Genomic DNA, 144179 nt, shown 5'->3' on the forward strand with positions numbered 1-144179 from the left:
GAAAAGGGCTATAGAGTTGCTAACTGAAATCTACGTGTCCATCTCCTGGGACCTAACTAGACCGCCAGATTCCTGTCCAAGTTCTTCTCAGGCTTTCTCTTTCAATGACTGAGCGCCATAAATCATCCAGTGCTTTTAGCTGTTCTGTAAGCCCTTTGACTGAAGAGTGGGTATGGATATTTGCAATAAATAAATCTGTTAGAACAGATATGATAGCTATTTAAGCAAGCCTTTAACTTGTTAAGGAAAATCTTTCAATCAAACATGCTTTCAATTCATATTAATAATAGATTATAAGTATAACATCTTTATCACTTGAGGCTCAAGTATCCTCTGTGGCTAGCAATGCCTTTTACCAGCTCTCTCTGGTTCACCCACTATAGCTGTTCCCTGGACAGGGATAGCCTGACCACTGTGATGTTGACCTTGAGGCTGGATTCCTGCAATGCACTCTGCATGGGGTTGCCCTTGGACCTCACCTGAAAGCCCCAGCTGGTGCAGAATGCAGCAGACAGACTGCTGATGGGGGCACATGGCCAACACTACCTGACATCTTTGTCTAACAACCTGCACTGGCTGCCCATCTGCCACTGAACCACATTCAAGGTCTGTTGTAATGTACTGAAGCCCCACATGAAGCCCTCAGGAGTTAAGCTGTATTTTAAGCAGGGTTTATTCCAGTTGCAGTCTTGCATCATCATAAAGCCATCTTCTTACATCCAGGAACCAGCATACACAGGTTGGGTTGCATTCAGGGGAGAAGCCAGTGTTGAGAAGTCAAACATACCTCTTTTGACTAGCTGGCTATATACCAATTAGGCAACTCCCCACATCTCATGGTGCTGACTCGTCAAATGATGTTGAGTCAGCATTTTCTCTTAGCACAAAATGCCTACAACACTCCAACACTCCAACAAGGTACTCGTATTAATTTACAAAGCACTGAACGACTTAGGCCCAGTGTATCTTAGGGACCACCTAAACTCTTGTTCTGTCTATTTACTCAAGATTTCCAAAGGGCCAGTCTGCCAGCACAGAAGTAGCAAATAAGTTAAGGCACCTTAATGACTTGATTTGGTGTAAGCCAGGGCTAGCTAACATGGCGCCCTCCAGATGCTGGAATAAGTTCCCATCATCCCTGACGATTGGTTGTTGTTATTGTTGTTGTTAATATTTATTTCCCACCTTTTCCCCAAGCTGGGACTCAATGTGGCTTGAAGATAAAATAGAAAAAGTTAAAACAAAGGAAAGATGGTCATTAAAAAGTAATTAAAGATAGTCATTAAAGATAGTAGTCACTAAAAAGTAATTCAACTCTCTTGACTGGGGCCAGTAAGAGTTGTTTTCCAGCAACCTCTGGAGGACACAATATTGGCTATCTTGGGCATAGGCTTTTAGGGGCTGGATTCCACTTTGTCAGATGCAAATAGACTCTGTTCGACAAAAGCTTCTACTGTAATTCATTTGTCAGTGCCATGAAACCCATAGCTGTATTCACCCAAAATGTGCAAAAACCATGGAGGGCAGTTGAACAGGACAGGTTAGGGCTGTTGATTTGGGTCAGCTAACAACCTTGAATCCTGTTATCAGACTTAGGCCAGTAGATTGCAAAGTACAACAGAGTTGAGCAAATTCACCGAGTGTTAGATCCAAAGCCTTTTCATGCATCAGCATTTCGAGCATTCGACAGTGGGACAATGCTGCACAGCTGGGAAAAGAAAAATGATTTCTTTAGAAGTACCATTCACATTTTTATCAGCGCATTGCTATGATTTCTCTGTCCGCCTATTTTTCCTAATCTGGTCTTGACAGTCAATTTCATTGGTATGTCTTCAGATGACAATAAATGACTTTGCCACAGAGGAGAAGGAATGAATGCGCTTCTTTACAATGGGATAGTGGCTGTTAAGATGCAAATGCAAGCACTTGACTGCGTGCACTTCTAAATCAAATACCCCATAAACTGAAAACCAAGGTCTCATATGCATTTTACCTTTGGGTATGAATGTGTACATTCTAAAACCCCACCATACACTACACTGGTGTAAAAATGACCTGATACCCATCATTATTTTCACTTGCAATGCCATTTCCCATAAATAAATATGGCAACAGTGCAAGAATACATGCCACAGGAAGTCAAGTACAAGTTTATTAAATTTGTGAGGTCCATGCCTTTACACAAAATACCATAAAACATTGTTAAAAGATAAACAATCAAATTATAAAAATAAGCTAAAATTCATGCCATGCTGTCCCAGCAAGGAAACTACCCAATACATGCCAATTCAAATGTTATAGAATAATTGTCATATATCCTAATGCACACTGACTTGGAGGGTTGGCTGCTGATGAAATTACATGGCCACTACTCCTGTGCTTCCAGACTGATCTGCAGAAGTCAGCAGATGATGCTTTTAACAGGATAGAGGTAAACGTTAGCCTTTTTCATACATTCCGAGAATATCATGGGGACACAGTGTGATTGGGGCAGAGAGGTGTGCACAATTGCCCCATCCCTGCCAGTGCCAATCCTGACCTTCCTGAGTGGGTAAGGTCTGAATGGGGATTTTTCCATGTGCAGTGATGGGGGAGAATTTTGTTTAAAGTGTGAACTAATGTGAACCTGCATAATCAAACTTCCTTAGGCAATACATGAACCAAAACACAGCTGTCCTTCGAAAGTCACATTTCTCCAAGTTTTTCAATGCAGTTCTCCAACCAAATAATTTCTAACAACAACAACAATGCATATATCTCCACATTTACCCCCTACAAAAAAATGCATTATATTAGGGGAAATTACGTGCAGAAATATGTATATTAGGAGAAATGTGCATGGAGTTTCATGTAGACTTAAAAATATATTTGCAAACTGGAGCTGAAATGGGGCAAATGGAACCTGAGAATGGAAAAATTAAAAATGGAATGATAACATAACTGACAGATTCATTCATCCTTCTTTAGGATACCACCTGTGATCAGGACTGCTGCTTTTTCAGGGGAAGAGTCTAAGTCTGCTCAGCCAAATGCACTTAGAATCCCACTTCAGAGCTCCCCACTCAGTGCAGGAAGGTCTGGGGTGCAGTTGGTAGAGACAGGGGACTTTATGTGGCTTTTCATTCCCACTACACATTATACCCGTAAGGATTCTCTGAATGCATGAGTAGGGTTAATTGCTACTGGGACATAGCAACAGGGAATGGCAAACCTACTGGCAAAGGAAAAACCATGTGGCTAGAACATTGTGTGTGCCTCTGTGGATGAGGTGGGGAGAGGGAAATGAAGTCTTATTGTTGAGGAGAACCAGGATTAGGGCCACAATGAATGAGCAGTGTCAATGCTTTCTCTTGTGTCATTGTCCTAATGATCATCACCCCACCGCCCCAGTGGTTCTGATTGGCATCGAACGTAGACTGCCATAATGTGTAGTTTATCCTGGGGGTACACCCTACTTATGGCGAGAAAGGCGATCCAGGTTTAAGAATAGCCAAATTGCAGACAGTCCTACATCAATGATAAATGCAGCAGCCTAACGGCCAGGGACCTTTGGAGTAATAGATGCTAGGAGGAAACTGGGAGAAGAAAACCCTTGAACAAATGCATCCCAAGAGAATGAACAAAGGAATTTACAGAAAAGGTGGTGATCTTACACCGGTCCCTACTTATCACATCCCTATGCATCACATCCTTATATCTTTGAGTATAGCATTGGGAAAAGAAAAGAAAATATTGTGACAGAATCTTCTTTTTCGTCTGTGCTCCACTAGTAGTGCTTATACCAGCCTTCACAGAATTCAGTGATCTTGAAACATAACGATTTAAAATCCACAGAAATGAATATAGAACCGTGCATCTGTGTGGAAATAATGCAAGACTATCATCTTTTATAGTTTGATGAACAACCAACAGGATGAGAGACTGCTTCTACTCCAACAATTCAAAAGGAACAAACCAGAATCGCTAAGTGAGGTGAATTTTGGCAAACATTTGGCAATGATCCGATTACACATGCATGCAAAAGTCATCATTTCTACCTCCTCCAATTCCTCTGTATATTATCCTGTTATAGGATTCGGGGGGTGGTTTGGATGTTGCCTGTTGGTTCTAACAAAACTGTAGTTTTATATCTACAGGATGGGAGCTTGTGAGTTTGTTCTAGAAGAAACTGCTGAACTGGTCAAACCGTTTTCTTTAAGCTAATGGCCTGGTTAGATCTGTAGAAATCCCCAACTGCATGACTGAAGATGTGGATGAAGAACAGATGTGTTGCCGTCAAGATAAGTGCATCAGCCTTCACCCTCCCACCTGGCTGGAGACCAAGTCATCTTGTAAGAAGGAGGAGAAAATAGCTGGGGCTAGTATGCGAGTCTGGGGTTGAAGATGGAAAGCGATAGAGGTTGAGTTTGCTCTCTGTGCTGAGACCAAAACTTTGGCTTTGGGGAGCCTCCCTGACAACCATATGTGGAAACAAGATCTGTTGGAATGTTAACTCTGTGAGCCCTTCCATCTTAATCTCAGACTGTGTATATGCGTAAATAAAATCACAAACCCAAAGGACACCAGAGTCTCCAATGACCTTCATTCTAAGGAAACGGGATCTTGGATAATCTTGGACTTACTTGCCGCTTGGAGATTGGGGTGCATGCAAAGGGTATCAAAGACCAGGGTAAAGAGGTGTGTTTTACTTCCTCTGAATCTTTTTTTAAAATGCTATTTCTATATGCTGCTTTTGCAATTGTTAATTTGTTAGCTTCCCCCCTCTCCCCAGATTGTATTTTATCATTGTGTTAGCTGTCCTGTTTTGGGGTTGGAGGAAATCTCTTCTGACAAATGGGGCATATTTCCCTTTCTAAGCCAACTAATTAATAATAATAATAATAATAAAATGTTACACTGTCCTGAGAATCTTGGAAGAAGAGCAGGACAAAAGCCTCAAAAATGCCTGCTTATTAAGATGCAGATTTTAGTTACTAAAATGAAAAACATTTTTTTCTGCTGAAATGCCAATGCACAGAGGATTGATAGCTACCATTTTACTTCATTAATGCAAATGTATGCATGTTTTCCCAGAAGTAAACCTCACTGTGTTCAACTGGGTTTACTTTCAGTGGAAGTGTGCATAGTCAGCCGCCCACATTCCAGCAATGTTGCCATTCCTTTCAGAAAATGACACTGCCATCCATTACCATCCAGTCAAATTTCACCCTTTGGCCAAAAAAGGGAGCATTAGTAATATTGACAATTAAATTATGCTCAGTAAGATGATTGTTTCAGTCTGTCTGTTGGTAGCTTCAATAAGGCAATTCTGCACTGCCGTCAGTTCAGATATGAAATGCTCTTTGCAAGGAAACATTGCGAAGACATTACTGAGTGGAAGCGGGGGTGGACTGGTTTCACGGCCCAGGGGACTGAAATGTCAGGGTTAGGTCCATAAATATACACACAAAATAAATCAACTAACTTGCTGAGTGTCTGGACTACAATGCGCCCTAGCAGGTCTCCTCCTGTTTCGACCAGCTCCTTCTTTTCCATTATCTTCAATAATATTGAGGGAAAAGATGATCATCCCAGCAGCCTTAAGTGACATCAAAATGATGATAATAATAAAAGGAGAAAATAAATTCTATAAATAAAATAAATTTTAATTGGGGGAGAGTATTTTGTTTTATTAAGATACGTTTTATTCTCTCATGCCAATCCAAATATCCATCACTATCCAGTGATGGATATTTGTCCAGTTAGAAGACTAGGGAGCAAGCTCAGGCAGAAAAGGCCCAGCAGAGAAGAACTAAGCACATCCTCATGGAGGCGGTTTCATGAAGCCCCTTTAATAAGAAAACCAGTAGAAAAATGAATTCTTTTAAGTGGTTCTGCCTTCTGTTTGTTGGATTTGGAATTGGTCTATCACGCAGGCATCCTTAAGTCTTCATGGAACCTCCACAAGGATTTGCTACCAGGTATTCATTGTAGAGAACTGTACAGCAGCTAAGAACGTTTGAAGCACTTTGTGCTCCTTACAAGTCCTATTTTCCCTATGGAGAACTGAGGGAAGGTGGGAAGCATACCTAAGGTCACAGTATCCATAGCCATTTGCAAACTGAAGATTTCTTTTTTTAAAAAAATATATTTATTTGTTTTTACAGAAAAAGAAAAAACATCACAAAAATACATACCAACAAAAACTAACACAAATACACATAAAACAGAAAAAAGCAAAATAAAAACTCCAATTTTTAAATTCATGTTTACAAAACTTTCTTTCTTGACTTCCTCGCGCCTCCCTTTTTTGTGTTCCTCTTTGTCCAATCAGATACAGCAAATCCTTGCCCTCTTTAGAAACTCATTTCTAGTTATTAAAATCAATTCTATTATGTCTCCAATCTTTCCTCCTTATGTTTAAACACCTTTAACATATTAATTACTTTTGACATAATATGACTTTAGTCTTTTACCCTTTTTCTATTTACATTTTTGCATACTTTTTAACACTGTATCCCTAATGCCATATTATTTTTATATCCAACATCATTTTAGCATTCATAAACTTTGCAATATTTTTGCAGATAATCCTTAAACTTCTTCCAATCCTCTTCCACCGCTTCTTCTCCCAGGTCTCGGATTCTGCCAGTCATTTCTGCCATTTCCATGTAGTCTATTACTTGCATCTGCCATTCTTCCAAGGTGGGCAAATCTTGTGTCTTGCAAACTGAAGATTTCTGTGTGTGTAATTTTAGGTTTTGTTTTGCTTTGCTTTGCTTTCTTCTAGTGTGTTTATATGAATGTTATAATATTGTTAGAAATTTAGTATTGCAACAGTTCCAAACTATATTGCATTCTTTTTAGTGGGAGGGACTGTAGAAAATGCTTTGCATGCAGGTCTTCAGTTTATTTCATGGCATCTGCAAGTGTGCTTCTGAACCCACATGCATATCCAGCACTCATGTGTATTCAACACACAACTCTGAGAGGATTGGATCCTTTTGCTAGAGTCAGTATGTGTGTCTGTTATTGAAACATGTTTATTCTTATCCTTATGCCCCATAAAAAGTTGTGCACACTGGGAAATAAAGAAATGTTGGTTTATTACATGGCACAAACCATATTACAAATATGTAGGCACCAAATCATTCAGTAGAAGCTTCTTCTTCTTTGGCGATCACTTGTAGCCAAGTAAGATTGTCTTCCATAAACCAGTTTTAACAGTGAGTCTGTAAGTGACTGTGGAGGCCAATTCTGAATCCACTAGTCCTTCCACAGTGGGGACATAGGTTTCCGTGCCGGAGTTGATCATGGTGAGGGTTTGCCAAGCGTGCCTTCCTCTTAGCACGTTTCTCCTTTTTGTTCTGAGTTTGAGCATCTTCAAAGGCCATGACACCTTGGTAAAGGCTATTCTCCAATTGGAGCGCTCGCAGGCCACCTTGGTCATCAAGAGTAAAAGAGTCATGAATTACCAAAGTTTGAAGAGTGAGCGTGATTCCCACTAAAAGATGAGAAGAAAAGGTGATCTAGCACATCCACTGCCATGCCTGCAGAAATAAAGAAGTAGAGCTGTGTGTGCCAGCATATTGCTGACCACGTACTCTGAAATTCTGAATGATCCCACTTAATATTCACGTGAATGTTAAACAGCATGGGGATAAAATTGAACCCTGTGGAACCCCAGACAGACTCGATGGGGCCAAGAATCACCCTCTGGAAACAACCATTCAGGTAGGACTTGAACCACTGCAGGGTAATGTCACCTACCCGCAACTGGGTCAGCTGCTCCAGAAGCATATGGTGGTCAATGGTATTGAAAGCCACTGAGAGATCAGGGGACATACTCCCCCATCTCTCTCTTGACAGAGGTCATCACACAGGGCAATTACAGTAGTTCCCATGCCAAAACTGGGCCTAAACCTCAACTGGAATGACCCTTGACAAGGTATGTTTAAGCGGAAGTTTGGAGAAGCGATTGATATAACTGTGGCAGCAGATTCTAAGAAAGCAAATAGAAGGGCTGGTCCAACTTTTTAAAAGTCTATAAAAGATTTCAGGATAAAAATAACAAATAAGGGGTGATTTATATAAACATAGCTACAGTGTATTACATAAGGAATTTGTTGCCCTGGTTTCACAAAGACAGGAGTTATCCATTTCTAGTAGAATTTTTGTAATTAAAATGATACTTTTATGCACAATATCTTTTTGGGGGGTGTTTGTGTTACAAACAAGTCACTAACAGCCCACTAAAATCAATGGGTGGTATTAAACTAAGCTTTACTCAGGGTAGACTCAGGGTAGACTCACTGAAATTAATAAACAAGTCTTAATTATGTCCATTCATTCCCATAGGTCTACTCTGCGTAGACCTCCGTGTTTTGCTGGGAGAGGCCCCTGTCTGAAGTTCTGGAGAGCCAGTGCCAGTCAGAATAGACAACAGTTTGAATTCAGAACATTGCAAATTTATTTAGGAATGTTTTAGAAACAAGAATATTAAGCAGGTACCTATATCTGAATTTTATGGTCTTCTGCAGAGACAGACAATATAGCTGTCCCTTATTATTGTGTCCCATGCTGCAAAAAACTGATAGCATTTAAAATTTCACATGCTGTTTCCTCCTTACAAAGCTTGCCTAACTGCAAATATTTTTGTGGAAAGAGCAAATGTTATAGAGTTCTTCCTTCCTTTAAATTATGAAATCACTAAGCAGCACAAACCTCATAAAAAGAGCTAACCAGCGTGAACAAATAATACGGAAGAACGTTGGGGGAGCGGAAGGAGGAAATGTATTTCTAAGAATCGCTTTGAAATGGGGACAAAGAGATTGAGGTGAGCATTGTTGACCAAATGCCTTCCTTGGGGTCTTTCCACCCCCTTTTTTGCAAGGAGGATATTTTCCAGGAAGAAGAACTTTGTGAAAAAGAAGCAATTTACCCAGCGCTGTCCATTCACAGCACCAGAACAGGTCTTTTATATGGACAAGCTGAAGATAAATGAGATGCTGCTTAATTGGAACAAAATTTATGTAGTCATTATTTGTCTGAGGCAAGCAGTTCATTTTACAGTTGCAACTGTGGTGTCTCATTCCACTGAGTTCATGGTGTGTTGTTGTTGAGGATGTATCTTTGAGATAAAGAGAGGCCCCCATTGTATTCCAGTGCTAAGCTGCTTTCATAATTAAGAAGTTTTCCTATAATATTTAAAAATTCCCCCCCAATATCCTCTAGCTTTTTGTCGTGTGTGTGTGTGTATCTGGTCCAGCGATGGCCCATCTAGTCCACTATCCTGTTCTCAACAGTGGTCAACCAGATGCCAATGGGAAACTTGCAAGCTGGACCTGAGAACAAGAGCTGCCTCTGCTCCTGCAGATTCCAGCAACTGGTATTCAGGAGCATTGCTACCTCTGACCATGGAGGCAGAGAATAGCCATCACTGGACACATGCCCTGATCTACTTTCTATGATACTCACGTCTATTTATCACAGATGGTAAATGACACATGTAGAAAGGAATTATTAGTAGAATAGAACCAATAGAACCACGTCCTTCTGGATGTCTTCTAAAGCCTTGGCTTGGACATTTTCTGGAAGCAGTCTAATATGTTTTTATTCAGATAGGCATTTGTGGCGATGGACAAGCAGATGTTTGCAGCTCTTTCATTATAGATTAGGGATAGGGAACCTGCGACCCTCCTTATGTTGTTGGTTTCCAGCTGGCATGGCTACTGGTCACTCAGGGATCATATGAGTTGCAATCCAACAGCACCTGGAGAACCACAAATCCCCCATCCCTGCCTGAGACATAATAGGTAGAAAGTCTGTCTTTGGTAAAAGACAAAAGTCTTCAAACTCTACTGTTTTCCCCTTGCACCTATAAGTCACCACCCAGGGCTCAATTCATATTTTTGCACACTCTTCATTTTTCTGAGTGTAGAAAAGTTCTAGGGGCAGCATTACTCAGGTCTTGCTTCCCTTTGGATGAGATATCACTGGAGACTTTTGGAATTCTTCTGCAAATATACATATGTACAAGAAGAGCATGTGTAGAAGCAAACAGCATAAGCATCCCAGCAGGCAGAAGACTCGCTGCCCCACTTCAGATCCTCAGAAAGAGGAACCTGCACCCCAAGATGCTTCCAAAACTCTTCCAAAGGTCAGGACCTTTCCAAAAGACTCTTGGAAATGGTTGTTTTCCCCTGACAGAGCTACAGTTCCCACCTTTAACAAACCACAGTTCCAGGATTCTGTGGTGGAAGTCCTGTGCTTTAAATATCCGTTGTATGTACTTTAAATGTATGGTGTGGATTTGCCTGTCTCTCCACCACTGCCTCTAAGGGACGCAGGTGGCGCTGTGGGTTAAAGCCTCAGCGCCTAGGACTTGCCGATCGAAAGGTCGGCGGTTCGAATCCCTGCGGCGGGGTGCGCTCCCGCTGCTCGGTCCCAGCGCCTGCCAACCTAGCAGTTCGAAAGCACCTCCGGGTGCAAGTAGATAAATAGGGACCGCTTACCAGCGGGAAGGTAAACGGCGTTTCCGTGTGCAGCTCTGGCTCGCCAGAGCAGCGATGTCACGCTGGCCACGTGACCCGGAAGTGTCTCCGGACAGCGCTGGCCCCTGGCCTCTTGAGTGAGATGGGCGCACAACCCCAGAGTCTGTCAAGACTGGCCCGTACGGGCAGGGGTACCTTTACCTTTACCACCACTGCCTCAAATTACGTTTGTCTAACACACACCGTAAGACCTGGGCAGGGTGGGGGAGGTTCCCTTGCCCTAACTGGTGGCTTTCACATTCCAGGGATTATCATGAAACCACCACTCTATCAAGTAGTTCAAGTAAACATCCACCACACATCCTGGACCAGTTACCTCCTTACAGAAGGCATGGTTTGGTCGTTGACCATAAAGGAATGTTAACCAGGAACGAGCCCATTAGCATTATTTTGTCAGAACCCTACAGGTGTTCATTGCAACTGGATAACAAGCAACCACACTACTACTGTGCCATGCAAGTTGCTCTCTGGCTGCACCATACACAGCAATGTCTATAAAGAGGAGTCACACAAATTATGTAGCTTCTTCCCGTCCAGCACCACCAGCTTCTAGGACAGCATGAGAAGTAACTGCCATTTGTTTACCCAGTCTGCTTGGTTCCTTTATGAGGTCCTTAGCAGTACAGCTTAGGACTGGACCAACGCAGAACTTGTTCTCAGTCCCACACTACAAGTAATAGAGACATAAGTTGGGTCTTGGTTTGTTCGCTTACAATTATTATTCATGGTCCCATGTGGAGCTCTGATGTAGAACCTGGTGCTGAGGCTACTCCTGGAATACTGAATGAATAACAGTTAGCCAGGAGACTGCTGTCTTGCCTCAAGCAGCTAGGTAGAAAGACCAGAGTGAGACACTGGAGACAGTGCAGGTAAGATCCACCACCATCATCATGGGTGTTCAGGTGTTTTTGGACTACAATTCTCATCATCATCCCTTTCCACTGTCCATGTTAGCTGGGGCTGATGGGAGCTGTCTTCCAATTACATCTGAAGGGCATGTGGTTGGGGAAGACTTCCATACACTGCTAATAAGGAAATTTCCATGAAGGTCATTTCCTGAAGTTGTTACTGAATGGAATAAAAAAGGCTTTTAGTGAAAGCCCTCAAGTGTCTGAATATTAAATGTTATTAAAATTAGGGGATGCCACTTCATTTGGACTTCTGACAGTTAATGGAGTTTTCCTCTGACAGGTACATTACTAGTAAAGTTATTATAAGGCAGTGAAGTCTGTCGTTACAATTGCTCATGAAATGCCAGAATAAAAGACTTCCAGAATCTGATTAATTTTGATTAAAGCATCAGACCAAAATTCAGACAATGTGACAATTTATTTGTTGTTGTTTTTTTTAAAAAAAATAAAAGCACATACAGTTGCTAAAAAGCAGTCAGGGAATGTGAAAATGTGACAGTACACCCTCCACATGACCAGTTTAAAATATTTACTATTTTAGGATTCAACAAACTATGCTGGATCTGACAAATTTCACTCCTGTAAATGAATTTTATACAGCTTAACTGAGAAACTAGCCTCATTGAGTTCAGTGGAACTTACTTCCAGGTGTGCAGAGAATTGTGAATTTAGTCTTTAAGGGGCTACCGGACTCATTGTTGTTCTGATTACACAATGAAGCCATCCTTGAATTTATACTCCATCTGCAGCTTCATCAATTGTTTACCCCAAAGTTAAATATTCATCCAGTTGCTAAATCTATTACAGCAAGAGTGGGAGGATGGGTCCCTTCCAAATGCTGTCCAACTGGCTGTACTTATCCATGTTTACTTAGATGTAATTGCTACAGAGTTCATTACTTCTAAATAAATGTGTTTATGACTGCAGCCTAAGAGAGCAATCCTGAGCACAGTAAACTGGTGTAAATTATACTGGTTTAATTTAAACCAGGATAATGAACTTCCACCAACATAACCGGCCTGAGCCAGGACTTGGTTGACTGCACCAGACAACTCTAAATCCTGAGCTGCTCATCCCGGCAGATCTGAGCTCAGGTAGAATTTGTTCCCCAATTCAAACACCCCCTTTCCTTTTCGATATATGTATAATTCACGCTTTAATTGAAATACAAGAACTTTTTGAATGACAAATGTAACAGGAGCCACACTCACAACCCATATTTAGTGGAAGTTCAACTCAAATCAATGGCTTCAATTTTCCTTGCACTGTTTTGTGAGGTATACATGTCATAGCTCCCTGTTTAATCATGCTGCTTTTAAAAAAATACAATCAACTAGAAATACCTTAATCTACACCCCTAGTCTCTTTCGTTGTTCTATAATTATGGGATGCATCTTAATTTATACCCAGGAGAACATTTTTACTAGCATTAAGGGGGGAGAGACCTATTTGCATGATTGCACATACAATAATAATAAGAAGAAGAGTTTGGATTTGATATCCCGCCTTTCACTCCCTTTTAAGGAGTCTCAAAGCGGCTAACAAGCTCCTTTCCCTTCCTCCCCCACAACAAACACTCTGTGAGGTGAGTGGGGCTGAGAGACTTCAGAGAAGTGTGACTGGCCCAAGGTCACCCAGCAGCTGCATGTGGAGGAGCGGAGACTTGAACCCAGTTCCCCAGATTACAAGACTACAGCTCTTAACCACCACACCACACTGGCTCTCACTTTATCCTATTCTCACCTTTCCAAGTTTCTAAGCTAGTGATATCAACCCCCCAAAAATGTAAAAGTTCTACTGTAGAAGAGTCCAAACAACAATGGGACTTATGGCATAAGTTTTCGTGAGCTACAGACCACCTCATCAGATGCATGAAGAAAAATCCAGACTTACAGGTGTGTATGTGTATCACTTGTGTGTGTGAAGTGTTTGGACAATGTATTAGCTTAAGCTAAGACTGCCACAACACCTGTTATCTGAATGTTTTGTAACCTGAGTTACGTATCATATTGACATGCACATTAAAACCTTTGGCAGAAAGAGAGTTGGGAGTTTGAACCCTGCATCTATCAGTGATGGCCAGGACATTAATACAGCTACCCTTCTGGAAATTGTTACAAACAAGCAGCTTGCAAAAAAAGCTCAAGTGACTTGAGTTTGTGATCGAAAGATTAGTACAAGGCTCCTTGAGTCTGACAGGCAGCGAAGGTTGTATTTTAAATTCTAATCACCTTTAATGCTGTGTGTCAGGGTTTCAGAGACAGAGAGCGAGGGGGAAGGGTCCCAGGGTGATGAGGAGGAGGACGACAACGACCCGAGGTTGTCTCAGAGTCCGTCAAGCGATTCGGAGGATTCCCAAAAGGGAGCCCCCCTGGCCAGGCCGAGGGGCGATAGAGGGGGAAGCAGTCAGAAGCAGGAGAGCGGAGGGGGAACCCCCAGTGGGAGTTGGAGATCGGGACCGGCTCCTCTGTCGGAACGGAGTGAAAGGGGTGGAGTTACCAGTGTGTCAGAAAGAGCAGAACAGGAAACAAAGGGGGGAAAGAGTTCGGAGCAAGACGTCCTGCCGGAAGGGGTGGAGAGTAGCACCGAGAGCAGCGTAACTGTCGAAAGGAAGGTCAGAGGCAACGTACGCGTGCCAAGTTCAAATGTGGAGGCGCGCGGAAGTGAGGAGAGTCCTGGGGAGGAGCCTGGTCCCAAAGCGCGAAGGAGGGGGGAGCAGGCGTCAGAGGACTCAGCCTCTGGGGAGTCCCGGAGGGAGGGAACACAGGGGGGCAGGAAGACCCTGCGGAAAAGGAAGGAGAGGAAAAGGTGGAGCAGTACAAGCCTCTTAAACTGGTGCAGAGGCGGGACGGATTCAGAGGGGACTTCTACGATCTAAGAGTAACAGATCCGGAGCCACGGAGCTTGGATGTAATGCCAACAATGTTCTTCAATAAAACCTTTTGTATATAACTTGGACTGGACTTTGGTCTCTTGTGAGCTGGGACCACGGGTGGCTCTGACAGTAAGTCCCCTCCCAAAGAACGCAAAATTTTTTTTGCAAAGCTCACAAACGGTGACAGCCATGAGTGCGGAGGATCAGCTGACAGCGCTGCAAACTACAGTTTCCGAACTCACCGCTGCAGTCCTTGCGTCTCAGAAGAAGCATGACGAAATGGAGAAGCGCTGCCAGGACCTGCAAACAAGGTGGGAGCGTGCAAGCAGGGAAGGGTTCCCAGGGTCCAGATCAGAGGGAATTGGACTTGGAAGGCGGGGGGGGGGGCAGTCTAGTCACCCACTTCGATGGGAACCTGAAGCACTACCCCAGTTTCAGAGCAGACGTCTTGTATGCACTGCACTTGCTTCGTCATGACTTTAAAGATGAGGAAGAGAAAGTGGGATTTATTATTTCTCATTTGCATGGGGAGGCCAGAGCGTGGTTGCGCAATTTGTGGCGTGAAGATGGCCCTGCCCGCCGCGATTCTGATGAATTCATTAAAGCGATGGATGCGTGCTTCCAGTCAACCGTGGATTTGGATCTTGCGTGCAAGGAAATATTTGGACTGTGGCAAGGCAAAGCCACTGTGCGTCAGTACCATTCCAGATTTTTTGCGTTACTGACTGCGTTACGCTGGGAAAAAGACTGCACACCTGTGAGGGATTTGTTCTGGGAGGGTCTCAGCGGTCCCATAAAGGATGAGCTTGCCAGGGGAGACAGACCTCAAACCCTGGAGGAGGTGGTGCAGAGGGCTCTTGCGATAGGGATACGACACGAGGGACGTCCTTGGCACAATGAGGAAGAACGTCAGGTGCGTGCACCAGCAAGGACGTCTCCTTTCATCCCCAGGGATTTCGGCCAGGCACATCCCTCGCCGCTGGTGAGGCAGGGGGAGGAGCCGATGGAAATTGGTGGTGCTAAGGCTCAAGCAACAGCCAGAGCCCCAGCTTCCGGTGCAGTAAAGGCGAAGCCTCCTACAGGGACCAGGAAGTGTTACATCTGTGACAGTGCACTGCACATGGCGAAAGAGTGCCCCCAGAGGCTCCAGAAGCACACTGCAGCTTTAGCAACAGTAGCAGCAGAAGTGATCCAAGAAGAGGAACCTCAGGGAAACGACAATGCCTGGCTGGAAGCAGAATTGCTGGGGCTCAGCCAGGCGAATCTATAGAACAGTCCCCAGCGTCTTTGCAACCCACAGACCCTTTGCCACCCAAGCCAGCGGTGCAGCTCACCGCAACACTTCAGTTGCCGAATGGGACCACCCTAGAAGTGCCCATCACGATCGATTCTGGGAGCAACGCCGATTTCGTGGGGATGCAGTTCGTCAAGCAGCATCGCATAGCGCTTCTGCCCGCCACAACGCCTCTGAACGTAGTCACGGTGGATGGCAGGAAATTGCTAGGAGGGCAGGTTGTGCAACAGACACCTCCCATGGTGATGCGTATTGGAGATCACCGAGAAGTCATTAGCTTCAATGTCACCCACCTGTCTGACACGCCTATAGTATTAGGCATGAGTTGGCTGGAGAGACACAGTCCTGCTGTAGCGTGGTACCAACGCCAGATCACCTTTTGCTCATCGTACTGTGCTCAAAATTGCATCCAGTCCTGCCAGGAGGAGGGGGCTGAGCAGCAGCTGCGACTTGGCATGGTGCAGGCAGTACCTAGCAAGTACGAAGGGTTCCTGGAGGTTTTCTGCGAGAAGGAAGCTGACCAGTTGCCGCTCCACAGACCTTATGATTGTGCCATCGACCTGTTGCCGGGGGCGCAGCTGCCGACTGCGAAACTGTATTCCATGTCTGAGGACGAGATGCAAGAACTCAGAGAGTTCATAGAGCACAATTTGAAGCGTGGATTCATCCGGGAATCTAAAGCAGTGGGGGGCAGTCCTGTGTTCTTTGTGAAGAAGAAGGACACGCCCCAAAAAAGACTCATTGTGGACTATCGGACCATAAACAGTATGACCAAACCCAAGGCCTTCCCCATGCCCAAGATTGATGATCTCCTAGCGACCGTGCGGAAGGGGAAGATCTTCACCAAATTGGATCTGCGTGGAGCGTATAACCTCATACGCATCCGGGAGGGCGATGAGTGGAAGACGGCCATGTTCACGCCTCTGGGCACGTATGAATACAGAGTTATGCCGTTTGGCCTCCAAAATGGATCTCACGTCTTCCAAGCCTTTATGCATCACGTGCTAGCGGGACTCCTCTACAAGAAATGTGTGTGTTTTCTCGACGACATCCTGATCTTTTCGGAAACGGAAGAGGCCCATGAGAGGGACGTAAAGGAAGTCCTGCAGAGACTACGGGAAAACAGGCTCTACGCCAAGTTAGAGAAGTGCCAGTTTGATGCGACGGAGGTGGATTTCCTAGGCTACAAGCTGTCCGACAAGGGGCTGGCCATGGACAGCGTCAAGGTCCGCGCGGTGTTGGACTGGAAGAGCCCACGCAATCGGAAGGAAGTCCAGAGATTCGTCGGTTTCGCCAATTTCTACCGCAAATTCATCAGAGGTTTTGCAAAGGAGACGGCAGCCATCACGGACACTCTGAGTTCCAAGAAGAAGAAGTTCGTTTGGACGGAACAGGCGGAGCGCTCTTTTCGGAAGCTTAAAAGCCTTTTCGCCTCCGAGGAGCAGCTGCTGCATGTGAATCCAGGCAGGCCCATGCGAGTAGAAACCGACGCGTCAGACAGAGCGGTTGGAGCCGTACTCCTACAAGAAGATTCGCAAGGGAACTGGAGACCCGGTGCCTTTTACTCCCGAAAGCTCAGCAAGGCGGAGCAAAACTACACCATATGGGACAGGGAGCTGTTAGCCATTCACGCAGCTTTCAAAGCGTGGCGACACTTCCTCATAGGAGCCAAGCACACAGTACAGGTCCGCACGGACCACAAGAACCTAGAGTATTGGCGCACGGCGAAGCTCCAGAGCCAGAGACACATGCGCTGGGCGGAATTCTTCGCGGATTTCGACTTCCGAATAGAGTACATCCCGGGAGATTCCAACGTTATAGCCGATGCGCTCTCCAGGAAACCGCAATATCTCGATGAAGCGGCGCCAGTAGCGGCCAAGCACATTTTCGCGCCGCAGGCGTGGGCGTGCGCTGCCATCACAGTAGACCTGGACGCGGTGCGACGCGCGTTGCAAGTAGATCAGTTCGCGCAATCCAAGATGGAGGAGTTGCGCAGAGGTTTGCAGAGAGACGAAGAGTTCCAACTACGTGACGGGCTGTTAACTCGCAAAGGTGCCCTCTACGTACCAAGCGACGAGCTTCGCGCAAAGGTTCTGCAGCAGTTGCACGACGCCCCCAGTGCGGGCCATTTCGGCAAGGAGAAGACAATAGAATTGGTGGCAAGAGACTTTTGGTGGCCACGGATGCGTGGAGAGGTAGCGGATTACGTCGCCAGGTGTGACACTTGTCAAAGGTCCAAGCCAGTACACCAGAAGCCAGCGGGGCTGCTGGAACCGCTGGAAACACCACAGCAACCGTGGGAGAGGGTAGCCTTGGACTTCGTTACTGACCTGCCCAGCTCCAGAGGGAAGACGGCGGTACTGGTGGTAGTGGACCTGTTCACCAAGATGGCGCACTTCATTCCTGCGCAAAGGTGGCGACGGCGGAACAGACTGCCAAACTCTTCATCGATCATGTGTTCAGGGTGCATGGGCTGCCGCAGTCCATCCTGTCCGACAGGGGGCGCCAGTTTGTTTCCAATTTTTGGCAGAAGCTTCTAGGTATCCTGCACATCAAGATCAACCTAACGTCGGCGAGACATCCACAGACCAACGGCCAAGCTGAGAGGGTCAACGCGATCATGCAGCAGTACCTGAGATGTTACGCCAATCAGCGACCCGCAGCTTGGGTGGACTACCTGCCGATGGCAGAGTTTGCCTATAACAACACGAAGCACGCGTCCACGGGGGTGACGCCGTTCTTCGCGAACAACGGTCGTCATCCCAGAACCTTTCCGGGGTTCGTGGCACCGGGAGAGGGGGTGCCGCAAGAGGCCGACCAGTTTGCAGCGGAGCTGCAGGAGGTGCACGAAGAGCTGCGGAGACATTTGGAGCTAGCCAAGCAAGCATATAAGGTGCAGGCAGACAAAAACAGGAGAGTGGGGGAGGACATCCAGGTGGGGGACTGGGTGTGGTTAGCGGCCCAAGCGATGCCAGCCAAGTCGTTGGCCAAGAAGAAACTAGGGCACAGGCAGTTAGGGCCGTACCAGGTGGAGGCTAGAATCAACCCTGTAGCCTTTCGACTGGCCCTCCCCGAAGGTTCCAGAGTGCACCCGGTCTTCCATAGGTCGGTGCTCACTCCCTACAAGGCACCGCACAGGTTTCAGGAGTCTGAAACAGTACCGGACCCACACATTAAGTCACCGGAGAGGGAGAGAGCGCCTAGGGCCGAACCTCTCAACGAGGTCACAGAAATCCTGGACTCGAGATGGGGGGAAGAGGGGGTAGAATACTTTCTAGCCAGAGAGGGTACTCCAGCCAGTGCCAACAGTTGGGTGCCGGACTACGCTTTAGACGAACCTCTTCTAAAAGACGAGTTCCATGCCCTTTTCCCGCATAGACCCATGCCAGCCGAGTACTTTGATGACTGGCTCTTTACGCCCACACTTTCAGACAGTACTTTCCGGGGTTTTTCTTCCGCCGAGGAGAGAACGCCAGAATCAAGCCCGCCCAGGGGATCGTGCTCAGGGGTGGACACAGAACCCTCTTATTGGTGGGACGAGCAACCAGAGGAAGACTGGCGCAGGAAATGGCTGACGGGACCTTGGCCGGCAGCACCAGACGAAGTGCCAATGGAAGAGGGAGAAGAGAACACTTTGGGTGAAGAACCCGAATTCGAACACTCATACACCGAACTGCAAGCAGAGGACATGGAAGTACAAAAACTGTATCCTGCATCTACCTCCGAAGAGCTGCAGCTCCCACAACCTGCACCCGATGGGCGGGAGGGGGGAAGGGGGGGCTTTGAGGGGGGGATGGATGTCAGGGTTTCAGAGACAGAGAGCGAGGGGGAAGGGTCCCAGGGTGATGAGGAGGAGGACGACAACGACCCGAGGTTGTCTCAGAGTCCGTCAAGCGATTCGGAGGATTCCCAAAAGGGAGCCCCCCTGGCCAGGCCGAGGGGCGATAGAGGGGGAAGCAGTCAGAAGCAGGAGAGCGGAGGGGGAACCCCCAGTGGGAGTTGGAGATCGGGACCGGCTCCTCTGTCGGAACGGAGTGAAAGGGGTGGAGTTACCAGTGTGTCAGAAAGAGCAGAACAGGAAACAAAGGGGGGAAAGAGTTCGGAGCAAGACGTCCTGCCGGAAGGGGTGGAGAGTAGCACCGAGAGCAGCGTAACTGTCGAAAGGAAGGTCAGAGGCAACGTACGCGCGCCAAGTTCAAATGTGGAGGTGCGCGGAAGTGAGGAGAGTCCTGGGGAGGAGCCTGGTCCCAAAGCGCGAAGGAGGGGGGAGCAGGCGTCAGAGGACTCAGCCTCTGGGGAGTCCCGGAGGGAGGGAACACAGGGGGGCAGGAAGACCCTGCGGAAAAGGAAGGAGAGGAAAAGGTGGAGCAGTACAAGCCTCTTAAACTGGTGCAGAGGCGGGACGGATTCAGAGGGGACTTCTACGATCTAAGAGTAACAGATCCGGAGCCACGGAGCTTGGATGTAATGCCAACAATGTTCTTCAATAAAACCTTTTGTATATAACTTGGACTGGACTTTGGTCTCTTGTGAGCTGGGACCACGGGTGGCTCTGACACTGTGTCTCTATTCAAGTTGCACAGAGAAGAAAATGAATAACTATAGTTAAAATGAAGCTATCATAACACCAGCTTTCTGGAACAAGAGTTTCAGAACTTGTTCAAGAACTTTGCTCAGCGGTGGGGTACTCCCCCCCCCAAGGACTGAAAAAGAGTCCCACCAACTGTAATGTTTCAGAGGCTTCATGCTGATAGTTGGACGAGTCCATAGACATTGGAGGATGGGGCTGAAGACACCCTACACTTTTTCTCTCTCTTAAGAGAATCATCACCCCACATTATTTCAATCCAAAGAGGAAAGAAGCTGATGGCAATGGTGATCTTAACTTCGAATCAGACCATTTCACACTCTTTCTAACAAACAGGGAGTAAGAGTCCTCCTAAATCCTTCCCCCATATATCCATCCATCCATCCATCCATCCATCCATCCATCCATCCACGTGGGGGACTGGACTGAATAGCCATTGTTCTTACTTGTTTAAACTAGAGGATGAAGATGTCCATGTGCTTCCCTATTGCCATCGCTGCTATGCAAGGGTTGCCTGTTCTTATGTTCTGTCTATAAGGATAACTTTCTATCTACAGTGGTACCTTGGGTTACAGATGCTTCATGTTACAGATGCTTCAGGTTACAGTCTCCGCTAACCCAGAAATAGTACCTCGGGTTAAGAACTTTGCTTCAGGATGAGAACAGAAATCGCGTGGTGGCAGCGGGAGGCTCCATTAGCTAAAGTGGTGCTTCAGGTTAAGAACAGTTTCAGGTTAAGAACGGACCTCCGGAACGAATTAAGTTCTTAACCCAAGGTATCACTATACTGGATTACACAGGCTCTCAGTGGAAGACTCATGGCCATGTGAGTCACCCTGTGCCAACAACTTTGGGGCCTTTGGGTTTTTATTTCGAAAGATTCTTGTGTGTCACATTGAATAATGTCACCTCTTTCTCTTTGTAAGCAATGCCATTAAAATGTTGGAACAGGCATCTTTATTGATTGCAAGGGAAAGAAGCCTAGATAAATTCATCTTTCATCTTCAGCACTGCAGCCTTGACAGAGGAACCAAACCAAACCAAACAAATAATTGGTCACTTAAATAATGAACTTCATTTTTGTGTTTTAAATTGAATTGTAACAAGTACATTTTTTAACCCCCCTCCCCCCAAAAAATAAACACACACTTACTTCATTGGTTTGGTTAATGCCAGGATGAAAGAACCAACCCAGGAGTTTCAGGTAAGCCACCCTGAATTATCTGAAGGAATATTAGCATATATGTGCCGTATGTCATGAATATCCAAATGATCCATTAGGATTTATGTAGAAAGAATGACAAAAAAATTATTATTATTATACAATAAAACCTTAAATCTTTATTAATCAATCTTTCTATTTCTGTCTACCTCCACCTCCCAAGTTGGTTCAACCATGTGAACAGGAGAGGAATGTTAGCTGAGAGGATTTGCGAAACCCAGACAATTTTACCTAGGAAGGAGGCCCCTGAATACCCTTTCTTCATAGGAACTACCTTGGAGAATGGTGCAGTAGGGCAGTACAGCTGGCTGTTAACCAGAAGGCTGGTCGTTCAAGCCCACCCAGGGATGGCTGTGGACAGGATTCCTGCATTGCAGGGGGCTGGACTATATGACCCTCATGGTCCCGGCCAACTCTACAATTCTTTGATTCTGTGATCATCACCATCTAATCTAAACAGTTTACAAGTATAAAAACCCATCACACAAACATTAAAATATGAGCATTAATAATTAATATACACAGTAAAACAACCCCATTAAAATAAAGGTAAAATTAAAGTAAAATAAGGCAATCCTATCAAACACTGCAGTTATAACAGGAAGCTCAAGCTGAAACATTATGGAATGCCTGTGTAAGCAGGTGGAACTTTAAAAGCCAGCAGAATACCATTTGGCAGGAAATGCATTCCATAGCACCAGCCCACCTCCATGTCATCACAAGTCAATCATCATTAGGCCATGGCAATGATCCCTTCAATGGGCAATGGCTTCCTTACTGGGCTCCATCTGAAGATTTTTGCACACTAGCATGGAAATTTGTGGTCCAACAAGATTTTGGTCCTAAGCTGTTCTGATACAAATGACAACCCATTTTGTTGGCAGGGAAAAACTGATAAGCTTTTTAATTCAATATAATATCATATGAAAATTAAGAAATACAATGAAATGCTTAAATATATTTATTTATCTCTTGGATGTGCTCTTTGGTACAGTTGTCTGCCTTCTTTGATTTTCTGAACTGATTGCTTTTAATGGTTTTTATGTTTCGAGATGTGTATTGGCTTGCATTTTTAATATTTGTAGGCCTGTTTGGTTGAAAAGCAAGCTCTCAAGCGTCACCGTAAAAGCGAGCACAAACTCAGAAGCCCCGCTTCACCGAGAAAGTTCCATTTACAAATGGAAAACTTTATTTATTGGCACTTCCATGTAGCTGTCATGCTTACAGTTGTTGCAGCAAGAGCTCTCTGACTCATCCTGTAGAAGGGGGGGGGGAGGCAGTAGCAGGGGGTTAGTGGTCCAAATAGAGTCATAATGAAGCATATTCTCTTTCTGCATGCTGTGACACTTCAGCATCATTCTAGCTAATAAGCAATGCAATAAGCCAAGGACCTTGTGTTTCTTAGCTGATTCTATTTCTAGTGCAAAGAAGAAAGGCAAAACAGACAGCATTTGCTCTTTGTGGAATAGCATGACTGAGTGAGGATGCTTTTCCAAAACTCTCCATGTTACCTCTGAAATTGGTGTGTACATGTGTTTGATTGCCAAATATTCATGTTTTAAAAGAAATTGATCAGGAAAATTTGAGCTCAGAGTATTTATTTATTGCATTTATGTCTCATCTTTCCTTCAAGGATCACAAGGCAGCCTACATAGTTCTGTCCATCCCCCCTTTATCCTAATAAAAACCCTGTGAAGTAGGTTAGACTGAGTGTGAGTGATTGGCTCAAGGTCATCCAGTAAGCCTCAAGGCTGAATAGAGGGATTTGAACCCTGGTCTTCCAAGTCCTAGTCTTACACTCTAACCACTACACCACACTGCCTCTGAGAATTAATTTCACTAATGGATAATGAAACTCAATGGCTGTTGTTTCATATTATTATTTCATTTCGTTTCATATTACTGGGTAAAGAAAGCAATGGTTTAAGACAGAAGGATGGGAAGGAGCAAGGACCAAGACATGGCTCCCATCAGATATAAAAATAGTATTGTACAATATTTAAAAACTGGATCCACAGCTGCACACAAAATTCATGGACTTGTTTCTTTTTCAGAGAAATTTCAGCTCAGTCCTATTGAAAATGTATTGAGGAAAGAAAAGAACAATATTGCAATCTAACCTTCTTCCACCCTGACCTGCTTTGCCCAGAGCTGCTGTATATGTATAGATTCAGCAGAAGTGTCCCACCCAGCTCTCCTGGCTGAGGTAGCCTCCCACCAGCTGCCACCAGAGTGGTGCTAGTGTCACTCAGCCAGTGAGGCAGTACCCCTTCTGCCCACAGAACCAGTGGGTGGGAATACCATTGTCGGTGAGATGCCTGCAGGGTGGAGCTAAGCTGGCCAGGTTCCATTGGATTCCCAGTCTGTTTCACTACCATCATGCAATAGCATGGGACCCAAATCAGGTCTGATTGCTGTACCAGCTCTAGGCTTTATGAAGCAGCAGGTCCAGTACAACAGCTATAGTCCTCCTGCTTCCCTGGCTGCCATGAGCAGCATGGCTGTAGATGAGGCAGTGGACCTGCTACTCCATAAAGCCTCATTGGTGGCAAGTGCTTGGATTGTGCCCCTCTTAACTGCTAATTAGGGTTGCAATGCAATTTGAGCCATGTCTACTCAGATGTAAGTCCCAATGAATTCAATGGGGCTTCCTTCCAGTTAAGTGGGTATAGGATTGCAACATTTGTAGCTTTTCAGTTTATTTATTATATGTATGTAGATCCTGCACTTGTGAGTTGTTTCTAGAACTCTCTCCCCAGAATACTAATAAGGACTATAGCTCTTTAGTTTAAAAAATACTGGGGCAGATGTTGGTTCCAGACCATTAACTCCAATGATACTACAGAACTTGAAAAGCTTAGTCAGCAGCTAGATAACTCCGCAGCAGCTAGATAACTCCTTAGTCAGCAGCTAGATAACTCAGCTTTATTAATTTAATCTAAATATTATTTATATTTATTAATTATCTTATTTTAACTGCTTGCACCCCACATTCTCCACTGAGATGGATCCAATGCAGCTGATAAAGGATAAAACCAGATAAAAATGTCAAATCATATTGCTAATTACTGATAAAATACAGTCTCCAAACACCAAATACAAAAGAAGTAAAGAATAATAATGACCCTATTTCCAACAGGAAATTCCACACAGCTGCAAGAGAAAAACAATTAATAACACAGAGAATAGCAACACTGTCAAAGCCACTGTGCAGAAATGGCTACAAAGTGCTATCTCAAAGCCTTCTGGAATACTCAGGTTTTATAACCTGATGCTGAAAGGAACATTTAGTAACTCAATCCTGTATCTGTTCAATAGTATGTCCCACTGAGTTCAATGGGATTTATTCCCAGTTTGCTTTTACTTTGGAGATGCTAGTTAGTATGTGAAGGGGTTAAGGACCGCAGAGTTCTAAATTGCTACACTAGGCTCAGTGAGGTCACCTCCAGCTTCTCCTGAGAAGAAGGGAGTAAGGCTTGTTTCCTGTTCCTGTTCCTCTCCCCCTCCCTCCCTCCCTCCCTCCCTCCCTCTCCACTGCAAGTGATGGAGGCAGACATGCTCAACATACCTCTCTGCCTCAGATATGTGTCTGAGGCTGCCTTTGCTATACATTTCTATCCAAGAACATTTACCTGCATTCCTTATTGTTACATAGGATAATGCATGACTGTGACCTCGGATTAAGAAAAGCAGTTTTAAACTTACTTCAGAGTGTTTCATTGCATGAGGGTAGTAAGGAGGCCAGCTGCCTCAAGCAGCTGGAAGGCACAGAGCTGTGGCTAGGTGATTTTACCTCCCTGGTAGAACCATCCAGATTGCTTCCCCTAGCCACGAACAAATTAGCTCTTCTTTCTACCTCTCCTCCAACCCCCTCCCTCCACCAAAACCATTTCTTATGAGGCAATAATCAATATTTATATTAATGGACATATTTGTAGCCGATGTTGTGCCCCCAAATCACCTGCGCCCCTAGCGGGGGCCCACCTCACCACCCCCTAGCTATGGCCCTGGGAAGGCATTAAAATAAGGTTTAATAACCCATTCCTATGCTTCTTTAATCTGCCTCCTGGGTAGAGTTTTTTAAACTCTGCTACTGGGGCTCTTTATGTGCTAGGCCCACGGTTTTAAAACTGGCACCAGTCATTTTCTCCTTTATTAGTTAACCCAAGCACACGAGTCTGTAGAGGATTAAATATAATTGATATACCCTCTTACTAATACCCATCAAATAAAGCTCAGAATTATTGTATGAGTAGGAGAATATCTGGTGCTGGAAGCATGGTAGTGGTGAAGAAATGGGATACTTGATTCTTTTCTTTCTAGCTATTTCCCTTCACTAAAATGCCACATATATTTCAGTTTTGATAAAGAATGTTACATGGGGAGCCAATTTTGGGCAGAACAATCGCCAATGGGGAAATGACTATGCCCCTATTGAGTCTACCACTGACTCTTCCACTTCTGATTTCAGTCTCCCAAGGCTGCTTTTCAGTTAAAGAGAAGAAAGGAAAAATGCAGAGGTACCATTATATACATGTGCATGAAGGCAGAAGTTGGTGACCACAAATACAGGGTTTATCTCCTTTATTATTTTCTCTCACTAACTGTGTGAAGGTTATTGGAAGCCAGGAAATTAAAACCTATATTGTCTCCAAAAGTAAACAATAAACAAATTTCAAGCCAGATCTTAGGTATGTCTACTCAGAAGTCCAATGGTGTTGCAGCCTAAGTCACAACTATGAATCAAATAATTGTGGAGTTGGAACGGATGCTGAGGATCTAGTCCAGTTGCCTGTGAACTAAATCATACATGACTGATGGCCATCCAACCTCTGCTTAAAAACCTCCAAGGAAGTGTGAGAACTTAACAAGAGATGGTCAAGTGATGTGTGGGAAATGTATGTTCTATGGCAGTCTTCCCCAACCTGGTGCCCCCTAGGTGCTTTTGGATTGCTACTCCCACCATTCCTGTCCTTTGTGGCCATGCTGGATAAGCCAGGAGTTCAATAACACCTGGTGGGCACCAGTCCAGTGACAGCAGCTCTATGCTTTTGAAAACAGCCCAATTAAATGTATCTTGCCTGATAGCGGAATAAAACAATGCTCGATTTGTATTCCGATGGTACAGCAACTCAATAAAATGACACAGTAATATCACAAACCATTCCTTTACAGTTGTGCCTGTTGTATTTCCTTGCTATTTGTACTTCTGCCCCTGAGACTCACTGATCTCAATGAGACTTACTCTCTAGTAACACAGCAATCCTAGCATGCCTACTCAGAAATAAGTCCTATTGCATCATAGAATCATAGAGGTGGAAGGTACTACCTTCCTCCCAGGTAAGTGGGTATAGGATTGGTGGGAAGGTGTTATGGAGTTGGGGTCAGAAATGATCTGGAGCCATCAGGTGATAGTAAGAGGTAAGTTTTTGAAATATCACGTTCTTTAGATTACGGTGAAGAACTATTGAGGGGCAACACAATCACAGAGTTGAGATCAAGTGTGAGTAAGTGTAAACTGCTGCACTTTCTCCCCAAAAAAGAACAAGAACACTTAAGGGGAAAATAAATCCCAACTGCTATGGAAATCTAGAATAGCTGCAGTTGCCTACAAAAGAGGTCATGAGGCAGAGTAGAAAGCTCAGTAGAAATATTAGCACAGTCTGCTACTGCAGCAAAATAATTGATTATCAAAAAGTACTAAGAAAGGGACCGCAAATAGAACACTGAGAATCATAGGGCTTGTTTGGACACACTTTAGGGTCCTAATCTCTCTCCAGTGTTGCTACTTCTTCTCTGGTGTGACCTTGAGGGCTTTGGAATCCTCTATTTTTTAAATTAATCAGAGCATACTATGTTGTTAGAACCCAAATATTTGTTAATATAAACCTTGGTTTGAAAAATTGACTTGTTTCAGCAAATCATAGTTAAGATTAAACACTGTTTCGGGTTCAGACACAACACAAAACTGCGCTTAATCTAAAATGGAAGTGGAAGCTTTGAACTGCTTCTTTGTGATTGCATTGGAGGAGGAGAAGGAGAAGGAGAAGGAGAAGGAGAAGGAGGAGGAGGAGGAGGAGGAGGAGAGGAGAAGCTGCAGCTTGTCCTATGGTTCAGCATTACATGTGAAACCCTCTCCTCCCCTTATGTAGTCCTGAGCAGAAACTTCTATGAAGGTGCCAAAATTGGAGAGTGGAAGAAAATGATTGAAAAGAAGGGGGGATTGGGGGAACTCACCTTTCCTCTAGTAGTGGCTTCTTTCTTTCTTTCTTTCTTTCTTTCTTTCTTTCTTTCTTTCTTTCTTTCTTTCTTTCTTTCTTTCTTTCTTTCTTTCTCATTCCCACCATCTGTGTGTTCCTCTTCTGGCAGCCACCATTCCTTTCCAGATCTCCCCACACCCCACATCCTTATATTGTCATTCAATGGCCATCCTAGGAGGACAGCGTGGTATACCAAGTCATTTTGCTAACAATAGGAGCCCCAGTGTCCATTCCTACCTTTGACTGGGGCTGACAGTCCGAGTTTTAGTCCAAAGCATCTGAAGGGCACCAGCTTAGGTTTGACTGGTCTACACTGGTCTACTCTGACTGGCAGTGGTATTCCAAGGTCTTGCACATAATTCTCTCTGTTCTCTGCCTCCTCAGATCCTTTTTAACTGTGATGAAGCGCCAGAAAGAAAACCTAGGGCTGTAGCTGTATCAATAATGTGCTCTTACCATTGAGCTATGGCTCCTTTTATGTAAGCTCATGTAGATGTAGGATTATGAAATCCACAATGTAGGAAAGAAGATATGTATGAATGCATGAAGGGCCTCATCATAAAGTTAATAATAGTCTCCCCCGCCAAGTATTATTGGGGACCCAGCAGTAGCTGATATTCAAATTCACAGTTGGAAATGCAAACACAATTTCTCTTTGCAGGTTTCACATATGACTGCTTTACCCATAATGCCTCTAATTGTTTGAGAGAAGGTGGGACTAATGTTATTAGACACCTCAAGGTGCACCTCTGTGACTAAATGTTGCAATAGGAGTGCTCCTGTTCAGAGTTCCAGCCAATTAATGCCCCATTCAAGGACATTCCATTCCTTTCTCCCTGATTTTCCATTCCACTCCCAAAAGGATATTCTCCCTTCTATGTCGCTCTGTATTCTGTAGCCACTGACTATGCTGAGTCCTCACTAGACTATTTTGGGTCTCTCCTTGCCCCCCCCCCCCAATTTTGTGGCATTTCTGCAAACCTTGGGGTTCCCTCGAGCCAACTCATGTGCACGATAGTGCCATTTTGGCTACATAATTATTAGCACTCGGATAATGAGTTGGCTGTTAGTAGTATATATGATAGCTGAAAAAGGAGCTTGTGTGGTGTGTGTGTGTGTGTGTGTGTGTGTGTTGTGGACTTGATTGCTAGTTATTAAGAACCAAGGACAGAGGTAGTTATCTTCATTATACCCTTTTTGAAGGGTATCTGGCTGTCATGGTTGGAAAATGAATTATAGATTAGATAAACCTTTGGTCTGATCCAACAAGGCAATTTATAAATTATGTTCTTAAGAGCAACATTTTTAAAAGAAAAAACATTGTTCTAAGCAACATTCAACTCTAAAAATGTCTGAGGGCAAACTGGGGTGCAAAATCCCCTTTCTTTATTAAAAGAACCTTGTAAAGAGATGCAGAAAATCCCACCAACCTAGTGATATTATTTTCCTCAGGATTTTCAGTTCTTTCTTCCAGTGAAACTGACACTCTTGTCAACAAAATAAAATTGTCAGCTAATTGACACCAGCCCCAAACCCTCTGAACTTTTTGGAGATGTTTACCAGCTAGAAATGCATTGATTTACGGTGTGCCAATCTGATGCTCATTTCAGATTGTTCCCAGAGATACTGTTTTCATTTCAAGCTCTCTTTTAGTTGTTGTTGTTTTGGTGTGGTTTTTTTTGCCTCTTTCTATCAAGTGAAGCTATAGCATCCTTTATCTTTTGGAGATCAGCAATTTCAATACTTGGTTGCATTGTAATTTCCTGCAAGGCAACTTTCCTTTGAGCAGAGAGAGCAGGACAGAATGGATCCTTGCTTTTGTGTGTGTGAGACATGACAGAATCCAGAAAACAGATTCAGAAACAACCAGACAAACCTCTCCACTTTCAGTGACCAGTATCTAGTGGATGGATAAGATATTCCTAAATGACTCTGTGCTACAGTGCTTCCAAATGATTTGAGTGGACAACATGTAAACAAATCCATCTTAAGATACTTCAAGGACACGACGCTATAGAAACCTGCCTTGGTCTATTCCCCTTACCTTGGCTCTTTTATTGATCATTGTGTGACCCAACTAATTCAGTTCAAAGGTTCTAGGACAAAACGATTCATTTACTCCATTGGAAGTTGGAAGAGCTTAGAAAAACAGCTGCACAGTCATCCACGTACAGCCAGATTGACAATGACTTTCTGGTGCGATTGCTCACCCAGAAAAGAAACAAACTCTTTAGGAAGTCACCATTCCGTACAGGAAATCTAAGCGGACATATAATTCTTTGGGTTGGGGTCCTTTTTCATTTAAGTTCACTGAAAATCATTGTTGGCTGCTATTAAAAAGTACCTGGTGACTGTATGCTTTCCCATATGTTTATAATATAAAGTGTTGGTGAAAGCTAAGAGTCAGCTCCAGAACCTTTCCAGGGAGTTTAGTGGTAAATCATTTGCTCTGTCTGCAGAAATGTCCAGGTTCATTTCCCAGCATTTCTAGATAGGGCTGGGAGGGGAGGGGGGACACCCGTGCCTGAAACCCTAGACAGTCGCTGCCAGTCAGTGTAGACAATACTGAGATAGATGGGAAGACTCAGTATAAGGTAGCTTCCTGTGTTCTTGTTTTCAGTGCCAACGCATCCCCCTTAAACCTGAAGTGCTAGCTAAGAAAGGAGTACCTCTGCAGAGCACTTTTTACTAGCTGCTTAATAACAGCCACCTTTAAAGATCACCTGCAATTAGGAGTGGGGTCTTTCAAAGCAGATAGCGTGGCTTATATCCAGCCTTTGTGCTCCATCATTTTGGAACTGAAGTGCTGCCTTTTATGGAGTCCACCACTCCAAACAATCCAAACCCCGTTCGAGCCTTGGTGGTTAGGCGAAATAAAAGGGCTAATTGTAACCTCCAGGCAAATGCGCCCACACACCGACACTCCGCTGCTCTGAAACACCAGGGCGGTCCGATTTACCTGTCTGTGAAATGGTAGCAACAAAAGTTCAAGGAAAAAGGAGAGGAGGGAGAGAATAAAAGACGGAGCGTTCGAGTACATTTCGCTTCAAGGCGCCCAAGCGATACCTTCCCCCGCACCTCCCCCCACCCCCGCTGACCCGAGGTGGGCAAAGGCGACGTGGAGTTTCAGGGACTTTTCGGGTAGATGCATTCAAACGACCCGAAGCCTTTTTCAGCGGGGAAGCAGCTGCCCACGGGCGCGCCGAAACGTGGTCGTTCTCTGCCTACAGAGCTATCTGGGGAGGCTTTCCGAGTCTCCCAGCGCAGGTACGCGAGCTGAACAGGCGAAGCCCGACGTGGCGCGCCTGCAGGTGGCGACAAATGCCCTTGAAGCTCAGCGCTGTCCAGGGTGCTGAAATCCTGGCGCTCGCTAGCCGGCGCCGAAACGGACTTCGTCGCCTCCGCTGCCTTGAGGAAGGCGGGGAGGGGAACAGGGATGCCCATTCGCCGCCGCCGCCTTCCTTGCAAAGCGCCCGATTCCAGCTAGGGAACGAGGCGGTTGGGGGGGGGGAAGGGGGATCCCTTCCCTACGGTTCTCGCCAGTCACCCTCCGCTGGTTCAACGGAGCTGCTTCCCCAGGCAAAGCGCTCCAGTGGAAACGAAGCGAAATGAGAGACGGGGAGCTCAGTTCAGCGGTTCTCGCTGCTCTCCCTCGTCAAGCCCCCCCCCGCCAGTTCCTCCGGGTCGCCTCCGGCCAAGACGAAGCTCAGTCTCCACTGCATCCTGCCTCTTTGGCACTCCTGGCTGGGTAGACCCTGGGTAGACGTGAGGGCGCACATACAGGGACTGGGTTTTCAAGGGGAGGCGCGGCTGACGCGCGGCGAAGCAGTCCCAGCAACACCCCTATAACTTTTGCTCTTTTTAACGATTCTCGCCTGCTGTTGGAGGGTTGCGATGGGGGGCGGGGAGCAGGAGGCGGTTTGCGTTGCGTGTAGGGGGTTCCCCTTCCTTTAGAGAATCTATCTGGTCTAGTTTCTGACATGTGTATGGATCATGTGTGAATGTGTGTTGGGGTGGGGAGGAGACAATGTGTCCTATCGGTCCTATCCTTACTCCCCTATGGCTGCTAAGGCACCCAATGAATGCTGCCCCAGATTCCATTGACGAAAAGGACCATCGGCATAGAGTCCCATGTCATCCGGCGAGAAGCACCCACTAACGCACACGAGGTGTCTATGTGGGGGCGTTGTGTGTGTGTGTGTGTGTGTGGAGGGGGGGGGGAGCGGAGAAGTGAAAGGGAGGGGCCGAGGGGAGGAGGAGGGAGGAAATAAACCCGAGAGGAGGAGAATTGGGGGGGGGGGGCAACAAAATGCTGAAGGCGAGAGATCTCAGCAGTCCTTGGCAGTGGAGAAGTGAAAAGAAGAAGGAGGGAAAGGAGGAGAGGAGAGGAGACGGGGGCAGACCCAAAGGCTGAAAGAGGAGCAAAGAAGCCGACGGGGTGACAAGGAGAAGACGAAGGGGAGGACTGGCAGCAGGCAGCGAGGACTACAAAAAGTGTGTGTGTGAGTGTGTGGACGGGGGAAGAGCGGCTGCAGAAAGAGAGCAGCAGCAGCAGCAGCGAGGGCTAGAGAAGCGGAGCAGAAGCGAGGGAGAAGGCGGGAGAGGGCAGACAAGGGAGGAAGAAGAGAAGAAGTGGGGCAGAGAGAAAAGGGATATAAATTTATAAATAAATGGGATCCAGGCAGAAGGAAATAAATAAATAAAGGAGACAAAGAAGTCGAGGAGGGAGCCCAAGAGGCAGCGGCAGGAAGAGGAGCAGAGAGAGAGAGAGAGAGAGAGAGAGAGAGAGAGAGAGAGAGAGAGAGAGAGAGAGAGGACGGCGAGAGCGACGGGAGGCTGCGAGAAGCCAAGCTCAGCGAGTGAGTGACGGGGGGATGTGGCAGGGAGGATAAGAAGCGGCGGCCAAGAGCCAGAGAGAAGCAGAGAGACTTTGAGAAGGAAGGGCGAGGAGGAGGAAGCAGGAGAGCCAGCCCGGCAGCAAGTGGGGGCCGCCTGAGGGTTGAGCAGCGGCGGCGGCGGCGGGAGGGGGCAGTGGCAGCAGTAGCAGCAAGGAAGCTCGAGAGGAGGTGCTGGGCACTGCTCCCGGGAATGCCTAGCCGAGGAGGAACAGGAGGAGCAGGAGGAGGAGGAGGAACAGGAGATGCAGCCGGTGTGCCGGGACTGGCGCTAGCCCGAGGCGCTGCCTGGCTTTAGCCCGCCGAGGGGCGCGTGAGTCCCGCCAGCCGCCGCCGCCTCTCTCCGCCCGTCCCGTCGGGGGGCCATGGTGGTGCTGACCCTCTGGAAGCGCTGCTGCCCACCGCCGCTGCCGCCGCCGCCGCCGGAGTGAAGGCGCTGCCTCCTCGGCCCCCCTCGCCCCCCGCTCCTCCCTCCGGCCCCCTTCCGCCATGGAGATGCCCAACAGCACGACGGCGGCCAACGGCAGCCAGCCGACTAGCCCGGCGCCCGCGGCCACCCTGGGTTACCAGCTGGTCACGTCGGTGGTGCTGGGCGCGCTGATCTTGTTCGCCGTGGTGGGCAACGCGTGTGTCATCGCCGCCATCGCCCTGGAGCGCACCTTGCAGACTGTGGCGAACTACCTGATCGGCTCCCTGGCCGTCACGGACCTGATGGTGTCGGTGCTCGTGCTGCCCATGGCCGCCCTGTACCAGGTGCTGGGCAAGTGGACGCTGGGCCAGGTGACCTGCGACATCTTCAACTCCCTCGACGTGCTGTGCTGCACCTCGTCCATTCTGCACCTGTGCGCCATCGCCCTGGACCGCTACTGGGCCATCACGGACCCCATCGACTACGTCAACAAGCGGACGCCCCGTCGGGCCGCCGTCCTCATCAGCCTGACGTGGCTGATCGGCTTCCTCATCTCCATCCCGCCCATGCTGGGCTGGCGGACCCCAGAGGACAGGGCCGACCCCAACGCCTGCACCATCAGCAAGGACCCCGGCTACACCATCTACTCCACCTTCGGAGCCTTCTACATCCCGCTGCTGCTCATGCTGGTCCTTTACGGGCGCATCTTCAAGGCGGCGCGTTTCAGGATCCGCAAGACCGTCAAGAAAGCAGACAAGAAGCAGCAGCAGCAGCACGAGGACTCGGAGAAGGTGGCCGACACCTGCCTATCAGCCTCGCCGTCCAGCGGGGAGCCCAAGCGGAGCAACGGGGGTCCCCAGCAGCAGCCCAAAAGCTGGAAAAGCGCAGTCGAGCCCAAAGGGCCTGAGGGCCCGTGCGTCAATGGGGCCCTCCGGCTGGGAGAGGACTGCCCGGTGGGTGCCTTGGAAATCCTCGAGGTCAACCCGTCCAACTCCACCAAGAGCCACCTGCCCCTGCCCAACCACCACCACCATCACCACCACCATCACCACCACCACCACCCTCCCCAAGGCAGCTCGGGGGCGGCCACGCCGTCGACGGAGCGCAAGAACGAGCCCAAGAACGCAGAGGCCAAGCGCAAGATGGCCCTGGCCCGGGAGAGGAAGACGGTCAAGACTCTGGGCATCATCATGGGCACCTTCATCCTGTGCTGGCTGCCCTTCTTCATCGTGGCGCTGGTCTTGCCCTTGTGCGGCTCGGGCTGCTACATGCCGGACTGGCTGGGCGCCGTCATCAACTGGCTAGGCTACTCCAACTCGCTCCTCAACCCGGTCATCTATGCCTACTTCAACAAAGATTTCCAAAGTGCTTTTAAGAAGATCATCAAGTGCAAGTTTTGCACGCAGTGACTGGAGCGCAGGGAGGGACAGCACACACACAGAGAGACACGCTTTTGGGGGGTGAAGTGGGGGGCTGGGAGAGGGGTAGGGTAGGCACTGGGTGTGTGGGTCTTATCCTCCACCTCACCTCTTCATGAACTCCCCTCCCCCCAGGCATCTCCTTCTACCATGGATGCTTTGCAGACATCTGATGCCCTGTAATGCCGTCGAGGCTGGGCCATCTCACCTCTTCTGCGCCATTTTCATTGGGCACTGATGGCTCTTTTATTTTCGGGAGAGGAGGAGAGGAGGGCGGGGAGCGTCGCCTGGACCCCCCCTTCCCCCATTTGGGACGCTGGAATGGAGGCTGCCCTGTGCCTTGGGTCCCAAAGCAGACCGGGGCCCAAAGCCAACTGCTCTCGCCCAGCAGTGTTGCTCATCCGGCGCCCTCGGGGGTCCCTTTTCTGAACTCCTGCTTCAACACCGCGAGGCGGCTCAGGAAGGTAGGAGCGTCCCAGGGAAGCCTGACAGTCTCGTTTGTTGTTGCTCCCGGCCTCGACTCCTTCTCAGAGTTTCCTCCTTACTCCAAACAGTGCATAGAAACAATCCGATCTAGGGGAGCTGATCTAGGATTTTGAGGGTGTGTGTTTGCGTGTGGGGGTGGTAGGATGGGCTGCAGACCTGGAGACTAACCAACCGACCAACAAACAGGGTATCTGCCCGAATTGAAACCACACAATAAAACCATCCTATGCATAACAACGTAAATCTGTCTGGTTTCTCTCCTTCGCTCGCTCCCCACACGCCCCCCCCAAACCCTCGGATTTATTTATTTTTATTATTTTAAAGAAGAAGCTAAAAAACTTCTTTGCTTCTTTTAAGGCCGAGTAAGTACGAACTCTGAAAGGGAGCGAAGCAACCAAGCCAACTGGAGCGGCTTCCAGGTGCTCGCCGGCTTGGGCAAAGTGCATTTCGGTGGGGTGGGAAAGGAGGGAGGGAGCCAAGCGGATCCGCAATCCTGTACTGTAAGTGACTTGCTAACTGATCGGTCTGTACCATGTATTGTAGAGAGCACTCTCCTGCTTATATGTTGTCAGCCATTTCTATGTCCAGGACTCCCGCGAAAGGGCAAGCCGATCCCACGCTACGCATGTTTACTCGGAAGTAAGTCCCACCGAGCTCAATGCTCCCAAGGAAGCCTGCGGTCCTTGGCACACTTGGGTGGAAGGGGAGCGGAGAGAAGAGCCATTGGTTGAGGCGAGATTTACTTCAAAGTAAAAACGTTCATCGGATCGGGCCGCCGTTAAGGCTTGAAGCCTGAAATGGTGGGAAACACACCTCTTATGAAAGATTTAGCAGACGAGGAGATAGCTTTAATCGGTGTTTAAAGCGCTAGAGGCAAGCTTCCGGGCCACACTGAACTTCCTGCAGCAGACAAACCGATGCGGTAGGGTTAACTTGATACAGTATTTACATAGCTTTCGGTTGAGTCCAGCTAGATTTTACTCAGAGCAGATCCGCTGAAATGAATGTTTGGGGTGCCCGTTATTTTCGGTGGGTTTACTCTGAGTAGAACTAGCATGGGATTCAACCCTTTATCAGGACAAATAAGTAGTGAAATGCTTAATGCAGGCAGCGTTCATTAGATCAAAATCCTTGATAAGGATGCAAATTAGAAAAAGTTGTTCCAGGGACAAAACAGCTTCTGGTGGATAGTGCCCAGGGGTGTCCTTTGGAAGCAGAACAAAGACAGTTCTGCATCACTGGAGTCTCCCACAATGCTTGGAAAAGTGAAAATAAAGAAGGCAGTCCTAGCAATTATAAATGATTAGCAAATGCTTGCAACATTTGGTCCAGATAAATATATGGTCTCAGTTGAGTATTGCTCTTTCTTGTTTGGGATCAACACGTGAGACTTGGAACTCTTAATATTGCATTAATAGATGAACGTGATGCCCTTAACTTACCCTGCTGGCTTCAAGCCTCTAGACACTTACTCCCAAGTAGACACGTTGTCTGCAGAGAAGGTGAATGGGGGAGCTGTATGCCCAGAGTGTGAGCAAAGAAGTTAAAACAATGCTCAAGAGATAGCATATTATTTAAATGTTCCATCAGAGAAACGTGGCCACAGACTGAGTTTATTTGCATGCATGTCTGCATATAAAAAAGCCCTCATGTCTAATAAACTTTGCTGAAAGTTACAATGCAGCTACTGACTGCAGTTCACAAGCCCAAGGATGTGGCTTGTGGATTGCAGACTGCAGAAAACTGTCACTATGCTTTTTTATTTTATTTGAAAAGAGCATTTTAAAGATTAGTAGGTGTAGAGGGCATATGTTAGCAGAGGCAGCAAGAGGTCTCCTAACTCCTCCCACAATGACTTTGACTCATATTGAATCCTTCATTTTAATCATCTCAGTTCTCTTGTTGAAGATTAATGAAGAGAGGCAAGTTTCACTCCCAAAGTTCTGTGCATTCCATCATTGATATGAATGGAACTTGTGCCAGAGCATGGGAAGTGCTCTCAAATCCTTCAGAGGAGTTTGCACAAAGGTATGTCTGGCGTCTTGTGCATCACACAGCTGTAAAAATAGCCATACAGCTGTAAATAAATAAAAAGACAGTTTAAACTCATGAGCAACCATGTTAGAGTGCCCAGTGCTTCAGTCCCTTGAGCACATGACTGGAAAATGCATTGCGTTGCTTCCAGGGAGTGAGATTTTCTGACAAGTCATGGACTGTAGAACATAATGGACACCAGCTGCAACAAGCCTAAACACATATACAAAGAAGTCATGGGCATTTCTATGTAAAATTTGCTTCCATGGGAAAGCTTTTGGAATACTTCTTATGAAGACATAATAAACCTAGGGGTAAAAGTCTTGTCAGAATTCATCAGCAGCATAGATTTTTAAAGGTTGAATTCATAAGGAGACTAGATTTGTGTTGGTTCAGTTACTGGGCTTCACCAAGAAAAACACACATGGATAACTACACAGCAGATATCTCCCTGAAGGGTAACTCCAAAAGACGAAGTTATAATAGAAACAAAATGTGAGTCATTCATTGTGAAGGACCCAGATATATTCTCTGAAAGCTATGCTTCTGTTACAGGGATCCAATATCCAATTTCCACTGCCCCCCAACTGAACTATTCTTATTGGTAGGATCCCAACGGTGCATCCACTGATATTTTTATTATTGTGTAGAATGTGGCAGCGTCAATGTTGCAGGCGCATATTGGAGAGTGTCTGTGACATTATCAGTCACAAGTGGCACAACTCTTCCACATGGCTGCTTCAATTTCATGTACGTATAAGAAGTCCAATTTAGCAAATTATAATTACCATTAATCTTCCAGTTAGAGATGGGAAATATGCAGCCCTCCAGATATTGTTGGACTTTAACTCCCGTCAGCTTCGGCCCGTGTGGACAATGGTCAGGGATAAGGAGAGCTGGAGTCTGAAAGCCTCTGGGGGGCTGCAGGTTCCCCATACTTGCTTTATATGTGGAGCATGGCAAAATTTGTGTAGCTCTTAAAAAAATAAATCACTCCCAGAATTTCTCAGGACTGAAGCCTACATCTGTATTTTTTAATATATAAAAAAGCAGCAATATTGTTGTTCCCCTAGAGCAAGATTATTATTTGCAGCAAAGCTACTTCAATCTTGACGCAATATCAAGCTATTACATTTGAGTTAGTCCCTGCTGAACAATTTAACACAGGCTAAAATCCATATCTAGAATACAGTTTGACTGCTAATTATTTAAGTCTAAAACCCTAAACACACTTACTAGGGAGTAAGTCTCACTGAACACAGTGGGACTTCCTTCCAAGTCAACATGCAGAAGAATGCACTTTTCCTTATGGGACTAAAAGTAACACCAAAGGCATATGAATGGGACATAATTTCAAGTGAAGTCTATCAATGTTTTAAGCATATTTACACAGAACTGAGTTCACTGAAATCTTATGGGGGCATGCTACTATGAAAGTGGATTGTTACTGCCTAAGAATCATATTTGCATGTAAGAGTTTTAATAGCTATGGGTTGATGTACACATTACATCTTTATTGTATAGAGACAATTCCCAGGTAGTTAACAAAAGTGTTCTCCATCATTTCAAGGGTGCTTTTGCAGCCAGTGTGCTGATTGGGCAGTTGATACACTTTACAGCAAAGGGATATTTAGGTTGTAGTGGATTTTGCACAATTTTGCAATTCTTTTTCTTCTTCTTTGGCGATCACTCGTAGCCGAGTAAGATTATCTTCCATAAACACAGTTTTAACAATGAGTCCGTGAGTGACTGTGGAGGCCAATTCTGGATCCGCACGTCCTTCCACAGTGGGGACATTGGTTTCTGGGCAAGAGTTGATCACGATGTGAATGAGCTAATGTTATATTTATACTAAATGCCCATATAATTGGAGCTGGAAGCAAAGGTTGTGATTCAGGACCACTTATTATTTTTATTCATTCATTTAATAATAATAATAATAATAATAATAATAATAATAATAATAATAATAAAATGTACACCCCACCCCTGAGACTATTCCATTGTAACTATCCAACCTCTCGAAATTTCAACATCTCTTGTGATGGTTTGACCCCTTTCCATTTTGACAGTACAAATTCTACAAATACCTTCCATATCTCCTCAAAATAATTTCTCCTGCATATGGGACCGCTTATTCTTGAACATGGTAGCTGAAGTCATTTTGAAGGCTCAGTGACAGTATCATTTCAAGATATTTCTGCAAGGGCCAATACTATGCCAATTCTCTCCTTCATCTATAACCTGCCTTCTCCGTGGTGCCACCTGTTGCATAGCAGGGGCCGGACTTGCTATGTGAATACCTTGACATTGCTCCAGTGCAACTGGCATGTAGGGTTTAGTCTTTTACATGAGTTACTTTGAAAAGATTTATACCCCACCATCTCCCAGGACTCACAGTGCCTCACAACAGCTTTATCTATATGTATGTCCTGCCTCCGTGGGACTCAAAGCTGTAGGCGCTTAAACAAATAAGTAACTAAAGGAAGCCAAAACAATGAAAAGCCCCCTTTTACGGCAGGGTTGGAGAAACCATTGCCAGCCCAAGGGCTGCACTGTCTTCTGGGCAACACTTTGGGCACCACATGCTGGTGATGGATGGGGCCAAAGGCAAAGGTTGAGAGGGCAACATATGTGACCTGGGGAGAAGGATGGTGATGAGAGTCTTGAGAGCCAGATGGAGATGCCTGGAGGACCACATTTCCTCTCCCGAGGTTCCCGATCCCTGTTTTAGAAAAATTCACACACAAAAAGGAGTTAGTGTAAACCAGTTAGCAAGGAGCAAGTCCCATTCAATTTCCTGGAAACTTACAAATAAACAGAAGTCGAGTCATGTTGCACAAGATTTCGTTCCAAGCCTTTCCTGTTATTTCTTGCCCCCCCAATTTCCCCAGCCCCTGCTATTACACATAGTTTACCTGACTGGCTTGCCCCTTTCAATGTAATCCTGACCTAAACGAAATCCATTGACATCAGCAGTGTCAATAGGATAGATAGAATTAACCCAAGTCCCATGAAAACCCATTTTGAAAATGAATTTTGTTTTCTTGGCTTCAAGCCCAAGCACTCTGGTTTGGAAAGATGTTCCATAGAAATCCACCAGACCTGTTTCCAAATATATGTGTTTACAATCCAGGTACAGATCTCTCAGGTGCTGTTAAAATGTCAACCTTGTTATCTCGAGCCTGAAAACAATTTGTATGAAAAGAAAGATGTATGTGTTTGGGGTCAGTTTTCTAGCACTTAAAAGCTACCACAAAGAAGACAGAGAACACTGAGGGACGTGTATGGTGAGATATTTTAACATGCTGTAGTATAAACAAATGTTAGGTGTTAGGACTCACTTCCTGAAGATCAGTTGGGCAATAATACAAGTTATTGAGAGTCTTCTACTCTGGAATGATCCTTAACCTGGATGGGTTAAGGAAGGCATGTGTTGTCTTAAGGGAGATGGGTTTAGAGTAGATGATCCTTGAGGTCCTTTCCAGAATCAGAACTCGTAGGGAGGTGACAGAATGCCCATTTTGCACAGCACCCCCTATCTTCATACAGGGTATGGATTGTGATCTAGTCTAACGTTCCCAACTCCTGGTTTGACAGGGATGCTAATTTTGCACTATGAAATAGTCTGAAACCTTTGTGAAGTTCATCTATGATCTCATGCTTGAGCCAAAGACAGAGAAAGAGGTGATTGTCCTGCTTAGTTTGATACAGTTTGTGCTACCTAGTGATAAAGGGAATGTTTATTCTGTGATTCATGTGAATGTATATGTCCACTCATGAACTGATGCTACTACATACTGTGTTCAATGACGTTGATAATTTTAATATGTTCTATAAATAGTCTAATTTTCTGATTAAAATGGACTGCATTTTCTCAATTAAAGTGATCTTTGATCTCACTTTCCCCTCTTTCTTTGATCAACACGTTCTTGAATTTCTGGTCTTTGAAAATGAAGTTGAGGTCCCCACAACATTGCAAAAGGCGAACACACAAGAATTAACAAGTGTTGCTGATATAGCCATATTACAGCATCAGACACAACTTGTACACAGGGATGCAGGAAATTTGTTAGCTATACATATATAAACAACAGTTCAGGGGAATTTACAAATTAATTCATTAGCTCTGTGTTACTGGTGGGTGATATTTGTTGAAACAAGAAGTTCCCTATGCATGAGTAGTGATGATGATGATGATGATTTGAAAAATATGCATCATTTATCTGTGAAGGTGTGGAACTGTTTGCATCTGCAAATTTGTTGGTTCCTACTTTCCCTTCCTTCCTGTAACTCAGTGACAGAGAGCATGGTTTGCATGCAGTGGGTCCAGGTTTAAACACTGGCATCTCCAGCTAAAACTGGGGAAAGACTTGCATCTGAAATCATGAAGAGTCACTGCATGTCAGTGTAGTCAGTAGTGAGCTCAGCACAAAGCAGTTTCCTATGTTCCTTTCTCTTTCCTGGTATAAAACACTAGATACTTTCTAAATGTAGTTATGTCAGCTTATAATGCCGGATTAGAGCTGGATTTATTTTAGTGGAAGATTAAATGGGATAACAAATGGGTTGTATTTCTTGTTTTCCCTAAATATCACATGGTCAGAAGCTGAAGGTGATCTAGTGAAGCATAGGGTGCTCAGAGCTGCTTGTTATTTTACACACTGAGAGGACCTAGACCTGGCTATGTATGAGTATCACCCTACTGGAATAGACAGGTCATTGCCATAAAGCTGTCCTTATACTATATTCTGATTTTACTGCCCAGTTTAATGAGAACTTGAGGATCACAGGGGAAGGACTAGTGCCAAATCTAGTCCAAGGGCTGGATGCATCTAGATAGTAGCACTAGTGGAAGCCAGTGTAACACATCCTACAAACACAATGGGGATTCCCCTCTCCTCATCCTTGCCCCCTAATTCACACTAGGAGGTCAGGAGAATCCCCAGAACAGGGCAAGAGTGGAAGAGAGGTGATATCATTTCACCAGGCAAGTAGAGATGCTAGTGCTGATGGAGTGATCTCCTCAGCACTACTTCAAATTCCACCTCAGGTCACATCTTGGATCACACACTTGGAGGAAGCTACAAATGATGTTGTTTCTGCAGAGATGTTGTAGGCTAGAACCAGAGTGTGGCAGGATCTGCCTCCCTGGAGGAGCTAGCTGGTTATTTAAAGGGCTCTTACCTTGCTTTGTAGCCTTTGCCTTTTGCAGGGCTGGGGAGACAGAAGCAATTCATGGGACTCATTCTCTGAGTTAGAGGGTAGTGGCAGGGCTGTGCCCCCTGACATGCTCATGGTTGTCTTCTCAAAGAAGGCATCTGAACCTTGTCCTCATCAGAGTCCTCTGCCATATGCTGCAAGTTCCCTGTGTTGTGGGTCGTGATGGTTGCCTCTCTTTCTTATTACTCCTTTCAGGGAGATGTATCACAAAATGGATGGAATGATCAGTCTAGATCTCTTTTATATGCACTACTAGTGTGGAATATGTGGTCTTCTACATGGTGCTAGACTACAACCGCCATGATCCCTGACCATTGGCCATGCTTGTTGTGGCTGACATAATCCACCAACCTCTGGAGGGCCACAGATTAGAACCTATACCCTGATATAGGTATGCACAATCTCTTTCATTTTGTTTTTTTTAGTCAATTAATTTTCTTTTGCAACAGTTTTATGAGTGTTCCACTTTGGCTGGGCAATCAAAGAGCTTTGAAGCAAACAGAAAGCTACATGCATGGCTTCAGCTCTTAATGGACGATCTGGAAGAGGCTATATTAGTCATCAGTGGACTATGCCTTCAGAGAAATTATGCTTTTACAGAAATATAACTCGTAAATCATACTTCTATTTCAACCACGTGTCTGCCTGACATAATTTGCCATTTTAAGTGGAAGTTGAGTTATGGGTTGTGGGTGATCAGTAGGACCGTATTTACATTATAGACATGGACGATTTTTCATACCACTTTGACTGTCAAGGCTTCCCTAAAAGAATCTGGGAATTGTACCTTGGTGGAGTGTTGACAAATCTGCCTCTCCTCACAGAACTACAGGCCTAGTCTTCCCTGGAGAGGGAGAATGACAGTTAAACAAATATATCTATCGTAGATAAGTCATTTGACTCAGCTTTCTTTCAGCCGAACTGATTTGAGAAGCAGATTCACATCCTTGGCATCAGTTTTATTTCCCACAGCCACATATTTGTAATAATTTGGATGCAGGCAACCTGCTGCTGAATTACATAATCAAACTAATCACCACTGGATTGTTTTGAACAGGTTTAAGCACAAACATTGTGCCCTGGAAGCTGAAGGGATGTTTCCCTTGGAAAACATGGTTGTGGGAATGTATCCTGAGTCCTCCAGTTTACTATGGCAATTTCCTTTTTCATGGAGAGGTGGAGATTGCTTGCATGGTTCTTTTCTTGTTAATTAAATTTGTTAGATGATTTACTTTGCCAAAGGCAACCCAAAGTGACTTACAACCAAGCAGAGAGGGTTGCAGAGATGCACCAGATTCCATGTTTAAGCATGAACGTGAGAGGGAATCTTTTTATGAGGGATGTTGTTTCAAGTGGGGTGCTTTAGAAATCAGTCTGAATATATACAAAAGGCAGTAGTGTGGAGTGCTCCTGTTCAGGGTGATAGTCCAAGGAAACTTCACTCCACTCCACTCCACTCCACTCCACTCTACTCCACTCCACTCCACTCCACTCCACTCCACTCCACTCCACTCCACTCCACTCCACTCCACTCCACCCCATTCAATCTCCCTCTGGTTTTCCATCCCTCACCCAACCACCAGTCAACATTTCACAAAAATGAGCATGCTCAGCTCTCAGTGGGCTCTTTTTGGGTTCTTTCCTTACATTCTTTTTTAAAAAAGAAAAGGGCTTCTGCAAATTTTGGGTCTTCTCGATCCTGCTGGGTATGTATGTAACGATGTTTAAGCACTGGATATAAAGTGCTTTATATCCTGACTGTAGCACAGTTAGAGATGAGCATAAGAGTTCAATGGATATTACCGAGTGTAGTAATAAGCAGAGGGTTGTGGTTCTCTGTGGGAATGTTTCCCTAGCCCAAGGTGAGCTCTAATGCCCCTGAAAACACCACCCATCAAACAGCAGGGAAGAACAGAAAAAAATCCACTGTTGCTTTACAATTCTATTAAGCTCATAATACTAGGTTAGAACTGGATTCATCTTCCTCGATTGGAAACCTGTTTCCAAAGTGATAGTTCAAATGAAGCTTTCTGTTTTTTGACTGCTATCAAAGTAGTTCATTTTTGGTACTCCGGAGTCCTCTTGGTGGATCTGTGTGTCTAGCAAACAGGTGCAACGTTCAGAGAAACTTAATAGCTCCAGCGAGTTACAGATGCCAGCTCTCCCTGCAAAAACCTCACACAGAGCTCATTAAGGAAATTAAGTCTGATGCTGATTCTGTGTCTTCTCTCTAAGTTGGCAGTTTCTGCTGTATAGGCAGGCTTAAGTTTGTTGATACTTTACTGCCGAATATCGTTGCAACCGGGTACCATAAAGAGCTGGCACTAGCAGACAGCTGATGCTACCAGATGGAATATTTCTACAGAGGAAATACGTAGTACTGCTAGGGTAACTCAGCAATGGCCATTGCGAGCATAATTAAAGAACCCGCCTAGAATTGCTGTGGGAGAGGGACAAGAAAAATAAGGCGGCAGTAAAATAAATGAAGGCATTTTAAAGCTGCCTAATGGGTTTTGTAAAAAGAGAGAGGAAAAAAAATCCGTTTTCACTTGCCCACCTTCGTGGGGCTTACCTTTAAAGGGAACTGGTTTCCATTTGCAAAAAAACGAAACTTCACATGAAAAAGCAGAGGTGTGACATATACTTATTCTCCACCTAATCTGAACATGTATCTGGTCAGTGACCTTCAATAGCAGATTGAAGAGAAGGAAAAAATAAACCATCCAAGTAGTTATGCATGCCCAGTGGAGCTCAGGAAACTAGGAACCTGCCAGGGCATTAGTTCATCTAGCCTGATGTTGTCAACACTGGCTGGCAGTGGCTTTCTTTCTTTTTCTTTTTTGCAAGGATCCACCCAGCCTGACTTGGAGACGATGAGAGACACACTTGGGACCTTCTGCATGCAAAAGAGATGCCCCCAAACTGAGCCATAGCACTTCCCCCTAGCTTGGGGCTTATACTTCTCAAATAGCATTCCTTTCTACAGAGATGCTCAAGGTAATTTGTCCAGCACTTTAATGTGAACTGACCAGAGCCACACTTTCTGGATCAACATATAGGTCATCCTTTGTTTTTCACTCTTCTCCAGATTATGCAATACTGAATGTACTAAAATACATACACAAATGCATATTTTGGGGCAAAACGTGCAGAATACAATGCAAAATTTGTGTGGGAAAACTTTACAATTTTCATAATAAAAGATGGATACATGCAGCTGTTGCAAATACTGCTGTGGTAACAGTGTTGATAATAAAAAACAGAATTACTGATGCTTTGGGTTCCCCTTTTAAAACAGGAATAGGTAATTTGGAATGTCAAAATCCAGGGAGAAACTCCAAGGAGAATTTTGGAAGGATCCCCACTTACTGGTTTAATCCAGTTTTGAATATTTGCGTTCTCTATTATTGACTCTTGCACAGTGGCAATAGAGTGTGGCTTTTAAAAAATAGGTGTCCCGTAGGCAGCTAATTGCCATTGTTAAAGCTCACATAGTGCTAAGCCCCAGCACTCGATTTCTCTCAGTTCATTTGCTCTGATAAGGAATTAATGTGGAGAAATTGCACTTGTCTGTAGCAGCTTTCATAGTACCCTGGTCCGACTTTCTAATTGCATTATGGACTTGTTCTTGTAGAGAAGAATATTAAATCAATATTTTGAGTAGCAGGTACGCACAAATGTGAATGCTTTCTTTAAGTCTTAAGATGAATGTTAGCACAGGCAATGATGAAAGAGAAAATCTAAATGGACAGCAAAATAATTTTTGCTCCTTGCTGTGGGGAATAGGTCCTGCAGACATTTAAGGGCAGAGGAACTGCATTACCAGAGCTACTGTATATGAACTTCCCTTCAAGATTGCTAGAATCCTTCTTTTGATATTAATGGAGGTTGGTAAAAGTTCCCTGAAAATGTAATATCTATAGAGAAGATTATGCTTATTTATTTTGTTACTGTAATATACAGGCAGAGAGGTGAGTGCAGAAGTCAGCATTCTGGGTTTTTTTGTCACATTTTCTTCAGAGTAGACACATTGAAATGAACAGCCTAAGTTAGTCCTGGCCATTAATTTCAGTGGGTTTACTCTAAGCAAAGACTAGTTGAATACAAACCGGCAAGTCAAAAGTTTAACCTTTGGAAAGTCAAAATCTAGTCCTTAGGTCTCCAGCTGTTTTTGGACTACAGTTCCCATAATACCACTGGCTCTGCTAGCTAGGGATGATGGGAGTCATGAGGTGGCCAAAGTATTGGAGTCTCAGCTTCACGATCTGTCCTTCCAGTGAGCACTCAGGGCTGATTTCCTTAAGAATGGATACGTTTGAGCTTCTTGCAGTCCACGGGACTCTCAAGAGTCTCCTCCAGCACCATGATTCAAAAGCATCAATTCTTTGGCGATCAGCCTTCTTTATGGTTCGGCTCTCACTTCCATACATCACTACTGGGAAAACCTTGGCTTTTACTATACGGACCTTTGTTGGCAAGGTGATGTCTCTGCTTTTTAAGATCCTGTCTAGGTTTGCCATCGCCTTTCTCCCAAGGAGCAGGCGTCTTTTAATTTCGTGGCTGCTGTCACCATCTGCAGTGATCATGGAGCCCAAGAAAGTAAAATCTCTCACTGCCTCCATTTCTTCCCCTTCTATTTGCCAGGAGGTGATGGGCCCAGTGGTCATGATCTTCGTTTTTTTGATGTTGAGCTTCAGACCATATTTTGCGCTCTCCGCTTTCACCCTCATTAAAAGGTTCTTTAATTCCTCCTCACTTTCAGGATTCCAGGTGGAAAAATCGAAGTTAGAAACTGAACTACTAGAGCCCAAGACTAAGGTACTTTCTAGAATGTATAACTTGCTGTTAAAATGGAATACACAAGATGAAACGGTTAAATCGGCTATGATAAGGTGGGCACAGGATATTGGTTATAACATCATGTTTGAGGACTGGGAGAGGTTGTGGACTACTGGGCTGAATTTCACTGCATGTAATGCTTTGAGAGAAAATGTTATGAAAATGATATATAGATGGTATATGACCCCAGTCAAACTTGCAAAAATATACCACTTGTCTGACAACAAATGTTGGAAGTGTAAGGAGAATGAAGGAACATTCTTTCACCTCTGGTGGACCTGCCCTAGAGTGAAGGCTTTCTGGGAAATGATATATAATGAGCTGAAAAAGGTATTTAAGTATACCTTCCCTAAGAAACCAGAGGCCTTCCTTTTGGGTATTGTCGGCCAGAAGGTGTTAAAGAAGGACCGAACATTTTTCATGTACGCAACAACAGCAGCAAGGATACTCGTCGCTAAGCACTGGAAAACCCAAGATTTACCCACGCTGGAAGAATGGCAGATGCAACTGACAGACTATATGGAATTGGCTGAAATGACTGGCAGAATCCAAGACCTGGGAGAAGAGACGTTGGAAGAAGACTGGAAGAAATTTAAGATCTATCTACAAAAATATTGTAAACTATATGAATGTTAAGGAGGATGCTAGAATATAAACAATTGGGCACCATTGAGATAGAGGAAGTGATATATGAAGATAAGTCAAATTTAAGAAAAGAAAATTTTTTGGAAAATTTTAAAGTTATATTTAATTCTTTAAGATCTGAATAAAGGATATCAAAAATTAGAGATATAATATTGGAAAATTAGATAATAAGAATCGAAATAAGGGGATAAATTTGCTGGAAAAAATTGCTTGGCTAGGAACGCAGGAGCGGGAGATGTGAGGGAGTCCAAAGAAGTTGAGAAGACTATGTTAAAATATATGTTATATTGTATTGTTTATTGGAATTGTAACTAAATTAAAAAACTGCCAATAAATATATTATATAAAAAAAAATTCCTCCTCACTTTCTGCCATCAAGGTTGTGTCATCTGCATATCTGAGGTTGTTGATATTTCTTCCGGCAATCTTAATTCTGGCTTGGGATTCATCCAGCCCAGCCTTTCGCATGATGAATTCTGCATATAAGTTAAATAAGCAGGGAGACAATATACAGCCAATATTTCCCAATTTTGAACCAATCAGTTGTTCCATATCCAGTTCTAACTGTAGCTTCTTGTCCCACATAGAGATTTCTCAGGAGACAGATGAGGTGATCAGGCACTCCCATTTCTTTAAGAACTTGCCATAGTTTGCTGTGGTCGACACAGTCAAAGGCTTTTGTATAGTCAATGAAGCAGAAGTAGATGTCTTTCTGGAACTCTCTAGCTTTCTCCATAATCCAGCGCATGTTTGCAATTTGGTCTCTGGTTCCTCTGCCCCTTCGAAATCCAGCTTGCACTTCTGGGAGTTCTCGGTCCACATACTGCTTAAGCCTGCCTTGTAGAATTTTAAGCATAACCTTGCTAGCGTGTGAAATGAGTGCAATTGTGTGGTAGTTGGAGCATTCTTTGGCACTGCCCTTCTTTGGAATTGGGATGTAGACTGATCTTCTCCAATCCTCTGGCCACTGCTGAGTTTTCCAAATTTGCTGGCATATTGAGTGTAGCACCTTAACAGCATCATCTTTTAAAATTTTAAATAGTTCAGCTGGAATATCATCACTTCCACTGGCCTTGTTATTAGCAGTGCTTTCTAAGGCCCATTTGACTTCACTCTCCAGAATGTCTGGCTCAAGGTCAGCAACCGCACTACCTGGGGTATACGAGACATCCATTTCTTTCTGGTATAGTTCCTCTGTGTATTCTTGCCACCTCTTCTTGATGTCTTCTGCTTCTGTTAGGTCCTTTCCACTTTTGTCTTTTATTGTGGCAATCTTTGTATGAAATGTTCCTTTCATATCTCCAATTTTCTTGAATAGATCTCTGGTTTTTCCCATTCTATTGTTTCCCTCTATTTCTTTGCATTGCTCGTTTAAGAAGGCCTTTTTGTCTCTTCTTGCTATTTTTTTGGAATTCTGCATTCAATTTCCTGTATCTTTCACTATCTCCCTCGCATTTTGCTTGCCTTCTCCCCCTCGCTATTTGTAAGGCCTCGTTGGACAGCCACTTTGCTTTCTTGCATTTCCTTTTAATTGGGATGGTTTTAGTTGCTGCCTCCTGTATAATATTACGAGCCTCCATCCATAGTTCTTCAGGCACTCTGTCCACCAAATCTAAATCCTTAAACCTGTTCCTCACTTCCACTGCGTATTCATAAGGGATTTGACTTAGATTGTATCTTACCGGCCCAGTGGTTTTTCCTACTTTCTTCAGTTTAAGCTTGAATTTTGCTATAAGAAGCTGATGATCTGAGCCACAGTCAGCTCCAGGTCTTGTTTTTGCTGACTGTATAGAGCTTCTCCATCTTTGGCTGCAGATTCTTATAATTCTTATTCTTATAATCAATCTGATTTCGATGCTGCCCATCTGGTGATGTCCATGTGTAGAGTCGTCTCTTGTGTTGTTGGAAAAGAGTGTTTGTGATGACCAGCTTGTTCTCTTGGCAGAACTCTATTAGCCTTTGCCCTGCTTCGTTCTGAACTCCAAGGCCAAACTTGCCAGTTGTTCCTTTTATCTCTTGACTCCCTACTTTAGCATTCCAATCCCCTATAAGAACATCCTTCTTTGGTGTCATTTCTATAAGGTGTTGTAAGTCTTCATAGAATTGGTCAATTTCAGTTTCTTCAGCGCCAGTGGTTGGTGCATAAACTTGGATTACTGTGATGTTAAAAGGTCTGCCTTGGATTCGTATCGAGATCATTCTATCATTTTTGAGATTGCATCCCAGTACAGCTTTTGCCACTCTTTTGTTGACTATGAGGGCCACTCCATTTCTTTTACGGGATTCTTGCCCACAGTAGTAGATATGATGGTCATTTGAACTGAATTCGCCCATTCCCGTCCATTTTAGTTCACTGATGCCCAGGATATCAATATTTATTCTTGTCATCTCATTTTTGACCACATCCAACTTACCAAGGTTCATGGTTCTTACATTCCAGGTTCCTATGCAATATTTTTCTTTACAGCATTGGACTTTCCTTTCGCTTCCAGGCATATTCGCAACTGAGCGTCCTTTCGGCTTTGGCCCAGCAGCTTCATCAGCTCTGAATCTACTTGTACTTGTCCTCCGCTCTTCCTCAGTAGCATGTTGGACGCCTTCCGACCTGAGGGGCTCATCTTCCAACGTCATAACTTTTATATGCCTGTTGTCATATAAATTGTCATATATATAATTGTCATTGTTTATATAAACTGTTGTCATATAAATATAAATTGTCCATGGAGTTTTCTTGGCAGGGATACTGGAGTGGCTTGCTGGTTCCTGCTCCAGGTGGATCATGTTTGGTCAAAACTCTCCACTATGACCTGTCCATCTTGGATGGCCCTGCATGGCATAGCTCATAGCTTCTCTGAGTTATTCAAGCCCCTTCGCCACGGCAAGGCAGTGATCCATGAAGGGGATTGCTACTGTACTGCACAACATTATTTACTGTTACCTGTGCAGATCCCTATTTATGCAATGTGTGGCTTTGAAAATAACCCCTGTGCCTTTATATAGACTTGCATGGCACAGAGGCACACTTCTCTTCAGTACAGTGCTAGGAAAAGCTGCATCTTCTGGTTTCTTTATATTTTCAAAGAGCTTTCAAAGGCACAAAAGCGATGAAAGCTTATGATGAATAGTTTGGAACTGTATGTTTGCTGACTCAGTATCTGTGTAAAATACCAGGGGCTCCAAAATGGGCCATAAGGGTAAGCAAGTGTACAATGATGAACATTAGGACAAAAGGCCCTGTCTTTACATACACACCAATGGGCTCAGTACTGGCAATGACTGCCTTGGAAAGAGACCTTGGGGTCATGGCAGGTCACTCAGTGAAAATGTCAACCCAGTGTGGAGCAGCTGTGAAAAAGGCAAATTCAGTGTTGAGGATAATTAAGAAAGGGATTGAAAATAAACACTGCCAATATCACAATGCTGCCCATTATATGTATCTATGGTGTGACCACTGCATGCAAAAAGGCCTGCATGCCACATGTCAAAAAGGATATTTGTAGAACTGGAAATGTTTCAGAAAAGGACATCAAAAATGATCAAGGGGTTGGAGCAATGCTCCTATGAGGAAAGGTTGCAACATTTGGGGATTTTAAGTTTAGAGATAAGGAAAGTGAGGGAGGACATGAAGTTAAGCATGAGGTGGACAAAGCATGAGGTGGACACTGACCCTAAAAGTTGAAAGATAAAAGAAAGTACTTCTTCGTGCATCACATAATTAAACTGTTGAGCTTACTTCCACAGGAGACAGTGATAGCCACAAACTGGGATAGTTTAAAACATCTTTCAACAAATTAATGGAGGATAGGACTATGAGACAGGATGGCTATGTTGTTTCTTCATTGGCTGGGATACAGGTGGCACTGTGGTCTAAGTCACTGTGTTTGCTGATCAGAAGGTCAGCAGTTCGAATCTGCATGACAGGGTGAGCTCCCATTGCTCTGTCCCAGCTTCTGGCAACCTATCTGCTCGAAAGCATACCAGTGCAAGTAGATAAGTAGGTATCGCTGTGACGGGAAGGTCACCGGCGTTTCCATGTGCTCTGGCACTCGTTACGGTCCTCCATGCTCCAGTAGCGGTTTAGCCAAGTTGGCCACATGACCTGGAAAGTTGTCTGTGGACAAACGCCGGCTCCCTCGGCCTGAAGTGAGATGAGCACTGCACCCCATAGTCGCCTTTGACTGGACTTAACCACCCGAGGGTCCTTTACCTTTACTGTTGTTCCTCCATTCTTGGAGGCATTGTGGATCTGAACACCAATTGCTGGGAATTACAAGTGGAGGCTGTGCTGTAATGCTCAGGTCCTGCTTGCGCACTTCCCATAGGTTGGCCACTTTTTTTATACAGGATGCTGGACTGATGGGCCATTGGTCTGATGTCCTTCCTGTTTCCTTACCAACAAATGGATTGATTACTAGGTGAAAACAACAATGATAATTATAATGATAGAACAACAACGGTAGTAATGATTCCTTCCGTGTTCTTCCACTCCCCGCCCACAGAAACCTACAAGATGAAAAGTACATGCAATACTTTCCAGAAATACAAGACAATAATCAAATTGCCAACAGACAAAAACATATATAAAACAATTACCTAGAAACCTGACAGCCTTAATCCTAATAGATGTTGTAAATGAGAAGCATGTTGAAACAACAGCGTCCTCAGTTTCTGACAAAACACAGTCAAGGAAGACAACACTGATTTTGACTGAAAATGGAAAGTTCCATTGTGTTGGTGATGGCTGGGATCTGCTTTAGCGCTCTCGGAATTTTTAAAAACACAGCGACGGCTTGAATTCCAGAGATTATTGAATGGTTGCTTTGCAGGAAAGATCCTGGTTTACAGCAGAATAGGAAGCCTCTGTTCTGGCTTGCCATTTGTATTATGTCTGTGCTGCACACATATATCCAGCAAGATGATTTAGAATACATTAAGGGCACTGTGTCACCTTCATAGTGCTGAACAAAATGTATTCTATCTGCTCTGTGGCTTATAGTACCCATTCACCAAGTCATTTCCCTTCTACAAGCAGCTCTGTTTTAATATATATTTAGTGATAGCAATGCTTGTGCAGAAATCAGCAACAATATGCCCATTAAGTGACTAGACAGCCAATGTGATGTAGTGGTTAGAGTGCTGGACTAGGACCTGGGAGACCGGGATTTGAATTACTCCTCGGTCATAAAGCTTACTTGGTGACCTTGGTCGCAGTCCAACCTACTTCCCAGGGTTTCTATGAGGATACAAATGGGAAGGAGGAGAGACACATGTGTCACCTTGAGAATGGTGGGATATAAATGCACTAATAAATGTGCAGAATTGATCAAAGTGCTGCTAGATCTTAAGCCAGTTCAGCATCCAAATGGGGACCCAATCTGGGCCTCTGTAGTGTACCAGCCTCAAGCTGTTGTTGTTGTGGTTTAGTCGTTTTGTCGTGTCCGACTCTTCGTGACCCCATGGACCAGAGCATGCCAGGCACTCCTGTCTTCCACTGCCTTCCATAGTTTGGTTAAACACATTTTCGTAGCTTCGAGAACACTGTCCAACCATCTCGTCCTCTGTCGTCCCCTTCTCCTTGTGCCCTCCATCTTTTCCAACATCAGGGTCTTTTCTAGGGAGTCTTCTCTTCTCATGAGGTGGCCATAATATTGGAGCCTCAGCTTCAGGATCTGTCCTTCCCATGAGCACTCAGGGTTTATTTCCTTCATAATGGATATTGTCAGGGGTTCAGAAGGAGAGACACAGGAGGGGGAGCAAATGGAGAGTGAGGAGGAGGAGTACGAGGGGGGCGCAGGCAGTGACAGTGGCCAGAGTTATTCCACAAGCCTCTCTAGCGAATCGGAGGACTCACAGAAGGGAGCGCCGGTGGCCAGAGCAAGGGAGATTCCAAGGGAGAAACCTCAAGAGGGAGGGGCCAGCGGGGAGTCTCTGAACAGCAGCTGGAGATCAGAGCCAGCGTCTCCACCAGAGCGCAGTGGGGAGGAGAGGAGTCAGGTTTGGCAACACCCACATCAGGAAGCGGGGAAACGGTCAGAAGGAAAGTCACCGGCTGGGCGCGCGCGCCAAGTTCAAATGTACAGGAGCGCGGCACAGCGGGGAGCCCGGGAAGGGAGCCAGGTCCTAAAGCCCGCCGGAGGGAGGGGCAAGACTCAGGAGGCTCCGCGTCAGAGGAGTCCAGGAAGGAGGGAACCCCAGAGGGCAGAAGGACCCAACGCAGGAAAGAGCAGCGCAAGAGGTGGAGCCGGGCTAGAATCTTAAACTGGTGTGGGTGGAGCAGTGAGTCAGAGGGGACTTAGCCGGTCTAGCGTTAAGACGTGGGCCTGCGCGCCCAGAGCTTGGAAATGGAAACTAAACTTCAATAAAGACTTTTGTATATAATATCCACTGGGCGTTGGTCCTCTGTGAGCTGGGACCTAGCGGCAGTCCTGACAGTAAGTCCCCTCTCAATTTTCACCAATTTTGCAACCTCGTGGAGTGCGGGAAAGCAGCGAGGGGTGAAGATTGGTGCTTCGCGAGCTCACGAAAAACAGGGAAATGACTACCGAAGAGAGGATAGCGAGTTTGCAAAACGCAGTGACGCAGTTGACTGCAGAAATTGCGGCTTCCAGAAAGAAAGAACAGGAAGCAGCTGCTGCCTGCCAGGATCTGCGAACCAGGTTAGAAGTGCTAAGTACACAGAGGCTACCAGCCACCAGACCAGAAGGGATTGGGCTGGGAAACAGAGGAGGGAGCCTGGTATCTCACTTCAATGGGGACCTGCAGGAGTATCCTAACTTCAGAGCAGATGTGATTTATACATTGCAGCTGCTTGACAAAGACTTTAAAAATGAGGGAGAGAAAGTGGGATTTATTATTTCGCATTTGCGGGGGGAGGCAAAATCGTGGCTGCGCAATCTATGGAGAGACAAGGATCCAGCCCTCCAAAATGCGGCTGCCTTCATTAAAGTGATGGATGCGTGTTTTTTATCTGAGATTGATGTGGATATCGCTAGGAGGGAGATTCACGGACTAAGACAAGGTAAAGCCACTGTGAGGCAATATCATGCACGTTTTTTCGGATTGGTGAATGTACTAGCCTGGGAGAAAGAATCGCCTGCCGTCAGAGACCTGTTCTGGGAGGGGTTGAGCGGAGCTGTGAAAGATGAGATCGCAAGGGGGGGAAGACCCCAAACCACCAAGGAAGTGGTGGAACGGGCACTCTCCATTGGGGTTCGGTTGGAAGGACGCCCTTGGGGCAGGGAGGAAGGGCATTTGGGACGCACGCCAGCGAAAGGACTACCTCCCTTCCCCAAGGAGGCGGCGCGCGCTCGATCCATGCCTCCGCTGGGAGGGGGAGAGGAGCCGATGGAGATAGGTGGTGCTAAGGCTCACTCCACAGTCGGAGCCCTAACTCCGGGAGCAGTCAAGATGAAGCCTCCTAGAGGAACCAGGAAGTGCTACATCTGCGACAGTGCTCAGCATATGGCAAAAGAGTGTCCCCAGCGGTTTCACAAGCATACTGCAGCCGCAGCGACAGTAACAGACGCAATTCAGCAGAGGGAGTCGCAGCAGGAAAACTCCACTGTCTGGCTGGAGATGGCGTCTCTGGGGACCAGCCAGACAAGTCAGTGAAGCAATCCCCAGGGATCTTACAGCCCACCGACCCCCTCCCACCCAAACCAGTAGTGCAGCTCACCGCGTCCCTTCAGCTCCCCAATGGGCTACTGGTGGAAATTCCCATCACCGTAGACTCGGGGAGCAATGCAGATTTTATAGACATGCAGTTCCTCCAGCAACATGGCATAGCCCTTCTGCCAGCGGCGGTACCTCTGAAAGTCGTCACAGTGGACGGCAGGGAGCTACTGGGAGGGCAAGTGCTACAGCAGACGCCGCCAATGGTGATGCGCATTGGAAACCACCGTGAGGTCATCAGCTTCAACGTCACCCGCCTGTCAGACACGCCCATAGTGTTGGGAATGAGTTGGCTGGATAGGCACAGCCCGGCATTAGCTTGGTACCAGCGGCAACTGACCTTCGGCTCCTCTTACTGCGCAGAAAACTGCATCCTGGCGGACTTGGAAGATGAGGGGCACGAGGATGGACCACAGCTGAACTTGGGCATGTTGCAAGCGGTGCCTGACAAATACAAGGAGTTTTTGGAGGTCTTCTGCGAGAAAGAGGCGGATAAGCTGCCACCCCACAGACCCTACGACTGCAAGATCGACCTCCTGCCCGGGGCGACGCTCCCGACGGGGAAACTGTACTCCATGTCTGAGGATGAATTGCAAGAGCTCAGGGAGTTCATAGATCACAACCTGAAGCGGGGATTCATCCGGGAGTCCAAGGCGGCAGGAGGCAGTCCCGTGTTCTTTGTAAAGAAGCGGGACACGCCCCAAAAGAGGCTGGTCGTTGATTTCCGCTTCTTGAACCTCAAGACCAAGCCCTCAGCATTCCCTATGCCCAAGATCGATGACCTGCTGGCGACGGTGAGGAAGGGTCGCATCTTTACCAAGTTGGATCTGCGCGGAGCGTACAATCTCATTCGCGTACGGGAAGGCGACGAGTGGAAAACAACCATGTTTACGCCGCTGGGCACTTATGAATACAGAGTTATGCCTTTTGGATTAAAAAATGGTTCCCACTGCTTTCAAGCCTTCATGCATCATGTCTTGGCGGGTCTCCTCTACAAGAAGTGCGTCTGCTTCCTGGATGACATCCTAATCTTCTCGGAATCGCCGGAGGCTCACGAGAGAGATGTTAGGGAAGTTCTGCAGAGGCTGCGGGAGCACAGGCTGTACGCCAAGCTGGAGAAGTGCCAGTTCGACAAGACGGAGGTGGATTTCTTGGGCTACAAACTGTCCGACAAGGGACTGGCTATGGACGGTGCCAAGGTACGTGCAGTACTGGATTGGAAGAGCCCACGCAATAGGAAGGAAGTACAGAGGTTTGTCGGTTTTGCCAACTTTTATCGCAAGTTCATCAAGGGTTTCGCCATGCAGACAGCGGCCATCACCGACACCCTCAGTTCCAAGAAGAAGAGGTTCATCTGGACGGAGCAGGCAGAGCAGTCCTTTCAGAAGCTCAAGCAGCTCTTCGCTTCCGAAGAGAACCTACTGCACGTAAATCCCAGCAGGCCCATGAGAGTGGAGACGGACGCCTCAGACAGGGCCGTGGGAGCCGTTCTGTTGCAGCAAGACCACCAGGGGGACTGGAGGCCGTGCGCTTTCTACTCCAGAAAACTCAGCAAAGCGGAGCAGAACTACACCATTTGGGACAGGGAGTTGCTGGCCATACATGCAGCCTTCAAGGCGTGGCGGCACTTCCTCGTCGGAGCCAAGCACACGGTGCAGGTCCGCACAGACCATAAGAACTTGGAGTACTGGCGCACGGCGAGGTTCCTGAACCAGCGACACATCCGCTGGGCGGAATTCTTTGCAGATTTCGACTTCAGAATTGAGTACATCCCAGGAAACAGCAACGTCTTGGCGGACGCGCTGTCCAGAAAACCGCAGTATCTGGAGGCAGAGGCACCGGCGGCGGCCAAGCACATTTTCACACCACAGGCGTGGGCATGCGCGTCAGCCACGGTGGACCTGGATGCGGTGCGCCGCGCGCTGCAAACGGACTCGTTCGCCCGAGCCAAGATGGAGGAGGTGTGCAGTGGCAAGGCGAGGGGCGACGAATTCCAAGTGCGAGACGGCCTGCTCCTACGCAAGGGAGTCCTCTACGTACCAGGAGACAGCCTCCGCGCGAAGGTCCTGCAACAGCTGCACGACGCGCCCAGCGTGGGGCACTTCGGCAAGGAGAAGACGGTGGACTTAGTAGCCAGAGACTTTTGGTGGCCTAAGATGCGGGGGGATGTCGCGGACTATGTCAATAGGTGCGACACCTGCCAAAGGGCTAAGCCTGTGCACCAGCCGCCGGCGGGCCTGTTGGAACCGCTACAGACACCGTTCGTACCGTGGGAGAGGGTAGCCCTGGACTTTGTCACAGATCTACCCAGCTCAAGGGGCAAGACGGCAGTGCTCGTGGTAGTGGACCTGTTCACCAAGATGGCCCACTTCATTCCGTGCGCGAAGGTGGCCACGGCCGAGCAGACCGCTAAGATGTTCATAGACCACGTGTTCAAGGTGCACGGCCTACCACGGTCTATTTTGTCCGACCGGGGGCGCCAGTTCATCTCCAACTTCTGGCAAAAGCTGATGGGATTCCTGAACGTCAAGGTCAGCCTGGCGTCGGCGAGACACCCGCAAACTAACGGGCAGGCGGAAAGGGTCAACGCCATCATGCAGCAGTACCTGAGATGCTACGCGAACCAGCAGCCATCGACCTGGGTGGACTATCTACCGTTGGCCGAGTTTGCCTACAACAACACGAAGCACGGGTCCACGGGGGTGACCCCATTTTTTGCCAACTACGGGAGGCATCCCAGAACCTTCCCGGGTCTGGACACAGTGCGGGAGGGGGAGCCACAGGGAGCAGAGGAAGTGGCAGCGGAGTTGCAGGAGATCCACGAGCAGCTCAGGAGGCAGTTAGAGTTGGCAAAACAGGCTTACAAAGTGCAGGCAGATCGACACAGGAGGGTTGGGGAGGACATCCAGGTGGGAGACTGGGTCTGGTTGGCAGCACAAGCAGTTCCAGCCAGATCGTTAGCCAAGAAGAAACTAGGGCACAAGCAGCTAGGGCCTTACCAAGTAGAGGCGCAGATCAACCCAGTGGCCTTCCGGTTGACACTCCCGGAGGGTTCCAGAATGCACCCGGTCTTTCATAGATCAGTGCTCACGCCCTACAGAGAGCCCCACAGGTTTCAAGCACCGGGGAAGGCGCCAGACCCGCTCAGAGAAGCGCCCAAAAAAGGGGGGTCGCCGAAAGGGGAGCCACTTAATGAAGCCACTGAGATTTTAGACTCAAGGTGGGGGGAGGACGGGATTGAATATCTTCTCGCCACGGAGGACACCCCGGCCAGCGCCAACAGGTGGGTGCTGGATTACGCAGTGGAAGAGCAGTTGCTCAAGGAAGAATTCCACACACTTTTCCCGCACAAGCCTATGCCGGCGGGCTTTTTCGAGGATTGTTTGTTCACACCCACACTCTCGGCCAGCACTTTCCGGGGTTTCTCGTCAGCTGAGGACTCGGCTCCGGGAGGCAGCTCTCCGGAGGGATCACTTTCAGGTTTTGGCACGGGGGGATCTTATTGGTGGGAGGACCAACCCGAGGTGGGCTGGCGCAGAGACATGCCGAAGGGGCCCTGGGAGGTGGACCCCCATCAAACAACAGGGGGAGGAGGGCTCTTGGGTGATTTGGGGTCGAGCGCAGATTTCGAGCACACCGCGCAGGAGATGGAAGCGGAGGAGGTCGTCGTCGACGAGCCCATGGGGGACTTCCCGGACTTATCTCGATGGTTGCAAGCCTCAGGGGACGAGCTGTATCCTGGACTCACCCCTACAACAATGGAGCACCCGGAACCCGCACCGGAAGAGGGGGAGGGGGGAAGGGGGGGCTTCGAGGGGGGGATGGATGTCAGGGGTTCAGAAGGAGAGACACAGGAGGGGGAGCAAATGGAGAGTGAGGAGGAGGAGTACGAGGGGGGCGCAGGCAGTGACAGTGGCCAGAGTTATTCCACAAGCCTCTCTAGCGAATCGGAGGACTCACAGAAGGGAGCGCCGGTGGCCAGAGCAAGGGAGATTCCAAGGGAGAAACCTCAAGAGGGAGGGGCCAGCGGGGAGTCTCTGAACAGCAGCTGGAGATCAGGGCCAGCATCTCCACCAGAGCGCAGTGGGGAGGGGGAGTCCCAGGAGTCGGGACCAGTGTCCTCACCACCAGAGGGAGGAGAGGAGTCAGGTTTGGCAACACCCACATCAGGAAGCGGGGAAACGGTCAGAAGGAAAGTCACCGGCTGGGCGCGCGCGCCAAGTTCAAATGTACAGGAGCGCGGCACAGCGGGGAGCCCGGGAAGGGAGCCAGGTCCTAAAGCCCGCCGGAGGGAGGGGCAAGACTCAGGAGGCTCCGCGTCAGAGGAGTCCAGGAAGGAGGGAACCCCAGAGGGCAGAAGGACCCAACGCAGGAAAGAGCAGCGCAAGAGGTGGAGCCGGGCTAGAATCTTAAACTGGTGTGGGTGGAGCAGTGAGTCAGAGGGGACTTAGCCGGTCTAGCGTTAAGACGTGGGCCTGCGCGCCCAGAGCTTGGAAATGGAAACTAAACTTCAATAAAGACTTTTGTATATAATATCCACTGGGCGTTGGTCCTCTGTGAGCTGGGACCTAGCGGCAGTCCTGACAGATATGTTTGATCTTCTTGCAGTCCATGGGACTCTCAAGAGTCTCCTCCAGCACCATAATTCAAAAGCATCAATTCTTCAGCGATCAGCCTTCTTTATGGTCCAGCTCTCACTTCCATACAACACTACTAGCCTCAAACTAGCATAGCATAAATTAAGGCAAAAACTGCCTCCCCCTTCTGCCCTGGCAAAAGGCAGGGCCCAAGATGCAGTAGTGGAGATGCTGCTCCATTCAACACTGTTTCCCCTTGACTAGGAGCTTTAATTGCTCTCTAAACAAGTTTGTACTAGCCATCTCCCCCAGGAAAACATTGTTCACAAATCCCTCTCAAATGTTCCCTTTTCCTACATATTGGGGGATTGGCAATTTGCCAGCAAAGCCCTGCTTAAATGTCTGTTTTTAGACTGGCTGTGAGATGTCGCTCTGCATATTTACATCCTTTGTCACGTTTGCTCAGCTTACTTTAAAGAAGAAAGTATAGCGACCTAATTAAAAGAACACCATAAAGACCATGCAAGGTAGTAGGAATATTGGGGGAAAAAAGGTCTGGGAAAGGCTGGAGTTATGGAGACATTTACTTATATAGGTTAGGTGTTGGAAGCAGTGCTTTTTTTCTAAGAAAAAATGTTTAGGGGTACTCTCATTTTCCTACTCATATTGAAATGCTGCCCCCCAATGAGGCCAAAATTAGATTCACAAAATGTTTAGGGGTATGCATCCCCCTGCATCCCCCCAGAAAAAAGCACTGGTTGTAAGATAATTTAAACAAATACATGAGCAAGGGGCATTATACCTGATGAGAGTATTTGTCCACCTAGTCTCATAGTGTCTACCCCAGGTGTAATCAATGTGATGCTTTCCAGATATTGTTTGACTACAATTCCCATCATCACTGGCCATGCTGTCTTGAACTTATGGGAGTTTTAGCCCAAGAACATTTGTAGAGCAACATATTGGCTATCCCCAGGCTACCCCAACTGGCAGTGGGTCTCCAGTATCTCAGCTTAAAGCCATATCGAAACTCCATCACTTGCACTGAAACATATGGCCCTTTGCGTGTGTGTTTTTAAAACCTTTGGTTTGGGGGAAGAGAGAAGAGATTCTAAAAAGCATTCATGGGGAAGTTTAATTGGGGAACCTTAATTAGGGTTTTCTCAAGCTACAGAGGTCCAGAGGGCTGCATTTCACCCACAGCTCCAAGGTTCCCAATCCATGTCTTACAATATGTTGGCCAAGGCATACAGAATTGCTGTGGGAGGACAATGGGGCACTGTGCACAGATACTGGGTCCCATTCTGGTTTGCCGGGTAAAGCGAAGACTTTGTCTTTATTTGCCTCTTTTGTCAATATCATCTTTTAAAATATACCATCTTTCCATAGATGCTTGAGGAGTTTTACATCAAATGGATGAAAAGATTACAATTAAAAAAAACATAAACAGCCTACACTCTGGCCAGCAGTTAAATGTAAATTAATACATAAGGCAACATGTAGGTATCAACATATTACAACAGAAAACCCCTTAAAGCAACTAATTGAAACATAATCTATCATGAATGAATTTACTAGATCATAGCAATATTTTTTTAAAAAATGACTGAAAAGCATAATTGATGAATAAACAAATAATAAGCAAAGTCTTCCAGCAGGTCAAGAAATAACCAATTAGTATGAATCATAACGGGTCTGCCATTTTCAGTGGCAGCTCCATTTTTCTTCTAACATGCAGATCTGCCCTTAGCAGAGATAGCTGTGACTGTTCTATGACTATGTGAATGTAATTGGAAATGTATGGTATCTGTCAACTACCAGCTCAGTATTTTGCTGTACTGCATAGACCTAGGTTAGACATATGGTGATCAGCATGAAAGATGCAGAAAATGCTTCTCTCCCCTTGCAATCCTGAGCTTCCGAAACAGATAAAAGATATGTCTTAAGCTAAGAATATTAATGTTCAAGAACACACCAAGGTAAACCATTGGGGATGCTTTTGTATTGAAGTCACTTTGCTTGCAATAGAAGGGATGGGGAACCTGTGTCTCTCCACCTGGTGCTGGTTCACAGTTCTCATCTTCCTTGACCATTGGATGGGTTGGATGAGGCCAATGGAAGGTAGAGTCCAGCAACATCTGGAAGGCCATGGATTCCTTATCCCTGATCCACCATAAGCAAAGTATGGCATAGCATGCCAAATATAAGTGCCTTGTAAATATAAGTGGTGAAATTCTCTTTAGCTAAATGTGAGAAAATCCTGATTCTTAGCTTCAAACAAGCATGCTCCTGTTTTCAGTTCCCATTCAGTATCTGTTTTGATTTAATAGTAGTCTTGGCTACCTGTCAAAATATTGCTGCACATCAAGTTGCTGAAATAATTATTCTGGACCTCTGTCAATTTGGCTGTGGACTTGGTTGCCTCTGCTGTAATAATATTGATCAGGCCTTTGACAGCCAAATTATATGGCTTGTCCTGATTGAATAAATGGTACTGTCTTCCATGCTGAGTAGTTGCTCTGCTGGGTGATAACTTCAGCTTTGTATAAATGTGTACGGGGTAAATGGCAATGAAAATCACCTGGTTGACTGGCAGTGCGTTTGTTTGTAAGACTGGTTACCTACAGCATCCTCTATAGTTTGGAAACGTTACAATGCAATCCTATGTGGGCATACCCAGAAACAAGTCACATGGGGTTCAATTGAACTTACCGTACTCCCAGATACATGAGTATAGCATTGCAGTCTTAATTAATGAGAACTTGTGAAGTCCAGCTTGTCTCTTGTGTTCAGAGCTACCTGGTGAGTCCATCTCTCTTTCAAGGTTCTTGTTGTTTAGTCATTTAGTCGTGTCCGACTCTTCGTGACCCCATGGACCAGAGCATGCCAGGCACTTCTGCCTTCCACTGCCTCCCGCAGTTTGGTCAAACTCATGCTAGTAGCTTCGAGAACACTATCCAACCATCTCGTCCTCTGTCGTCCCCTTCTCCTTGCACCCTCAATCTTTCCCAACATCAGGGTCTTTTCCAGGGAGTCTTTTCTTCTCATGAGGTGGAGCCTCAGCTTCAGGATCTGTTCTTCCAGTGAGCACTCAGGGCTGATTTCCTTCAGAATGGATAGGTTTGATCTTCTTGCAGTCCATGGGACTCTCAAGAGTCTCCTCCAGCACCATAATTCAAAAGCATCAATTCTTGGGCGATCAGCCTGCTTTATGGTCCAGCTCTCACTTCCATACATCACTACTGGGAAAACCATAGCTTTAACTATATGGACCTTTGTCGGCAAGGTGATGTTAGGACTCTTCTTATTAGCAAGCACTCTCTTCGGTTTGCTTATTTATACTCCTGAGACTTGGCCCACAACTGGAGTATGCTGTCCAGGACTTTGCAAATCTCCTTCCTCTCTTACCCTCTTCCTCCCTGCTTGGTAATGCTTGCCATCCCTTTATTCAGCTGTAAGCTCTCTTCTCTTACTCACCCCAGAAGGTGCTCTTTCCTGTTATTACAGCTGCAGTCAGTATCTTACTCCCATCTTTGGTTAACTTCACTTGTTTTTGCCTGTTTACTATCTGCCTCTCTGCTTGACCCTCCTCTATTTTATACTTACTCATACATTCAAACTCATTTCCTGTCCTTCCTTCTCAGTGGCTGGAAGTACAGTGGTACCTCGGGTTAAGTACTTAATTCATTCCGGAGGTCCGTTCTTAACCTGAAACTGTTCTTAACCTGAAGACCACTTTAGCTAATGGGGCCTCCTGCTGCCGCCGCACCACCAAAACACGATTTCTGTTCTCACCCTGAAGCAAAGTTCTTAACCTGAAGCACCATTTCTGGGTTAGCGGAGTCTGTAACCTGAAGCATATGTAACCTGAAGCGTATGTAACCCAAGGTACCACTGTACCCCTGGTGTGTCTCTTTATCCTAACAGGCTGAGTGGCTCTGCACCTGAGCATTCCCTTCACACATTACAGTACTTCTGAGCAGCTCACCTTCTGATGGAGCACCAGCACCATGACACACGGGAGAGGAAGCCTCCTTGTCCTCTCCTCTCCTCGCTGAATATTGAATATTCAATTCACAGAATGTTGAATTGAATATTGACTTCTGCATGCATAAAGTCCAAATACTTTAGTTGACTCAGATAGTCCAAATCCCAAATCCTTAAGTTCTTAAGTTTATTCATTGCCCTGTATCTCTGCAGTGACTTGAGTTTGACATTCCTTTCCCCATTCCAATGGAGATTTTCCTTTCCCATCCCAAAGGATTTGGTGGTATTTAGTTGCCAATATTTTATTTATTCCTACAGTATACATACCACATTTTCCTATCTCAATGGCATTTCATTTTCCTATCCAAAAGGATGTGGTGGTATTTTGCTGCTAATGTTTTATTTATTCCTTCACCTAAAACATTTATATGCCAACATTTCAACCAATGGTTTTGGGGTCATGCACAAGAAAGGAAACAGCACTAACAACATGCAAAACAACCAGCAGATAAAAGCACAATGAAAGGTCAGACTAAAAAAATAAATAAATAATCCCTGCCTCTCTCTCTCTGTATCTATAAAAACTGCCTAGGTTATTATTTTTTTAAAGTTTTTGCCCACTGCCCAAAAGACAGGAATAGTTGGCAGCACCAGCCCTACTGCTAGATGGAGTAAGGTGGCCAATTCACACATCAGGTGCTGAAGATGGGTGGGAGATGGTGGCAAGGTGTGGGAGGACAGAGCTGTAGTCTGCCCTGTGCCTGCCCCAAGCTAGCCTGCTGCCTCAGGTAAGGTGAATTTGGGCCACCTGATTCAAGTATAGTACACAGATGTCAATATTTACTTTAGGTCTTAATTAACTAAGGTACAATCCTATACCCATTTAATTGTGGCCCTATTAGCTACTGCATAATAATAATAATAATAATAATAATAATAATAATAATAATAATGTATTATTTGTACCCTGCCCATCTGATGGGGTTGCCTTGACTCCCCCTGACAGGGCCTTATCAGTGGTGGCTCCCCATTTGTGGAACACCCTCCCTGGTGAGGTGCATCTGTTTCCTTCATTATTGACTTTCAGGATAAATGTAAAAGTCTGAACATGGACCACCTATGGCACATGTTACTTCAGGTGCATATGGAGGGGATGATGTGCCCTCTCTAACACTTTTGGAATTGCAGTTTGGCAAGCATATAAATTAGGCCTTAAATCCTATCAAGTAAGATCTGTAGATCTGCAGGCCTGGGGTTTTCAAATAATTAATGATGGCGCCTGTGCATGAGCTAGGAAGTGAATCACACTGCATGGCTAAGTTGGGTCTATCATAGTTCTGCTGCTATAGCTGCCCATTGTGTTCATTCGGAGATAGGTAACTCAAGGCAGGAGTCCTAAAATAAGACTTGGGGAAGATGCCAGCTGAAAATAGAACAGCTTTTACACGGTAGATTGGTCACAGCATAAGGATGATTCAGCAGAACGTTGTTCCACTCAGCGTTTATAAGGATTGCACTAGCTTTACATTAGGGTAGTCATGTGCCCCACTTTATGGAAGTTTGAAGGGCTGTCAGAGGTCAGTCCTTTGTCTGAAGGACTCCTCTATTTGTAGAATTGTCTGGTCCATGCCTGGTTTAACTAGTGATCAGAAGGGAGAGCAGGCGGGGCTGGGGTTTGTAGTTGCCCATCCACACTTACTGTCTGGACAGCAGAATGAGCAGACACATGGGCCACCTGCTCACAGTCTTCTCCATGGTGGTGAGCTGTATGATGTTTCTATTTAACTTATGTAGTAGTTCTATCTGATTTTGCATCTATACATATAAATTAGCTCATGCAAATCTGTGTCTTCTTTTTATGATGTGTTTTCTCTTTTTTTGGCAATGCTACTGATGTTAACCTAGAAAAGACTTGATGCTTTATTGCTGAGTTTTAATAATAATAATAATAATAATAATAATAATAATAATAATAATAAAGAGTTACTATGCAAGTCTATGCATCTTAGTCAGAGGAAGTTCTACTGATGGGACTTACTCTCTAGTAGGTGTGCCTATGATTGCAGCTTTTAGATTTAGATTGCAGTTTTCCCAGGTTACATCTCAAGTCTCACTTTTGCATTTTTAGTCCTGTAGGTATATTGGGGGGGGGGGGAGGGAGGGAATCTATAATGCCATCTAACGAGAAGGTGCTTGCAAATTAGAAAATGGGATTTAGAAATGCCAGACAACAGCTGGCTAGAGACAATTCCAGTCAGATCCAAGCTTTTGTTCATAAATCTACAGTGTTTCAAAACAATCCTGCTGATCAAACTCCAAAAAGAGGCGATAACTGAAGAAAAAGCATTTCTCATTATGAAGATAGCAAGTGCACAGGACTCTCCTATTTTCATTTGATTACCTGAAGCTTTGAAAGATGATCTGCAGACAAGGATGTACTTATCTGGCTGCACACAGCAATAGTTCAGACAGATGCAGACAGAACCACCAAGCTACAAAAGAACGGGGGCAAGGGAAGCACCTTTCTTCTCTCTCAAAATGGGAATGGAGCAGGGAGAGGGAGCAACCTAGCCACCGAATTCTCTACCAGCTGCTCCATCTCCTTACTCCATTCCCATTTCACCGCCATGAGGCTGCTGCTGCTCCATCCCACTCAAGTGATGCTGCTGGAACTGACTCTTGAAGGATGAGAATTCTGTTTGTGTTACTGCTCCCTCCCCAGAATCTATAGAAGTTCAACCCTGGAGGGAGGAGTCTCTCTAGCATGCATGTATTTCAGTGTACCAGAATATTTGTGGCAGATCCATTCCTTGACCCCAGTCAGTATTTCAGAATGCCCTGGGTTAGTCACAGAGGCTAGTCTACCCCAGACGTCTACTAGACCACAGGGGGGAATGGGAGGAAGAGCTGAATGTCTTCTGGCTGTTGTGATTCAGGGGAAAAACCCTAACAAGAAGGAACACATCCAATGCTCATGCAAATGACTTCTGCTTTCCCCTTCTTCTCCTCAGCAGATTCCCTCATGCACCCTCAAAGTCTGCTCCAGATGGTTGGGGGACCTCTGGAGCAGATGGAGGATGGAGAAAGGAGAAGGGGAAGTCCTGTAGCATGAGTAGCACGTCGCTTGTGCAGTGTTGGAGGCAATAATTCTGCTCTATATTTGCTCAGCCTGTTCTGTGACCTCATTCTTATTCCCATGAGTCCCAGGCCCTGAGCCTTACTTACCACATGGACACACATGAACACCAAGGCACTGTTAAGGACACAGTCTGCTGTTTCACATACTGCAGCTGCTGAAGTAAATTTGGCACTCTTGTTAATCTATTGTGGATATACGTATTTTTCCCGCTGAAAGAGCAGTGGATGCAGTCTTTCAGGACCTGCTGTAAGTGAGATTTGGGCTCCTAGTCTTAGCTGCCATTTGTCACATCTAACAAACACTCTTCAGAAACAAATCTTGGCCCTTTGAGTACTCTTTGCCTCTAGCACTTGGTGATTTTACTGTCTCTGTGTTTTTTTGGTGTTTTTTTTTTTGTGTGTGTATATGTTTGTGTGCCTGTGATTCACCAGCCAGGTTTCATTGCCATTATTTCTTTTCACTATTTAATTGGATGACACTTTACAAATTGAAATAATGAGCTCCCAGCACATCATATACGTGTTTGGTAATGTATACATATGAAAGCTACAAGATCAAGTAGCCTTTTATGCTGCTGATGAAGATGCTCATAAATAGGCTATTTTGAAGTTAAGGCTCAGCATATGAACTGCTTACGTTTATCACTTGCCTGCAGAAAGTTATCTGCCTAGATAATGATTAAAGGGTGAGGGCTTCTTCCTGCAAAGAGCCTGCTAATGATGGCCCTCAGGTGGAGAATTATGAAAAATGCATGTATAGGGTAATCTCCAGGTGTGGGGTTGGTGTAGATAATTTCTATGTCGTTCCCCACAGAAAGAATTTCTCCTGCCTTATTGGAACAGGTTGGCAGTCTGGGTTTAACATCAGTGCGGGCAGAAAAGGAGGGCACAGCTAAGGCCAAAATAAGCTTTTATCAGTTCAGCATGCTTGTCAATCTTGTCAAGGATCAAATTATCGCAAGGTGCCTTGCCTTTCATATATTTCTTTATCATTACATTTATATCTTACTTTCCCTCCAGGGAGCTTAATGTGGCAAACACAGCTCTCTCCTGCTTATTGTATCCTGATGACAACTCTGTGAGGTAAGGTTAGACTGCAACTTGGTTACTGAGTGAGCTTTATGGCTGAGTGAGGATTTGAACCTTGGTCTCTCAGGTCCTAGGTCCAGCGATTCAGTTAAACACGTTGCAAACTCATACAGGGAAATCCGGTAGGGAAAGACAGGACTCCACAGCACCATCTGGTGTCACAGTGTTATATTGCATATACAACACATATAAAATGCTTTTTCTTTGCCAATCTAGCTGAGTCCCTAGTTGAGGACTCTGGTTGTGTGTGTGTGTGTGTGTGTGTGTGTGTGTTTGTTTTCATCACACTTAACTCTGTGTTCAATTGTGCCCATTGTATTTACCACTTTTACCTATATGAAAAGTAAGGCTACTGTTTAAGCTTAAAGATCATGGTCATGGTTGAGGAAAATAAATAAAACATTTGTTCACATTACGCTGTGTGTGTTTTGTTGTTTTCTTAGTATTATTAAGTATATTTTATAATTTGTCAGAGTAGCTTGTAAAAACCTGATGACTGAAAAAAATATATGCAGAGGAGCCGGTGAATGATCTGTGAATTGAACTCGAATAGAATTAGTTTAAGTTTGCCACCTCCAAAAAGAAACAGGAAGGAATTCCTTTTTTTCAAATGACCTTTCTAACCACACAGCAGATCAGGATTTACTGGTAGATTTCTGGGTAATTTGCAGTACACCAACAAGTGTTCCCGACTCCCAATTGTTTAACAATAGCAAGAACAAAGCTATATATTCCACGTAAACAGGACTGCTGAAATGATGAGAGGTAATCAGAAGAGATACTGTGTGTGAAAGGACCAATAATTCCATTCCGTTCTGGTACTGAAAACAATTTCCTAGACTCAGAATATGCTCAGAGGCATCATATTCTTTAATTCTAAGCACAGGTCTTTTGCATCTAGTGAAAAACAAACTAAATTCAGAAGTCTGCCTATGCCTGCTTTAAAAGTTATCACCATAATGCTGAATTGTGCTCTAAACAAATTGACAATCCATGTAGGCAATCCAGGATATGTGAAATATGGCCCCATGTGTGAGTACCTACTAACATCCTTGTAGCTTCAGCCTGGACCATCTAAAGTTTCCAAAAACTCTTCCAAAGGAGCCCCAGAGTGCATTGCATTCATCCAATGAAGCTACTCTTGAAGAATTCATGCTGAGTTCATGTACTTAGCATTTGGCATGACCTTGTAGTCCTTGTTTTGTATCCATTCTAAGGCTAAGTACATGGGCCTCAGTCATCAGTTGATACAGCAGTCATCTGCTTGTGTGAACTGGCTTTCAAGCCATCTTCTAATGTTCTGGAATATAACTACTTGGGCACTTTTCCATATCCTGTTATGAAAGCCAACTTCATAAAATCAGTTCACTTTCGTGGTTGAATGTATTGAACATATTGAATGTCTAGTTCTATGAATGTAGCTTTTTGCCTTTCAGCTGCACCAAGCCAGAGATGAGGAACCTGTCTAGATGTTGTTGAACCCCAACTCCCATCAGCCCCCGAGGCCAGGAATGATAGGATCATCCTTGCAGCAAGCCCTTCTCCTATAGCAGTGGAGACTTGTGCTTACAATGTTGAAATTAGTATTATTTTTAAAAATCTTACTACTGACCTCTGATAGATTAATTAGGAAATTTGCAAGTCAGGTTGGTTTTATAGCTTATCCTGATTCCTCCCCCTTATTTGCCACCATCATTAATGCCAGCCAATAAATGTAAGAGCTTCACAGCAATTCTTAAAAACTGCCCAATAGTTCTCAAGCTTTATTGGTCAACTCCTCCTCCTGGTTCTGTTAAAGGGCTCCCTCTTCCTTCACTCTCCATCTTGTTAAAACTAGAATGCATCCGTATCAAGCCAACTCCTTCCAATTGCAGATAATAAGGTGCATTACATCTGTATATATTACACATTCATTCACCCCTAACAAGCCAATATACTTAATGGGTAGCTTATTCCCCACGTATCACATTTGTCCTTGATGCATTTCTTTGATTAGATTCTTGAGCCAGCCAAAAACACATCAGCCGTTATTTTTATTTCATATTTTTTTGGTGCCTGGGCTGTAGAAGTTGCTTTTAAAATGGCCTTTAATTGTTGGCTTGTGTGATCCAGAAACCAGGCAGACTTTCTGCCTAATGTCTTGCATCTTTATTTTTTTATTTTTTATTTTAAAAAAACAGGAAAGATGCTGAATAAACAGCACGTTGCACAGCCAAATTAGAGCGGCAACGAAGCATTAGCAGGATGCTGAGATTAAAGGAGACATCATGTTGCTTGTCCTACTGGTGATGTCTTGTCTTTTATTTCCCAACCCCCCTTCCCTTGTTTGTTTTCCCGAGTCTGGAAGAAGCTTCTCTATTGTGGGAATGAATTTAAGCCTCTAGAACGCTTCCCCCAATTCATTACTCTTTCCCATTGGTCTCTTTCTGGCTCAAGAAACCCAGGGAAGTGTGATAAATTAAGAAAATACTACTACCTTACACTTCACTAGAGGAAAAAAAGAATAAGGGGTGAGATCTAGCCTCCCCACAACTGTAACAGGAGCCAAAGGCACATTGGTTTGTGCATTGGCAGACGGACTAAAATGGCAGCTCCTTGTACTCCATGGGGTGGTTCTCTGGCTCAGTGGGGAATGTGCAGGGCTCCAACATGAAGGGGGTGGAGTTTAAATGCTCTCGTGTGCAAACAGAGCAACTGTTCAAACTGAGTTGGATGTATGTCCATACACAGTTGTCTACTTTAACACACTTTTCAACATTTTTAATTGGGGCCAGAGAATTTTCTGGGCTAAGTATACTATTTGTATTCTGGCTCTGTAATATAGTTAGGGATGAATAATTAGTTCTGGTCCCTGTCAGTTTATCACATGTCCATTCATCAGTTTATCTTGTCCTGATTCCACAGGAATCTCTCTTTATTTTTTAATTTAAAAAGTGGTATCAAAACCCATATTGCAATCCATATTTTATCTCCATGTACACATTTCTAAATTATTTTAAAATACACATTTTAAACACATTTTGGCATTTTTTTTAAAAAAAGTTGAGATCTGTACCATAAAATTTGAGGAAGTGTGAAATCCAGAGGATAATTACATTCTGATTCAGGAGGTACTAATTATGCCTGCTTAAAAATGCAGAATTTAGATTCCCCCTCCAACCCTAGTAATTTTCCCTTTCAGGGCCAGCCCTATTGTTAGGCAGAGTGAAGCAGTTACCTCAGCTAGTTGATTCGGGGTGTCATGAAAGCAAACGGTTACAGTAATTATTCCCCATGCAATCCAAACCCAGTAACTTCTGGGATGAGTGAGTTTGGAATAGCTGGATCTTGGGTTGTCACAGATGCACCGGGGCTTCACCAGTGTTAAGTCCCTCATCCTGGTTCATGCTGGCCTAAGTCCCTCTACCCAGCTGAGCTGGGCTGGTGTTGACTCAGCCGAGGCTCAGCTGGCAGAATTTAACTGGTGGAACTTACACTAGCATAAGGCACAGAAAAGGAGTGTTCTGGGGGTGGGGAGGGAGAATGAGATTCTTACACCGATTGCAAACCATTTTCAGCTCAGCCCCATGACCTGGCAACACAGAACAATGCATGCTGGCAAAAAGAGTGGTGTAAAAAAAACCCCTCGGCTTTAAAGGCTTGTTTCCCCTCCGTTAGGCTTGGGCTGACTCAGGAGGTGGTAGATCTGCTCCTCAATGTTTTGGAATAGGGGCGACTGAATGCTGGCTTCACTTAAGACAGCATAAGTTCTGCCAACCTCCTATACCTAGGATTGCTCTGCCAGTTTATTACTGCCAGGGAGAGATGCTTGTGGGAGTAAGTGCCAAAATAACTTGGCCACCTTTGTGTACTGTGCTCATCTTGACCTGGTCAGCAGGGGCACCATTTGTTGCTCTGCCTCAAGCAGCAAAATGTATTGGGATGACCCTGGCCCCTTTTAGCACTGCACCTCTCCATTAGTTCACCTTGACTTTGCCTTGCTGGTAGCTGCATTCACTCGACTGACAGTATAAAAAACACTATACTATCCATTACTAAGAACTAAATGCTGTTTAAAGTGTTCATCCGTCCTATATATCGTATAGGAGGAGCACATTCAAGGGATGTCGTACTGCGGAGAAATTATTATTTCATGTCACAGAGTTTACTTCTGTTGGGTTTCTCCCACAATCCTTTGCAAGTCTTCACTTGCTGATTTTTATTCTTTTATGCAACAATTCCCGGCATAGGATTGTTTCTAGAGAGGAAGCAATCAACCTTTTAATGGAGAAAGAGAAGGCTGAAGAAAGGTTAGGTTCTCATAAAACAACTATTTAAAAATCAGAGTAGCTAATGAACCAAAGGTATACATGATTCCACAACACTGCCGAGTAATGCCTCCATTATTTCTAAATTTGGCTTTAGTGCTAGAGATGGGTAATATTTTCTCTCTTTTAAAAATGACTTAAAAGTTGTATAATCTACCTACACCATCGAGCTCAAGGCAGCTTACAGCCCATGAAAGTAAAATAAAACATCAAACATAGGAAGATGACAATAATCACACAAAAACTAAACTAGCCTTGTAGCAAAACACCCACAGTTTCCTTACCGCCAAAGCCTCAGAGCTACCATTGGGAAGGCTCTTCTTTCTAACTGTGTCCACCTTTATTGCTCTTACTGATGGCATTTATCTCAAGGCCCCCCAAGCTAGATGTTGAAAAGAAAATGGATCTTATGTCACTGGCAGAGCAGAAGATCCCAGATGCAACCTGAGATAGTAAGAAAGAACTCCACCAGTCAGAATAGACCATACTGGCCTAGATGGCTCAATATAAGCCAACTTCATGATGTAAAAGGGGAGGCTCATAGGGGGATTGGTGCTTTCTGAGGAAAAACCGGAGGCTAAAGAAGGCTTTCAAAGTCAGCACAAGCACCTTGAATTGAGCATCTGAAACCCAAAGCAGTTACTGCGAAAGTGTTTGAGTATGACTCCTCCCTCCTTCCCCAATTCACCAGATCAGGCAGGCTGAAGCTTTCTTCAGGTCCTGAACCATCAGCAGTTCTCCATTAATCCTCAAAACTGTGAACTACAAATGTTCAGGCCTCCATTGTGATGCTACAGGAGGCACAAGATAAGCTTGGATCATGAATGTGATCTTGCTAAAATGAAACAAGGGGGTGTGGGAGAGATGGGCATGGGTAGGTTGTATAACTGGTGACAGAGCTAGCTCCAGGGTTGAGGAGCAAAATGCTGCTAAGTGAGGTCCTCTGATGTAATGGTCCTGCTCCTGGGTTCATGGGAAGCTTGCTTTGGTGGCTTTGGAGGGTGATATTTCCCCCCAACAATGGCTTCCTGGTTTGAGCCACCTTTCAAGGCTTTGTCAAAAACAAAGATGGCAGCCTCCAGAAGCCAGTAAGTGTGTGTGTTTTAAAAGATGGCCCATGGCAAGCATTGATGGTAGGCCCTACTAGGGTCCGGAGGCCCAGTGGTTACTGAAAGATGGCAACTGCTGATCCCGACTGGTTGGCCTAGTTCCAACCAGTAAAGATGAGAGAAGAGCAACTGGTTGTTAGTTAAGATGCTCTATCCAGGGTTAGCACAACAGCATGAAAATGCTCAGGAGAAATGTACAGTTTCTTTAAAAAAATACGCAGCAAAGACTAGCATATAAAAAATGTCTTTCCCTGTTGTGAATCTGCTTCAGCAGTTGCCTTTGTTGAACACCATCTCTGTTTAAGCAGCTGTAATATGGTGGCAGCTGGTCTTCCATCAGCCTTCTGGTAAGGCAGTGATGAAGTATAATGCAGCTGCTGGAGCAAAGCAAGGCTAGATGAAAAAAATAAAATAAAAAGCTTTAGTATAGATCCAATGGGAGGTGTTGTGCTCAAATGTCATTGACAGGTTTATAGTCTGACATCTCCATTTAACCTGTGGCAATCAGAGGGCCAGATTCAAACTTGGCCAGCCTTTTGGGGGGTCATATTCCAATGGTGGATGGGGCAAAATGACAACATAAAACCCCGAAAGACAAAATGTGCATAGCTGTCAGGATCCTGCAGTCAAATCCCCTACCTTCAGGACTGAGGGTAAGAACCAGAAAAGGAAGGACATGCAACGGACAGCCCCACAAGTCTTTCCACCAGATGAGCCTGTGGAGTCAGTGAACCTCTGGCCTGAGAATTTGGTACTGCTGTCTTCAGAGGACTCTATTGCAGAAGCCCCAGTGAAACCAGGGGCTCATTCAAACACTGTTGCCTGCTACTGTCAGGTAAGCCTACCTGGTCCCATGGAGGGGGCACTCATGCGGGAGGAAGCCAGCAGAAGGCACTATGCTGAGAGCTGCCCAAATCCACACTCAACTCCTATGTCCCCATCCAGCTCTCTGCATGATGCAAGTCTCCTTTGCTTCATATATGTTAAGGGGAGATCTTGCTCTCAAGCCAGGAGTGGGAAATGTTTTTTCAGCCCAAGGGATGTTACCTGAACCTTTGTACAGGAAGCTACATCCTAGCCATGCAAAAGCCACAGATTTTGACAAAAACACCCCTCCATCCAGACAAGCAAGGGGTGTCATCACACTTCAAGGACACACACCAGCCAGGCAAAAGCATTTGTGGAGGATGTAGAGTAGGGCTGGTGAGAGGTGGGAATGTCCTGTGGCTTAGAGAGAGTCCCAGGTGCCACACAGAAAAGCTTTGGAGACCTGAGTTTCCCCATCCCTGCCTCAAGCCTTGTTGCTCGCAGTACAATAGACTTGCAGATATATTATGGATAAGAGTAGTGTGCGATGCAAAGCAGGTGTCTGCACTGATGTATGTATTGGGGTAAATGAAGCTGTTCGTAAAAGGAAATGTTTGAAGCTAAGACAGGCAAAGGAGTTTGAATGGGGAAAATGACAAGCTCTGACTCAAACCAAACACAGGCGGGAGGTGGAATTGGACACATGATATGGGATGATCCACTGAAATAAGAAAATCATGTCTAAATATTGGGTCAGCTTTTTTTTTTTGTTAAACCCCATCCCCCCAAAAATGAATAAATAAATGCTTACTCATTAAGAGTGAAACCCAAGACCAAGCATTCTGGGGCTAATAGTCTATGACTAGACTTACCCTTAGGAAATTTAATATTTGGGGTGCCTGTCCATTGATTTGCACTGTTAGGTGGCTACTGGGAAGACCAGAAGATTGCATATTTTAATAAAGGACATTGTGGCTTAGTAACTTGGGGAGGCCTAAGTATTTGTGCTTCCAAGCATATCCTATGCCTGACATTTGTGCCTAGGGAGCTGGCTCTACTTCCAGTTACTGGTCAGGATGAAAACAAAGTTTTCAATGGGAACATGTCCCTTTTGTTTGAATCTTCACACTAGTGCACATTAAAAAGTTTAAATAACAAAAAGTTTTTAGCATCGCATTGCTTCCCTCCTCTCTGGATTAACGTTCTAATGTTTGTGTGCTGTTCTTCAACCCTTAGGTTAACATTTTCAGTCTAAAGATACAGATTTGGGGTGTGTGTTGGAGCAGAAACATAAATAATCAAGGCAGAGCTAAATCGCGCAACTGGGAATGGAGGCATTTCCCCTTTGTGCCACTGGAGCTGTGCTGCAGACGAAAGCAGCCACCCATGAACTCTTGAAGCTAAGATCTGATGTGGTGCAAATCCATCGACAAACACCCAGCTGAAGAAAGGAGGTTCCAGTGGGATTTCCGCACTTTTCATGGAGTTTTGAACAGTGTTCTAATTGCGTTTTCATTTTCTTTTAGAATAATCCATTACAATTGTTATGGATTCATACTAGTCTTCCTCAACCTGCAGGCACCAGATGTTTTGGACTGCAGAGGAACCCAGGAAGTTGCTTTCTATCAAATTAGACCAATGGTCCATTTGTTGTCAATCCCAGCAGCAGCTTTCCAGGCTTTTAGGCAGGAGTCTTCCACAGCCCCTAGGATTAAACTAAGAATTGAAGCTGGAACCTATTGCAATCAGTTCGCATGAGCTTCAGCCAATATGGCCAGTGGTCAAGGATGATGGGAGTTGTAGTCCAAAATGTCTGGAGGGCACCAGGTTGGGAAAAGCTGTTTTATACAATTTGGGGCAGTTGTATAAATATAGGAAACAAAATCACCTAGTTTATAATGGCATTGGCCAGGGGTGGGGAACTGGATCCAGCTAGTGAGATACCTTAATTCCTTCATCTCCATGGGCCAACTTTGACAAGTGGGTGGGGCCACCCATCAACCACAGTTTAAAGGAGCTTGCTGTAACCACCAGTCAGCTGATGTCAATCTTTGACATCCATTTGCAGAAGCACTTTGGATTCAAACTGCACCTGCAAATGGACATTTCCCCTCCGTAGACACTGTCTGCAAAGGAACAATGGAGAGCTGACTTTAAGCTCCTGGTTGTTCCTTTATAGTCATGTCCTTACCTGTCAAACACCTGACCCTCATGGGCCAAACTGGGATCTGTGCTGGTCTTAGTCAGGCCAGTGGGCAGGAGGCTCCCCACCACTGACATAGACTGAAACTTCCCTATGTTGGAAGTACAGCAGCAGAGATCATTCAGTGCGTAACTTAAGGGTTAATTTAGTTCTCAGTGATAACTACCCAGAGAGGTATGTGCAGAGCTGTCACTTAGCAACCACTCAGAGTGGCATGATCTCTAGTGAGGTAACACAGGCTCTGATTGGCTGTGGAGTTCTGAGGTAGTTTCCCCCTCTGTGTGTTTGGTTAATGTCACCCTGTACAAAGTCTGAACCAAGAAAGACAAAACCTTTGTTCATTTTGCCTCAGATTATACACTGTTATGTTTAGTTTCCTTAGTAAAGTGTTATCGAGATGCTGTCTCTGTTATTTATATGACTTTGCTAATGTTTAAAGCAGGGGGTTGGACTAGATGATTCTTGTGGTCCCTCCAACTCTATGATTCCATGCTTTTACCAGCACTATTTGGAACTATTGATCTCTCTCTACCAGTAGCTCCTGGTGTGGTAGGGTAGAGCTGTGAAGCCATCCTCCCATCACTGGCATTGCTGCAGCTTACCTGGGTGGTCCTGGGGCTTCACAGATGCACCAGTGAGAGCTCCGCGGCTCTGCTCCACCATCCCAGCTGCTACTGCTCTCTGTGCAAACTCTTTATTCAACGGAAGAGATTTGCTCTGTAGCTCTTGGTTCAATTTCCATTCAAACTTAGTTCTTCCAGAATGTGAGGAGTTGACCACAGACTGTTCTATCTACTGTCCTCGGAAATGAGACCAGAACATCTTTAACTAATCATATACAAATAATACCCAAATTGGATATTATCAACAGAATCAGTATCAACAGTATCAACAGAAGCATAAAGGCTCAGACCTAAACAAAGCAAAATATGGTTTGACAAATTTCCTTGCACTGAAAATCTTTAGGTTTCCCCCCCCTCTGAAATTCCAGACAGATAAACTGTTTGAAAATAAGTAAGTACGTCGGCTTATTTACTGGTTTTCAGGCATCCTCACATCCAGGGCAGTGTGCAGAGAGCTCCATTTGAAAAGAAACTCATTTCAGACCCGCTCTCCTGCTGATAAATTGTAATTGGTGCCTGATTGAATATGAGACGGATTTTGTTCTTTTCCACCCAGCCTGACCCGACTGCTCCGGTCATTTCCTGTCAGTGGTTGAAATAGGCTGCCTCAATCAGTGGCGAAATGCATTTAGCTTGCTGAGAGAAAGCACTTCACTTATATCTTGAAAGACTCTCATGTACAAAGCAAAAAAAGGAAAAGGGAAAAAAAAGGAATTGAATCACATGATGGGAGTGTTTGAAAGTTAAAGCAGAACATTAAAATAGTAGCAGATTATAAATAATTGCTGCAGCTCTATTCATGTACCCCAGTTTATAAAGGCCATTTGAGGAATCATCTACACATATCATTACTTCATGAGACTGGCCTGTGTTAGCTGACTAACAAATTAAATAAATCATAACCATTCATTGATTGTTTGCAATAAACAATAAGTTTTGCACTCCACTTTTCTTTCCAAAAGGAAACCCAAAGCAGACAAAACAGTTGCAGTAATATCAAATCAAACAATTGTGCTCCGTTTATGGAAGAAAAAAGGAGCACTGTGTCAACTAGGTTAAGTAGAGCATCTTCTGAAATTCAGCAAAGCCTCTCTACATGATCTTAAAGTAAAAGGGAGAATATGTATTAGTTCCAGCTAGAAAAAATGGATCTTGGAAACTTAGGGCAATCACACACCAATTTTCTCTCCTAATGCATAGTTTACTAAGGATGCTGCCACACTGCAGTTCATGTGGTTGTTGACAGGTGGCACTTTAACCTGCAGGCTGGTGACAAACTGGGCTCTCAGAGCTGCTGGGCCATCACAGTGGTATTGGAGGGTGAGGAGGAGGGAACTAGAGACAAAGGTCAGTGAGTGAGTGGGTGGGAGGCCCCGGCCAGCAAGCAGAAGTTTGGTGAGGTCTAATGGGAGAGAGGAGGGGTGGTTTGGGTGAGCTCCGGGGGAGGGGGTAGCTTCGGTGAGGAGTAAGGCGAGGGAGCCTAGAAACTAGCCTGGTGTGCCAAGGCATCATTTATATTAGTTGCCCCCCCTTTTGCCTCTGACCCCACCCACCACTGCCATGTGACTCTCAGAAGGTTGCCAAGCAGGGAATACATTCCTCAGTCTGAAAAAGCTCATCACTCTTGACCTGTGTCTTCAATCCATGTATTGTAATCCTAAGAACACATCTGCAAAGCTAAGCAGGGTCCAGTATTGTTTCGAATTGGATGGGGAACTGGTTGTTAAGATTCCTATGTTGCCAGGGGCTGGACTAGATGATCCTCAGGGTATCTGACAACTCTACAATTCTATGATTCAGTCCACTTTCTGGGCCCTTAGTGAAGTGAAGGTGACTACCAATACTTCTCAGCCATCTGATCAATAAATGTATGAGTGAAGGTGTGCCTAATATTGGTGTCCTCCTCTGGCCATACCCTTGATACCTGTGCATTCAGTAGAATACATGAAAAGGGAATCTGACTGTTTTACTTGCCTAGAACCCCCTTTCACACATTCTGCTGATTGCAGGGATACTGAAGGCATGCCCCAAATATGGAACCCTCCAGATACGGTTATAAAGTACTTATATGCCTGGCACGCTGTTGTGAACTACGCCAATGACTCGGGCACAAGGAGTCCTTGCTCATGTTGTCACCAGGGAACCTGAGGTTTACACTAAATACTCAGGGGTACCAGAGGATGACATTTCCAGGGGGCTGAGCTATTGCTGTCTCAGAGTCCAAAGTGCCAAGGATAAAGGATTGGAAGTCTCTCTGTTACTGGCACTGATAAACTGCATTGACAGGGTATATGATGCTTGTGACAAAAGCATTACCAACTGACCCAAAATGTTATAGGAGTTTGGGATTGGCTCATAATGATTTCAAGGAGAGGGGCATGGACTCTTCACGTTCACTGTTGTGAGGTCTTCTGGTCTAAACATGGGCCCCATGACTAGTTAACGAGGTTGCAGATCGGCCTATTAAACCTCCAGCTCAAAACTGCTCAGCTAATCTTGGGGTACTGCAATTTGTCTCTGAAGGCCAGTTGCTGGGATTTTCAGACGGGGAGAGTGTTTGTTGTGTTTAGGTCTGCTTGTGGGCTCCAACTTCCATAAGCGTTGGCAGCATAGACCCCAGGGATGATGGGGGATATAATCCACAACATCTGGTTCCCCATCCCTGCCCCAATGCCTGCCAGGACACAGAGAAGCAACCTTCCCATTGATGCCAGCTGCTATTAAGAAGCCTGTATTGCAACCAATATTATGTTTTATGAATATTGCATCAAAATGTAATGGATTGGGAGCTCAAAGCCAATTCAGAAAGTGCTGAATCTTTGTAAGTGGACAATTTATAGCTGTGGGTGATGATACTGCTGAATGCTATAGCAGTTCAGTAACCTGAGGAAATAGAAAGTTCATACGAATGAAATATCACCCACAGAACCAGGCTCTCTGAATTAAGATAGACTGATGAGAGATGTTATATGAAGGGCATAAGACGTTCCTTGATGGGTGAGACCAAGGTCTGCCTGTTCTACTCCTCTGGCATTTCCACTCATAGCCACATAGATACCCCTGCTAATCAGAGCCATGGGGCAGTTCTTCCATCTTATAAGTGATTTTATCACTGGTCTTGCAGCCCCACTGGACTTAATGGTCTTATGCCTACCCTGTTTAGATGAGCAGATGTATTATTTAAGTTCCTTCAAAATGTGGTCAAAATCAGTCATGCTGCACTGCTCATTCAGCTGAGTGGGGCTCTAGAATGTCTGCCTTAAAGTTCTACCCTGATGGTTGTACTGAAGGTGATTATGAGCTGATAATGGCAGGGCCAATTATCAGGAAACTTTTTACAAAGAAATCTTTTGCCCTGCAGCTTCATCAGGCTCTCAGTGGTTCCCCCCTTGCCTATTCAGATGAATTGGCAAGGGTTAACATGAGGACTTTCCAGATATGTGACTGGGCCCAGGAATCTGGCAAGCCTCTGTTACCTATTTCGAGTTAGGCCAGGCAATTAGTGGGTTCTTGAATCGAATCATTAATGGAAAACCAAAAAATCACCAGAGAAGAACTAACATGGGGTTTTATCTTCCCAAATCAAAAGGGGTGCCAGTTGAAGGGGAATTATGGTTTCCCTAGAACTCAAAACCCAGGAGAAAAGCCCATGTTCTGCCTTATGCTACCAGTCCATCTAGCTCAGTAGACACCAGCTCTCGATGGTTTCAGGCAGGGTTCTTCCCCAGCCTTTGCAGGAGTTTCGAGTGATCAAACGTGGGACCTTCTGTATGCAAAGCAGATGCTCTGATACTGAGCAATGGCCTTCCCTAAAGTAGTGGTCTGAGGGTTGGTGTAGGGTTTGGGAGACCAGTTTGGAATCTCTACTCAGTCATGAAGTTCACCGGTTGACCTTGGGCCAGTTGCTATATCTCAGGTGGGGAGAGAACCATGTAGCCTTATTGAGCTCCATGGAGGAAAGGCTGGGTACCCATGTATTAAATAAAGAAAACGCCTCTCTGTGCCTCTTCTTTTCCTTTGCTACGTGTAAGCGCTTAACACAATCATCTGTGTGTCACCCAGTAGTGTGAATGCTGTTGAGACTTCTCTTACTTCTTTCCACCTAGAAATATTTTCGACGAGAGCAGGGCAAAGCAAAGAAATGAGAAAAACAAAGTGAGAAAATGTGAGGGGGGGGGTATGGAGGTGTTAGGTATAAGTGACAATCACAGAAGTGGGTAAAGGGTGGGAAAGAGATGCCAGAGAATCTCCAAAATAGAGCGAGAGCGAGAGAGCGCGCACAAGCATAAGGTATGGTGGAGAAAACAGAGCTTTCTAATTAAGCAGAAATTCTCTCTGCTGTAAGGAGAATGAAAGATTAAACCACACCAAACCTTTCTAGGAAAGAAATCAAGTAAAAAGCAACACCTATTTGAATCTTGAAAGACTCCATAAACACAGGGCAATTTGTAGTCCCAGCACAGAAGGTGGTGGATTGGTTATGCCGGAATTTCTCTTGAAATGCAACTCAAGACTATCGTTTTCTCATTAATCAGGAAAAAGCTCTCCTTGAGCTTAATTACCATTCTTACAATAACTTGCATATATCCTGCTCACTCAATAAAAAGTATGGATTTTGGTTGCTTTAAAGAACCTTGAACTGCCTGAGCTTCTGTGGCAATGAATTCCACTTTGACTCTCATGATAGATGAGTGTCTTTTGCCTGTGTGACTCTCTCCATTTTCTCCCAGTATGAATAGGTCAGTTACTTATACTGAATCGGATTCCTTTGTCAAAGTTAACAGGAGTGCCGTTCTATTATATGATATCTCCTTATCGTATTTGTTCTGCTGCTTATGGTGGGAATAGCAAAACAACACTGAAGTAAAAAATAGATTGGCCATGGCCCACTCGACTTCCAGTTCAGATTCCAGAAACAGATTTGAAACTGTACAGTTAGAGGACATTTTCAATGCTGTGAGTGAAAAGAGCCCTGATTGCCTTTACAACATTGCAGTCACTGCAATCATAGTCCCATGACCCCAGTTCAAATCCTGAGGTTGACCAGGTCACCAACTTTTTAAAAACAGCAACAACCTTCATAGGTTGTTGCATTGTATTTGAAACGGTTTCTGTAGTACACAGACACCTTAGGTTGTTTTACAAGTCGAACCCCTGCACTTAGAAACTGGCGCACCACCTCCTAGGGGCAGAGGTGCCTTCCATCCCCTCAAAATCTGCTGGCACAGGGCTGGCCCCCCTCAGTGTTGTGCCAGGCTCAGCGCTTGTCACATCATGCGTGTCATGCATGTGTCGCACACATAATGTCACATGCATGCCCTGAGTTCAGTGGAGCTTTCTCATAGGAAACTATGCAAAGGATTGCAGCCAAGCCAGTCCCAATAAAATGAGTATTATGTTATGTATTGCTCTTCTTTGGTGTGTGTATGTAATAATGGAATAGCTGCCTTCAGTTTTGGACTCTCCTTGGAGGCATAGCTTTGGACATGCCTGGCGAGTATGGCTATGGACTCTCCCAGGGAGTGTAGCTATGAATGTGACCATGATGAGCTCCTGAGCATCCGAGTTTACCACTAAGCCACTGAGAATAAAGCTTTATTTTCTCTGCCCCATTATGAGCCACCTACAGCTTTCACTTTTCAGGCTACTCCATGAAATAATTGCTAATTAGAATATCAACCCAAACCATAGGTTGGATTTCTTGCTATGCGATGCTGGGCATGTTCAAACTTTTGGGCATTTATTAACATCTCCAAGTTCTCAAATATGGGATTTTCCAACAAATAATGTTTCAACTTCTGATACTATCAGGATGCTATGACCTAATGCATCAACAATGTCTGTGGAGCTGCTCTAGCCCAGGAAATGAAGTTATAACATTCTAGTTAGCATTTCTGGGGTTCTTCTCCATGGATATAGGAGAATGTTTCTGGTAAAGAAAGCTGATAAAGGAGCAGGGGGAAAGTAAGAGACTGTTACTCCCAAAGGATTCCTTAAGATGGGCTGCAGAACTCTGTTGGAAGAACAGAACAGGCGGTTGCTGTGCATCTCCAAGGACTACACTAATACTTTAAATCCATGGCATGAGCCAAATATTTAAGTTCAGCCAGTCTTGCATTTCCCTGCAGAGAAGTGTTTGTACATAACTTTGTCTCATTGCTTTTGCATAAAGTTTAAGGCAAGCTTCCCCTACTATTCTATAAATAATGATGGGATATGCATTCATTCATATGTATTTTGATCTCGGGAAATCTAATATGTGGCTTGGTGTGATCTGCAATGCCTTTGCATTGAATTCTGATAAGAAACCAAAATATAGAGATTTCAATTTCATGTTCATCTCCCTTAATATATTCTTTCTCCCCCTGCCTTACCTTTAAAGGCCCTTTCCCCTGATACCCGACTAGTTAAAACTGGCTCCAAGAGCAGATACAGCTCAAGCAATATCTAATCCACAGAAAATGTTTACTTCTTTACACCAAGGAGCTTGGGAAAGGAGGACTTGAAGAAGAGACATGCAAGGACTCAGTTCAGATTGGACCTTTGTTGAAGCAAATTTCTCACTCAGAGCTATCCCTGGTGCTGCAACCACAGGCCTGTCCATTCTGGTGCCTGGAACAAATGGGTCAAAGCATCAACACATCACTGGTTATAGTACAATGTGAGTATAGGATTGTTCTGAAAAGTGGTTTTTGGTGTTGTTGTTGTTTTTTTGCAGGTTTGAGGGGAGCTGGAGCTAAGCCCTGGTGGGTATGGAGGAAGAGTTAAACCTGCTTCCCTCTCATTCTGTGGCCCCAATTCAAATTGCCCTTTCCTGTAGTGGTTGGTGGTTTACTTGTCCCCCACCCCACCCTGAAAATGGAAAAAAGAAAGCCACAACCAAACACATTGGGTCCAAATCATGCCACGGCTAGTTTGACCCACTGCCCAATTAGAGAAAAGTAAAGCAGAATATGTTGTTATGTATGAAACATTCAGCAGGTGGCGATATTGCTTTAGTTAATTATTGCAAGGAACTCTCTGGTTAAAGGAACTACTGTCCCGTTGGAGGGCAGTTACTAGGTACAAGCTATAGAATTATATTTGAGCTTATTTACCATGCCCAAGATCCGCACACTCCATTTGACCACATTGGGATGTTGATTGTTCCCCCACCCTCCCATTTCGGTGTACTTTGCAAATTGAATTCCCAGTGCTGCAATGTATTCCCAGTTGAGGTTCCATATACCAGACCAAAGGTTATTTCTACTCTCTGCCCTCCTTTACACAGCCTGATAATTCTTTCTCTGAAATGGGAATCTCTCCAGCCTTAGAAGAACACTATCAGAAAAACGGAAGATATCTACGAAGACAGCAGCTTCCCAGCATGGAAGCTGAGAGTACATTGTGTGTCCTGTATCCTCGAGGCTGCATGATAGCAGAAGTTGCCCATCTTTTTGGACCAGTAGGCACATCTGCAAACAGCAGAAACTACCATGGGTACCACAACCCCACCGTCTTCAAGCAAGGGCTGCAAGCTAGTCTATTGACTACAATGCTCCTTTCAATTCTCATTTTAGCAGGGCAAGAGGGAGGGAACTTGGTGGGTGCTCTTTCAAGTTCAATATTAACACCAAGAGGTGTAATAGGTAAAGGTAAAGGTACCCCTGCCCGTACGGGCCAGTCTTGACAGACTCTGGGGTTGTGCGCCCATCTCACTTAAGAGGCCAGGGGCCAGCGCTGTCCGGAGACACTTCCGGGTCACGTGGCCAGCGTGACATCGCTGCTCTGGCGAGCCAGAGCTGCACACGGAAACGCCGTTTACCTTCCCGCTGGTAAGCGGTCCCTATTTATCTACTTGCACCCGGAGGTGCTTTCGAACTGCTAGGTTGGCAGGCGCTGGGACCGAGCAGCGGGAGCGCACCCCGCCGCAGGGATTCGAACCGCCGACCTTTCGATCGGCAAGTCCTAGGCGCTGAGGCTTTAACCCACAGCGCCACCTGCGTCCCTAGAGGTGTAATAGAGGGTTGCATTTTAACGGCACTATTCTTCAATCCTTTGATAAATAAAACATTTCAGGAGCTCTCTTCTTCCCCTACTCAATCTTATCTTGTTTTTTGCTCTTATTAAGTTATTTGCAATGTCTTGATATTTCTTTATGCACTGGATCAAAACAAAAGATGCTGGTTGCACTGATAAGGAGTGGCTGCATTCAGACATCTGGATAAATTATGGTTTATAGTGACAGGAATCAACCTAGCCTCCTCCAGGATCATGTGCCCCGCTTCCCTCACCTCCTGCTTGGCTGTTGCTTCCTGTTTCAATTAATCACTGAACTCTAAACTGTGGTTAATCTTAACTATCATTATTTGAAATAAGCCAGCTTTGTAAACTATGGCTTTATGTTGGCTTGCTTCAAACAAACTTCACTTAAGGTTCCCACAGTTTGTTGGGCTTGTACAACATAGCAAACTGAGCTCAATAAAACCTGAAAAAATGCTTCTCATCTGCTCCCCGTGGCTGGATTGGAGAAGGAGGGGAAGCACATGAGTCAGGGGTCAGGCTAGACTTTTTCTCATTATGATAAACTATTGTTAATCATGATAGCCAAACATGGCCATTGTGAATTCATACACCATATAGCCTCTGCTGATCCTTCTAACAAGATTGAATCTTCCCACAGATCCACCACATATGCATAACATATGCACTGGAACCTCGACAGTTCTAAACATATATCAAATATTGCTCTGTTTAATTGGCTGAACTGTTAATAGCACAATACTCTTTAGGAGGTGGGATTTTACTAATTGGCCCTGATTGCAGAAACCTGTGCAAGGACTTCTACTAGTGCAATGGGGCTTCTCCCTCCCCCCATGTGCCCCCATGCCCCCATTGGCTCTGGGGTGTCAGAAAAGCACATGGGGGAAGAGAGGGGATATTGTTCTATTGGGCAAGCAGAAATGATGGAACTTTTGTTAAACGATGGAACCCTTAGCGTTTATTTTGTTGAATACATCAGATCCTTGCACTTTATTGGATAACATCTCTTTGTTTATTTCTGTGTGGCTCTGTCTATGCATTGCAAATGTATGTGTTCTGTACAGTAATTTGATAGCTTACTCATCTCTTCATGACCATAGTAAATAGAAATAGAGAGCCTAATAATAACAAAGTCTGAATTAGAACACACAGATCTTGAGTGCACTATTTTCCGGGAATGGGAATCTTGGCAAGCTGTCCTGCAGGTCTTTTCGGAACAGCTTGTGGCCTTGTCTAATTGGTTGAGGGTAAGAAACAAACATATGGTGTTTAATTGGAGCAGAGAAACTTTGGAACATTAATTCATTTTATCTGGTCATTGAATTTCTGTTGGGGTGGGTGGCCAGAGTAACAGAGATTTCAGGCTTTCTAGGTGAAAATTAAATACATGGCCTAACCAACATTTAGCTCTTGTGTGGTTCATCTGCACATCCCTGTTCAAGCAAATGGCACAAATTCTAACCTGAATAATACAAGAAAGTATAATTGGTATCAATTTAATCTCTTTCCTCAGGTTTTGAAAAGTTCTTTTCCAAAAATTGCATGTATTTTTAAAAAATCCACGTCTTGCACGTTGAAGTATTCTTAACCAGATCTTAATGCAAACCTGGGTCTCAAGCTGGGTTCTAAGCACATTTACTTTGAAGAAAGCTTTACTGAAATTCATTCTAAATAAAAGCGGTTAATATCAAGCTGCATATGCTTTATCCTAATTCTTCCTTCCTGAGGGCTATTGCCTGGAGTTCAATAATCTCTTAGATTGGGTTGGAGATGAACTGATCTAGTTCTACAGTAACAGATTGTGGTATTTGAACCTCACAATCACATTTAGAAGAGGTTAAAAACAGGATGCCTGCAGCTGAAATAAAGTTTGTTACTATTTTAAATCATTTAGCTCTTTCCTTCCAGTTTTGCAATGTTTCTGTTTGCTTTTATTAAGTTTTGAAAGCACATCACTAACATCACTGTAGAATGGTTTTTTTCATTATGTAATCATACTTTTCTCTAAATAAACAAGGATTTGGTCCACTTTAGTTAATTATCTGACTTCTGATACTAGAATAGGAGCACAGAAATGGCCTTATACTGAGTCAGGCCCCTGGTCCATCGAGATCAGTATTGTCTAAGAAGATGGCATTGGCTGTCCAGTATAGCAGATGGGGTTCTCTCCCAGCCCTTCCAAGAGAAGAAGAAGAAGAGTTTGGATTTGATATCCCACTTTATCACTACCCAAAGGAGTCTCAAAGGGGCTAACATTCTCCTTTCCCTTCTTCCCCCACAACAAACACTCTGTGAGGTGAGTGAGGCCGAGAGACTTCAGAGAAGTGAGACTGGCCTAAGGTCACCCAGCAGCTGCATGTGGGGGAGCGGAGATGTGAACCCGGTTCACCAGATTACGAGTCTACCGCTCTTAATCACTACACCACACTGGCTGGCAATTGAACCTAAGACCTTCTGCATGCAAGGTCTAAAGCCCGTGCCCTTACTGGGACATTAACTTAATCCCACTGCAGTTGCTACACAGATAACTCTCAATTTACATGCATTTAACTTGTACACATTCAGTTTTACATGCTCGGCAAAAATAAACTTTAAAAGGGGTGGGTGTCTGGGGGAAAATATACTTTGACAATCCCACACACCATTGAATCCAATGTGTCTTGACTATATGTGATTTTGCCTTTATGCACTATCCCTGAAACGTAATCCCCATGTGAGTTGAGAGTTACCTGCAGTTCATTTCTATAAATCAGGAGTCTCTGGGGTCTCTGTGAGAAAACCCGCATATAATGTTCTAAATTTAAAAATAAAAGAGTGTGGAATATGTAGAGTGTTGTTGTTGTTCATTTGGAGTCTTTACTTACACAGTTATTTCTGTCACTTTTCAACGATCCATACAAGCTTGCAGAAATGTTTTTCACAGAAGAAATACAGATGTTGGAAGAGTCAGGACAGATAAAAGGAAGTTCTTCACCACATGGTTTAACTATGGCACTCACTCCCACAGGAGGCAGTGATGTCCACCAACTGAGATGGCTTTAAAATAGGATTAGACAAATCTATGGAGGAGAAGGCTAATTGATGGCGAGTAGCCATGATGGCTTTGCTCTGCCTCCACAGTTGGAAGCAGAATACAGTCAAACCTCGGTTCCCAAATGCCTCTTTTTAAAAAAATATATATAATATGTATTAAATTTTCCATTTTAACAATCCAATAAAAACCACATTAAAACATTCCAAATTATAATACAATCCCAAAAGCCAAATATTCAATGCCAAATTATATATATTTTGGGTGACTTCCCATGCTCTGAAGTTCTATTTTGGAATGTTTCGGCTCCCAAACACTGAAAACCCAGAAATAAATGTTCCAGTTTTTGATCATTTTTCGGAAGCCAAAAGTCTGATGCAGCATACACTTGAGAGCAGAAGAAGAAGAGAAGAAGAGTTTGGATTTGATATCCCGCTTTATCACCACCCTAGAGAGTCTCAAGGTGGCTAACATTCTCCTTTCCCTTCCTCCCCCACAACAAACACTCTGTGAGGTGAGTGAGGCTGAGAGACTTCAGAGAAGTGTGACTGGCCCAAGGTCACACAGCAGCTGCATGTGGAGGAGCGGAGACGTGAACCCGGTTCACCAGATTACGAGACTACCGCTCTTAACCACTACACCACATTGGCTCTTGCAGCCCATCGGCAGCCACGCCTCAGTTGTCGAACATTGCAGAATCCGAATATGCTTTAGGAATGGATTACGTTCGACAACCGAGGTTTGACTGTACCCAGATTCTGAAAACCACGGGAAGGGAGAGTGCTCTTGTACACTGGGCCTGCTAGTTGGTTACCCAAAGGCATCCATTTGGCCACTGTGAGAACAGGCTGTAGGGCCAGATGGGTCATTGGCTGATCCAGCAGGCTCATCTCATGTTATGTTCACACACATTCACAATTTTTAAACTTTCTACATGCCCAGACATTGGCCAAAAGGAGAATTCCACCTGCACAACAATATACCAATTTGCTGATGCGGGTCTCCAAAGGTGCTGCTCTTTCCAGTAGAATTGGATAAACATGTTCTATGCGCTTAGCAAAGCAACCTGCAGATCTGCTGAGCTGTGCCCTGCTACTCATAATTGCTATCTGTAGTTGAAGTAAACAAGCAGCTGGAATAGCGCATTACTCTTGAAAAATAAATCCCGTTTTCAAATCTGATTGAATGCAGCAGAGATACGAGAAGTTATGAAGAAGATGCAGCAGCCACAAAATCTCTGCTGTTCACAGAGTCCAACTGGGGCTCTGCATTGTGTGCATAGGAACAAATGAGGAAATGAAGTTTGTCTGGACTCTGAGGTTGAGGAGCATGTCAGCTGCATGCCTGACAAAGGCATTTTTGATAAAGTAGCCACTTATCTCTTACCCCAAGACAGGAAATACATCACCGAAAAAGAGGCCACAGATTTGCCTAAAGCCTACACATGGTCATTGGTATCTATGGAAATTTTTAAAAGATTAGTAAGAAAGATTTTTAAAAGATTAATATAATTTATTTATGTTGTAAATTCTTGTTTGTGTTCATTTTAAGTAATTGATTTTATATTTTGTAAGCCACTTAGAAGCCTATCTTGGCATTAAGTGGTACATAAATTAATTTATTAATATCACCTCACCATTGTGGGTAAAACAACCCATGTGCCTAGTGTAATTGTAATTGTAATTATGCTGTAAATTCTTGTTTGTACTGTATTGATTTTATGTAATTGATTTTATATTTCTGAGCACCCTACTGCTAGAATAACACTTCTTTGTAGGAAACAGTCCATTCAGTACAATATTATTGACAGGCAGGTGCTCTTCAGGGTTCCAGTCAGGAGTGTTGTCAAGCACTACCTGGCAGTGCTGGGAACCTCTTGACATGCAGAGGATGTTACCACTGAGCTCCAGCCCTTCATCAACAGTAAACAAGTTGGTAGTGGAACCAAAAGTATGCAGAAACCTATATGCAATTGTTTATGACTGAATGAGGTGTGTGTGTGTGGGGGGGTGGATTTGAATCCCCTCTCCTGCAATCAGAGTGGCTTCACTCATATATCATGAGCACATCAGGAATTAGAACAGCTTCCCAGGTTGTTGTTGTTTATTGAATTTATATACCGCTTTATACCCGGGGGTCTCAGGGCAGTTACAGAATAAAATCAAGATATAAAACCACAAAATATCTCATAACAAGAACAACAACAACATATTATTTATACCCTGCCCATCTGGCTGGGCTTCCCCAGCCACTTTGGGTGGCTTTCAACAAAATATTATAATACAGTAATGCATCAAACATTAAAAGCTTCCCTAAACAGGGCTGCCTTCAGATGTCTTCTAAAAGTCTGGTTGTTGTTGTTCTCTTTGACATCTGGTGGGAGGGCGTTCCACAGCGTGGGTGCCACTACTGAGAAGGCCTTCTGCCTGGTTCCCTGTAACCTGGCTTCTCGCAGTGAGGGAACCACCAGAAGGCTCTTGGTGCTGGACCTCAGTGTCCGGGCAGAACGATGGGGATGGAGACGCTCCATCAGATATACTGGACCAAGGCTGTTTAGGGATTAAATGTCAGTACCAGCAACTCAATAGTCCCCCCCCCCAATAAGACACATTTAAAAAGGGCATAGGATGTAAATCAGATCAACCAAAGGCCTGGTTAAAAAGGAATGTTTTTGCCTGGTACCTATAGGTGTATAATGAAGGTACCAGGCAAACTTTCCTAGGGAGTGCATTTCACAGACGGGGAGGCAATGCAGAGAAGGCCCGTTCTCATGTTCCCACCCTTTGGACCTCTCCAGTTATGCCCTATTTGTCACCTGACCAACTTTCTGTCATAATATATTAAGTCCTTACTTAGTGTGGGGAAATCCTGGTAACAATAACAGTGGTCTGTGCCACTCCTTTAGTCTCTGGACCTTTTTTTTTTTTTTTTTGGAGTCATGCTATGGAAGTTGCTGCTGCTATTTATTATTGTAATTGTTTACATGCCCTTCGCTGTAACGTCCCGGGATGGGTTACAACAATTAAAACACAACAGCCAGAGCTTGGATCTATAATATTTCCTTTTTAATAACTATTGGACACTGTTGATGGAAGGAAAAAAAACAAACCTGTGTTGGAACATAAGGGTAAAAAATCCAAATGGAGGTAATTTTTGTTATTAAACCAACCATAATGTCAAAAAAATCCTTGTGCAAGCTTTTGAGTTCTCCAGGCCTCTTCATCAGCCTAGACAAGAGGAAACTTTCCTTACTGAGGAAAGTTGCTGAAGTCAATGAGTCAGGCACAGGCTTAAGATGCAAGATGGGAGGAGTTCAAATTCAGCTCTATTAAGGGCTCTGCAAGTTTCAGGTTGGAGCTACAACGGCTGGGAAGAAATAAAAATATACAATGGTTGATTCCCCCATTTCTGAAAATACAAAATGCAGCTGTTTCTCAGATTTGCCTGCTGATGGAAAGACCATCTTCCTGTTCTGAGCCCTGTTCCTTGTATAGTTAACGGCAGAATTTAGATCTAGGGCATGGAACCAAATATGACCATATATATCAGTAAGAGGGGATGCTGAGTGCCAGTTCCTGATGGGCTTTTGTTAAAGGTCTTGGATGCTGCGCCCCATTGTGAAAGTACAAAAGGGCACATCTGCCCTGAAGTGAATGAAGAGCCCTTATTGTGTGCCTCACCTTGACTGCTAAAGTGCATTATGTCTGATTCTATTCTCTCCGGTAATCAATGCCTCCTTTTAAATAGAAGTTCCTCGTGTCTCTCGCTTGCTTCCTCTCCCTCTCTCCCTTTCTCATGGCAAATAGTTCGTTTTAGTTTCCATATTGGAATGTGATCAATTTGCTTACATGCTCTTTGTTGTATCACATTGTGTCAAACTCCACTCAAGCGGAAAACATGCTTTGCTGTCTGAGTTTGTAGTATGCTTATTTTAATCTCCTCCTGCCTTACTCCCGAGTCCCACAGCAAGGATGGCAGATGCGTAAATGCTGAGGAATTTTATTTTTACTTAGGGATTTTTCTGTTTACCAGGTATTTTTAACTTACATTCCCCCCAGCTGTCATCAGTATTGTACATAGTCATTTCAGTTGATTATTTCATATACTGTACTGCATTTAGACTACCTCCGTGGTAACCATGGCAACTGCTTCCCGCTTAACATGTGGGTTCATGTTAATTTAGTTGCAGAAAGGGAGAGTAGCTCTTAGAAGCCCTAAAATCATTTAAGTTATTACTGGCTTTCATTTGAGGTTCAACAAAAGTAGACTATGTGGATTCTCTCCCTCATTATCAAAGCCAAACTTGACTAAAGGTTGGGGGATGGAGGAAGGTTGGGTTCCAATTATGAAGTATCTAGACTTGAAGTTCATCAGTTATGTATGTTTATGTCCTGGCTATGGATGGGAGAAAAATTAGATTCACTTCACATTTGAAGATGAGCTTACCTAATTCACACATTCTGAAAGAAGGTATGCACCAAAACAAGGATGTCTTGGGCACTCTCGCTTCTCTGAATTTTGCGGTGCTGTTCTTCAGACAAGTAATGTGCACAAAAATGCATAAAGCACACAACGAAATGTGCATATTAGTGAAAATAATGTAGGAAGAATCATTGCATTAGGGGAAATTGCTTCACCAAAATGATTCTATTAGGTAAAATTGCATTTTAAAAAAAATATGTATCATTAGAACAAAAAAATCTACTAAAATGTAGTCTCATGAGGACTAAAAAAAAAATGCAACCTGATGTGTAGAGAAATGTAGAGAGTTTGGAAAAATGAGAAAGGGAGAGGAACAAAAGTTGACAGACTCACTTCTTCCCTAGTTCTGGCTCCCATCTAGAGATGCAGCCTTTAGACTTTCAGCTCAGATCAGGTTACAAGGTGTAGAGATCAGCAGCCATTTACCTCTAAGGCACATGGCTAGGAGTAAGTTGATACATTTGCCAACACTAGACATGTCCTCTGAGCTCCACTTTTGAAGAATGGGGCGGGTACAGTCATTTTCTGTTATTACTGATGTATTTCTTTCTATTTAGAGTTGTAGTGTGGTAGATTTTCTATTCTTTTTTAATGATCTTATTGTGTTTTATGTAAATCACTTAGGGATTTTGTATGTTCAGCTGTATATAAATTCTGGGATGATTTGTTGTGGTGGCTGTTGCAGTTCAGAAATTGATCAGAGGACTGTTTTGAGGTTGTTGGTTCTTTTTGTTAATGGCACATGTCCACTTTGCTCTCACACCAGCACTTCAGGCAGAAAGAATAGTGTGGACTATGTATTAAAGCCAGAGAATAATTGTATTCCTAATACCTTTCCCCCCCCGCCCCCCCCAAAATTCTGCGGCTTGCCCTTCAAGTGTTCCTCAAGTGACTGAGAAAGAGAAAGTTTTTAAATTAGTTATTGTTTATTGATTATTGATTAAATTTCTGCAGCACCCTTCACCTGAGGATCATAGGATGGTTTGTAGTATTAAAACACAAAAAATTCTTAACATAATAGCCATTGCCTTTTTTTTTCTTGAGGTCTTGCCTGGTGAGCCACCTGGCTATTGAATTCTGTACCAGCCGAAGTTTCTGAACCATCTTCAGAGGCAGCCCCACAGAGGCAGTCCCATGGAAGATAACCAGGAATGGTGGTCGTTCAAAATAATAATAATAATAATAATAATAATAATAATAATACCCCACCCCTCTAGGAGCTTCCAGCAAAATATTAAAATACAACAATTCAAATGCAATTTCCTGCCCCCTGAGCAATCCCAATTGCTTTAATGGGAGAGCTCATAGTTGGGTTTCATGCAACCCAAGGCCAGAAACATTTATTTTATATCCAGTATTATTTTTTTTGGAGAAATTGTACACTGCTCTTCTTTATATGATTGGATTGTTTTATACATTGTTGCTGGAATATGTTGGTTCAGCTTCACAGTACTGTTTGAGATTTTCTAAAAGGTGGGATATAATGCAAATAGTAGCAATAATAAATGTTTGCAGAAGGCAAAACAAGACAGAAAAGTTTTCTTTGTTGCATGAAAATAATAGCACCACTCTTCCTCACTGAGTGGCAGGCATTCACACATTATGACCCCTTCCTACTGTCGAATGTGACATCACAGCTCTGTGTTAATTGAAAAACGCACCTACTTGGCTACTGCCATCAGTAAGGGGAGTTGAAAATCTGTCTCAGCAAAGTCCCAGGAGGCACCAACTTGGGAGTTCTGCATATTTGTCTTCTTTGTGCTGATGCTGTTTTGATACATCTTGCTAAACTAGGTGACTAATATCTGGAAAGGGAGTGTGTGAATAATAATAATAATAATAATAATAATAATAATAATAATAATACCCTGCCCATCTGGCTGGGCTTCCCCAGCCACTCTGGGCGGCTCCCAATAGGATATTAAAAACACGATAAATTGATCAAACATTGAAAACTTCCCTAAACAGAGCTGCCTTCAGATGTTTTCTAAAAGCCAGGTAGTTGTTTATTTCCATGACATCTGATGGGAGGGCGTTCCACAGGGCAGGGGCCACTACCGAGAAGTCCCTCTGCCTGGTTCCCCCTTCCTACATTGACACATAGTCAAAGAAACAAGATACCAGAGAAATAATGTTCATATTTTGCTGCAGATCACCATCAACATGCTAATCCTCACTCCCCAAAGATGTGTTACATGGAAGTAGAAGCTTCGGTAGCAGTGGCCCAGGAAACAGCATTTTCTGCAGCAGTCCCTCCGTAGCAGAACTGCCTCCTCACAGAGGTTAGTCTGGCATCTTCACGACACAGTTGTCATTGAATGCTGAAGACACAACTCTTTACCCTGGCCTCTATATTTTTAGGACCCATCCTTAGTGTGAAGGGTGGGTAATAAATTATAATCATAATCATAATATACAGAGACAAAAGCTATGCATACAGAAAAGAACAGTCAAGTAGGGAAAGCCATATCCATTATGACTGGAGTTTTGAGATTAAATGCTTACAATCATTTTCTATTGAAATCTCTGAATTGAAGAAAAGGCAGCAGACTGGCTTAATCCATGTCAAAAATGATGACTGACTGAAATAGAACTCACATTTTCCCCCCAGGAACTTTCCAGCAGAAATGAAAATTGCCTTCTCTCCTCCTGCAATGACTTTGCAGTACTCCTGAAAATTCTTGCTTATTCAGTCAAATTGCCCTCATTTGCCTTCATATTCAGTTGCTCTCACTTGCCCTCAGTAGCATCAGCATTCAGCGAAATACAGTTGCTGTCAAGTGGTGTGATGTCATCTCACTCACTATGCAAAGTAATTGTGTGCGGACGTGTCGCTAATTCATGTGACTAATCAGGAAGGAGGAGGGAGCAACAACCAGAGGAGAAAATGGCACCAAAGAAGCAGAAATCAGGGGATGCAATGGCAACATACATGACTGGGGGCGGGGGGAAGATGACCACACAGTAAGTATTCTACAGGGTAAATTTCCACCATGCAAGAATGGAATGTTTAGATCTGAAACTTGAATAATGAGCACAGCCTTGTTGGTAATAAATCTTTGAACTGATCTGGGATGGAGGAAAATAGTGGTGTTATGGAAAATGTAGAATGCTGGAAGTTATTCTGTACCCTTTTGCAATATCTGTGTTCCAACATAGTGTGGAATATCAATGCTTACAACATCAGATTTTTATGTAACTTTGGTTAAGGATCTGCCTCTTGAGAATGTATTCTTTTAAGAAACATAAGAAGTTTGAGGTCTTATGAAGAGCAAAGGCTTTTCCAAACGCTGAATGGTGGGAACTGAGAAAGAGCCTCAGAAGCTCTTAGCAGGTGGTACCAAGAAATGATGGGATGGGCCTGGTATGGAACCAGAAGCCAAGGCAAAGCTTTCAGAAAGACCAACGCTTTATAATGTGCTCTCCTTATCTACTGCTTTCACAATGTGCCCTCATTTGGCAAGGAAGCTCTGCTCCTCTCTTTCTTCTCATTGCACACTTTGCAGATCTATCTCCTTGCAAGAGTCTAAGGATATCAATCAACAACTAAGCAGTCTTCACTTCTGGCATTTGCTTCTGTTGAGCTATACAATAGGCAAAGAAGAAACAAGAGGGAACTAGGTGGAGGTTGATGTCATCCTTCAAACTTCAAAGGTCTAGAATTTTAGCTGTTGAATCAAGAGGAACTAGAATTTCACTGCAACTGTTTTGTTAAAAACCAAGTGGTCTGCATGGCCATGAAGGCTGCAGAAGACTTGAAGGCTTTCATACTCACTATAAGGTAGGCCAAACGTTTTAGGGCTATGCCTTACCATGTCTCTTGATATGGGCAGAGTTGAGCTTGCCTAAGACTCATGCTGAAGTTACTTTTCCGCACTTCTCATTTCCCCTGAATATATTATTAATAAATGTTGCCTTAGTTCAACTCATACTATGTGTCCTCTTTCTTCTATTCCTGGGTCTGGTTGCAAACAATTTGTACAGAAATTTCACATAGATCACTGGTTCATGGAAACTGGTGACAACAATAATGGGGATATCCAATGTTATCATACCCCTCTGCACCACCCAAGCTGCCTACATTTTCTCTGGGCAATGGAGGCACATCTAACCCCCCAGAGCAGGTGTGGGAAGTATGCGGGGGGGGGGCTGTGCAAGGAAGAGCAGAGGAGGCTGTCCATTTGCAGGAGGGGAAGTCCATTCTGCCCACAGATAGCCACCATTAGATGCTATCCAAAACAAAGATATCAGCTATTTTGTTCTGTATTCCAACTGAGAGAGATATGGGCTAGAATAAATGCCTAAGTTTCTAATTTTGCAAGGCTCCTCTGAAAATGTAATGTGAATTTGTACCACAACTACAAAAGAGTGAAATAAGACCTGCAACCTGAAAGTGGAACTTCCAGGAGGCTGGAGAAGAGGACTCATCATCATTGCCATCCCCAGCATTCACCTTTTGCTACTGTTGATCTCGTTCGGAGGTGAGATGCGGGCGCCAACTGTATATCATCCCCACCCTCTCCGAACTGTATTTAAGCCTAGCTGCTGAGGCTCCTCAGAATAAATAGGACCTGCACCAACAACTGGACCTTTATTGTCTGCTAACTCTATTTTTGTTTTGTATTTAGGTCTAGATTATTTATTTTGTAATATTGGATTTATTCACTGTCTGCCAAATTGTTCATTTTTGTCTCCTTTGAACTTACTGGTGTGCTTTTTCTTCCAGCTTCCATGCCAGTGATTTGATAATAAGACAATGTTTTGGTAATAATTTAACGTTTTGACAATGTTGTAATAATGTTTGTTGTAAGCTGCCTTGGGCACAGCTCACCATGGAAAGGAGGCATAAAACAAAGTAAATCGATTAATGGCAAAACCTGAGCTAGCAACATCTGAGGGGAGAATGACTAGACTAGGTGACAGCAAGAGTTTATTTATAACAATTACCCATCCATTCTTTGGCAGGAGCTGTCAACCAGGGTACAATATTTTGCGATTCAAAGTCTGGCAAGGACACCTACATGAGCAGCTCCTCACACTGTGCCATCGGGAAACATGTGAGCGAAGCACTGTGGATGCAATGGCTCATAAGAAAGTCCTTTAAAAGTCTTCCCATTGTTCCACAATTTTTTTTAAAAAAACAACAACTCAGCAGCCCTGGCTCAATGTGTTTGGAAACAGTCAAAGGGCACTCATCTTCAGAAGAGCAGGTGAAAAAGGAGCTTTCAAATAAAAAGGTCTGGAATAGATGCCATAGAAAGGTTTATAAAGAGAAATGAACTCCCATAATCCCCCTGCTCACTCACCGGTACTAGAAATAGTGCAGCACTGCCGTCAGATAAAAAGCAGTAAAATTGTATTTTATTATTCTTACTGCTAATTTATTAATCTCCTTCTACACAAACTTCTCAAGGCAATGTACAACAAGAACTGCAAAAAAATTCACACACAAACACACACAGAGCTACTTGTTAAAGAAATTACCATATTTTTTGCACCATAACACTCACTTTTTTCCTCCTAAAAAGTAAGGGGAAATGTCGGTGCGTGTTATGGAGCGAATGCCTGCGGGTGGCGGGGGGATCTGCTGCAGTCGTGAGCAGAGGATCCATGGTTCCCCTTCCTTCCCTCCTCCGTGTTTACAAAGCATGGATCCACATGGATCCTCAGGATTTTTGCATTGGGCTACTCCAAACTCACTGTCAGATCACATATCTGTGGCCACAGCATGAACCACAAAAATCATATATCCACTATTTCGTTTAGAATATTTTTTTCTTGTTTTCCTCCTCTAAAAACTACACACGTGTTATGGTCTGGTGCGTGTTATAGAGCGAAAAAAACGGTAGATGTTGGTAAACGATTTCAGGATTATGTGAAGGCTATCTATGATGGGTCCTGTACTGCTTTATGCATAAAGAAGAAGAACTTGAATTATTTTCAAGTAAACAGAAACAGGACAGAGTCGTTCCTGCTTTACTTTTTGTAATATGTAGTGAACCATTAGTAGTCCTTATAAGATCAACAGAAGATGTGACCAGGGTCAAGTGATATCTACAGGTTATAAAATATGTGTGCTGATGATGCGATGCTTTTATAAACTAATCCTTTAAAGTATGAACCCACATGCTTGAAATAATAGAGAAGTTTGCTCAAGTCTCTGGCTACAAAAGGAATCCATTGAAACCTGAAATTATGGGAATAAATGTGTCACAATCGATTAGCAAATTTGATGAAAGTAAGCATAATGAATTGGACAGCTAAGCGATAAAATATTTTGGAAGATTTTCTTCAAACATAGAAGAGCTGTATAAATTAAATTATAAGTCAGTGATGGTTGCACCAGCAAAATGTATTTTAAAAAATATTCCCAGATTGGACTTCCATGGTTAGGTAAAGTTGCAACAATAAAAATGCATATAATTCTTGGAATAATTTTTCTATTGGAAAATATAATGATGAAGATTGACAAAAGGATATTATTGAACCGGCAAAAACTACTTTCAAACTTTGTGTAGAAAAGATGGAGTTCCCATGGCAACCTTGGAAAAAAGCTACAATGAAGGACGAATAAAATTTCCCAATACAGTAGATTATTATAAAGCTATACGTCTAAATGTAATAGCCCAATGGCTGCATGTTGTAAAGGTGGTTCTATGCTTAGAGCAGGGTTGTGTTAAAAGCTCGCTAGCGGTTCTTCCATGGTACCACAAAAAGAGAGAAAAGGACAACACATTTTTGGTCATATATAATCCTTGTATAAATGCAGCCCTAGATGTTTGGAAAAACTTAAAAATAATTTTTATATCCGATATATCCTTGCTTGCATCTTTTATGTTTACCAAAGATGTTAAGACTAGAAGACAACTATCTAATTGGATAAATAATGATGCAATTACATATAAAGGGATTGTAGATAATGATAATCGCAAAATAACCCAAATGGGTCTAATCCCCACAATGGTTTCAATAGAGACAACTGAGGAGTAATGTAGATGAAAATATAAGAGGGGATAAGATGGCAGGAGTACTGTCAAGTTTTGAGGAAATAATTTATAAGAAGGAAAATCTAAAGAGGTTCAATATAAAATATATGTTTTTCTGAATACTTCGAAATCACATTTGGTTCTAACTTTAAGGGAAAATGGGGAAAAAATAGGTAGACCAATTTCTGAACACGGATGGGAATTTCTTTTTAAACTGAGGCATGAACATGATCTCTTTGTGCTAACATTAGAGAAAACCATTACAAACTGCTCTATAAATGCTATGTGACTCCACACAGATTGAGTTAAATTTACAATGTCTGTGATGGAGTCTTGGAGATGTGGGCATTTGAAGGTGGATATGGAAAATATTCTCGAAGCTACAAACATGAGTCTGACCAAACTGTGGGAGACTGTGGAAGACAGAAGTGCCTGGCGTGCTCTGGTCCATGGGGTCACGAAGAGTCGGACACAACTAAATGACTAAACAACAACAACAATGGAAAATATCTGGCGGACGTGTGGGAAAAAAAGTTTTTTCGGGCAGAAGAAAAAAGGAAAAAACAGAAGACACAAATATATAGAATAAGCAATAAAATGTTACAGATTGAGACTATGAATCAGCTGGGAATATTTTTCTTTCTCACAAATAAGGTTGTTAAAGGAGAATAATCACTTGTACTCAACCCAAGGGCAATATCTCATTCATCTTTGGTAATAGTAGTTGGAATGTGCAAATATTCTATTCCGCAGGCCAAATCTGTCTCATGGAGGAACTTCGTCCTCTTGAAGGTCTGCAAAATTTCAGCCAAGCTTTGGTAAAACGTTGTGTGCCCAAATTCACTTATAAGAAAAAGAAAGTTTTCGAAACTGTTGAGAGACAGAGAAATTCCATATTCATGGCTGTATATAACATCCTGCCTATGTCCAACTGTGAACATTTTAGTGCTCCATAGAATCACCGTTTTAGATCATGAAAGCTCAAGAAAGCTCTATGAATGTAAAGTAAATTTCTGGGTCAATGGTTAAGAGAACAGAGCAGATCATGAAAATACAGAATTTAGTAATTCCTAGGCCATGTGTACCACCACCACTGTGGTGAGGTTTCAGTGGAATATAAAGAAAACTTATAATGATGCTGCAAGCTATTGGCTGGCCTGACCACATATGGCTCACTCTTGATGTAAGCATACAATGCTGGGTTTGAACAGTTATGCAGACTAGATGACCATAATGCACTTTGCATGGAGCTGCCCTTTACAAGTACAAGTGGTAAAACATGTGTCTATCACGACGCTGTTGACTGGAGTGGGCTGTAGAGACATTATGAGGACAATCCTGAAGCATCTGCTTTGACTACCAGTTAGTCTACAGACCCAGTTCAAGGTGCTGTCTTTAGCTTTTAGAGCCATGAATGCCTGGGTTCGGTGTGTGTACATGTGCATGAAGTTCTTTGTGTGATTAAGAACTTTGCAGGCTCTTCATTGGCTGGAATGAGCCCTAGGAGTGTGCAAATGTGTGCACACACAAAAATGAATGTGTGTGGGCTGGAGGCTGAGCTTACCACTGTGATGTCCTCCACGCCTACACCTGTTCATTCCACAGTCTTAAAATGATTGAAAGGGATGTTTCTTTCTTCATTTCTTTCTTGGCACTATTTTAGGGAGGGAACACAAATTATTATTATTTCCTTGATAATCATTATAATTACAAGAACTGTGTTAAGTTTCAAAAAGTTTTTTTCCCCCAAGTGGATGGAATGCATAATTATACAGGAACAGCAATTATCTTTAATTAATTTTCTCTTATTTTAAAATGCTTGGAGAATTTTCCAGTAGGATGCTAGGTTTGCATCGGGGGCTTGGTTGAAAGGCTGTTTGATTAAACTGGTGTGTGTGTGTGTGTGTGTGTGTGTGTGCGCCATGGCACTTGAGCAGACTGTATCAAATGTTGATAATGGAATATGGAACATTGTGGGGGAAATGGCTTTAATAGTCAAGAAATTCAGACTTACAGAAAAGAATAATAAAAAACAAATTTAGTTTAAGACTAATTAAATGAGCACCTCTAATAGACAATTTGGTCTTAATGTAGTTTCCTTCAGTATAGCTTGCTCTTTGAACTGTTGAAAGTCGCTTGGAGACCTTTTTGTGTTACAAGAGACTAATAAGTTTCACAAACAAACAAGCAAATACTGACACCATGCTTGTGTTTACAGTCCAAGTTGTGGTTCAGGATTGTTAATTCCCTGGTATTTAATAACTCTGCCCTTCCTCCTGCCAGAGCCCAAGGCAGCCAACAATATTAAAACACCATTTAACACTATTTAAAATCACAGCAAACCAATAACAACTTTAAAGACACAGCATCAGGCTGTAAAAACGTCGCTGTTCAAATATACAGCTAGCCACAAGAGCCTAGCAGGTTTTATGGTAGTGTCTAAACATTGATAATATGAGAGATTATCATCTGCCACCCTCATTTGATCCAGATTGGATCCCCTGTGCAGGGAATTTCATGTAAGAATACCTTGCACTTAAAGCAGGGTTAGCCAAAATGGTGTCCTGCAGATGTTGTTGGGCTCCCTTCAGCTCCAGCCACCATGACCTATGGCCAGAGATGGGAGTTAGTTCAGCAACTCCTGGAGGAAACCACATTGGCTATCCCTGACCTAGGCTGCATCTCCACTATACATTTAAAACACTATTGTATCATTTTAATTAAAAACAGTTATAGTTCCCCCCAAAGAATCTTGAAAACTGTAGTTTCTTAAGGGTGCTCAGGGTTGTTAAAGGTAAAGGTAAAGGTCTAGTCATAGCTGACTCTGGGGTTGTAGTGCTCCTCTCACTTTACTGGCCAAGGGAGCCAGCGTACAGCTTCTGGGTTATGTGACCAGCATGACTAAGCCGCTTCTGGTGAACCAGAGCAGCGCACGGAAATGCCATTTACCTTCCCGCTGGAGCAGTACCTATTTATCTACCTGCACTCTGACGTGCTTTTGAACTGCTGGGGTTCAAAAGTATGAGAGAGTGCTGGGGGTTCCAGTTACAAAATGGCTGCCATGGTGGAGGTGGGGCATGGCATATGTAGTTGAAGTTTCTCCCATGACTGCATTTCCATATGAGAAAAGGCTTAATCTGTTGAATTTTGCCAAGGAAATAAGACGCAAGCAGGAAAAGTGCATTAACTGGGAAACAGCACTCTTTAGGACTCTAGTGACCGCTGTCTCATTCAGCAATCACAGCTCCACAGTCATTGGCTAAAAACATTGACAGACGGGAGCAGCCAGGCTTGCTCATTTTGCAGAAATCACTCAGAAGCGTAGGTAGCATTTACAGGTGCACATTTTGCTTCATAACTTTCTTTCTAGGAGCGCCATAAGAGTCTGGGTCGGCTGGTCCCAGGCCTAACTGAATAAGAAAGGAAGAGGTAAAAGCAAAATGCTATGGCAAAGCCCTTAAGCTTTCTTAGAGGATGTCTTTGGAATTCTCAGCAGTCAAGGCTTGGCTACTTTCCCCACAGTGGATATAATGTGTAATCAGGATTTTTGGATGTAACCCTGTGCCCACATAGTTCTGAGTACAAATATATACCTGTCAGGCTGCTGTTTGTGCAAAATTTCATACAATCCATGTGACTGAAAAAGAAATTGGGAAATCTGAATGCATGATTGTAATGTTTTTTAAAAACTTTATATGACATCAAAATAATGAATGGCTTGTGGGCAAACGACTGAGCTGAAGCTATCGATGAAGCTACTGAGGGGTGGAATAGCTAAAGGTTCATTTTATTTCTATTCAACATTTAAATTGCTCCAATCTTATGCCACTAACTCCAGGTAGTGGTGTTTTCTATAGAGAGAACCAATCTTTAAAATGCACAAACAAAACTCAAAGGGGAAACCACTGAAAGATTCTCTCTTTAAAAAAGATTTTTTTAAAAATCATTTTCATTTTTACAATAAAAACAATTAACAATGATCCAAATACAAAATACACATTTAATTTTTACCTCCCTCCACCCCTTCCATGGTTCACTTCATTATTTTCTTTTCCACTACATATTGTAATTATTTCCAATATTTTCACTTTCTTGGTTTTATATCCTAGTAATTGTTACTGCTGAATTTACTGTATTACTGTTAACTTTTTAATACACTTACAATAATTTTTCAGATAATCTACAAAACATTTCCAATCTTCTTTCCTTACTTTTTTCTCTTTATCTCTTATGCTGTTTGTCAGTCTTGACATTTCTATATAACTCTATCCATTTCACCTGCCATTCTTCCTTTGTTGGTATTGTGCCCTCTTTCCACCGCAGAAGGATTCTCAATCCATTAAGTCACATGCCTGAAAATGAGGGGGCGGAACAGAGACTGGAGATGCGCAGGAGCAGTATGAGACTTCTTGGGAAACATCTGGGAGAGGAAGAGCCATAGAAGGGGTGGAAAGCAGGGACCTTCAGTCCTGGCAACTGCTCTATAGGGGCTAAACTGACTGCAAAGTGTTGCTGAGTTATATGCTGTTTCCTTGAATAAAGAGTTAACTTCACTGACGAATGACTCTGCTTCTTCATTGTGACCTGCAGATTTTTTTGGGGGGGGGGCCTTAAATATTTTATTGGGGGCCCGGAGGGACTTGGACCCCATAGAATTGGTGCCTATGCTCTGAAGGTGCACAGGCTATCTCAGAGACACAGAGGGAGCTACCTCACTGGCTAATTCTGGGGCTGGTCCTGGGCTTCCATCTGTCAAATCCTGAACACAGCAGACAGCTAGATGCTTACTGGAGGCTACTCCATTTTTGTCCAAATGTTTCAGGGAAACAAAAGACAAAGGCATTATTTCTACTATTACTGGGAGTTAATCATTAATTGCTAATAACTTAGCAGTTCTGATGTGAAGCATCATTAATAGCTGTAAACAGCTTCAAGGCTTTTTTGCAGAAGTGTCTCACCCCTTTTTATAGTGAAATGAGATGGTTTTCTTCTTTAAAATCTAGCCCCTAGTTTTAATGAAATATTTTCCTACATGAAACCAAGCCAAATGTCGCATCAGTACAGATGGCTCCTAGAAGTTATAGTATAGAGTATTTAAAGGTGCATGAAGGTTCAACAAAATGAATTGAACATTCTTGAGAATACTTAGCTAGGCAAAATAGTTTTTCCAAGATCTTCTGCTATAAAATAAATGGCTTTCTTTTGTAGATAGTGATAAGCGTAGAGGTTATTATTTTTCACCTTCATTTTAAGGCTTTATTGAAAAACAGCTTTTTGGCTGTGTTAGGATGAGCATGATAGTATGACACACTGATACGCCCAATTGTAGCACCTCAAATTAGGAATGAATTCTTTGAAACTGTTGTTGCATTAGTATGAGCCTTCAATTCATTGTTGTCACTGCCTGCCCCTCCCCTAAAGGTGAAAGCAAAGAAAACCTGTAACTAGTTTCTCTATACAAGGGAGCAAACCCAATTCAAAAACTTTCAATGGGATCTGTGGCATATCCGTACATTCCATTCACCCAATTTAGAAACGGTTCATTTGCCCCAAACATGAGAACATGGACTAACACAGGGCTCACCATAATGGTGCCTGTGAATGCCAGTGTGCCTGTCAGTACCTATGAAAGGTCTCAGAAAATATCTCCTCAAAAATTTACAATGCATAAGAGATTGTTAATAGTATACTAAGCTAGAAAAAGCTCTCTCTAAGCTCGTTTTTCTGGGTTGGTCATGTAAAGTCTCCAAGTGAGAAAACAAGCAAATCTTTCCTTATTCTTTTCCTTTTTACAGAGAGGTGATAGGAGGGCAAGAATGGTTAAATATTCTGCATACTCAATTTGTGAGTAGTCAGATTTGATGTTTACATTAGACCCCATTACATGTTCTCAGACAATCATCTATTATTTTCTTAAAATGCAGTTGCTAGATTTCTGAGGAAAGTAAGAAGGGAGCTTTACTAGATGCCCTTCTGTGGTTCACTAAAATAAATTAAAATGGTTTGTGGGCAACTCTCAAAAGGAATGCAGGGAGCTAAATTTGGTAGTCAATCAATGGGTTGTTTCATGTCATATTTCGACACAAAAGAGTAACAGTTTTATCAATAAAATGTGTTAGCTGTTTAAAACTCATATACTGGTTCATTAATATAAAGGCTAGTTCAGATCAATATTTCATTTGGGATTTATGTGACATTAGAAGTTTGGTGGAATGAGAAGGACATGCTAGCTTTACAGAGCAGGCGAAACACCCTTTCTCACCGTCTGTGGGTAAGTGACAATCTGAACAATCTGAACAGGAAAGCAAAATCTTCTAACTGAGCCCATTGAGGGGGTGGGAATGGGAGTGGAATACATCCCAGGGTGTCACTTTCTCCAAGGACCTCAAGGTTTCAAATGATGAGGGATATATATATATTTGCTTTCGTAGATTTTCACGGGTACAGGAATGCAGGTTTTGGTGTCCTCGGGTGTCTTCCCGTGTAAAAGTTGGGGTGTCTAGGCGACGTTTCGACGAGGTCTCACTCGTCATCTTCAGGCTGGTGCTTTCGGCTTCTTGTTACTGGAACAGAGCGGGATCTCAATGTTTGAGTTCCTATAAATACTGTAGAGGGGGTGTGGTGTCTAGCCTCCAATGTTCTGGGCAGAGAGGAAGTTCCCAGGCTAGTGTGCCTTTTCTTCTTTTGTTCCTTAATTACTTGAGAGATACCTTGAGTGATTTCTTGAGTGATATCCTGAGTACCACTTAGGTGGGTCATTAGGTGTGGATTAGTTGCTAAAGTCTTTGTGTCTTGACCTCTTGAACTTTGTGAAGAGTTTTCCTGAGAAGATGGCTGTATTGCACTTAGTTGTGCTTTGGCTTGGCTTCGTGTATAGGGGCGAGCTGTGGTTTTGTGGCTTGTGTCAGCCAGATCTGTGTAGGGATTGCAGGGGGGTGCAGCATCCGGAGGTGCCACCATGGATTGGCTACTGGATGGTGTCAGTAATTCATCTGTGGAGAGGGTCTGGGTTTGGGTCTGGTGTGGTTGATTGGTGTTGGCGTTCTGTGTGCCTCTGGATCTGGTGTCAGTTTTTGTGGGGAGGGCTAATTTCCAGATGTCTGGCAAGCGGGATGTGTCGTCACGCTTGTTCATGTTGTGAGGGTGTTTCTCTATCTCGATGGCTTCCATGATTATTCTCTTGTGGTGATGTTCCGTGTTAAAGAGCAATTTGGAATCTGCAAAATTAATTTCGTGTCCTGTTTCTTTCATGTGTTGGAAAAGAGAGGAAGTTTTTTCTTCTTTTTTGACGGCATTCTTGTGTTCTGCGATACGTGCATTTATTCGTCTGTTTGTTTGTCCAATGTACGTGGCTGGGCAGACTTTGCAGGGTATTTCATAGATCCCTTGGTTTTCCAACTGGATTTTATCCTTGGGGTTTCTGAGGATATTGGCTATTTTTTGGTTGGTGCAAAAGGCTGTTTTGATATTGTGTTTATGGAGGATTTTGCTAATTTTATCTGTAGTGCCCTTGATATAAGGAAGGAGGGCCATGCCATTGTTTTCTTCTGTGTCTTGGTTTTTGGGGGGTGTTTCCTTTTGGATTAGCTTCGTAATCCTGTTTTGCTGGTATCCATTGGCAATTAACACATTTGAGAGATTCTGTAACTCAGTTGTCAAGTGGTCTTTGTCAGCCAGGCGTTTGGTTCTGGAGATGAGAGTCTTGGCTACGGAGTTTATTTGTTTATTAGAAGGAGCACCTATGGGATCACCCCTCTCACCGGTCATCGCAAACCTGTACATGGAACACTTTGAAACCAATGCTTTAGACAAGTCAGAACACAAACCCAAACTTTGGCTCAGATATGTTGACGACACCTTTGTAATTTGGCCACACGGGAAGGAAAAACTGGATAGCTTCCTCACACATCTCAACAACTTACACCCCAAAATACAATTCACTATGGAAATAGAAGCCAACAACCAACTTCCCTTCCTTGACGTCCTAATCTACAAAAAACCTGATGGCTCCCTAGGACACACTATCTACCAGAAAAAAAACACACACCAACCGCTACTTACATGCACAATCACACCACCACCCTGCACAAATAAACTCCGTAGCCAAGACTCTCATCTCCAGAACCAAACGCCTGGCTGACAAAGACCACTTGACAACTGAGTTACAGAATCTCTCAAATGTGTTAATTGCCAATGGATACCAGCAAAACAGGATTACGAAGCTAATCCAAAAGGAAACACCCCCCAAAAACCAAGACACAGAAGAAAACAATGGCATGGCCCTCCTTCCTTATATCAAGGGCACTACAGATAAAATTAGCAAAATCCTCCATAAACACAATATCAAAACAGCCTTTTGCACCAACCAAAAAATAGCCAATATCCTCAGAAACCCCAAGGATAAAATCCAGTTGGAAAACCAAGGGATCTATGAAATACCCTGCAAAGTCTGCCCAGCCACGTACATTGGACAAACAAACAGACGAATAAATGCACGTATCGCAGAACACAAGAATGCCGTCAAAAAAGAAGAAAAAACTTCCTCTCTTTTCCAACACATGAAAGAAACAGGACACGAAATTAATTTTGCAGATTCCAAATTGCTCTTTAACACGGAACATCACCACAAGAGAATAATCATGGAAGCCATCGAGATAGAGAAACACCCTCACAACATGAACAAGCGTGACGACACATCCCGCTTGCCAGACATCTGGAAATTAGCCCTCCCCACAAAAACTGACACCAGATCCAGAGGCACACAGAACGCCAACACCAATCAACCACACCAGACCCAAACCCAGACCCTCTCCACAGATGAATTACTGACACCATCCAGTAGCCAATCCATGGTGGCACCTCCGGATGCTGCACCCCCCTGCAATCCCTACACAGATCTGGCTGACACAAGCCACAAAACCACAGCTCGCCCCTATACACGAAGCCAAGCCAAAGCACAACTAAGTGCAATACAGCCATCTTCTCAGGAAAACTCTTCACAAAGTTCAAGAGGTCAAGACACAAAGACTTTAGCAACTAATCCACACCTAATGACCCACCTAAGTGGTACTCAGGATATCACTCAAGAAATCACTCAAGGTATCTCTCAAGTAATTAAGGAACAAAAGAAGAAAAGGCACACTAGCCTGGGAACTTCCTCTCTGCCCAGAACATTGGAGGCTAGACACCACACCCCCTCTACAGTATTTATAGGAACTCAAACATTGAGATCCCGCTCTGTTCCAGTAACAAGAAGCCGAAAGCACCAGCCTGAAGATGACGAGTGAGACCTCGTCGAAACGTCGCCTAGACACCCCAACTTTTACACGGGAAGACACCCGAGGACACCAAAACCTGCATATATATACACACACACACACACACACACACACACACACACACACATATATATATATATTTGTTTTTTTGTTTAATTAAAAACATCTCTAAACTGCTTTATTAAAGATTGAGGAATTTGGAGTCGTGGCAGGACTTAAGATATATAAAAATAAAACCAAAATGTTGGTTAAAAATTTAACAAAGGAAGAAATAACAGACTTAGAGAGAAGGACGGAAATTGCAGTAGCCAAGAAAGTGAAGTATCTTGGGATATGGGTCACAGCCAAGAACATAAATTTATATAAGGATAACTATGATGTCACCTGGAGGAGTATAAAGAAAGACATGGAAATATGGGGGAGGATGAAACTCTCTTTTCTGGGGAGGATAGCGGTGGTCAAAATGAATAGTCTGCCTAGAATGCTATTTCTATTCCAGACCATACCCATACTTAAAGACCTGAAACAATGTAAAGAGTGGCAGAGAGCTTTGGCAAAGTATATCTGGCAGGGGAAAAGGCCACGGATAAAAATGAAAATTTTGATAGATAAAAAAGAAAGAGGGGTTTTTTCTCTCCCGGACCTAAGTTTATATTATGAAGGTGCCTGTATCCTTTGGTTAAAAGATTGGATTAAACTGGAGAATAGAGATCTGCTGGATTTAGAAGGCTTTAATAATTGGTACGGATGGCATTCGTACCTTTGGTATGGGAAAGTGAAGGCTCACAAGAGCTTTCTAAATCATATTTTCAGGGGACCTTTAAACCAAACATGGGAAAGGAATAAAAATCTCCTTGAAAGAAAGACCCCATGGTGGATCTCACTGATTGAGGCATTAACGGTGAAGAAAATAAATATGGAGGGAAAAAACGCCACCTATGAAGAAATGTTAAGAAAAACAGATCAAGGGCCAAGACTTAGACCTTCTGAAGAGATAAAAAATCTATTCACTGGGTGGTTGCAATACCACCAGGTGAATGATTTGTTAAAAGAGGACAAGAAGAAGTTGGGTTTTGATGATAAAAAATCAAAATTTAATGTAGAAGTAATAGAAGGTAAGAACAAAACCCTATCTAGAACCTATGATATACTATTAGAGTGGTACACAAAGGACGAGGAGGTCAAGGAGGCAATGATCAAATGGGCAATTGATTTTGGTTATAACATCGACTTTGAAAGGTGGTTGGAAGTGTGGAACCGTAACATAAAGTTTACAGCATGTATGTCCATGAGAGAAAATATCTGGAAGATGCTATACAGGTGGTATCACACCCCTGTGAAGTTGGCCAAAATGTATAAATTAAAGGATAAGAAATGCTGGAAATGTGGGGAGGTGGAGGGTGACCTATATCATCTATGGTGGACATGTAAAAAGGTGAAAGGCTTTTGGGAATTGATTTACAATGAGCTTAAAAAAATATTTAAATACACCTTCCCCAAAAGACCCGAAGCCTTTTTGCTGGGAATGTTGGATAAAGATATTAAAAAAGAAGATAGAACGATATTCTTCTATGCCACCACAGCAGCGAGAATTTTGTTGGCACAATATTGGAAAGTGGAAACTATCCCCAATATAAATGATTGGCAAATTAAAATGATAAAATATGCTGAGCTTGATAAATTAACAGGTAAAATAAGAGACCATGATGAACAGAAATCTCTGAAAAATTGGAGTAAATACTGGAACTACATTGGAATAAATGGTTAATATGACTGGCGGGGTCAGAACAATACTACCAGCGTGTGAATTTAGGTTTACAGATCAAAATCAAATACGTGAATGGAAGTAAACATTCGACACTTACCAAAAGGATGGAAGGAAGTCCAGGAGGTGGGGTTTTTTTCCCCTTTTTCCCCCCTTACTTTTTCCTTTTTTCCCCCCTCTCCTTTTTTGTGAAGTAGCCGGATTAATCTCTCTTTGTATAGTTAGAGAGAGGAAAAAGTTTGGCTTGTATATTTTTACTTTTTTCTTGTTGTATTTGTTTGTATTTGTTTGTATGCCTGTTGTGTATATAATGTTAATAAAAATGTATTTGGAAAAAAAATAATTATTTTTTTTAAAAAACACATTCTAAAAGCAATAAACCAATATAAAAACAAGAAAAACAGAGATTCAGAGGATTCATCTTTATTAGCGGATAAATCCTGTGAGGTAAATCAGGTAGAGAGAGGTTTTCCCAGACCTACTCAGTGCATTTCCTGGGTGAGCTGAGATCTAAACCCAGGTTTCCCCAATCCAACACCCTGCCCAATATAATGCATTGTGGACCTTTATTCTATCTGTGCCATTGTGGGGCCCTATTTTATCTGGTTGTCTACTTCAGGGTTGGAGAACCAGTGGGCCACCAAATAGTGTTAGACTCCCAACTCCCTTCAGCCCCAGTTGACAGGATTGTTGGGAGCTGTAGTCCAGCAATATTTGGGTGGACACAAATTTCCACCCCTGAATCTACCTGCTATCACCATGTCACAATGAACAGCTCTTGCTTCTCAGCTTATCTGATGTCATTGGAGACCAGTAATAAGTAAATTAATTAATTCACATCCAGATCCAGATCTTCCAGTCCCATTTCCTTTTGATCGTGGTTTTCCATCCCCAAAATAATAATAAATGTCTTCCAATTCCTTTTCCCCCATTCTTTTTCTAAGTGTTGCCAGAGGTTTAGTAACATTTTCCTCCAGTTTCACTACAAATTGTATGTAGAGTCCTTTTTTTCTCAGCTCTGTCTTTGCTAGCTCAGGATATTTCTTAATCTCTCCATCAAGGGTTTCATTCCACTCCTCTAACATCATGGCTCCACTATTTGGCTGTTTCAAGCACCTGTGTGGAGGTCTTCTCCATTTCATCATCTACTGCCTCCAGCTTTATTATTCTACTCTCCTGTTCTTGCAACCCTCCATCAATATTTCCCCCCAAAGGCTCTGTGTGTTCTCCAACCACAGCTTTGCACAGTCCATTTTTATCCACCATTTTATGCATCTCCACTCTGAGTTGTTCATTCAGTTGTTGATTTCAGTTCTTCATTCAGTAGTTGCTGCATGATGTCAACAGTCATATATACAATAAGTAAATAACTATGTATTTTTGTTTTAATATATGACCACAGCAAAGAGACTGCTGTGGGAATAAAGATCAAGGATTTATTGTTTCTCATTATTGGAGGTAAAGTTGTTATGTTGGACTGGATGAAGACCATTGTTGACTTTTATCGATAACTGGAGAACATCTTTTAGACTTTTTGTGTGGCAGGAAAAATGAATGAACTTGAGATTCCCAGACATGAAGACTGGAAAAACAATGCCCAGTAGAAGGAAGAACAGAAGGAAGAATACTTTGAATAACTCTTGCACATACAACTGATAGACGGAGAATTGGAGGTCCCTTTTATTTATTTATTTTTCCTTATCTTCCATTTTATTTTCTCATTCCTTTTTATCTTTCTGTTACTTTTGCTTTTGCTTTCTTGCTTTGCTCTTGCTTCTGTTTGTTTTTAAAATGTTCTGGGTCAATGAGGGGCCTGCACGCAGATGAAGGTAATGTATGGTTGGTGAAGGACCCTGTGTGAGAGGCAGGGAAGGGAAGATCTCCCTGAGTGGGAGGCTGGGAAAAGAAAGGGAAGCTCCCAGGTGAGAGTTGGGAGAGTGCACTTCTTCCCATGTGAGACAAAGTTAAGATCTACCTGTGAGAGAGGACTTAGTATTCGCCTCCTCCTCCTCTCTGTTTTTATTTTTGTTTAGATTAGTTTGTTTTTATTGTAATGTATTGTGAAAAGTCTTAATAAAATCTTACTTAGAAAAAAAGAAGTGGCTAACCTGGTTCCCTGTAGATGTTGTAGACTGTAACTTCCATCAGCCCCAGCCATATGTGAAACGAACCCTCTAACTCTGTTATCATTGCAACCACTGAAATGAAACCACTTGGCTAAAGCAAAGACCACTGAGTCTGTGGAAAAGTGGCAAAGCATGATGTTGGCATGGAAAAGCTGTATTGCAGAACTGAGAAAATCCTCCACAGCAACAGCGGCATCAACAGTAACTAATAAATGTACTCCTATAATTACTCTGTAGTCATTGTGAGCACTTTCAACTTTTGACTTGCATTGAATGGAGGTATTGTTCTACTCCCTTCATTAGAAATGATCGGGCACAAACAGAATTTATACAAAATGCTGTTTTTCATTTCCCCAAGTACAATGACAGCAAGACACATCTGGAAGGACTCTCTTGCCTTCACAGATGGAACTGAGCAAACACTTCACAATGAATAATTTATTCGGCAGATAAATTTAATGTTCCCAATTCGTTCATGAACAGATCATGAAATTCCTCTTTATTCAAAATTATTCATGAAGTTCTTTAGCAGATGACTTTCTGTTCGCATCTGGTGCATGGAGAGTTTGCCTCACATATTTGCAATTTGCATTTCAAACTCTCTCAGCAAAACTTAGGAAAGATTCTGTTTTCTTCCCACCTCCTGTCAGGACAGAACTAATGCAAAACCCAGGAAAAATGAAGTGTGGACACTCCTAGTGTTAAGTGTCTGAATAGTGTTCTTATATAGTTTAGTCATTCAGCGGTCCTGGCCTGAGTTGAATCGTTCTTCGTGTGAGAGAGACATTTCCTGACTGGTGTGTTCTCTAAGCCTTCCATGATGTAATAACAGAAGTCACATTTGAAGCCCACACATTCCTAACTGGACAATGGAAAGGGCACAATTCTGTTTAACAGAAGCCTTCAGCTTCTAAAATCTAGGAGTATGGCCAAAATGGAAAGAAATATCTACTTGCTGTCACCCAGCCACAAAACAAAGTGAAAAGAGTAGAGCATATAAATTCACTCTTTTACGTTGTGGGGAAGGAAGCTGGCAATGTCTATCCTTCAACTTAGCTGGTCACAAGCACAACTTTGAGAGTGTTCTTCCAGGTTGATGCCCATTTCATCCCCATGAGCAAAGGTAGCCAAAAAGATGTCGCCAATAAGGGTCACAACAACCCTACAGATGTTGTGAACTACAACTTCCATCACCCTTGACCACTGGCCATGCTTGCTGGGACTGCTTTATGAGAGGGCTTGCTTCTATCAAAGAGCTCAGAGACCTGGAGAAATTGTCGAGTCATTTCATAGGGTGTTGCATGAACAGGTAAAAAAAGTAAAGGTAAAGGACCCCTGACAGTTAAGTCCAGTCGCAGAAGACTCTGGGGTTGTAGTGCTCATCTCACTTTACAGGCTGAGGGAGCTGGCGTTTGTCGGCAGACAGTTTTTCTGGGTCATGCGGCTAGCATGACTAAGCTGCTTCTGGCGCAACGGAACACCAAACCAGAGCAGCGCATGGAAATTCCGTTTACCTTCCTGCCAAGTGGTATCTATTTATCTACTTGCACTTTTTGGCATGCTTTCGAACTGCTAGGTTGGCAGGAGCTGGACAACGGGAGCTCACCCCGTTGTGGGGATTTGAACCGCTGACCTCAAAGTTCCTACTGCTGTACTAGAAGTAGCTGCAGCAGACATTTTGAAAAGGGTAGATTCACTTTGCATGTCTCTGCAAAAGCAGCACAAAGGAAAGCTTGGCTGTGGCAGTGGGGCTAAAACCTAGCATCCAACTGTTTAAAAAGCACTGTGTAGCAAAAAGGCCCACCCTACCTTTTGACTTGTCCTTTGAACCCAACTTCTTGCTTATCCCATGGCTTCTGGGTTCTGACTCACCTGCCACATGAAACCTGATGTGGGAAATGACATAAAGACATCTTTTCTGTCCTGTTACTGAAGAAGAAATGACATGAGGAACGTAGAAGAAAACTGCCGGCAGTAGCTTGCAAGATCTGAGGGGGCAGGGAGGAAGTAGGGGGAGGGAACCGAAAGCATAAGGAATGAGCTAGCTTGAGGGTATGTGAGAAAGAAGAAGAAAATTGCCACAAACCAGATTTTGTCCTCACTTACGCATACTTGGAGAAAAATAAGTAGCCTAAAATGACTTGGAAAATAAGCACCAGCTAGCTCAATTCAGGGGACGCAGGTGGCGCTGTGGGTTAAAGCCTCAGCGCCTAGGACTTGCTGATCGAAAGGTCGGCGGTTCGAATCCCTGTGGCGGGGTGCGCTCCCGCTGCTCGGTCCCAGCACCTGCCAACCTAGCAGTTCGAAAGCACCTTCGGGTGCAAGTAGATAAATAGGGACCGCTTACCAGCGGGAAGGTAAATGGCGTTTCCGTGTGTGGCTCTGGCTCGCCAGATGCAGCTTTGTCACGCTGGCCATGTGACCCGGAAGTGTCTCTGGACAGCGCTGGCCCCTGGCCTCTTAAGTGAGATGGGCGCACAACCCCAGAGTCTGTCAAGACTGGCCCGCACGGGCAGGGGTACCTTTACCTTTACCTTTAGCTCAATTCAATGCTTTCCTGATCAGAATAAATTGCAGCATAGTGTTATAAGTTTGGCAAGGGGCAGGCAATAGGCTGCCAAGACCCTTCTAACCTCTGGATCTAGCCTTATAAGCCAGGCTAGCTTCCAGGTGGTGCCATAGCCTAGGTAATGGGCCACTGAGAAAACAAAGGAAGCAGATCTGCACCAGATGGCAAATGATTGGGCTACCCTCCCTCCCTCAACTGGCTGGTAGTTAAAAAGAAAAAGGCCAAAGTGGAGTTTCGACAGTTGAGTGATGTATGTTGTAAGCTGGAATGAAAAACTGCAGGCTGAACAGCTGGCAGGGAAGCCAGAGAGTGAGAGCCATGCTTGATTTCTGTTCGAATCCAAGGGATGCAAAGTCCTTTTCGGGTGCTAATGCTGTTAATGCTCCAGCATAGGCTCAGGTTGTATATACAGTGGTACCTCGGGTTACATATGCTTCAGGTTACATATGCTTCAGGTCACAGACTTTGCTAACCCAGAAATACCGTAGTACCTCGGGTTAAGAACTTTGCTTCAGGATGAGAACAGAAATCGTGCTCCGGCGGCGCGGCAGCAGCAGGAGGCCCCATTAGCTAAAGTGGTGCTTCAGGTTAAGAACAGTTTCAGGTTAAGAACGGACCTCCGGAACGAATTAAGTACTTAACCCGAGGTACCACTGTATGTGTAAATAAACTATATATCACTAGAGTCCCCACTGTACCTCATTCCAAAGGAAAGTAGAAAACTGGAACTCCTGGAATCTCACACTGTTCTTAGATTGGGGCGGCGTGCAACACTATCTAGAATGGATTAGCTCAATAGGTGGACAGTAAATCCTATGTATATGAACCTTAGTTTGTAGTTTGTAAATTCCCATTCTCGTATCTTCTATCCTGGGCCCCCAGTTAATTACGTGAAAGACACCCTGTTAGGCTACATGTGAGACCATGCCGGTTAGGCGTCATAAGTGCAGGGGCTTCAGATGACGCAGAAACCTTGCGCAGAATGAAACAACTAGAAGATCTTTTATAGGCAGGAATAATCCATGAAAATAACAGAGCAGGATTTAAAAACGGCAACACCCAAGCTCTGCAAAAAATTGTTTCGTGGAGCTACTCTCTGGCTTCCACTCTTAGTGGCTGGATTGTGCCTCCACCACATAATGGCTTAGAGTCACCCCGCTGGTCTACGGAAGTACAAATTACACCTCTCTGCATGAGATGTGCACTCACAGGGGAGGGCCTGTGGCATTTCCATTTGCATCCTCCCTCCTGGCTGACATCTTTACTTCCCACCATGGGATCAATAGCAGCCAGGCTTAGCAGATGCTGCAAGGAGGAAAGAGCAAAGTGTGCAGGCACAGTAGAACTTTCAGTAACTTTCTAAAAGAACGGCAGTTCTTGCCTTCCCCGTGTGGGTGGTAAGCCATAATGCTGGAGATAGGAAACTCCATTGGCAGGAGAAAACATAAGGCTTTCCCAGACAACCAGTTTTTATTGCATATGCAATAAAATATGCAGGTATCTGGGTATTCTTTTTTAAATGCAGCCTTTGCTCAACATCATGTTTGTATTGAAATGGCATCACACTTATGGAACACTGAAAAGCTCTGTCTTATATTTGGGGAAATGCTGAAACTTGTCCCCCAGTTTTTCTTCCCCAGGTAAAATGGCCATAGGATTGACAGAGAGCCAAGGAGAGGGAAAACATAGCTCTAACGTTACTTTCCTGCCTGAAATCTTTAACCAGTGTCACCTACTGATCCTTGTACGTATACAGGTAACACCACAGAGGCCTGGAATTGAAAATGGCCACAACTTTATTGATTACAGATGTCAATAGGCTTTGGCTTAGGTATTGGGAGTGTATCCTGAGTCAGCCTCCTGCCTGATGGCTGACGTTGAACAGGGTTCTGCCTGGGTTAAGGGTCACCTCGAGATGCAGGTCAAGATGACGTAAAAGGCTTTTCAGGTAATATGGGCACCCAGGAAAGTCTGCAAAGTACAGACTACTGGAAATTTAATGTGTAGAAGGAGACTTCCAAACAGCCCCTAGCCACCTTGACAATGAGGTAAGGCTCAACAAAAATCCTACACCCAGTCCACAACAATTTCACCAAAGTTTTCTCTCCCCTTTCAGAATGAATGCAATTTCTTTTATCAGAAACTGACAGAGAATGTTCAAAAATGCAGGACAACTGGCTGCTGTACAATGCAGGGATGAGATATCAACTACCCACGACCCTATGATCAGCAGGTGAGGCCTTGATGGTGCTGCTGCTACTGGGGACTGCCCAGTTGGTGCTGACCCTCAACAGGGTCATTTCAGTGGCTGATCCCCATTTGTGGAATGCCCTCCCTGGTGAGGTGTGTCTGTCTCCCTTATTATTGACTTTCAGGCGGAATGTAACAGCATTCCTGTATACTTAGGCATTTGATGGTTGATAGATACTGTTCCTGGCTTAATGTGTCAACTTTGCATTAATGTCCAGAGCCCACTGCCAAAGTCTTGTCCTGGACCAACCTACCATTTTTATTTATTTATAAGAATATATTCTATATTTGTGTCAAATTGCAGCTGCTAGCCACATCTGGAGAAAAGCCATTTCTTGCCCAACAGTAGCCCGGTCAACCTGGTGACAGAGCTGGCAGTGGAGAAGAGCCACAAGATGTGTGGCCCCATAGCTGAAGCAATGCATAGGCTGTTCCTGACAAGAGTGAGATCTGGATGTTCTAAGTGGGAGGGAATGCAGATGGTACACAGACAGAGAGCATCTGAGGAGAGAAAGCCAGAGGTGGGAATGAGGTTCACCACTCCTTCTGGGAAAGAGATGGGGCAACAGTTCTCACTATGGAGGCAAGCTGCTCTTGAAATCCAAATTTCGCTCTACTGCCAGAAGAGTTTTCAAATGAGAAACTGCTCCCTATTTTCCCAGACAAGGGTGTAAACCCTTTGAGTGTATCTTTGCGGATGATTAGCACAGATATCTGGTCAAATCTGGGCAGAACAGTGCGTTTGATTTATGGAGGTCTGTTTCAAGCTGAGAAGAGACAAGAAATAAGGGTGGGAGGAATTTAGGAAACTCCTCAATGCCAAGGAAATCACATCAGCATCAGTGCTAATTGAATCTCCCCTATAGCGATCTAGCAAGCTGGAGACTGGGAGAGCATTTACAGGATAAAGTAGCAGTGAAGTGAAGCGGAATCAAGCAGGGGCTTTCTTATCTAGCAGCTGAATCAGTAATTGAAATAAATGCCATAAAGATGATTTAAGAGGAAGGACAAAGAAGTACTGAACCACTACTTAAATGAGATTGAGTCAGAAGCAGACAATAAAGTAGTACCTCAGGTTAAGAACTTAATTTGTTCTGGAGGTCTGTTCTTAACCTGAAACTGTTCTTAGCCTGAGGCACCACTTTAGCTAATGAGGCCTCCCGCTGCTGCCGCGCCACCACTGCACAATTTCTGTTCTCATCCTGAAGCAAAGTTCTTAACCTGAGGTACTATTTCTGGGTTAGTGGAGTCTGTAACCTGAAGAGTCTGTAACCTGAAGCGTCTGTAACCCGAGGTACCACTGTAGTTATTTCTGAGAAAGTAGCGTGATACCGGAGATCTCCTTTGCCCATGACGTGTATGTAGGACATGGGCATTGCATTATTGTCTCTGATTTTTTGGTAGTGACCAAAAAACCTTTAAGGTCAAGGATGGCAGTGGTGGTCAAGAAAAGTGGTGCATCATGGGAAAGGGTGGCTCTGAACTCTCTTAAAAATTGATCTGTCTCCAGCGTTTTGGTTAAGGGTGAGGAACCTGTGGCTGTAAAGCTGTTGTGGGACTCCAACTCCTGCCAGCCCCTGCCACCTTGGCCAATGGACAAGGATGATTGGAGATGTAGTCCAATAGCATACGGAGGTTCACAGGTCCCCTAGCCTTGCTTTAGGGGAATAAGCAATGTAAGTACATGTAGAGAATCACCAGAAATTGGAGTCGCAGTGGCTTGACTTTTCTTTGGCAGTCTGTTTCTGAGCAAATTCTAGGAATAATGAAATGAGAAATGAGTTAAAGGCAAGTTCTCTACTCAGAAAGCTATTTTCAAAAAGCTCATTTTTGTAAAAAGAGCAGAAATTGAATGATAGGAACTACAGTTTCAAGGTTATTGAATGGAATATTGTACCATAGTACCTTTTGAAAAAGGCAATATAATTCTCTACCTGCTCTGGGACACATAATGTAATACAAAGAACACAATTTCTGCCATTCTGGTATAAAGTAAGGAGCAGGTGGAGTCTGTGAGCAGTGCCACACCGAAGCCAAAGATAGGTTATTTGTAGATTAATGACATGATTCTCGCCTAATGGAGACATCATTGCTGTTGGGTCAGGTTACTGAACTCTACACCTGGGGATGTAGGAGAGAGTTGGGGGATTGTGGATGCTGTTGGATTCTAACTTCCATCATCCCTGACCATAGGCCATGCTCCAAACCATAGTTAACATTAACCACAGTTTGCCCCAGTTCAGATATAATTAGCTGTCGTTAGTAGAAAATGGAAGCAAGATTTTCTGACCTTCTCCTAATGGCTGTACTGGGGGACAAGAGGGGATGGAGGATGTGTGAACCTCAGGTTAGCACATTCTCCTTTCTATAGCAGTTAACCATGATGTTCTTGGACAGCAACTGTCATAACCCCTGACCATTGACCATGTTGTCTGGGGTTGAGGGGAGTTGAGGACATAGGTCCCCTACCACTACTATAAAAGGCTTATTTTACTTTAAATAATAATAATAATAATAATAATAATAATAATAATAATAATAATAGTAAATAATTATTATTTATACTCTGCCCATGGGAGGCTTCCAACAGAATATTAAAAACACGACAAAACACCAAACATTAAAAACTTCCCTAAACAGGGCTGCCTTCAGATGTCTTCTAAAAGTCAGATAGTTCTTTATCTCCTTGACATCTGATGGGAGGGCATTCCACAGGGTGGGCGCCACTACTGAGAAGGCCCTCTGTCTGGTTCCCTGTAATCACATTCTCAGAGTGAGGGAACCACCAGAAGACTCTCGGGGCTGGACCTCAGTGTCCGGGCAGAACGATGGGGGTGGAGACACTCCTTCAGGTATACAGGACTGAGGCCATTTAGGGCATTAAAGGTCAGCACCAACACTTTGAATTGTGCTTGGAAACGTACTGGGGGCCAATGCAGGTCTTTCAGGACTGGTGTGATATGGTCTCAATGGCCACTCCCAGTCATCAGTATATCTGCCACATTCTGGATTAATGGTAGTTTCTGGGTCACCTTCAAAGGTAGCCCCATGTAGAGCGCGTTGCACTAGTCCAAGCGGGAGATAACTAGAGCATGCACTACTCTGGCGAGACAGTCTGCGGGCAGGTAGGGTCTCAGCCTGCGTACCAGCCTTGGCCCAGACAGCCCTTCAAATGGAGTATTAAATAGGGAAAGGAACATAGCTCAGTGGTAGAGCATACTTGCAGGTGGTTCCAAATTCAATATCTGGCATCCCCAGGTAGGACTTGGAGAGACTCATACCTTAAAACTGTGAATCCAAGCTGTCTTGAAGTGAGATGGGTAAGAACATACGGAGAGCCTAGTCTGACATATGAATTGGACCAAAGCCTCATCTAGTCTTGCGTCCTGTTCTGACAGCGGCCAACTAGAGCAAGATCTGAGCACAGCAGCACTCTTCCCACTTGTGTTGCCCGGCAACTGGCATTCAGAGGCATACTACCCTCCTCTACCTCATTAATTGGATGTCTCTGTCTTGGCATACCAACATGTTCTTCTTATGTGACTTTCATTCCAGCTTCAAATGGGAGGGGGCAAATCCACTCTCCATGAAATGTGGTACAGTGGCAATGTCTGTGCCATGCATACAGTGTTCAACCCTGGTCCGACAGTTACACTGCCAAAATAGCAGGATGCTGCTCTCCATGTCTTCGGTAGGATGCTGTGATGGTAATGAGATTGTGTGACATATGTTTTGGATCAGAGTTCAAGAATACCCAAAACATATGGCGTGGCTTGCAAAAGGATTTAGCTATCACATTACGGTATATAAAACTTCCCGCTCAGATGAATGGACCCATCTAGTTCCATTTTCTGCCTCTGCTCTTGACTTTTCTGTACCTGGTATTGTCAAAGGGAAAATGACAGGGAAAATCATGTTCTCCAACCACTTATACCATGTGATGATGGGGAAGGGGGTGAATGTGTTCCGGCCCTTGATGAGCAAATGGCCTTGGGGCCAATGAGACTTAATGACCATCAACCATAATTGTTCATTACTTAAATGATGAAATCATCCATCCTGCAAATAGTAGGACTGGGAACACAAGGCCATTACATTGGCCCCAGTGCATGAGGCCAATGGTCCATCTTGTTAAGTGCTATCCAGGAGTGGATTCTTCTTGACTTCCAGACCTTTACAGTTTGGTGCTTCAGTGCACCAGCTCTCAGGCGTGTTTGATGCAAAACCAATGGAATCCATTGCTTTGCAGCTTTCTTGGGCTGTACCCAAGAACACCATTATGTAAGAGACCACATATCACGTGTGTATATTTCGCAGGAATGCCCCTATTGCTTTGGCTTTTAGGAGGGTAAAATAGAGTGAGGAATGAGTTATAAAAAGCAGTTACCACAAACGCTTTGAAAATCTGCTGCTAGGAGGCACTCTGAGCACCTTCCAAAAGCGGAGTTCAGCCACACTGGAAGGCATGGGCTTGGGTCTTCTGCTGCATAGTGTCATAGAAAGGAGAAAGAAGATGTTAGTATTTCATGCCTCCAATGCTGCAGATGAGATTGTTCACATGCCTGTCTGGGACGAGTCCAAGAAAGGAAGACAATCTTAACTCTTCCACTGTGGGTACAGTTACAATGTACTTTTGCTTTTATTTCTGTCTGTTTGTTCTCTCGGAGCTGGAGAGAACAGATCCCATTATGCCTTTGTCTGTACATAGTGTGTAAATAAATAGTTGATTAGATCTACGATGTCTTGCTCTTCTTGCTGTGTTTTGCCAGAAGATTAGTGTGCCTGTACTAGCTGGTATATGTTGCACACTGGAGAGGAGGGGAGAATACCTTCTCCAGAGCTGCACATACTGGAGGACGCTTGGAGTTCTGGGGGCTTGCAGGCTCACCCCCAGGGCGTTTTTCCAACAGGTAGCTCAGGGGCACAACAGGCTGGTTTGGGAGTGGCCCTGAAGCAGACATTTGCAGGGTCTCTGCAATCTACAGGCTCCACGTCCACATACAGTCCTCCTCTAATAATGACAAACATTTACCTAGAAAACATGAAAAACAGCAGTTGCATTTCTGATAAATCCATTGCCTACAACATGAATTTTCCTCCAGCTGATTTTTACGTGATTGGGAATATTCAGGAGTTGGGAAGAGTAATCAGGAGTTGATTTTTGCCACGTGGAAATGATTTTTGGATCAGCTTTATCCATATTAAGACAAACCTGGGCTGCTCTTATTGCCACCTATATACATTATTCATCATGCCAACAGCAAGTCTAATTTGTGCTTGATCTTGAAATGTATTTTTAGCCATGCTGGTTCCCTCTGTTTCTTCCTTCCCCATTTTCTCTTCCTAGCCTTGAAGCCCCAAATACACAAAAGATTATTTTATCCTTTAATATGTGCCCCATTAGCAACCCCAAAGAGCTTTATATTAAATCGTTTAATCCTTTAACTCCCTTAATTAAGCTCAGTCTATTTAAAGTTGCTATAAATATCTTTTGGGGGTTATGTATATATGAATTATCATTATGTGATGAAAATTTAATGTATAGAGTTATTGTATAATAAGCCTTCAAAATGGTAATCTCAAATCAAGTGAAAAAATTAGAAAAAATTAGAAAAGACATTCATGGAAGGATGCTACAAAATTCGGAAATAAAAGGCCAGTGAATGGAGTAAATAAGATAAGAAATGTTAAAAAGACACAGCAGCTTGCAGTTATTTGTTAATACAGGTTTACCGTGTTTTGTGAAGAAGGCATGTTGGTCTGCAATGCTTTGGCCAATTGCATTCAGAAGATAATTCCATGTTGAACCGTTCTTATCACCAGTCTCTCTTTTACTGTTCTGTAGTTTTAGGTTTTAGTTTTATGGGACACGGGTGGCGCTATGGTCTAAACCACTGAGCCTTGGGCTTGCTGATCAAAAGGTTGGCGGTACGAATCCCTGCAATGGGGTGAGCCCCTATTGCTCGGTCCCAGCTCCTGCCAACCTAGAAGTTCGAAAGCACGCCCCAAAGTGCATGTAGATTAATAGGTACCGCTCTGGCGGGAAGGTAAACGGCATTTCCGTGTGCTGCTCTGGTGTCGGTGTTCCGTTGCGCCAGAAGCGGCTTAGTCATGCTTGCCACATAACCCAGAAAAACTGTCTGTCAACAAAGGCTGGCTCCCTTGGCCTGTAAAGCGAAATGAGTGCCGCAACCCCAGAGTCATTCGCGACTGGACGTAACTGTCAGGGGTCCCTTTACCTTTAGTTTTAGGCAAGTATGTGTAGCATGAAGTATTTATTTAGTAAATGCAGGTCTCCAATGCTTAATCAGTTTGAGGGCATCCCAGGGGCCATAGGACACTGTGTACTTATCCCTCTTTGGGCAGAAAAGAAAGGTCCACCAACAGAGAAGGAGAAATGCTGTGGAGGTCATAGATATGCAAAGGATTGTACCATAAAGATTCAGTAGCTTTCTCCATGTAAACCACAGGTGGGGAATCTTTGGCCCTCCAGATAGGCTTGGGCCACAGCACTGGGCAGGACAGACAACAGAAAGTGCTTCTTCACACAGCACATAGTTAAACTATGGAATTGGCTTCCTCAAGAAGTAGTTATGGTCACCAACTTGGATGGTTTTGGAAGAGAATTAGACAAATTTATGGAGTATAAAGGTATCAATGGCTACTAGCCATGATGGCTATGTTCTACCTCCACAGTTGGAGCCAGATGCTGGGATTCACATGTGGGGAGAGGGCTATTGCACTCTTGTGAGCTTCCCACAGGCTTCTGTGAGAACAGGATGCTGGACTAGATAGGCCATTGACCCGATCTAGCAGTTTATTCTTATGTTCCTATGTTGGAGTTGAACAATCTGGAGGGCCAGGTTCTTCACCCGTGATGTAAACCAGGGATGGGTAATTTGTGACCTTCTAGGTGTTGTTGGATTACATTTCCCATAATCCAACCATGGCTGGAAAGCTCTGCTGCCATGACTCAGGTTCTGGTGCTACTGCCTAAGCAGTAAGGGCAAAAGCTCCATGGGTGTGTTAGGGGAGAATGTGGAATGACGAGATCCGAAGTCCACTCATTCCCCCAGACATATCCCCAGAATAGAGTGAGCATATCCCTGAAATGTGTCCCCATGAGGCAGACATATCCCCAGACATATCCCTGGAATGGGGGAGGGGGGAGGGAACTATGCAAGCCCTGCCAAAGTTATTTGTTCTCCATTTGGAACCAATTTGGGGAAAACGTGTAATGGCGAGGAGAGGAGAATGGGAAAAGCTGCCCCTCCATCTTTTCCTTTGGTTGGTGCAAGCGACTACAGCTCCCATCACCCATGACTGTAGCCATGCTGACTGAAGCTGGTGGGAGTTGAAGTCCAACAACCCTTGGAGGGCTACAGCTTCTCCATTCCTGCTATAATTGAATTCATCATGCAGTCCAGTTGGCAAGACATGTGCAAGACTTTACAGGATCCTGGACAGACAGTTATTTAAAAATAATAATTAGGGAGTCTGATTACTTGGAAAGACCAGTTATACGTATTCTGCCCAACCCTGCTCTCAGGTCATGAACCACTTCACTGCGTCACATACCCACTTTCTTTGTTGATATTCTAGTGTTTCTATAGAGAAATAATTCCCAAGGGTGTTTTATAACAAACAAAAAAATGTTATAACAAAATTAAATCTATGATGCTGCTTGAAACCAGATAGCAACGAAATGCGACAGCACAAACAAGAAAGAAAATCTAAAATGAAACAAATAAACCAAAGCCAAGGAAGCAATTATGTCTACATTATTCTGGATTTTCCACAGCTGCTTGAAAAACAAATACCGTAGATGGCTAGGGTGATAAAGAGGCAGTTGGCAGTTGGTGTCATGAAAAGTTCTCCTGCTCCAACACTCATTGGTGGGGTACCTCAGGGTTCTGTCCTCTCCCCCATGCTTTTTAACATCTATATGAAGCTGCTGGGAGAGATCATCAGGGGGATAGGGCTGGGTGTTCATCAACATGCAGGTGATACCTAGCTCTACCTCTCTTTCAAATCTGAACCAGTGAAGGCGGTGAAGGTCCTGTGTGAGTGCCTGGAGGCGCTTGGAGGATGGATGGCGGCTAACAGATTGAGGTTGAATCCTGACAAGACAGAAGTACTGTTTTTGGGAGACAGGGTGTGGGTGGGTGTGGAGGAATCCCTGGGCCTGAATGGGGAAACTGTGCCCCTGAAGGACCAGGTGTGCAGCCTGGGAGTCATTTTGTGTCCGGGGCAGCTACCAGTTCCATCTGGTACGTATACTGAGACCCTACCTGCCCACAGACTGTCTTGCAAGAGTGGTGCATGCTCTGGTTATCTCCCACTTGGACTACTGCAATGCGCTCTACGTGGGGCTACCTTTGAAGGTGACCCAGAAAATACAACTAATCCAGAATGCAGCAGCTAGACTGGTGACTGGGAGCAGCTGCTGACACCACATAACACCGGTCTTGAAAGACCTACATTGGCTCCCAGTACATTTCCGAGCACAATTCAAAGTGTTGGTGCTGACCTTTAAAGCCCTAAACAGCCTCGGCCCTGCCTACCTGAAGGAGTGTCTCCACCCCCATCATTCTGCCCAGACACTGAGGTCCAGCGCCGAGGGCCTTCTGGTGGTTCCCTCAATGCGAGATGTGAGGTTTGGACTGGTCAGTCAAGAGGGCTCAACCACACCCAGAACCATGTGCATACTGTTGCCAAGCCTGGATAGCCTAGATAGCTCAGTTGGTTAGAGTGTGGTGCTGATAACACGAAGGCAGCAGCTTTCATCCCCATATGGGACACTTGCATATTCTTGCATTGCAGTGGTTGCACTAGATGATTTTCATGGTCCCTTCCAGGTCTACGATTCTATATTTCTATGATTTTCAGTATGAAAATTGACGATTGGGTGCAGGGCAAATCACCCTTGTACTTTTGTAGTTGTGTGGTCCAGGGGAAGTAAAGCACTTTAACAAACCCTTGGGAAAACTACATCTCCCATGATCCTTCAGCTTTTGCACCTCTTGTGTAGCTGTTACCTGGCACTGAAGGGAAATGGAGAGAAAAACATGAAAGAGATGAATCATTCTTCAATTCTCCCTGCACACCTAATAAGTTAATTTAACTGCTCATTTAGTAATACTGAAGAACTTGCTATGCATAGGAATGAAAACTGCATCGCGTACTCCAAAAAAAATAAATTGTGTGTGAGTGTGTGGGATTCCATAGCTAGGTGATGCTTTGCTCCTTCTGCTTATATATGGATAAATCTCTGTGTTTGATTGAGCTGAGGTTTGCCTGTGGAAAGATTTCAGATAGCGAAGAGAGAGATTACGGTGTGCCTGGCTAAGGGATAATATAAGTTAACATGACAGAGTCAAAGCTTGTGCTTGATTATTTTCCACTGGAAACACAGCTGGCATGACTTTTTGTTTGAGTGGCCTGTTGCTCAGTCGTGCAGACAGCATCCCTTAGGCTCCTTGTAAACTCATTGCAGAGTTCATGAATAAAAGGGTTGTTTTCTTAAAGGTGTCAGTCGGAAAAATTGCAATGTGATCCTGCTGTGATGTGCATACTTCAAAACTGGAAATCAAGTGTAAGCCAAGTTTTATGATGGTGGTTTAAGAAAATATTTTAAAATTATTTCTAAACAAATTGTATATCAAGGACCCGATTCATCAGCTAGGAGGTCTGGGGAGATGTAAATGCAACAATTGCAATCTTTGAGTCATAGTTTAAATTCATCAGCGCAGATGATAAATCAAAGAAATTATAGTCAAAGAAGTCAAGGCTGTAATCCTATACCCATGCATAGGTTTGCAATCCAGTAACACTTTCCTGAGAGTAAATTCATAATGATGTCAGATTTCAGGTGCCCGTGAAAGTTCAAAGGGTATTGCTATAACCAACCATTAGCTGAGAGGTAGTAACAGGGACTTCGTTTGAAAGTGCGCTCTCAGAGGCACGTGAAGAAAGGCTTCAGATGATGATGGCAGGGTCCAGGTTGATATTGCTGCTGCAGGAAAGGGACTTTGAGCAACATCATGGGACGGGGTGTTTCTAGAACTAAGGTGAAACTGTGAAGCTCCCTTGTTATTTTTGCTATTGCATGCTACATGGTGTGTAAGTAATCTTGTTATATTTACAGTATTGGAATGTGGTTTTTTTTGGTATGTTATATTTTCTGGTGTTTTGCTACGCTATAAAACTGTTGCTATGTTATTTTGAAATTATTTTTGCAGTGTTTGTTTGAAATGCATCCTTGCTTCTTTGTTGTAAGCTGCTTTGAGCACGATTTCTTTTGTGGAAAAGTGTCATACAAATAGATGAGTGAATATAGGGATAGGCGGTCCTTGAGGTATTGGGGTCCTGAGCAGTGTGAAGCAGATTGCGTTGCAATTGCTTGCACAAATGAGCAGTGTTGTGTGTGTGAAAGAGCTAGTCTGCAGTTTCAATACAAACTGCTTTGCACTAATGGAGCTAGTCCTTTTGAAGGGGTGCCCACGCTGCTCATCAGCTGATTGATGGTGGAAACACACCTTCAAAGGGGTTTGCTGCATCATCACAATGGAGTTTGCATTGCATCCTCTTGTTAAGGCAGTGCGCTCCCCATTTTAGCAAGTTTTTCCAATGCAATCTGCTGCATACTAATGGAGCAACCCCATTTGAAGGTGGAGTCCCACTGCCAAACAGCTGATTGTCAGTGGGAGCAGCCCTTTAAGGAGGCATGCTCCATTAGCACACAGCAGATTGCATTGAAAACGTTTGCTAAAATTGAGCTCCCCTCCCCCTGTGCAGTGTAAAGGGTACTAGACCAGATGAACAAACAGGCTGATGTAGTCTAAGGCAGCTTCTTATGAGAGCTCAGAAGTCTGTGATTCACTCTTAGCTCCCACTGCTGTAATTTGGGGGTTAATGAGCTACCCTTTAGATCTGTTGTGAGGATGAGTGAGAAAATGCATGTGAAATGCTGAGTAGGCTCCCAGAAAAGTAACTGTATAAAAATAGTGCTCACGAATCTTTAGTAAATTGATTATATTTATTAAATTTATAGCCCAGCCTTCCCACACCCTCCAAGTGTCTTTATTTTCCAGGGACAATCCTGGATTTACAGAAGCTGTTCTGGTTTCTGATTTGATCCTGGAATGCCCCACTTTTCCTTAGGACATCCCTATTTTCATCAGAGAAATGTTGGAAAGTATGGAGTTATCTGACCCCTCAAGGCATCTGAAGGCAGACCTGTGTAGGGAAGTTTTTAAATGTTTAATGTTTTATTGTGTGTGTGTGTGTGTGTGTGTGTGTATAGAGAGAGAGAGAGAGAGAGAGAGAGAGAGAGAGAGAGAGAGAGAGCTTCCCAGAGTGGCTGGGGCAACCCATTCAGATGGGCAGGGTATAAATAGTAAAATTATTGTTATTATTATGGAAAAGGGCATCCTTATTTTCATTGGAGAAATGTTGGAGGGTATGTCTTCTTCTCAAAGGAGCCCATAGCAGCAAACAACGTGATAAAACAATACAATCATATTGAGAACAATCCCAATGCAGGCTGGAAAATATCTCAACTTAGAAGGCTTTTGGAAGAGGAAGGTACCAAAAAGACAGAAAGGAAAAAAAAGCACTTATCTGCTGTGTAAGGGAATGACAAAGGGTAGATGACACAACAAAGAGTGCATCGCAGCAATTCAGCCTAGAGGGTATACCACTGCATGAACAACCGTGGCCATGTTATCCTGCTCCATAAACAGGCATAGCTGTCTTAACAGCCAAGCTGGAGAAAATCATTCCTAGCCACGGAGGTCACCTGGGCATCTAGTGAAAAAGATGGATCCAGGAGAAACCCCAGGATACACACCTGCTATTTCAAAGCATGCAATCTTGACTTGGAAACCTCCCAACTGTGCCTCTGTCTTGCCAGGATTCATAGTCAGATTGTTGGCCCCCATCCAGCCCCCCAACAAACGCAGGCACCACTCCAGGACTTGCACAGCTTCTCCCGATTTGGATGTTACAGAGAAATAGAGTTGGGTATCATCAGTGGATTGGTGACATCTTGCCCAGAATTTCCTAATGATTGCCCCCAACAGCTTCACATAAGCGGCATCAGGGACAAGATGATAACTCTGCAGCACCCCACTGTGCAACTGGCAGGGAAGCAAAGGACAATTACTCAATGCTATTCCCCCAAAACAACCCCGTAGTTGGGAGAGGAACCACTGTAAAAAAACCCCACACACTAAAAAACTCAGCACATCAGGGACTTTATGTGAAAGTACTCCTCCAACCAAAAGGTCTTTGCATCCAGAATGCTTACACATGATTTCCCCAATTGTTTGAACTGGCTCAGATTATCTCAGCGTGGCACATTGTGTTTCCCAAGTCCTATGCATTCAATGGGACTACTTCTCAGGTCAGCATGTATGGGACTGGATCCTCAAATAGATTTTAAAGCTTTTTCTGAAATGAAGCAGAGCATGCAGTGCAATTGACCCATGAATTTTGCTTGATATATTGGGTCAGATGAGCTAGAAACAAGCTAGGCACTCATCATCCTTTTTGAGGTTGTGATTTGGCTAATTTTTAGCTTCAAAGCCAGCCTTCATGCTGTGCCACTTGCATATTTGCCCCCTTGGCTGAGAAAACTAATGTAGCAGCAAATTCTGTTAGATACTATGGTACCTCATCCACTCAGTGTTATTCTAAGACTCATTCTTAAAACACAAGAAGGAAATAAGTATTATGGCAAAAGAGCAGAGACCTTCAAGGTGCACTGAGAATCAAAACATCTCAAGTCATTTCACTCTGCAATTTATTTGATCCATTCAAGGGGTAGCTAGTCTTGTACATAACCTTAGAGCAGGTAGCAATATTTAGTTTTCTTGTCAGAGGTGAGTACAGAAGTATGGGATGCAAATAGGATTCGGTGTGTACAATTTAGGTGGAGGTTCCTAACCTTGATGGATGAGACTGAGTGCTCAAGTACACCCATAATGTGTTTATCAGCAGTTTGTATGACCTAACACATGGAACATTCTCCACCAAGATTTGGCTTGGATGGCTTGATTACATTAGTGGTCAGGCAGAGAAGAAGGTATTACATGTTCTGGAGGTTTCACTCTCTAATGCATAGCTAGCATGTATCCTTGGTATTGTTTTCATCAAAGTAATCATATGTATGCCTACCCTTTCTGACTTGAATCATATTGGCCAATTTAACCATTCAGGCTATATCCCAAAATTTAATCAATTAGTCATCCAAACTCAGGGAACAAATCTTATTTCAATGATAATCATGTTGGTTTTTGTATTGTGGGTAAAGGAAAAAGATATAGGTATAATAAAAAGAGACTACTCTGGTTGCCTGCGATCCATGTTTGGGGCAAGTACTCTTTGGTGAGAGAACCCCAGTAGATTTAAAATCACAAAACATGCAGCAAAGAAAAGTGTGGAAATATACACTTTTATACCTTTAAATATCGCCTTCTAAGTTCCTTCCAAAGTCTCCACTTCCCTTAGGATCGAAAGAGACCACACATTTGGTAAGTTAAAAGGGTTTACTTACAAACTCCTCAAAGGTCGGATTCATGTGCTTTCCCATACAGCAGGGGAAAAAACACAGGCAGTAAAACTTAGGTTCCAAAGTGGTAAATATATCTAAATTATTTGTATAGAAACACAAAGCTGGCTTGCTTAAGCCATACAATCTATGCTTGGAGCATCCAGTTTAGAGCTCTTACTGGTAGCGTTCACATGGTGGAAAAGGGACAAACAAAGGCTTGATAACCCTTCCTCCCAAGGTGAAAGAAAGTGACCTAGCTAAGCCTGTCTGGACAGATTACACTATGGTCTTAACTCCTTCATGCATTCATTAGAGTTAAGCATGTTGGTTATATGAGGTTGATTGAGAGCCAGTGTGGTGTAGTGGTTAAGAGCGGTAGATTCATAATCTGGGGAACCGGGTTCGCGTCTCCGCTCCTCCACATGCAGCTGCTGGGTGACCTTGGGCTAGTTACACTTCTCTGAAGTCTCTCAGCCCCACTCACCTCACAGAGTGTTTGTTGTGGGGGAGGAAGGGAAAGGAGAATGTTAGCCGCTTTGAGACTCCTTAAAAAAGGGAGTGAAAGGCGGGATATCAAATCCAAACTCTTCTTCTTATCCCACAAAACAATGGTTATATGTCTGCACTCACTGGTATGGAATCTTTAATATAATGAAGCAAGAGGAAAAAATGGGTCCATTGGCAGGATATGTCTCATGGTGATTTTGGAGTATATGGTAGCAGAAGTCCAGTTTCCTTTTTTAGGACAGGTCCTCCAAATATGAAAGATGTCAGCATTATTATTATAAGGCTAACCTGCTTCACAGTCCCAATACCACACACCAATGTCATTTATTGACAGGGAGAAGAGAGGCAGTGAGCAGTTCCACACAATGAGGGCAAAGTGCTGGATCAGGCCCCAGGTCAGACTGAGTGGGTGGGTGCAGGGAAGCATGCACAGTCTGAATGAGCACAAGGCCATTTTCACAGCAACTACCCCAAACTGCAACATCTGGGAACATGACCCTCAGTGAAAAGGTGATAGGATAAATAATTTGCTTCTATTTCTACTTCTCAAGTAATGTTTTTAATTGCAGGTAGGCTAGCCTACAGGTGTTTAGCACCTGTTTCTCTCTCCCTCAGGATACGGGGAAGAATGCCTGCTGTGGATCTAATGACTCATTTCTAGCCACTGCTGAGGGGAATTTATGCATCCGGTTTGCACATTTATCATATAGCTGCATCAGGTTATGAACTGACACAAAATAGAAAATGACAGATAAGGTGAATTTGCAAAGTAAATAGTGCATTGTTCTAGGTCAAAGCCTCTCCACATATGAACTAATCCAGATTCTGCGATCATCACCTGAGGCCCTTCTTTATGTGCCTCCTCCACAACAGCTCCAGAGGCTGACAACGTGAGAACAGGCCTTTTCTGAGGTGGCGCTCTGTTTGTGGACTGCTCTCCCCAGGGAGACTCGCCTGACGCCTTTATTACATATTCTTAGCTGCCAGGCAAAAATGCTTTTTATAACTAGGCCATTGGCTGATTAACATTCTATAGCCTTTTAAATGTGTGTGTGTTATTGTTTGTTTGTTATTATGTGTTGGGGTTTTTTGTGTGTGTGTGTGTTCTCATTTTGTATTTTTATGTGGTGAGCCGCCCAGTGATGTTTGGATGAAGGGTGGTATATATATATATAATTTTATAATTTTATAATTTTTAGCAGTAGTGGCAGTGGTAGTTTTTCTGCAAGTTATAAAGGTTAAGTGTTTGTTTTTAATCTCCCACTTCTTTTTAAAGCAGGTTTTTGTTTTGTTTTGTTTTGCAAGAGCTGAAGCTGCATCTAAGAAAAGGAAAACTTCGCCGGCCTTCATTAGCCATGTTTGTGGAACATCTTAATGCAATTAAGGCTCCTTCATCCAAAATTAAGTAGCGCCCTATTTAAAAAAGCAGCTGCTTGCTATGAATGGAAACATGCAGATCATAGGCTGGCAAAACTGAAAGCATGTTCGGGATTAATTACTGTGGAAACAAAAACGGCTTAGTCCTATGAGGAAATGGGATCCATGTTGGCTCATTCTGCTAAAACTCTGTTATGTCCTTTCAGTATTATAAATGAGTGGCAGGTTGAAACAAAAGCAAGCTGATGTTTTAAGGAAAATGGCTGAGGAACAGATACTGTGGGAGAAAGCAAAACAAAACAAATCAAATCTCTCCCATGCCTCTGAGAGCCCTTCTGAAAGGGATGAAAAGCAGTTCTTTTTTCCAGTATAGTTTCAAAATTTTGTTGTTGTTGTTTCAAACCAGGAGATGGAATTAAGAAGGCTAAGGAGGCAAGTCTCTTGTTGATCATTTTGGAACTCTGTTGACATGAATTGTATTGTTGGAAGCCTTTTAGGACTGCGGTTTTCAGCCAGATAGAATCCTGTGACGAATTAGGGTATGTAAACTCTTCCCTAGGCTAAAACTTTCATTTATTAAACGAAGATCCCTGAATTATTCAGCAGCTACCGCCAACAGATTCCTTCAGGCCAGAGAGACAGTGCGTCAAGAATTCATAGCCCTAAAACTTTTTAATCCAGGTGACAGCCTTAACAGCAGATGGCATCAAGTTTGAAACACGGTAGTTGGCTTCACTAGACTTTATGGTGCATTTTAACATTCTAACCTGAAGCAGTTTATTTTTCATTAGTAGAAGAAAAAAAACTGTAGGATTGCTGCTACACTGGCAATACTTGAGAAAAAACAAAGCAGGTGCCGTGATTTTTAAAGGAATTGCCATATGCATTTTCAGCTAGGGCTGTTCAGCAGGGGGAAATCTGTTTGCCTATCTAATATTAAATCAGTAGAGTTCCTGTACAACTAGAAATGCAGGCATGTGCTTAAAGTTTTTCACCGCTGGCATTTTCTATACTTGTTTGAGAAAGTGCAGATTAGGTAGGTTGCCTTTAAATATCAACTGAACTGAATTTCTCTCCCATCCCTTCATGTGGTTAAGAAACAATGGATGGCTTAGTAAGGTAAGTAGCACAGGGAAGACTGTAGTCATATTTACCTCAGTAACGCAGAGGTGGTTTTAGGGTAGCAAGACCAGTCTCTGAGCAGTGAGAGACTCTGGAGCTTCCAAGCGTTTTACCCAGGGTTCTGTTTCCTGTGGAATGAAGTCAGTGAACACTGTGGTATTTTTAGGATATAGGGTTTTATTTACACATGTATACAACCCAAGCATTGACACCCAAATCAATCTTAGTATTTTGGGGGGAGAAATCAGTGAAGAGGGGCTGTGGATTTCATTATGGACTCCACCCCTCCCTCTCTGTGTAATCCACTCCTGTGTGCTAAAAGAAAAAAGAATGATCAAATACTTGCTTCACCCTCTTTCCAGCCTGTGTTCCACTTTTGATAAGAGAACAATGTTATCAGATATGGTTGGCATCCAGAATCTTTATCTGCCCCTCCTCGCCATGCTCTGTGTTTCAGTGTCAAATGCAGGGACTTTAAACAGGAGCATTCTAGCTCATTGCCTGCATCACTCTGAGAGCAAGGTCTCTCTGTGTGAGCATGATTGTGTTTACTGGCCCTTATATAATACTGTCAGCTTCTGATGGTTGGTAAATAGAGAAATCATCCAGTAGGTTGTTAGGTTCTTCCACACCACTGCACTCTTCAGCATCCTAGGCCAACTTTTCTCCTGTTTTGCCAATAAGCTACAGATTTGTAAACAGTCATGACAACCTGCTTTCTAAGAGACCTGATGGCTCTTCTTGTGGATTCTTTCATTGTCTACTTTTTGGTCCTCTCATAAGCCTCGAACCACAGCTCGATTACTTGGCTTTGCTATATTCCGCCCCCCGCCATAACTTCAATGGGGTTTAATCATTTTCAATCCAGGCATTAGGGATTAATTGCTTTGTGGATTGACCTGACACAGTCACGTCGAGCTGAAGGAATCAGAGAAAAAAATCCCAAAAGTGCAACAAAGGAACTTGTCTTTTACAAGTTTAATAACCTGGCTGTGCTGCAATGATAGGGAAAGAGGCTTATAATGAAGCGTAAGGACAGATTTTTGAGACAGATAGGTACCCAAAAATAAATATCCTCTGTTTGCATCTTCAGTTAAATGAATGAACAATATTTCATTTTTTTGCTTTGCAAATAATATGGTTTGGTGTACCAGGAATTACTCACCACTGCAGGCGTTTTGGTGAGGAAGGGGTGGACATTTAGAACCCCTCTCTAAACTAAACCAAATGAGTTGTCCTGAGTGTGAATTCTTAACCCTATCCAGGACTCATGATCATAGTCAATAATATAATCTTTTATATCGCCATACTCTCTGGGCCCATGATAGAAATAATAGCTTCTCTGGGTGATGGTGCCACCAGTGACTACCTCTAATGAAGGGGTGTTCCTTTTCTGAGGATATGAGGAGCTGCCAGATACCATAAAACTGCTGACAGCAGTAGTCCATCACCTAAGCTGAGTATTCTCTACCGTGGTTGGCAGCATCTCTCCATGTTGTAAGGCAAAGATTTAAGACCATCCGGGGCTTTTTAGCTTATGAAAAAGGTGGCTGAGTGGGCTGCATGATGGAGGTGTTGAATTTGGGATATTCCTCTCTCTGAGCATTTTGCGTATCAAAGAAAATGAGGGGAGAATTTGAATCAGATCATTTTTATTCTATTTGGTCTACATTTTTGATACATGTCAATACACAGAAACAGAACATAGAATGGTTCCATTAAGTTTGTGGCGAGGCTATTTTTAAATAAAAAATAAGATAAAGTGATTTACGCGTCAAGGCCCCACACGCATCCCTTGATGAATGAAACATGTGAACACCAGTATTTTAGGTTTATGGGCTAATAAAGGCCACAAATTTATTGATTACAGAATGTGAGTGGTAGTGGCTTAGGCATTGGACCGAACCGACTACAGTGGTAGCTCGGGTTACATACGCTTCAGGATACATATGCTTCAGGTTACAGACTCCGCTAACCCAGAAATAGTACCTCGGGTTAAGAACTTTGCTTCAGGATGAGAACAGAAATCGGGCTCCAGCGGCATGACGGCAGCAGGAGGCCCCATTAGCTAAAGTGGTGCTTCAGGTTAAGAACAGTTTCAGGTTAAGAATGGACCTCTGGAACGAATTAAGTACTTAACCCGTGGTACCACTGTATATTCTAGCTATTCTAGTTTTCTTTCCCCCTCTTTTGTATCAGTATATTTGATGTTGTTTGTATTCTGTCTTTATTTCCGAAATGAATAAAGTTTATTTAAAAATAGAGGTGTATAACATTGCACAATCTGTCTCTTTCATAATACTGGAATCTGGGGTCATCCCATGAAGTGGAATAGTTGGAGGTTCAGGTGGGCTAAAGGAGTTATATAGCACATAGTTAAACTTTGGGATTTTGATGTAGCGATGGCCACCAACTGAGGTGGGTTTAAAAGAGGGATTACAAAAGTATGCTGGCTAAGTCTGTCAATAGTTACTAATCATAATGACTGTATATTACCTCCAGTACCCGAGAAGCATGCCTCTTAATACCGATTGCTGGTGATCACAAGTGGGAGAATGCATTCACAACCAACTTTTGAACGTCCCATAGGCATTTGGCTAGCTGCTGTAGGAACAAACTTCAGGACTTGGTGGTCCTTTGGTCAGATTCCAACAGGGATCATCTTATGTTCTTAAGACAGAAGACTTTTCATGCCTTGTTATTTGAGACTCTGCATCTGAAGGCAGCAAAGGATTGGGCCTGAGGCCTTGACATAAAAGGCAGGTGCTCAGTCACTGTGATACATGGCTTAAGTCAGCAGGCACTCTTAAGAAATTACCGCTTGGTAGTCGTTCTTTCATTTAACATCCAGGGACGTTGTGGCCTTTCTTCGCTGCTTCAAGCTGTTTGTAATGCAAATTGAGTGGTTCTGATCCTTACGTTGATCAAGACAATAACTGTCTTTATCTTACACTTGCTGGCTGGATCTGACAAGTGGTAGCAGCCGCTAGTGACAGCATAAAAAGTCAACTGTCAATAGTTTCCAGAGTACAGAACACTTTTTTCTTTCATCAGTTACACAATATTTTCTCTAGTGAAGGATGCAGAGTTCTCCATTCACCTGTCAACTCCCTACATTCAATATTTCAAAGAATTTCTTATGACTTGCCAAATCCACAACACATCCCCTCCCCTTCTCCCCCTGGCCACCAAAGGGTTTGGACTTTATCGAAAAAAGTAAAATCTGCTGCTGTCCTTATTTTTTTTTAAAAAAAGAACATCCCCCCACCCCTCATTTTCTTCAGCGCTCTGTGTATTGACAAGAATGATCATTATTTTGATAAGGAGCCAAAAATACCCTTCCAGCACAATGATCACAAGATGTTAGCAAGCTCTCTTATTCCCCACAATGTTACTATGTGAAGTTGGTTACATATTATTGCATAACTGTTTCGGGTAGAAGGGAAAAAAAACAGCTCTCTTTGCTAAAGTGGCATGTGCTATTTCTGTTTCAGCGGTGTTGGCATTATAAACGAAGGCTGCTTTTTCTCTTAGCGATCAATTGTGTAATGCTGAGTGTTAAACACAGTCCAGAATGACTGTAAAAAGCGTTTCTGACAATATCCAGGAGAAAAAAAAATAAGTACTGCTATTCCATTGATCTGGAAGAATGTCCTAAACAGGTTTTTGTATATGAAGGGGAGGAGGGAGTTATAGTACAGGCATCCCCGCGCTTATGTGTGATTGACTTGCACACGACCACGTAAATAAATATATTCAAACCTGAAACTGGCGGGAGAGAGCAGGAAGAGTCCTCATGGCTTGTGACGAGACCCTCCTCAGAGCTCGAAGAGGATGTCAGTGAGGGTGCAGAAATCTCGAGAGACCAGAGGAGCAGCAGCTCTTTGCTTAGGCTGCTCTTCCTCCCCACCTAACAGCTGATGTTTTTGTTTTTGTTTTAAAGGAAAGGGCTCTTAATAGTGCTGTGCTGTTTTTACTGTCTGTGTTTTAATAGATTTGGTTTCTGCATCATTTTAACCCCATTGTAGTTTAATTCCCTTTAAACTATTATATTTTATAAACCCTAGATCAGGGGTCAGCAACCTTTTTCAGCCGTGGGCCTGTCTACTGTCCCTCAGACCATGTGGTGGGCTGGACTATATTTTGGAAGGAAAAAAAAGAACGAATTCCTATGCCCCACAAATAACCCAGAGATGCATTTTAAATAAAAGGACACATTCTACTCATGTAAAAACAAGCTGATTCCCGGACTGTCCGTGGGCTGGATTGAGAAGGACCGCATCCGGCCCACGGGCCTTAGTTTGCCTACCCCTGCCCTAGATATTTGCTTTCTGTGTTTTATCCATGTTGAAGTTATGTAAGACACCTTGAGTCCCAGTTCTGGGGTAAAGGTGGGATATAACTAAATAAATAAATAATAGTGGCAGAAGTCTTTTTTCTTCATGTTCACTACACTTCCATCTATGCACAGGAGTTTCTCAGGCCTTTCTCCCCTTCTTCCCCTTTTACAAACAATTATGTCCCTGAAACAAGGGACGCGGGTGGCGCTGTGGGTTAAACCACAGAGCCTAGGACTTGCCGATCAGCAGGTTGGCAGTTCAAATCCCCGTGATGGGGTGAGCTCCCGTTGCTCAGTCCCTGCTCCTGCCAACCTAGCAGTTCGAAAGCACGTCAAAGTGCAAGTAGATAAATAGGTACCGCTCTGGTGGGAAGGTAAACAGCTTTTCCATGCGCTGCTCTGGTATGCCAGAAGCGGCTTAGTCATGCTGGCCACATGACCCAGAAGCTGTACGCCGGCTCCCTCGGCCAATAAAGCGAGATGAGCACCGCAACTCCAGAGTCGGCCACAACTGGACCTAATGGTCAGGGGTCCCTTTACCTTTATCTTATGTCCCTGAAACAGCCCTCTAGAAGTTTAGGCATTCTGTAAGATGAGCACAATGAGTTTCCCAATTAGAAGGAAAAATCAGGAAAACCAAAACGTGCATTCTGGATACTGGAACTTGAAGGCAACCGCAAGGAAACTTTCTGAAGTGTTGCCAGTGTGATTCATTAGGCTACAGAGTAGCTGTATTCTTAGACTTAAATGAACATCTAGTTAACAGATTTTTATTTTTATTTTAAGACTACTGCTGCTTTGTTAAAGCATTTTTTTTTTTACTTAAATCAATCAATCTGGCATGTCAAATAAAATAGAACACACAGTTTTAAGAGCACGAGTTTCTTATCCAGTCAAATCCAGATGACAACGAATAGTGTTATGAGTTTTGCAGGGAGTTAGGCTGTATGCCTGGGCTCCTTTCAAATTCCTGGATCCAGCACAGATTCAGTTCCTGGAATACCCAGATGAACTGTCCCTCATTCCAAAGGAAGCCTGAACCCAGGGACCCCTGGAATCTCCCACTGCTTGGAGATTGGGGTATATTCTTCATTATCTTTGGGAATCTTCCTTTATACACATGGTTCATTACAATGATTTCAAGGTCAGAGAGGCAGGACAGTGTTCAGGGGCTAGAAGCAAAATAAATTGTCCCTCAAATCTGGTTCTGGTTGAGCTAAAGTTGGGCATTTTAAAATTTATATCCTATCTTTTGCACAGTCAGGATCATTCACAGTTTTAATAGCATCACTCAAGCTGTCTCAATCGAGTTTCAGTTTGCTATCCTCTGCTGGGGTCTGAGCCATTAGCTTCCCCCTTTCCTATCTGGAGATACCAGGGACTGAACCAAGAACCTCTTGTGTGTAAGGCCGATGTTCTACCACTGAGCTATGTTCTTTCCCCTAGTTGAAGCAATCATCTATCTGGTTTAAAGTTAAAGAACCATTAAGAATCGAGAGCAGAAGCCATGAAATTGCCGATCAACAGCAGATTGGCACAGGCCACCCGCGTTCCTCACTATGGGGAATGTGTCGAATTTCTCATTCAAATCATGGTAATTATTTCCACATTTTCATCTGTACATATAAATGAGCAAATGCAAATGTTCTGCAAATCTGCACCACATTTGCTCTCCTTTTCAGTGATGTGTTTTCTCTTTTTTTGGCAAGGCCTATGTGGCTCTGCAGGCAGTCTAATAATAATAATAATAATAATAATAATAATAATAATAATAATAATAAATTTATACCCCACCCTCCCTGGCCAGAGCTGGGCTCAGGGCCGCTAACACCAGTAAAATTACAGTAAAAACCTAATAGGGGAAAAAACTCCAATTTAAAATACAGGTTAAAATGCAATTTAAAATGCAGCCTCATTTTAAACGTAGCCCATAGAATGAAAAAACTCAAGCCTTCTTAGTCCTCTGCTCCACTGTTTTCTCCATTAAAAAGACACGGTGGTGGTGGCAGGGGTTGTCCATTCAAAATCTTCTATGCACAAAGGGTCAAGTGCACTCTTGCTGATCGGGCTGCTTAATTACAAAGTATATCACTAAGTAGTTTACTTAAAATAGTGCAAAAGATTCACTAAAACAGCAATAAAATAGACCTAAATCAGGAGACATAATCAAATTATTGAAAATATGCCTAGCTTGGTGGCGCTGTGGGTTAAACCACAAAGCCTAGGGCTTGCCGATCAGAAGGTTGGCGGTTTGAATCCCCGCGACGGGGTGAGCTCCCGTTGCTCAGTCCCTGCTCCTGCCAACCTAGCAGTTCGAAAGCAGGTCAAGGTGCAAGTAGATAAATAGGTACCGCTCTGGCGGGAAGCTGAACAGCATTTCCGTGCGCTGCTCTGGTTCACCGGAAGCCGCTTAGTCATGCTGGCCACATGACCCGGAAGCTGTACGCTGGCTCCCTCGGCCAATAAAGCGAGATGAGCGCCGCAACCCCAGAGTCGGTCACAACTGGACCTAATAGTCAGGGGTCCCTTTACCTTTACCTTTACCTTTACTCTACTATGTTTTATACAACTGAGTAGTTTTGCACTACTAAGAACTTTAATATAATAATAATTCTGTGACCACATGCTGCATTCACACCTATGTTATAGGGAAAATGAACGAGAGAGATATATTTTGTGCTCTATCTATTGTTTGAGTCTTTAAATTGTATTTATTACTGCTCTATTTGTGGAATGCCTTGGATACGGTAGTCTCACTAATTACTTCCTAAGGCATCTGAAAATTAGGTAACGACAACCTTTATACCTAGCCATATGTCAAAAAATTATTTTGTTGCTTGTTAACGTGCACCTGAAGAAGATGGAAAAATAGTTTGTAAACAGACCTGAGAAAGAATCAGTGCAATGCTGCAGCTCAATCCATGTTTTCCTGTGAGCAAGCACCACTGAATAAGGAAATCATGTCTGGGACTGGGCTGTAAAGCAGAATAATCACGTCGATATTTTCCTCTCTATAATGCAGTGCTATCAGCTATTCATATTTATCTGTGCTACTTGTGTCAAGAGAACTCTAGGATGGTAATTTCTGCTTGTATAATTAAATTAATGTACCTTTGGAAGTAGGAATGGGGATGGGGGGAGTTAACCCAGTTATGAAGCTGCGGGTGTCTTAGATATATACGTGCAATTCAAAAAAGATTAAGCATGCTTTAATCCATTAAAATATTTGTGTCTGAGGATCAAATTACCAGATTCCATCAACAAATCAATCAACGCAAATTGAATATCGGATAAAAGTATTTTCAATGAGTTGTAAGTGTGCTTAACGTTTTCTGAATTGCACTCCATGGGAACATTCCAGGAAAATGTATCTGTGACAAAGTCCTGCCGATAGAAGTGGTTTAAGCTAGTTGTGACTAAGTCCCACTGATTTAAATGAGAAGTGGTGCAATCCTGTACATGCCTGTTCAGACTTCCCAGCAACTTCAGTGGAACTAACTCTTGAGCCTTGATCACAACTAATTTTGTTGGAATGTACCCTATGGGCTTTGCAGTTAAAAGCTGACAGAAGATCCATCAAAGCTTCAACGTCCACAAAAATGTAGAGATATGGGCCCGGGTTCAACTAACCCATGTGGCACCTCAGTGGAAGCCAACCCAAGGGCTTCTGCTAGTGCAATAGAGCTTTTCCCTAATCCCTATTCTCCTCCTAGAGCTACAGTTCCCAGAGTTCCCTGTGAATGGGGATGAACTGTTGAACTACTCTGTGAACTATAGCTCTGGGAGGAGAATGGGGTCTCCTAACAATGCTTAGATCTCTTAAGAAACCACAGCTCCCAGAATTCTTTGAGGGGGGAAGCTATGACTCTTTAAAATGGTACCATAGTGCTTTAAATGTATGGTGTGGCCCTGCTGATGTGGCCCATGCTGCGGCGAATCAGACCCAGAATTGGCTTTGAGCATACTCCAGCTAAATTCCCCTCTCTTCTGAGTGATATTCTTTTCTGGGTTATCTCTTGTGTTTTAGTTTTGATGGCTGTCTTAGAATTAGAATTTGTAATTTGGTTTCTGTGCTGTTATTCTGATCTTATGATTGGAGCTGGAGTTGGCATTGTTTTATATATTATTATTGTTGCATGTTTGGATTTGCTAGCTGCCCTGAATTTCTTTTGAAAATTGAGCAGAATATTTGTTGTTGTTGTTTAGTCGTTTAGTCGTGTCCGACTCTTTGTGACCCCATGAATCAGAGCACGCCAGGCACTCCTGTCTTCCCCTGCCTCCCATAGTTTGGTCAAACTCATGCTGGTATCTTCGAGAACACTATCCAACCATCTCGTCCTCTGTCGCCCCCTTCTTCTTGTGCCCTCAATCTTTCCCAACATCAGGGCCTTTTCCAGGAGTCTTCTCTTCTCATGAGGTGGCCAAAGTATTGGAGCCTCAGTTTCACGACCTGTCCTTCCAGTGAGCACTCAGGGCTGATTTCCTTAAGAATGGAGATGTTTGATCTTCTTGCAGTCCATGGGAATATACAGAATATACATTTTAAAAATAAACAAATGATGTGCTTTAATTCTCTCTCTCTCTCTCTCTCTCTCTCTCTCTCTCTCTCTCTCTCTCTCTCTCTCCACCCCCACACCTACCCACCCACCCACCCAAAAAAACAACACCCATCCTGCTGTTGAAGGCAACAAGCCTTCTCAAAGCACTTTAACATATAGAACCCTCATGCACCTGAAATTAGAGATACACCTGTTGAGAATTGGGCATTATGTAGGCCACAAATGATTGTATATTGCCTTAAACATCAAACTTCTGAAGATGTTCTACATTTTTTATTCCAAATAATCACACAATTTCCCTGAAACGTTTAGTATGGATTGGTGTCTCTGACCAGCTGTGAAGTAGCATCTTTCTAAGAGCACAAGTGTGTGTTGAACTTTGATGTTTGATGCTTTACTATGCTTTATATATGTCGTAAGCCTGAATAAATTCACATAATATCCAAGCAGAGCTTTCATCAATTGGTTTATTCTCCTTTTTACCAAGTCATCCCTGCCCTCTCCACCTTCTCAATTCACTTCAAGCATCTAACAAAACAGCCTGCTGACAGCAGGAGAACTCCTACCACTGTAAGATGCTCACGCTCTAAGGTCTTTTTGTCCTTTAGTAAACTGGAGTAATAGCGAAGAAAAAGTCCAAGCTGACAGGTCTCATCAAGCTTGCTGCACAGAGTAGATTATGAAATCCTTTCATGCTATAGTGGCATATGTAAATAATGGAAACAATTATCCACATGAGCCCCGTGATGGATCTCCTCTGTAAATGGCTAAGCTGTGAGTTATCCTAGCCATGGTTATCACCAATAAGCCTCCAATGCCCAAATGAGATTTATGGACATTCAAATTTGCAGCTGGGCTGCCACTTTTGGAAAGGTATGCTATTAATCAGCCCCCTGTTGGTTTCTCTTTGCCTTGGCTTTGCTGCCAAACAAATGTTTCAGCTCAAGAGATTTTCTGAGATCAAGGCATCTGTCTGCCAAGAAGGTGTGACAAATGGACCGGCTCCTCATCACTTGTTTCCTACAGCATCAAATTCCTGCATCTCACTTCTAATGATTATAAAAGGGGA

General features: G+C 43.9%; 1 protein-coding gene across 4 annotated transcripts; it reads left to right on the top strand.

Moving 5' to 3' along the window:
* The first annotated feature begins 30991 nt into the window (after positions 1 to 30991).
* Positions 30992 to 86003, top strand: HTR1A (5-hydroxytryptamine receptor 1A). Of its 4 annotated transcripts, none has more exons than XR_014556378.1 (3): positions 30992 to 34868; positions 83601 to 84761; positions 85136 to 86003. XR_014556378.1 is itself a non-coding variant. In XM_083703620.1 (1 exon), exon 1 carries the CDS (start codon positions 33067 to 33069, stop codon positions 34393 to 34395), a length of 1329 nt encoding a protein of 442 aa, XP_083559746.1. In that variant the 5' UTR covers positions 30992 to 33066; the 3' UTR covers positions 34396 to 35181. The 4 variants fall into 4 exon arrangements, 1 of the variants encoding a protein (XP_083559746.1); XR_014556379.1 differs by having other exon boundaries at positions 83626 to 84761; XR_014556380.1 differs by lacking the exons at positions 83601 to 84761; positions 85136 to 86003 and adding an exon at positions 83525 to 83546.
* The last annotated feature ends 58176 nt before the right edge of the window (positions 86004 to 144179 follow it).

Source organism: Podarcis gaigeae, assembly GCF_964106915.1.
Source record: "Podarcis gaigeae genome assembly, chromosome: 11".
Lineage (NCBI taxonomy): Eukaryota > Metazoa > Chordata > Lepidosauria > Squamata > Lacertidae > Podarcis > Podarcis gaigeae.

Bases quoted from the DNA above. Each gene is read 5' to 3' on its own strand.
- HTR1A (XM_083703620.1), top strand. From the start codon at position 33,067: ATGGAGATGCCCAACAGCACGACGGCGGCCAACGGCAGCCAGCCGACT.